The sequence below is a fragment of the Macaca mulatta genome, chromosome 8, assembly GCF_049350105.2.
Source record: "Macaca mulatta isolate MMU2019108-1 chromosome 8, T2T-MMU8v2.0, whole genome shotgun sequence".
In the NCBI taxonomy this organism is placed as follows: domain Eukaryota; kingdom Metazoa; phylum Chordata; class Mammalia; order Primates; family Cercopithecidae; genus Macaca; species Macaca mulatta.
In genome coordinates this window covers 134,066,918-134,211,096 of record NC_133413.1, presented here as the reverse complement: position 1 = coordinate 134,211,096, position 144,179 = coordinate 134,066,918, and the positions used below count along the sequence as shown (strand labels likewise).

Genomic DNA, 144,179 nt, shown 5'->3' with positions numbered 1-144,179 from the left:
CTTTCATGAGGTTCTATTAGAGTTCTCTTCCATAGTGCAGACAATCCTTTTAGAGTACTGTGGGTAAAGAGCCTTAAAGGTCACTATGACCCCCTGATTTAGAGGCTGAATCAGAGACTGTGTTTGGGGCAAGTAGATCACTTCAATGTCTTCAGTGTTGAACTCATGCGGGTTCTGCGTGGGTTCACCAGGACCACTGTCCAGTACCAAAAGAACTTTAAAGGCAGTCCCTTACTGGCAAGGTACTTCCTGACTTCAGGGACAAAAACATCAAAGGAACTAGTCCAGAAAAGGGGTTCTTATTGCCCAGGCCCTTCTGCTGTACAGCCAAAAGACTGGCAGCTGGCATTTATCTTTTCCCTTCAAGGCTCAGCAGCTTTATAGATAAGGGCAGTCCTGACCAGAAACCTGACTACATTTGCACAAAACAGTAGTAAGCCTGTCCCTTTCTGCCTTAAATCCTGGTGCTCATTTCTCTTCCTTATTAATAAATGTCCTTTATGCCATTTTTTTCCAGAACAGGACACTTTTGCATGCATTAAAGACCTCTTCAGGCAGATATCCCTTCTCCTCAATGATTTTCTTAATGGTATCTGTATTACTCCATTCTTGCATTGCTATAAAGAAATATCTCAGACTGGGTAATTTATGAAGAAAATAGGTTTAATTGGTTCATGGTTCTGCAGGCTATACAGGAAGCGGAATGGCCTCTGCTTCTGAGGAGGCCTTAGGAAGCTGACAATCATGGCAGAAGGTGAAAGGGAAGCAGGCACATCTTAACATGGCCGGAGCAGGAGGAAGAGAGAGATGGGGAACGTGCACACACTTTTAAACAACCAGATCTCGTGAGAACTCACTATCGTGATGACAGCTTTGGTGGGCGGGGGGGAGGAGGGGGTGTTAAACCATGAGAAACTGCCCCCATGATCCAATAACCTCCCACCAAGCCCCACCTCCAACACTGGGGATTACAATTAGACATGAGATTTGGGTGGGGACACAGATCAAAACATACTAGCATCTGGGAACTCATCTGCTGCCTCTCGGTCAACAGAAATTTCTTCTCCTGCTATCTTAACAGTTTTTAAGCCAAACCTCTTAAAATTATTAAACCATCCTTTGCTAGCATTAAATTCCCCAGCTTAAGAGAATATTATCTTTCATTTGCTTTGTCATAATGACTTTGCTTTTTCTCAAATCATATTAGAGTCTATAGGTATGCCTTTCTTATAGCAATCCTGCACTGACATAAAAGCTGCATTTTCAATATGAGAAAAAGAAAGTATTTTGCAAAAAGTGCAATGTTTTCATGCCTGTTGGCATAGAGGTACAAACAGCTTCATAAATTTCCTTCTCTTATTTAACAATCGTCTTTTACACTGATTTACCTATCCTGAATGATGGGCAACTGCAGCTGCAGAGCTCAATCTGCAGTACATACCATGCAATTCAACTTTTTCTTGTAATGTTACGACTTTTCTCTGCTTCTTGGGAGAATTTCCAGCATCACTAGTGGCTCTCTGTATGGCTCCCCTAGTGTTATTCAAGGTTTATGGTACTGCATTAAATCAATGAAAAATATGAGAGAACCACGAGAGATCACTTTTAACTGTAATGGGCAATTTAACGTAAAGACACATTGCTCACCCAAAGATGATCAGTGTCACAGAGTATTTTAAGCAGGTACTCAAGTAGATACAACACTTGAGCTCATCACAAGAGCAACAAGAGATATCTACAAAATTATTACAGTAGTATAATATGTACTACAGGTAATTTTATGCAGTTATGGCTTAATACTATATGTTTCCATTTATTTACATTTCTCTCAACTGCAATGTCGCTGTGCAATCTGTAAATGTGTGCATTAAGTTCTGATATGTTTGAATGTTTTATAATGGATCTGTATATATTTTATGGTAACAAATGACAAAATAGACTAGTATCTAGATGTATTTTATACATACACGATACATGTAACTTTTCCTTAACTTCTTCAACATCTGGTTTGCCTGCAAGTTTTTTCAAATCATCACAAATTTCCAAAAAATGTTCTAACACGTTTACTCATAAAAATCAGCCCATAAGTGCATGTGTGCAATTCATAGCCATGTTGTTCACTTGTCAACTGTATTACGAAAGCCTAAGTCCCAGGAGAAGCTATGTGCTTCTCTCCTCCAGTTTCCGATCTCTACAAAGAGAATCATGGTCAAGTCCTCATTTTAGTATAGGGGCAAGAGCTCCTCATTTGGAAATGTGTATCCTAGATTTCCGGTCCATAAAGCATGAACTCACTCAACATACAACAGATTTTCAGCATTCTTATTCTTAATCCTTTTGAAAAATACCAAATCCTATTGCTCTCTAAAAAGAGATATTTAACGTTAAAAGAAACTTCCGAAGATCAAGGTAGCTATCTCCTCCTTCAAGCAAGAATATATCTAAAAATATATATATATATATGTGTATATATATATAATGGCCTCCTGAAAATGCCTAGAAGCAATGAGCACAACTAACACCAGTATCTTGGTCTCTAATAGCAATCCCCAGTAAAAGAAATTAGGCTTCTAGGAAAAATGGCTGATTCCAGGACTGAGGCAGAATAAACACACAATAAGATCTTATTACTTGGCCAGAAAGTAAAGAATTGCTTAGGGGAGAAAACTGGAGGCATGTCATAAGGAGAAAGGAGACAGGAGCAAGCTTAAAGGAAATTCTCAGGGCAAAATCTGAGAAAACTGGGGCACAAAAATAATTGAGAGGCAACAATGACTAATCACAGACTACTGAAAAAATAAGAATTCCTAAATTCATACAGAGAATACGAGAGAATGCCTGGTCACAACTGTTAAATACGGCAGAAGTGCTAAAGTGGGGGAAAAATGACCAATCTCCAACCATCAAAATACAGAATGGTTCAGGCAAGAACCACCAATGGATTCTAAATCTAGGAGGAAACACTGATGAGGAGTGGGATATCTGCATGGCCTCAAAGTATCTCCCCACAGATTGCTTATCAGTTGTGAGGGAAAAAAAATAGTTGACGATACAGTGGAAAAATCAGACAATCCATTAACTGGGTGATCAAAATTAACATCACCAATGAAGGGTAGATGGAAAGCACTGGGTGTGAGGAAGGGGGATGACAGGGTGAGGTACTGGATAGCAGATCACAGAATGTTTAACCATAAGGTCAGCATATTTTCTGGGAGGGGTCCTAAAGCAAGGGATACACCTTGCTCAGGCTGAGGGTGAGACAAACTTCACGGAGCTAGAAGGACAGAAGCTTAAACAAGCTTTGGCTAACAAGCATTTTGTTCTGACTGATAATTCAGAACAGGCAGTTCGGCCCACTGCTTATGAGGCAAAGCAAGGGAATGTGGAGGATCTGTTTCTGACCTTGTCACAGGTGAACAGAAAGGAGCGGGGAATTCACCTTTGAATCTCATCTAAGTCATATGGGGAAAAAGTGTGTCCTTGCACTAAGCCCCTTCCCAAAACACAGAAGGGTGAGGGGATGTCTTAACCTTCAGGCAAAATTCAACATTATCAATGTCAAGTATAGATAATACTTAATATATACTAAAACAGGGAAAGTAAGAAGTCCAAAGATTTCATGGTGGTTAGAACACATTTCTAATAGCTTTACAACTGTGATTGCTTTCCTACAAAACGTGGTTTAATTCCTAAACATTTCCACAGTACTAGGCTGCCAAATTATAAACAGTGGTTTTTATGTCTGACTTATACTAATCACAGTTAAACAATGTCTTTTTAAAGACAAAGATACCTGGGGGGAAAATCATGCTTATAAAATGAGAAAAAAATAGACCAAACATCACTTTTATGTACAAGCAGTGTCCCATCCTATTTGAAATCAAAGGATTAAGGACTCTTAGGACTAAGAAACTAGTTCCACGTATAACAGAGTTTGCTTGTATAATATCACAACGCTTTTGTTTTATAATGGATAACAAGTACTACATGATATATTCAAAGTATAAATTATTAGTAACATAAAAATAAAATTCTTTTACTCAAACAAGATGCTTAAAACACCAACACTAGAGGATTTCTTTTTTTTCTTCTGAGACGGAGTCTCAGTCTGTTGCCCAGGCTGGAGTGCAGTGGCGCCATCTCAGCTCACTGCAACCTCAGCCTCCCAGGTTCAAGCAATTCTCCTGCCTCAGCCTCCCGAATAGCTGGGATTACAGGTGCCTGCCACCACACTTGGCTAATTTTTATATCTTTAGTAAAGAGGGGTTTCACCATGTTGGTCAGTCTGGTCTCAAACTCCTGACCTCAAGTGATCTGCCCACCTCGAGCTCCCAAAGTGCTGGTATTACAGGCATGAACCACCACGCCCGGCAGAGAATTTCTTTTCTAAAAAAAGAGTAAGGTTCAGTTACCAAGCCCAGTACCTGCAGAAAGCAACATTTCTCAACAGGGCAAGCATGAAGCCTTAATGCCCTAAGATAACCTCTATATCGAACGAATGACCTTTCTCATGCATTGAGAATGGTACTAATGTACACCATCATGAGAAAAACTGAGAAACAGTCATGCCAATCAGTTTCCATGTTCTGCAATTCAGATGAGGAGCTCAGCTAAGAAGTGCAAGTAGCAAAAATGAAATTTCATAAATAATTGCAGGTTTGGTCTTAAGGGGAGGCATTCATCAAATTTAACTTTGGAGACCCAGCAATTATTCTAAGCAATTAAATCTCCAACTAGTGTCAGGAACAGTCTAACATTAAACCCACCTTAAAGGTTAGGATTGCACGGGACTATTTTCATAGAGAATAGGTTTAGATTTACCATTTAACTTACTTCATGGTACACTGACTATTCATGGGGAAAAAGTTTAGCCCAGATTACCAAGCAACAAATGTTTATGAGTAAATCAATACAAAGCTTAGCGTTCAAGAGAAGGTAATACAAGGGACAGGGCAATGGAAAAAAATTCAACAGACATGGATTCAAGTCTTCCATTCCTGGCTCTTCCATTTACTAATAATATGGGCTTTGATGACTAAAAACAAGCAGAAGATTTAGCTAATATAAACTCCAATTTCTTTATCTATAATAGGAGTTACACTTCACGGCTCACCAGTACTCTCTAACATTCTCAGATTCTGGGATAGGCAGGAAAGGACAATGTATTTCAAGACAGCTTTAACAGAATATTTCAAATCATCTAACGCATTACCTCCATAAAGCACTAAAAAGTCCCAGAAATTCCAGGAGTTTTATATCCAAAGACATCTTCAAGACTGTGCCACTCACCACTGCTTCATCACATGATTTAGTATTTATTAACACAAAAATGGTTATCCACCAACAAATGCCTACCCGTAAGTGCTTCAGACTCTTGGCATTTGGTGATTTAATATTCTCAGTTTAAACTATTTATGAATGATCTCAAAAAGAGCCCCAGTATGCAACAATTTGTAATTCTTCAGATAAGGCATATTAAGGCTGCAGAAGTGTATCACTTGATACTAAGTGAGTCTAGCCTCACTCAAGTAAACTACCCAGCATGTGCTTCTCGGAACTTCAGCAGTGCTCTGAACCTAAACCAAGAGAAAATAGACTTTGCAACAAAAATACCACTTTTATGCCATTCACTCTAATAATCATATAAGAGATATAAGACATTATTCAAAAGTAGTAAATCAAAAACTATGTGACAGCTTGTGAAGTAACAGCTGAATCCTCCCTCAATATTAAAAACTGAGCTGAAAAGAAAGCCGGATGCTAGTGAGAGAATAAATGAAAATGGAGATGATTAAGAAACTGATGTTCTTGGCTAGAAAAATAGCCTTTAGGTAAATGAAACTAAGCAAAATTAAATGTTACAGTGGTATTGAGGACCCATGAAGCCCCAAGACACAACAACTCTTGTGAACTCCTAAGAACTTGGGCCAAGTGCTCATGCGGTGGTGCCCAAGCCTAGCTGAGCACTGGAATCATCTTTCAAAAACACAAATTCCTGGGGGCCACGCCACATCTCAAAACCGACTGAATCCAAATCCCCATCTGGGTGGAAATTCTGACACCATCAATTCAAGTAAAGCTTGGGAACCCCCAACTATCACAAAACCGAGAGTGCCCAGTAAGGCAACAGCTCCATTAAAGTTCATCAACACCTTAAAATTGCCACTACTTCTTTTACTCTTTAAAAAGAATTATCTATTTCCTTTTTAAAAGTAAAATCTTTTGGTAAGTATTGTAGTAGCATTTGAGCAGAAGGCTCCTCTTTATTCTTTTCATTATGATGGAATCTTTCATTCTTGAAATTTTATGCTTCCTACATTAACTAAATGTGTGCCCTTGTTCACCCCTCAGAGCTGATGCCTGTTCTAAATTCCATCCAGCTACTTACATAAATTAACATTCTAACACTTTTGTAGGTATTGAACAGATTTAAATACTACAAATGTTAGTGGCACATGAGAAGAGAAAAACTAAAATAAGGTTAAGAAATAGTTAACACGCAAGAAATTCACAAAACAGGTCTCTAGTTTTAAATTCAATATGTTATCTATACAAGATATGTAAGTGATGATTATATAAGTGAGCATGATCTGTTTAATTTCTTAGAAAAAGGTTTCATATGATCATGTCTTCAAAATTAAATATATTTATCATACCATAATTGGGTTGGTCTGGCTGTGCAGTTTGCGCAACTAGGTCTTTGTTATGACGCAGAAACAGTATTGTGTTTCTCAGAGTAAGTGCATGATCAAAATATCTCTGTGCTTCTCCTTCACCAGTGCTCTGAACCTAAACCAAGAGAAAACAGATTCTGCAACAAAAATACCACTTTTATGCCATTCACTCTAATAATCATATAATAGAGATATAAGACATTATTCAAAAGTAGTATATCAAAAATTTGCCCAGGCAATACTGAAACAAGTTATTAACCTCAGTTTTGGTTGAGTTCCCAATTTTACTGCATCTATGAAGATAGAAATTACTTCAATTAAGACTAACAATTTTAGCAATTGAATAATGCTAAGTTATAGCATTATATGTTACATGTTCCATGTAGGATTCAAATAGAGGGCTTGAACAACTCTAAAACCCATATTCTACTCCATCTAGGAAAGTACCCCAATCCAAGGTCACCAGTTTTACCTATAATTCTCATCACTGTGTTCACAATTCTGCATTACCAGTTACTAGGGACACTGGAGTCTGTGATTCAACAAAGCTGTTCACCATTGCTGAACACACAGCTTAAATTCACTCAACAAAGATTTACTTAGTGCCTCCTATGGACGATGACCTCCCTAGGAGATAAGGATAGAGTAATGGACAAAACCCCTGCCTTCGCTGGCCTTATAGTTCAATGCATGCTTTTCTGAGTAAGTCACCTTTTAATATGTAGAGACACATATATCCCAGAAACAACACAGAAAATGGAATGATAGGTCTACCAATGGGAAAATAAATAAATTAGATTTGCATAAATTTAAAAAAATCAATCTTAATCAAGATCAGACTACTTAAAAAAATAGCCAAGAATCCACTTTAAAAACTAAGCCTCAGACTGAAAGGCTTTCTCAAGAATGACTTTGTGATGAAAAAGAACATAGATTTATGAGTGAGTATAAGAGCAGAAGTGATCTTACGATTTGCTACATTTGATAAAAGACTAGCTGAGGTGAAAAAAAGATAAAAATCAGGAAACCAGGACTTGAAATGTGCAGTAACACAGTAAGAAATTTATTAGTAAAAGATAATATACAATAAGAAATGGGATTAACAAATAAAGAAGCATGAAGAAATAAATGGCAGTATAAAGGTAAAAGTAAAAGAGACCAATTAATAGGAAAGGATTATCTCACACATATTTCTACACTTATAAAAGTAAAAATCCTACAGAGGAGGAGCAGTGAAAAATGTTACTGTGTTTTTTTTTTGTAAGATATAAAGGAGTTACAGAATCATCACAAATTCTCTAAACAGCACATTTAATATACAAAGTTCATCACTAAAGCACAAAAGGCACCAAAATTATTAGTCAAGGAACAGATTAGGCACACAAACTATCTGAATACAAAGAGGACAGAATAAAATATCCAAAGAATGAAAAACACCAATAAAGGGCAATCAGATTTATTTAGAGCTAAGGAAAACTAGGGCTGTACTCACGGGGAAAAAGGTGGTTAAGAGCAAATATGGCTGAAGTCTTCAAGATGCTAAAAGGGATAGTGAGAGCGGACATAAATATGATACCCAGGGACACTGTTCCAGATTCAAGGTAAATGGAACAAAAACTTCAAATCAAACTGCTTAAGAGGTGATCTTAGAGAGTCATACCAGAAAAAAAATTGAAAAGTTATTTTAGAAAAAATTTAACTTAAAAAATTACAGACTAAAATTTCCATACCCCATTTCTTCATTATATCAAATTATGTTAAGAATTAGATGAGGTAGACATATCACTTTAAAAATCACAAAATCAATTCACCCACTCAGTGTTTAAGTCTAAATGACTGTCAGAGTACTAAGTTGGGGAATGAGGTAGGAACGAGCAAGAATACACCAAAAGCCCATTCAAATCAATAGACTGCATAACTGGCATTCTGTCAAGCAAGATTCCAAATGCCCTAACATCCCCTAACATGCAACCTAGATTTACCTTTTCTAGTTCTATGAGAAAGCTGTCCAGAGACTCATCTGAGAGTTTGCCTACTTCAAACATTGTGACTGCATGACTTTTCAAGTTCTGAAAAAAAGAAACAAAATATTAAAGCTTTACCTCTCCATTTTTATGCTAATCATAATATCTAATATTTATATTATCCTTTCAAATATATTTAAACTTAACGATCAGTGGGGTGAGGGGCTAATTCTTCCAATTACAAAAGGACCCTCCCGAAAGTTATCATACTCCTCTAAGTCAGCTGTGCTTCAGGAATAAATGTAGTACTTTAAAAAAGATATAAAAGCATTAAATTATTTTATATCTAATATTTACTTTAAACACCTTCATATTTAAACAAGAATTGGCTTACTGGTGAAAGATTTCCCATCATTAAGAAGGCAGTAAGAGTGGAGTCAAACAGGAATGCGATGCGCTTCGTGTGTCCTGTAGACAGACTCAGGCTGCTTACACTGGCTGTGTCAGCTGAAAAACACCGTAATTTAAAATCAAGTAAATGGAAATTACTCTTTGCTTACCATTTGGAGTGAAAGTATTTAATTTCAGCTTTATTTCATAACCAGAAAGTACGTAATTTTAAAAAGGCACTAGCATAGTCATAAAAGGTTCCAGACATACCTATTTTGAAGTGCAAAGAATATTAAAAAGCATTTAACCCTAGGCCTTGTCCACTATGCTGTTTCCCTTTGGGCTTAGCCTCACTATTCCCTCGGGCTGAAATGGCTTTCCTTCCCTGACCAGCTGGCAGGCTCTTCTTCATTCTTAGCTCAAATAATATCTTCTCTGTGAAGGCTTCCCAAACCTCTCTAGCCAATTAAGGGTCTCTTCCTCTTTGCACCCTACAAGCATCATAATTGGTGCCCGTGTTGTTGTAATTTGTTTGGTCACACTCTCTTCTCTCTCCTTAGATTTAATGCTTAGAAGAAAGGTACCATATTCTTGTCAATTGTAGACACCCAGGACTTAGCACAGTGCCCAAAACACAGTGAAACACTCGAAGACTGCGTATTGAATAAAATCTAAAACAAAACTAGAAGACAACTATAAGAATACATGCCCGGACATGTGCCGTACCTACAGACAGGCTCTATGTTAAACTGAGTTACTGCTAACCTGGATCTTCTTGACTATTTGTATCAGTGTCAGTTGCCGATGAAGCTTCTTGTACAGGACTCCTACTTTCCCCTCCATCCCATGACAAGAGCATCTTCTGTGGATCTAAGGTACTCCTATTAATGGAGAATGCATTTGCTTTTTAAAAATCATATAAATGACCTTACATTAAAATATCTACTGAAGACTTAAATGATGAACAATCCATCAAAATCCAGTCTCATATTCAAGCCCAAAATTAAGACGCAGCCCAAAAATGCTCTGCCTACATACAACAAGTGTTCCTAACTAAGATCCACAGATAGGCTTCAAAAAATTCAAGAACCCTTCAAGATTTTATGTAAAATATGTATTTGTTTTTTTTCTGGGAAAAGGCTTCTTAGTTTTCATAAGATTCCAAAAAAGATCCATAACACACACAAGATCAAAAATCACTAATATATAGGGCTCACCTCAACTGACAGGTTGAATAAATAAAATTTCTGGGCCAGGCGCAGCGGCTCACACCTGTAATCCCAACACTTTGGGAGGTCAAGGCCGGTGGATCTGTTGGGGCCAGGAGTTTGAGACCAGCCTGGCCAACATGGTGAAACCCCACCTCTACCAGAAATACAAAAATCAGATGGGCATGGTGGTGCAAGCCTATAGTCCCAACTACTCAGGAGGCTGAGGCATGAATATCGCTTGAGGCTGGGCGCGGTGGCTCAAACCTGTAATCCCAGCACTTTGGGAGGCCGAGATGGGCGGATCACGAGGTCAGGAGATCAAGACCATCCTGGCTAACACGGTGAAACCCCGTCTCTACTAAAAAATACAAAAAACTAGCCGGGCGAGGTGGCAGGTACCTGTAGTCCCAGCTACTCGGGAGGCTGAGTCAGGACAATGGCGTAAACCCCGGAGGTGGAGCTTGCAGTGAGCTGAGATCCGGCCACTGCACTCCAGCCTGGGCACAGAGGGAGACTCCGTCTCAAAAAAAAAAAAAAAAAAAAAAAAAAAAAAAAAAAAAATCGCATGAAACAGGAAGGTGCAAGTTGCAGTAAGCCAAGATCGCGCCATCGCACTCCAGCCTGGGTGACAAGAGCGAGACTTTCAATAAATAAATAAACAAATAAACAAATTTCTGTATGTAAAATTAAATGTCTTTTCAAAAGGAAACTCTAATATCTCATACTGAATAAATAAGTTACTTTAATCTGTTTACGGATGGAACATTCTTCCATGATGAATGAAGTTGATCCAAATTTATTACTTGTCCCTTCTTATGGGCAAAGCCCAATCGGCAATACATTGAAACAGCATTCTGAAAGGAATACAAAGGAAACTAATTAGCATTTAAAATAAACTAGACATCAGAATATTTGCAGAGAAAAAAATAGTGTAATAGACTAATAGTGATTCTCAAACATTTTCAGCCCGTAACTAGAAACTATTTTCAGTAGACCTGCTCCTCCCTTAAGGTCTTCCTAAATGTATACGAGGAAATGTTTCCACCTCTCTGGCCTTGCCCTCCCTACATCTACCCCTAATGAAGCAGGAGTTGTTGCTTTAATGGACCTCACTACAAGATACTGTTTGGGCTGCTGCTTGCATGAGTGCTCTCTTTTCAGTCCATGTGTTTGAATCCCAATTCAGGGCCCCTTATCCTGCTCTTTACAAGTGCCCCTTTACTGTGCACACTCTCTCAGACAGCTAACAACAATCTCAATGCCTTCGTTTCTCAGTAGCTTATCAAGATAAAAATCTACTAGTAAAATCCACTCAGTTATCACATCACAAATAAATCAGCACAAAAATAATATACCTTAACCAGGGATAAATCAATCTCAAGGACATTTGCAAGCTGGAAGATAAAATTAAAATTTATTTTTACATTATTAGAATCAACAGCACATTACACAGTTGTAATAGACTAATATAATCATAATTAGCAAAATTTTAAAATTATGAATAATTAGAAGACCTGAATAAATTTTGAATTCAGAACTTTCTTCTTTCCCTATCTCTAAGATCCTTATAGTACAAATCCAGGCAGTGACCATAACAATTTAAGATTCCTTACTCTTTAATTTTGTCTCATTTAAAATAAAATTCCTGGATAGATCAATATAGTCTACAATACTTAAGTATAAAAAGTCATATAGAAAGTTAACCAAATTATAAATTATTAACTTAAATGTTAACATACATTTATAAGAATTAACGTAAGAATAATGACATTTAAGTGTAATAATGGTATAATCTCCCTACCTGGAGATTTTAAAAACATATTACCATATTAAATAATTTTACTTGCTTTACACAAACTTACAATCTTGAGATTATATTTTCATGAGATGTCGTCAAACTTACCTCTGCAACATTTGTGTGCTCATCTATTGAAACAAAGATCTTATAGAGTAGAGTTTCAAAATAATCACCTTGCACTCGATTCATTACAAAACCTTCAAGAGGTGGAACTAAAACAGAAGAGATTTTTCTCAGTGATACAATTTTATAAAACAAGAAAGTATAATTTACATATCTAATTAAAAAAAGAAACCTCTAACTTAAGGACTGAATGCAGCTTTTGATTTATTTATCCACTCCACAGCAGTTTTCTGAAACTCTACAACAATACCTACACAGAGAAGACTCTGAAGGTAGACACAAAATCCACAGAGTTCATTTAATTCACCACGAAACTCTCAGAGTTACTGAGACAGGTAACTCAGAAACGCTGGATGACATGGACTTGGTAGAAGGGCAAGGGAACAGGGGCTGCTTCAGAAAGGGGGAGCCTGCAAAGGGTTTCTAATACATTGTTTTTGATGCCTCATAGGCAGCAGGGGTGAGTGGGCCAAAGCTGAAAAGCAAATGACTGCAAGAAAGAGTTGCTATGCTATACGAAAACCAGGTGGATGCAAAGTATTGGCTCTGTCTGCCCATCATCCCTCCTCCATCCTAAAAAGGGAAATTCATCTGCATGACTGTCACGTTTACCAGGAGTCACTGGGCTAACTTGTTCTTTGGGGCTTTCTATTCTGGTATCCTCCCCAGTGGGCCTCAGTGGGAACAGGGTCAAGATCCCCTCGAGCACAGTGGGCAGCCCAACCATCACTCTCCACTCGAATGTTCATTCATACTCACTTCTATCTCTTTGGTCCAAATGTTCTAATCTGATTTACCAAAGTGCTCTGCCCAGCCAATAAAAAACAAGCTCTATGCTTTCCTTTGCCATTCTCCCCTGTGCATACATTTACCCTGAAAATATCCTAAAAGGAGGAATGTCTTAGCCATAGTAGCATTTGGGTATCCTTATGTCCCCTGGCCCTAATATCATCTAATTGTACCCGAAAACTTAAATTATTCCTAACAGTGAAAAATAAGACAAAATTCAAATGGTCAAAATTAAGACACTGAAAAACTACAATGTGCATACATTGGAAGATAGGTTATTCACTTTACAGATCTGGCTCATGTCATTTTCTAATTTAGCACTACCTATATTTCTAGTCATCTAGGTACTTTTAATGATCAATGGTTTCTTTTTAGAAATATTTTAGAAATCCCATATTTGACAACATTAATTATTTCCCTACACTATCAGCTATGTAAATAATAATAGCATTTATTGAATGCTAAGTGCTAGGCTATTACCAAGTACTTTATATATACATTTTCATTTAATCCTCCTAACTCCATGAGTTATACGGTAGTATAATTACCCCTATTTCTAAATGTATTTATTCATTCATTCACTTGCTTATTTATTTATTTGTTGAGACAGGGTCTCACTCTGTTGCCCAGGCTGGAGTGCAGTGGGGGGATCATGGCTTACAACAGCTTCAATCTCCCAGGCTCAAGCAATCCTCTTGCCCCAATCCCCCAAGTAGCTGGCACTACAGTCACAAGGCAGCATGCATGACTAATTATTTTTATTTTTATTTTTGTAGAGAAGGAGTCCCTTTATATTGCCCAGGCTGGTCTCCAACTCCGGGGCTCAAGCGATCCCATGCCTTGGCTTCCCAAAGTACTGGGATTACAGGTGTGAGTCACTGTGCTTGGCCAGTTACCCCATTTGGAGAGATAAAGAAACCAAGGCACTATGCGATTAGAAATTTTCCTAGGTCAAAATTTATATCTAAGCAAAAAGAGTAAGGTGACTCTACATGAAGAAATCTGAAATAGTCTCTAATTCATATTAAATTTCTTTTAAAAGTCTAGAGTACACCATCTGTGTAAAAATACAACCACACACAAAAAAGAATATATACATATATGATACTTCTAGAAGGAAACAGAAGACACTTAACAGTGGCTGCTGAAAGAGAATTGGGTGGCTAAGCACAGAAGTGGAAGGCAGACTTTTTAATACCCCTGTGTAAATTTAGAATTTTGTATCATAATTATTGCCTACTGAAAAATATATTAATAAATTTTTCTTTAATTATAAAAAAATGGTTTGAAGGTTCCTAAAAAAACTAAAAATAGAACTATCGTATGACCCAGTAATCCCACTTCTGAGTATATATCCAAAGGAACTGAAATCAGTGTCTCAAAGGGATATGTGCATTTCCACATTCACTGCAGCATAAGTCACAACAGCCAAGACATGGAAACAACCTAAGTGTCCATTGACAGACAAATAGATTAAAATGTGGTATATATACACAATGGAATACTATTCAGCCATAAAAAAAGAGAAATCCTGTCATTTGCAATGACATGAATAATACTGGAGGAAATTATGCTAAGTGAAATAAGCCAGGCACAGAAAGGCAAATACTGCATGACCTCCCTTATATGTGGAACCTAATAAAGCTGAACTCACAGAAGCAGAGTAGGAAGATGACTACCAGAGGCTGGGGGAGTAGAGAAGGAGGGAATGGGGAGTTATTGATAAAAGGGTACAGTTTCAGACAGAGGAATGGGCAGCTGTTAAGCATATTAAGTTTCAGACAGATGGAATCAGTTTTGAGATTTATTGCACACCACAGTGACTACAGTCAATAAAAATGTATTAAGTATTTCAGAATAAATTTCAGTTGTCTCACCATTAAAAAAATGACAGGTGAAGTGATGAATATGTCAATTAGTTTGATTTAATCATGTCACATTATACACATACATCAAAACATCACATTGTACCCCATAAATGCACACAACTATAATATACATAATATAAATAATATATATATGTATATATACACACACACATATAAATGTCTTGGAATAGCCAAGAAAGTTACTAAAAAAAGACTTACAAGGAAAGTTTAGCCATAACTAATATTAAAAGTTACTCTGAGTTACAATAATCAAAACAATATTGTAGGCTGGGCACAGTGGCTCACACCTGTTAATCCCAGCACTTTGGGAGGCCAAGGTGGGCAGATCACCTGAGGTGAGGAGTTCGAGACCAACCTAGCCAACATGGAGAAACCCTGTTTCTACAAAAAATACAAAAATTAGCCGGGCGCAGTGGCAGGCACCTGTAGTCCCAGCTACTCGGGAGGGTGAGGCTGGAGAATCGCTTGAACCCGGGAGGCGGAGGTTGCAGTGAGCCGAGATCGCACCACTGCACTCCAGCTTGGGCGAAAAGCAGGACACAGTCTCAGAGGAAAAAACAAACAAAAAACAATATTGTATCAGCAGAAGAAAAAGGGGTACCAAAATTAGATCCAATATACAGTGGAATTTAGTATACAACAAAAGTTATGCCTCCATTCAGCAGTAATGAATTATCGAAAAAACAGTGCTAGCATTTGTCCAAATGCTATTGGTTATTCAAAGAGAAGAAAAATAAGTTGAACGCTTACTCCACATCAAATACGAAAATAAGTTCCAAACAAACTACAAATTTAAATATATACAACGAAAGTTCTCAAGATTTTCAGACTATTTCTATATTCTACGGGTATTCCATTCAAACATAACAGAAATCAGGAAGCTATAAAAGACACACAAAATACAGTTAGAAAATCTGATGAATAATGGAATAAATTTATTTAATAAAAGAGCCTTTCATGATTACTCCCTTAAAAGTATTTCTAACCTCCATTTATATTTGTATCACCAACCATAGTGCTTGTTTCTTTTGTCGTTGAAACGTATCTGAAATGCCTCTTTTGAAATCACCTTGAGGTATTATTTGTACTGAATTTGATGCCTTCCACATTGTCAAACTGCTTTTATGTGTTTATTCTAATGTGCGGAACAGCCAAAGAGGTAACATGGTGACAAGGGTAAGTTTAGCAATTAGCATCCCATGGGTCTGTGTGTACCACCAAATGCCAGCAGCTACTAAGTGAAGTATGGTAGAACACATCAACGTAATGGGGCACCATCCATCTGGCCCTTCTCTGACTGCTTTCTTCAAATGAATTTAGTTTAGCCATAAGTAATATTAAAAGTTACTCTAATGTGAGTCAGTGTTCAAACTGACAGTCAAACTGGACTGAAACGAACTAGTCAAAGACTAATCTTTTTATTAAAAGGTGGATCTCAAATGAATCAACGTCAGCTTATCTGATCAGAGTAGGCACTAGAGTAATACTTACATATTTTCCAACTGTGACAGGAAACCACGACCACCTCTGTCTTCAGAAATCATTTCCTTGTCAAAATCTTTCTCATTTTAAAACTAGTATTTTGTTATAGCATCAACTATAGAAACCCAAATTAGTATTTCCTTTACTTTTTAAGGAGTCTTTCCAAGCTTAAAATAGGATGCAGGCCGGGCATGGTGGGTCACACCTGTAATCCCAGCACTTTGGGAGGCCGAGGTGGGCAGATCGCTGGAGGTCAGGAGTTCAAGACTGGCCTGGCCAAAATGGTGAAACCCTGTCTCTATGGGTTTTACCTGTAGAGTAAATTAGCCAGGTGCGGTGGTGGGTGCCTATAATCCCAGCTACTCAGGAGACTGAGGCAGGAGAATCGCTTGAACCCAGGAGGCAGAGGTTGCAGTGAGCCAAAATCATGCCACTGCACTCCAGCCTGGGTAACAGAGTTATACTCCGTCTCAAAAAAAAAAAAAAAAAAAGAAAAAGAAAAAAGAATTCACATATGCACAAGGTTTAAAATGTGTTATTAAAGAATCACAAACATATGCCAACCCAAAGGTCTGGACATGCTACAGCATGATATCTTGTCAAGATTCAACACTGATATAAAGAAGTATTTCTGCAATAAACCCTATCACCACTACTTTGTTAATATTAGGGTCATTCTCTGAAATTTTTTTGACACTTTATATTTGATTACACAAATATTCAACATCTAAGTATGATAAAACACAAGAACAATAGTTAAAAGATATGCCACAAGACATACTTGTAGCATCTAACCTGAACACAGTAAGTGCTTCTATAAATTGGTAAGAAATATAACCTATAGAAAAAAAAGCACCACTCTGTGTTCAAGGATATTGAACATATCAGTATTGTAGTGGCAAAAAACTGGAAATAATCTAAATTACCAGAAATACAAAATGGTTTAATAAACTGATACAGCCATAAAGTGTATGACAAATATACAAGGCTCTTAATATTGGTTTAACTCGGAGAAGCAGGTAAAGGAAGAAGGGAAAAGGAAATAGACAAAAAGACTACAGTAACATGAAAAAATAATGCACTAGTACGTTAACGGAAAGTGAGAACATACAATTCTATGAGATTACCGAACACGTGTAAAAACAGCTACACAATGAACAAGGATTAAAAGGTAACACAAATTTATAAAAATATTGATTTGATTTGGGATTGTTAGAAATTTACCTTGGGTTTCTATTACTTTAGTACAGTGTGTACACACCAAATACAAAAATGAGAATAAGGAATTTAAGTAAAACCATCGTACTGTGTTAAAATGTAATAAAGAAGAAATATTTTTCTTGAAATATCCTAACATCTAAGATCCTAGAATGGATGATATGCAGTGCTTAGTACCTGATATCCATTCAAAACACAGTGGAAAATGTTAGCACAGACTTACCTGCTATACAACTGTCATCAGATATTGGTACATCCAGATAAATAAATCCTTTGTTATATAAACCTAAAGAAACAAAAGCACCTTGTTTTAGATGGAACACTACACAACAGTGATTTTTCTTTTAAAAAAACTGATTCCTGGCTTTCTGTAAAGATTCTAACAAATGAATGCTATGTGACGAAGGAAGAAGTAAAATAGAAGAGAAAAAGAATTAAGGTTTTTAAATCTCGGTTTCCTGCATATGCTTAGAAGTACAAAATTTTTCTTACCATTCAGTTGCATAAATTTCTAGTGTATGTGACTAATTATAGCCACACTGGAAAACAAAAGACTAAGGTCACATTTCAAACAATAACATGCCTTAGAAAATAGCACTATTTGTACCTACTTGATAAGTAATTGCTAGTAATTATTGATGGTTTAAAACAAGTTTTTATGTTGACAAAAGACCATTTCTACTAACCACTTACTATGTACTACATTGTAATCTAGTGATCCAGAGAGTTGAGGGCCTGAATCGATGATCTTATCAATAGCGCATTTCTCAGGCAAAGTGCATATCTAAGAAAAGCAAAATATTTTTAATTAAGTTCTGTCCAAATTAACTAATTTACAAGTCTCCTGAAATTTATTTATGTTGAAACCAGTGATTACATGTTATTAGCTCAATGAACTACATATTTATCACTCTATAATTCAAACAAAAAACTATGCACATAGCCATCAATTAAGGTGCCAAAATATGCAACATACCAACAGAATGTAGAGAACAAACTTACTGTAAGTACCAACATTTGCTGGTGAGTAATATTTGTTCCTTGTCATTGAATTGGAATTAGATCCATCTGCCAACTCAGAATCTCTCTAATCAGAAGTTTAGTTAAACTGCACATGAATATTGTCAGTAAAAGGAAAGTTCACTAGCTTATTTGAGAGCTCCATTAGGAGGTACTTTAGACTGAAGTAAAATTTCTAAGCCTTCCGCTCATTGGATTTAGTACGTACTCTGGAGAAAATTAAATGCAGACTAAAAAGAAGCCTACATACTCATTTACATTGCTTCAGCTACACATAAATACAACCTGGTCTCTAGGTGCCCTCATTACTCCACCCCTTTCCTCTAAATCAATATCCCTTCCAAGATGTGGTCTGACCACTGGGAATATCAACTCTCTTGATCTTGACACTATCGCCCCATAAAAGCACCTACTGCCTCAGTACAACAGTTCTTCACGGTGATTAAGAGTACAAGTTTCATGGCAAACTGCCAAAAAATCCTGGACCTTTACTACTGCTAAGATTTGAGGTGTTACTTAATTGTTCTGGGCTCACTTTCCTTATCTGTGAAATGGGGGTGCAAATAATACATATTAAGTAAGACAATATAAAAAGCACTTGCAATAGAGCCTGGCACATCTAGCATACAGCAGATGTTCAAAAGTGTTAGCCAATATTATTGTTAGTGGTAGCTGTGGCATCATATGTTACTTTACATGAAGTTTCTACCTAATTAACATCCCCAGATAACTGTACTTGAACCAAGTCAGGTCTCCCTCACCATTAGAAAGTATCTCTGAAACTCACCAATATTCTAGTCTACTAAGATCATTTTAAAATTTAAGTTTAAGTTTCATTTTCTTCAGGAAAACAAAATAATGTTACTTTTTTAAAAAGTATAAGCTATAATTAAAAATTGTAAAATAAACTAAAAACTAAAAATCCTATGTTTCACTTTTAAAGATTTCTACCTTGATGTCATCTTCTGTGATATATCCAGCCTGCACCACCCACCACGCCTCTATGGCAATTTCCACCGGCTTTATTGGTAGAAGATCACGGGCTGTTTTCCTTCTGAAGAATTTCTGCAATGGTACAAACACTTGAGAATTTGCAATCTAAAATTATCACTTTCTTCTTTCATCAATCATATCATAAGATTGTTTGTAACGGACTAAATAAGTATCTTCTTAAACCTTCATTTTTTAAAATCTTAATAATTCTAGATATTAACATATTGTATGAAGAAAGTCATTCTTAAATTGTTTCAAAATAAATTATTTCAAAACACTAATTGTTAAATCCAGATTTACTTCCAGAAACTCAAGTGAAACCCAAGCAGTAAAAACTGCATTTGAAAATGCGAACACTTATTTCACCCATTAAGTGAACTCTACAAGTAGAATAAGCAAATAAAAAGACTAAGAGAACAAAAATAATTTTTAAAAGTAAATGTTTTATGCATTAAACATTTTAAATAATCATTTAAGCTATAACCTAGAGAATACCGAGGAGTTCTTTTTGTATTGTTTCTGTGTTAAGTACATTTTATTTGGTCACAGACAAACAATTCATTATTTCTACCGCTTAAAAAAACTAATCAAACTGTGTGATGAGGCCAAAACAATGAAAAAGAAAGGGAAAGTACTAACTTACTTTTGATGATCTACATTGATTCATAAGATCAATATACTGGTTTCTTCCTATGCCAAGAAGCCTTAGACCTGAAAAAAAGTCTTTCCTTTAAAAACATTTAATATATCTTGAAATCTCAATACACTCACAAGTGATTGTAGGAAAAGCCTGAATTTATGTTCATCTTTCAATTACTAATCAAATATCAATATCAAATTAAAAGGAAGTCTTCAAAGAAAACATAAAAGCTAAACTTTGGGAGAGATGAAATCAAGCTGACACTTCTAACAAATAAAAACATTTGTAAAAAGCAGAACTCCTGCCAATTTTAGGGAGTCAAAATGTAATTCTCAGCGAAAGCTTCTTAAACAACAGAATTATGACACATTCAAAATACACACTTTGCCAATGTAAGCATAATAAAACAGCAGCAAGTTACTAAAAACTGACCTGCAAAAATACTGTGTACAAGTTTTCCTCCCACATTTAATACACACACAGCCCAAGTATCAGAAAGAACTTCATTCTCTGGAAATATATAGATTAGTCCTATTTTTCTGATTCTACCCCTCTCAAATATTCCTCTCTTAGACATTTAGAGTAAATCTTATACATGCGTCTGGTATCATCTGATAAAATTCCCACTACTTATGTTGCTTACTGTTTTCATTTTTCACATATTTCAGGTTAAAAACACACATTACAATATTAACAGATGACAGGATGCACAGACACAACCTAAACATTACCTTCTTCAGCACAATTAAATACTTACAGTCAGCAGCAGTAAAATTGGGCAATGAATCATAACTTTTCTCACTGTTCATAATATCCTTTTAAAAAGAAAAAAATTTTTAATTTGAAATCTAAAATGTCCTTAAATAAAAATGTGTATGACTACAATATTATTACAGCCAATAACAATGATTATTACAGGAAGCAGTGAGATCACAGTTTGGCTACCTAGAGCATACATGCCACCCTGTGGCACTTCCCACACATGTTCCCAACCTGGTAATTAAAGGGCAGATTTTCAGGTCTGGGTTTCTTACGAGGCTCTCTACGAATCCCAGACAGCTGCCCCATAACTTCTGCCCTGTGGAAGCTATGTAAGTAATGCCTCTACTAGAGCTCAGGGTTCCAGCCTCTCCATATTTCATACCTGATCCTAGATCCACACCATGAGAGAGAAACAAATAATGTGCCACAGCTCCGTCAACATGCACTACCAATGAAGACTGTAACCACTTAGTGGCCTTTGATCCTATAAGTCCCAATTCGTAGAAGACTTAAACTTCGTATCCAGCTTTTTCTACCCCAATCTGTTTCTCCAATAACAAACCCACTGCTTCCTGGGGGCACAAGGCCCATTTTCAACCCAGGAACTATACCCAATGATATAAGAACAGAAACCAGAATGCAGCAACCATGTGGATGTAACTGAAATGAAAGCTGGTAAATGAAACAAAAACTCCACCTATTTTAGCTCCCAAATGTGTGGACTACACTAGAAAAATACAGAGACAGCAGTAACTATTCTACTTCCTGATTAGCTGCCACCTTCATTGTGCTACCCTGGTTCTTCACTAAGGTACCTGCGCTATCGGGCCTCTCGCTTTCCTCTGGTATTTCCTTCAAAAGAGGAACAAGGGATGCATGGGACTGCAGAAGAAGCCCACAAAGGAGGGGCTTTTGTAGATAAGCGAAGGGATCGAACAGCAAAGGACACATCATAAGCGGGGCTAACCTCATGTTACCATAGGTTCCCAACTCCTTTAGTTCTAGGCTCCTCTCTGCTCTTCAAGTGGCTAGTGAGCCCCAAACAGGAGCACTCAAACATAAATAAAGAACAAATGAATACTAAATAAATATTGCCAATCTTTCATAAAGCTCACTTGAAAACAGTATACAACTAGTATTAAAGTTATCCAATACAAGCCTAAAAGCTGTCTTTGGAAAAAGGCTAAAAACTAAAAGTTAATAATTATAGAAAGAGATTAACAGCCAAGACTACTAACATATTTCTCTTTTCTGATACCTGTATTATATAATGTTGGATCTATGTCATCATTTATTTGTTAGACAGTTAGTGAATATGTAAATATATTAATTTTCTTTTTTTTTTTTTTTTTTTTTGAGACAGAGTCTTGCTCTGTTGCCCAGGATGGAGTGCAGTGGTGCTATCTCGGCTCACTGCAACCTCCATCTCCTAGGTTCAAGCGATTCTCCCACCTCAGCCTCCCAAGTAGCTGGGATTACAGGTGCACACCACCACGGCTGGCTAATTTTTGTACTTTTAGTAGAGATGAGGTTTCACCATGTTGGCCAGGTGGTCTTGATCTCCTGACCTTGTAATCCACCCACCTTGGCCTCCCAAAGTGCTGGGATTACAGGCTTGAGCCACTGCACCCGGCCTAAATACATATAATTTTCTCAGAGCCTAATGTTCAATTCTGTCACCCACATTTTCAGCCTTAATCATGTTTTAAAAAGCAGTAAAATTTACAAATTCTGCTAATATAAATGACTGATCAGTGCTACAACAGCACAAAGGGTCAACAGCACCTTCAAGAACCAGAATAGAAATAGACACCTTCCCAATATAAAAACATCAACAAGGATAAGTACTTGTACAGTGTGGCTCAAACAGTTAACTTGCCACCAACAGTCCTTTTTACACTTATAGTTCAGAAAGAGTGTCCACCGCAGATGACAGCTGAAGAGTTGATGAACACCTGAAAAAGTCCCAGACATGTAGTCCCATCCCATTCCCAATGGCTCACCCACACTATAAACTCACCTCCATAATCCCAGTATAATATGAAAATGGTGTTATCCTCAAGCCCTTCACCATAATATCCGATAGATGGTAAGGGTACAGCATGAGATGATCTCGGCTGTACTTTAGCAGTTCCTCATAGTATCTGCGTTCATCTTTCTTGACATGTTTAACTGCACAAAAGGGGGAAATTGTCCAGTTTTTTTTCAGGTTTCTTACAGTTATATATTAACTATAAATACTTTACAAACCAACAGTAATTTAAAAGAAAAGTATGTAAGTTACAAGAGAACAAACAAAACATTCTAAGTTGGAACAAAGAAACAATTATATCACATGAAATAGATTTTAGAGTATAGAAGTCAAATGTATAATAGGGCAGATTAGTAGAGAATAATTCTTGCCAAACGAGAAAACAAGCAGGGAACTACCAGCATGCTCCCCCAAAAGGTACAAAACAGAGGTTTATTGAATTGTATTCTATTACTTTACAAAAGAGCCAAACTGAATGCTAGTTTTCAATGAAGTCAAATCTATTTTTTAAAATTATGTGCTATTTTTTTAGTTTTTAAATGTAAAAAGCCCTTTGACTTTCATGGAAAATGTTCAGGAAAAAAAGCAATGTCAGAAATATTATGCTTAAAATAAGAGTAACAAACAGGAGTGAAAGACTACCAGGGCAACAGAATAGACTAACCAAAATAATCTGATAAACAATTTTTTTTTAGAAAGAAGAAAAAAAAACCATGGAATGAACTATGTTTAAAATGTGTCCCAATTATTATGGAAAGAGTTTTTCACATTATTTGGAAAATTTATGAAGACAACTCAAAGTCAAAAATTACTAAGAACTAGTATACTTTTTATTTTATGGCATATTTTCTTGCTTCAGGCAAAAAGAGGACATTTGAATTAGGATTGTTTTATAGATAAAATGAGTCTTTAAACAGTACTCTAAAAATAATTTTTATCAGAATTAGAATGAAAAATCTACTTGCTAATACAAATTGTTGTTAGGTGGAATGCATCAGTGTAGAGTTTCTTAAAGTCCGTACATGGAATAATTTCAGTATTACAAAATGTGTATTGAAAAGAAAGATTTACGAATGTGATAAAGCAATGGTCAGTTCCATCCCAATATAAACATGCCTCTACTTACCTAAGTTATTTCTATATCGTAACTGATTGCGGATACTGTACAGGACAACCTGCTTTTCATATTCTCTCTGTGAATTTCCAAGACTCTAGAAGAAATTTCAGAAAGATTTTAAACAACTTCCAAACTGAACAATAGTACTATTTTTCCCATAGCACTTTAAAACCACGACCCCCAGTTTTATCCTGGCATCTCTAATTTCCAGAATTAAATAAAAAATATTTTCTTAAATATTATTATACTACCTTTCCTGCTACAGTATTCACAGCAAAAATTTAATGTATTTTCAGTCTGCCTTCAAGAGTTTACTAAAATTATCCTAAGTATTTAATATCAAATAAAAACCAGTAGGTGAGTATAACTTCACTTTAGTTAACACAGAGCTAAGTTCTGCTTATAAAGATTTCCTTCCGGACTGCTATGTTAAGTGGACAGATAGATGGTTTCCTGCCCCTACATTTATTTAAATTTAAGAATGGCAACTAAGGACAGATATATCCCTCTTTGCTAATGGTTTGTAACTGAGGGTTATAATTATTAAAGATCAGGATTTCTGGAGAATTTACATTTAAATGTACATAAGATTGTTTCTTAAAAATGCAACGTCCTCTGGCCTCATTAGAAAGCATTCAGACAATTTTAGAATTCTGATCTATTTTTAATAAGCTAAAGTCTTTCTAGTTATGCACTTAGTGTTTTGTTGCAGTGTTCATGAAAGCAAACAAGTTTGCCTGATTATAGTTAACATTATTATTCACTGTGTATTATTCACCGTGTATATGTACTATTCATTGTGAGACCATAAACTTAATATATGACTGCTATCCCCCTTCTAATTTCTAGGTATGGTCTTTCCAACATGCTATAAAGTGAAATTAGACATCTTAGGAAAGTAATGACAGAAAGATCAGAGGATTTAGTTCATCATATTTCTTACTCATAGGTAAGCCAAAACCAAAGAAAGGTCCCTACATCTTTCACTTAAGGCAATCTTCACAATAAGACAGATGAAATTCACATCTAAGTAAACTGACCCATAACTGGACCCATTTGTAGGTAATATTTTAAGAAAAATGGAACATGATGTGTCATATTTTAACTGTACAATTATGTGCGGTTGGCCCTTGGACAACATGGGTTTGAACTGCAAAGGTCCACTTACACTGGGATTTTCTTCCTCCTCTGCCACCCTGAACAGCAAGACCAATACTTCCTGTATTTCCTCCTCCTCAGCCTACTTGATGTGAAGACAAGGATGAAGACCTCCATGATGAGCCATCTCCTCTTAATGACTAGAAAATATTATGATTTTCATAACAGCCTTTTCTTTTCTCTAGCTTATTTTATTACAATAGAGCATATATTAACAATATATACAACATACAAAATATGTGTTCATCAACTGTGTTATGGCTGAGGCTTCCAGTCAACAGTATAGGCTATTAGTAGTTAAGTTTTGGGAAAGTCAAAAGTTATACATGGATTTTCAACTGCACAGGGGTGCAGCACCCCTAACCCCATGTTGTTCAAGGGTGAGCTTTCTTCCTGCATCTAGCTTAGTTTATCACAGGCTAAGCCAGAACTCACAGTAGAACCAGAATGTATGTGCTTATCTTATTTTCATCTGTCTTAACATTATAAGGGGTTAAGAGTAGATCTCATTGTAGAGAAACCACTCTACCATCCTCTTTGTAGCATCAATGCCAGGATCGTTGTACTGACAATATTTAGAGGATTCAAAATAGCACACTTTTAAAGGTTTTCTCTGTCTCTACTGCTAAATGAAAATCTCTTTCTCAGGGAGCACAAATACACATGCATACTCACACAAGCACACAATTTTGCTAAAATCTAACTGGAGGTTTTGCTCTTCTGTTTCAAAATAAGTCTCTTAATACACTACCTATCAAATTTGTAAGCTTTGGCTCTCAGCATTAAGCAATGACTGATCCTGAACGTATCAATTAATACACGAGTGAACACAAATTTCTAAAACCCACATTAAAAGTTGGCTTTATTCTTCACTAGCCAAGTATGTAATATAAATTGCTTTATTCTGAGATTCTTGGGCTCCCCTCCTACTCCTACCCCACATCTCCCCCCATTCAAATTTTAAAACACTGTTGCCACTAGAGAAGGTAACTTTTTAAAAGGAAGGAAAAAAAAAAAGTCATCTTACCCCGAGACAACTCTAGCCCTGCAGAAATACTGACCAGGTCTGACAAATGAAGCTGGGCTGCATATAAAAGGAACTACATCAGATGAAACTGCGATGTAAGAATAAGACACTAGCTCTAAAGCGCCCATCACAGATTATGCTAAAAGCACAAAGATTTTCTGAAACCTGTGCTCCTACAGACTCCAATCCCAGCATATACATCCCCAAGTACACCCCCGAGCCCTATCAAAAAATTTTTTAAACTGACCCTTCTTGGATGATACAGAATCTTATCACAAGATTTCCCTTAAAATAAAAGGACTATTAATTATTTTGAATAAAGAATACAAGACATTGGTAAACTACAGAAAAATCCTGATATAATGGCCCCATCCACAATTTTTAATATATTTTTTAAAAGTCTATCATGACCCATACCACATTTTTTTAAATGTCCTCTCATCCACATAAAAATGAATTAGCTTAAAATACATTTTTTAAAAATCTAAATCACCTGTCCCCAGCTTACAGAACTGGAAAATGAGTCATTTCCAAAGTAAACCCATCAAAACTTACTGGAAACGACATCAAAGTATCTAAAAATCTATAATGCCAAAAGACAAATTCTTTCCATACAAGGAATATTGCCCAAGTTTAAACTGACTGAGCTTTAGGTGCTCAGCCACAAATACTTACTAAAAGCCAAGTATGTGAGAGGTGCCCAAGGTACAAAAGCAAAGCCAGTATTGTAACCACAAAATGCACCACAGTGGGGTAAGCTCTATGATGGGTGAGGAATACAATGCAATGGTAAGATAGCCTAGGGGCAACCACCACAGATTTAGGTCAGGGAAACCTCCCAGGAGCAGTATCTGAGTGAGAATCAAAATAAGCTATTAATACAAGCAATATAAAGGAGACAGGCAGTAATAAGGTTGGGTTTGCATTTCAGAAGCCTCAACCCCAGAATAGCATGAAGAATGCAGGAGAAAGTCCTATTCTAAGAGCAAGAGACCAAAGAGAAGGCTGATAAAGTAATCTCAGATGGAGCTCAGCCTAGGGAAACAGTGATTAGGCTAGAGAAGGTCCTTGGAAGTAAACTTGTACAGACGGGTTTTGCAACATCTACAAACAGCCAATCTTATCCTAAGCTAAAATAGCCACTGTTTCAAGTGACCTTAAAAACAAAAACATACTTAATTTCACATTTAGACCTAATTTTAACTGTCTTGTGATTATTTTTAAATAGTCATGACTACGTTTTAGAAACTCTTTTGCCAATACCAATTAAAGTCAAATATTCATGTTGGATATAACCTCATCACTCACCTTTCTTCCAGTATGCTACATTTATTCTGATGAAAAGAGTACAGAAAAAACAGAAACAAAGAAGAATTGTTTGTTCTTCTTGTGTCTTTGGATTTGCCACAAAACCCTAAAGTACAAGTGTCCTTTAAAGCCTTTATTCAAGATTAACAAAAGATATTTATTCCTTCAGGTTTAGAGCTTTGTTCTCCCAGTTAAAGATAAAAGCCACACGGGCAGCCACTGACACCCAAGAATTCAAGTTCTTTAAATTTATCTTTCTTGCTTTTTGCTATATTAAAGTGAAAGCATTTTCTTGGCCACATGATGCATGACTAGAACCTTAATATTCACTTCCTGGCACTAAACCCCCAAGGGAGGAAGGAAGGGAGCAAAGTAAACTAAACTATAATAATCCTTATACCAGCTTGGCACCGTGGCTCACGCCTGTAATCCCAGCACTTTGGAAGGCCGTGGCGGGCGGATCATGAGGTCAAGATATTTAGACCAGCCTGGCCAACATGGTGAAACCCCGTCTCCACTAAAAATACAAAAATTAGCTGGGCGTGGTGGCGCGCACCTGTAGTACCAGCTACTCAGGAGGCTGAGGCAGGAGAATCGCTTGAACCGGAGATGCAGAGTTTGCAGTGAGCGGAGATCACACCACTGCACTGCAGCCTGGGCAACAGAAGGAGACTCTGTCTCAAAAAAATAATAATAATAATAAATATAAATAAATAAATAATCTTTATATACCATCACCACCACCATTCCAAACTTCCCAAAAATGCCACTGCCGAGCGCCAACAGAAAACTGAATTTCACTCTCGACCACGTATAATGTGAAGGTCAATCTATGACCAGAGCAGCAGTGCCTTATCTGTAGCCCATATCACTACTTTTGTAAGACTTAAAACCATCTGCTATGTTACGTATTTATTCATTTATTTGTTTACGTCTATCTTTCTTTAGTAAAATGTAAGCTCCATGAAGGCAGTCTTTGTCTTGTTGACTGTTGCAAATTGCCTGCACCTAGACCAACACACAGCACCTAGTAGGTGCTCAATAAATATCTATTAAACAACTGAGTAAAACAGACGAAAAAAATCGAGCATTAACTTTCAAAAACCTCATGTTACTGTTGTTGAAACATCTCTGATAAACCCATCTTGTCTGGAGGATAAAGTCCAACAAAACAACGCACACGAGCCCCTTCAAAATCTGGCCCTGACCACTTTCCCAGGCTCATCTGCTACCAACCCCGCGCACTCAAAAAACTTCAACTCCAAACATTATCAATCCAAACTCTGGTGATACAGTCACTTGCTACTCATGAGACATGTTCTTTCACTCATCCAAATTTTGTAAAATGACTTTCCCCCACTGGAAAAATCTTTATTCCCTCTTATTTAACTCTTATTTGTCCTCCAAGGCCCAATTTAAGAGCCTGCCTTACAAATCCTTCCAACTCTCCCAGGATAATTTCTCCCTCCTTTTGCTCTCACATATACTACAATGGAGGTGTGTATGAGCTGCTATCACCCTGTATCATATTCGTTTGTTTCCCATCCCTTTTCCACCATCCTGAAATTCTGGAGGTCAAGGACCGTGTTTAAAATCTCTATCGTAGGTGCCCGGCTGAATGGAGGCTGCTGGCAAAGGCGCCAGTCGAGTCCTGTGGACACCATGCTATCCCATTTAGCAACGGCCCAGTCCTGGCCCTGTGGTCCCACAGCCGTCCCCTCCTCGCCCTGGGCTGAGGGTCTGTCTCCCCAAGACCACGGAGGGGTAAAGGAAGGGAGTCAGCCGGGAGCAGCCCGCTCGGGCCCCACGAGCAAGGCAAGCAGGTGACCGCTGGGCGGGCCGAACCCGTCAGGGGCCCAGTCCCAGGTTCCGGCCGTACCTGTCTCACGTTGGCCGGCAACTTGTTCCAGGGGTAGTTGTGCCGGATGTGGAACTCCACGTCTATGTTCATGATGCCGCGGCCAGGGCCGGTGGCGGGGGCCGCGACCGCGACCCACACTACGCCTCCCGCCTGCCCGCCCGCAGCCTGTCAGCGGAGCGCCGCGGAAGGCCCCGTGCCTCACACTGCAGAAGGCCCAGGCTGCCCCATGGCCTAGGCTCCCGACCGTTCTGTGCGGCCCGGGCCAACAGAACACAACAGCAGCAGCGATGGGGAGGCTGGGTCGCTTGAACAGCTACAAGTTTCTTCCTAGTTTCGGCCCGCCGGAAATGGCTCTGGGCACACGTCACTTCCGCCCGCTGGCGCGCGGCCGGAGGGGCGGGTCGCGGACTGGCCTCTAGCCACGCCCTCCATCACGCCCTCTACAGGCTGCGGGGCGGGGCGACGATGAGGTACCCGGAGGTGCGCGGGTGAGCGCCTCGCGTTACGCCCGCGCGCTTCGTCTCGCGGTGTCAGTCTCTGAATGAACTGAGATAGTCGCTTGGGTTTGCGTTGCCGTTGCTAATGACCCAGTTTCCTCAAATTGTGAAGCCGGAGGCACTGGGGTCGGTTTTCAGAGAAAAGCGACCTGGGAAGCGGGCCGGCAATGGCTGGCTTTACATTGGAGTGCCGTGAGCTCGCGGGGGTTCTCCACAGGCCAGCCCTGAACCCGAGCCAGTGAGACGGGGCGTGGGGGTGCGGGGGACCCGTCCAGGGCCCTGGGGGAAAGAAAGAATCTGTAAGTCAGATCTTGCACCGGGTTGAGCGAGAAGCATGGGCAGTGGGAGAACAAAGGTCTGGTAAGCCCTCTTCCCTTCCACGGTGTGCTGCGCGCCACTGGGCTCCACTTCCCAAGAAGATACAAATTCTTACAATGCAGAGATTCAGGGAGCTGAAACTTTAAACAGTGGTGCTGACAGGTGGAGGCAGCCCACAGGCAACCAAGGAGACAGAGAGAGACCCTTGCCAACCTTTGTCATGCAGCCTGTCGGTGTCTGCTTTCTTCTGCTCCACACAAATGCCTCCAGTCACTTTTTAAAAGCAGAGATCCAGCATGTCTTAATTTCAGATGTAGTGATAAGGTCTTTGGGAGTAATTTCTTCCAGAAGTTGTTACACTGCCTTAGCAAACCCAGGACCATTATTCCTGGTAGCAACCAGAGACAAGTTCAGTGTTTCTGCAACTGTTTTTCAGTTTTTAACAATGGTTTTAAATAATGTTTTATTATACACTAGGAGATGTATACTTAGAACTTTTTGTAAGATACCTAGCTCACACCTCAACAGCTAGCAAGTCTGATGCTTAGCAGAAACCCCATTATGTCTGATGAAACAAAGATGACAAGTACACACTGCCGTTGTTTAGATGTTTTGGTCTCCTATTATCCAACTATAATAGCCCAAAGATAAATACTTTGAATCTCATGTTTACAGACCCTCATCAGCATAGCAAAAGTTAACTGAACTCTAACCGCGAGACATTTATTCAACAAATATTGATTACCTGCCCGCCATGTATTAACCCCTTGACTTGGCAATGGATTGTTATTCCTCACAACCCTGATATTCCTACAACAGTAACCACTGTTACTATCCCAGTTTGATAGAGGAGGAGACTGAGGCTTGGCAGGGCTTCGTGACTTGCTTGCAAGATCACACAGGTAGTACTGACAGAGCAAAACTGGAGCCCAAGGCTATCCTTACTCCAGAGCCATCCTTTCAGTTCCCCAACTCAGGCTCTCACTCTCTGAACTCTTCTACCTCCTGTTCCAATTTAGGCAATGTTCATTCAAAGTCAACAACATAAACGTCCTCTAAAATAACGCTTTACAGTTCTAAGTGTGGAAGAACCCATATTCTTCCGAAGTCTAACTTAGTTCTAATGCAATGTAAGTAACAATGAAAATTAAAGTCAACTTAGTTTAAAAAATCACTGTAAACTATTATTTTAGCTAATGATAGCAGTTCAGCAGGTGAATGCCTGATAAACTCACTATATTGAGTTTAATGGATGCATTAAAAACTATAAAAGTGGACATGGGATAAGCAGAGGTGAACCTACACCCATTAAATTAATAAGGCAAACAGACCTTTGAAAATGCGACCCTGTAACTAGAAAAGGTTCTCACTCAGCAAGTAGCTGAGAAAAGCAGACACATGAAGGAGGAAATGGGAGTGAGTCAAAGCTATGTGGATGGGAAGAATTCAAATAACAAGCCTTTATGAGTAGGAACCCGTAATGGACTTTGGCTTAATACACAGTCTTATTAAAATACTGATCTGCCTCATTTCCCACCAAGGAACAGTCTTTGAGAGGATAGCAGTTCAAAGACCGTAAGTTAACCCACAGGGCTCCATGACCCCCTCTGCTGGGAAGTTCAGAAACAAGACTGCTTCCCCAAGCACCAGAAAGCTGAAAACAGCAGCTCACTGGACTGACTCTACGTGTAACACTCATTACAGCACCTCATCTTTTCATTTAGCAATAATGTCCTTCCCTTACGTCCTTGACTGAGGCTCCTACTAATGTTTACTTTACTAGACCTTTGGCTTTTCAAATTCCGCAGAGTTCAGAAACTGCAGAGTGTTAGAAGCTCCATCCCAGAAGCTGCCATTCGAATTAACACTGGGTTAAAGGAAAAAAAAGTGTTCAAAAGCACAAACAAGTACAATGAAATTCAGTGTTATCTGGCTTTACCAGGTCAGATTGAGGAAAACTGTCCAACTAACTTAGGCAATTGGCCCTTTAGAAAGACTATAAAAGTATTTCATTCCCAAAATTCCAACAGAAATAATGAGCAGAAACTACCTGAAAATAGAGAGCCATCTAGTGACCCCACTCATAGACTCAAGAATGCCATGCCCTGTGGTAGGAATAATAATAGCCCCCAAAGATGTTCACATCCTAATTCCTAGAACTTGTGAATTTGCCCCTTATATGGTAAAAAGGACTTTGCAGATGCAGTTAATGATCGTGACATGGGAAGATAATCCTGAATTATCCAAGTGGGTTCAAGGTAATCACGAGGTCCTTATTAGGGGGAGGTAAGGGGTCAGAGTTAGAGAAGGTGATGTGACAGCAGAAGCAGAAATCAGAGTGATGCAGGGCCACAGGCCAAGGAATGTGAACAGCTTCTAGGAGCTGGAAGAAGAAATGGATTCTCCAAAAGGAGCACAGCCCTGCTGAGCCATTTTGAGCTTCTGTTCTCCTGAAATGTAAGATAATAACTGTGTGTGATTTTAAGGCACTAAATTTGTAGTAATTTGTTACATCAGCAATAGGAAATTAATATACTCCCCAACAATAAAATATTCCAACACTCAAATAGCTGGTGCATCAAATGTTATAATTAAAGTCATTGTGATTCAAATGTGAATGCCTTTAGGAGGAACAATTCCTTTTAAGCCTTATTATTTTTTAAGTATACATGAGCTGTCACATCCTTTTCTGAGAGCAAGTTTGAAAGAGATAGAGCTCAGGGATGAAATGAGGCTAGGGAAGCACCTGTAGGGGAGGAAATGGTGTCCAGAAAAAAGAGAGGAAAGGGAGTCACTGTAACATTTTTCTGTTTCACAATTTTGCCTGAGTCCAACCTTAGTCGTGGGTTTCCATACCATATATGCTTTGCTCTGTTCCATGAACCATTTTATCTCCATGCCAGACGCCTTAGCCTCGCTTGTTCCCACCTCCCAGTTTTTACCCTTCTAATCCCCTCCACCTTGAATGCCTTTCCCCAGACCTTTGCACAGCAGGTTCCTTTCAGTCCACCCGCTGTCACTTAGAGTGACCTTCTCCAACTACCTTGTCCACCCTAGCCACTTCTCCCCCCAACCTCCCTCTAACCTCATTACCGCTGTCATTACCTTGTTAATGTCCTTCATTGCAAGGAATTACTGTCCAACATTATCCTGTTTGGTTCCTTGCCTGTTGTCTGTCTCTGCATGAAAGGAAGGACTTTTTCTTGTTCATCAGTATATCTCTAGGACCTAGAATCATGCATCGTATATAATAAGTGCTCAATAAATACCATTGATTGTATTGAATGAATGAACTAGTTATATGATATCTGAGCTCTGAAGTGCTACTTCTCAGTTAAGCCTTTCCTGACCACCTTATTCAAAATCGTAACATATCTCCAACCGTCTGCATCTTCCTCCCCTGCATTATTTTTCTCCATAAAATGGAGATGGCACTTATTACCATCTAATATAGTCAGTAAATGACTTAATCTTTAAAATTGTCTCTCCCATCAGACAGGAAGCTTCCAAACGATAGGGGCTTTTGCCTGTTTTGTTCTCTGCTGTGTCCTCAGGCTTAGGTCAGCACATAGTAGGCACTCAGTAATATCAAATAAACAATAAATGTTGCATAGGAGCAGATTTTCATAAAAGTCCAGATTTGGGAATTCTCTTGAAACTTTAGAAAGTCCTGCAGCATCGCCCTCCTTCATACCAGACAGTGAAGCTGAGAAGAGGCTGCCTCACTTAGGACCCAGGCTTTCCCAAGGGCCATATTCCCCACTACTCCCTACTGCCTCCCTTTCACGGAAGCTGTCAGTTATGCTTTCTTTATTTTGGAGTGAAAAATAATTTTGTAGCCTTGTCTTCGTGGAAAGTAAAGAAAGCTTTTTAGCTAGGCTGGAAAGTTCAGGTATCCATTGTCTCTTGACTCACACACTTCAGAAAGACTAAGACATTTTCAATCCCCCTAAACATGCCCTACAGTTTAATCCCTTTGAATCTCTGCATATAGAATACCAGTTTCTGGAATGCTTATCCCTCCTTCTTTACCTGGAAAACTTTTCATCTGGACACTGAGTAGAATTCTGAAGAATCGAGATGTGAGGACGCAGAGATTGGAAGGGGCAAGAAAATGCAGGGACATTTTTCTTTACACTAAAGAGTTTCTAGGACTTTATTTTGCAATTGATGGAAAACAACTGAAAAACTACAAGCTTGTTTTAGAGAGTCAGAGAGATGCCCTGCCACAGAGCCTTTTGAAAGATTAACATTCTGTATCCATGTATACTATAGAGAACGTTATATTTCTGCCATTTGAAATCAGTTTGTGTTTAGGACGTTTGTGCTCTGAGTTGGTGGAAATGAACATTCCAGTGTCAAGCCCCACCACCTCTACACAAACGCCGAACAATTGTAATAGTTGAGGTGACCACCAGGGGCTGATCTCACACAACAATTCTATATTTAAAACCTGCAAATTCCACTTTCCCGTATCTAACTGTTGACTTTAACCCAAGCCATTCCCTCAGGCTTTAAAGTCCATGAAATTCATTTTCTAATTTGTCTACAGTATCTAATAATCCTTGTTGTACTTAGGCCCGCCCACTGTGAAGTGGTCCAATTGAGGTTTGTACAATCTCAAGGTCACCATTTGTGCCCCTTCGTAGCTCAGGTAGACGGGATAAGTTGGTCAACTACAAAGCATGATTTATCCTTAATTGAAAATATTGTCACAGTATCCATGACAAGGAGTAAAATCACATTTTTAGTGAATAGGGAGGTATTCCACATTGGTACTCTGTTTTATTTTATTTTTATTATCAATTTATTTATTTTTGAAACAGAGCCTCACCCCGTAGCCCACGCTGGAGTGCAATGGCACAATCTTGGCTCACTGCAACCTCCGCCTCCCAGGTTCAAGTGATTCTCCTGCCTCAGCCTCCCAAGTAGCTGGGATTACAGGCGCCTGCCACCACGCCTGACTAATATTTTGTATTTTTAGTAGATACAGGGTTTCACCATGTTGGCCAGGCTAGTCTCAAACTCCTGACCTCGTGATCTGCCCGCATCAGCCTCCCAAAGTGCTGGAATTACAGGTGTGAGCCCCCGCACCCGGCTCACGTCATTTTTTAGAAAAGGTTGGACTAGCTGGAAAAACAGAGGCAAAAGACATAAGATGATGAAGCCCAGTGGAAGTGAATGCCTTCTGGAGAGTTCTCATATTTTTTTACGTTTCTTCCTCAAATTAGTTAATGTAAGTATATGGGTAATCTTGAATGGATAAGATACAGAATGAATAACTTGAATGCCAGTTTTTTTAAAGGGTGAAGGTAGTACTAGGAGCATAAGAATTGCCTGAAAAGTTGTTTAAACTACAAATGTCTAGGTCTCAGAGATCAACTGTGTCAGAGTTTCTGGGGTTAAAGTCTAGGTGCTGCATTTTTTTGCTGGGGGGGATTGCAGAAATTTATTAAAATTTGAAGACATTGTTTAATTAGTCTTCTCTGCCATGAGACTCCATCAGGCTGTCTACAAAGACCACTGGGAGGCTGAGGTTCACTTGCGCTCAGGAGTTTGAGACTGTAATGAGCCTCAAAGGGCTCCAGTTCAGGTGACAGAGCGAAACCTTTCCAAGGGATGAGCTGGGTGCTGCATTTTAAAAAAATATCCCCAGGTAATTCCAATGTACAACAAAAGTTGACCACCATTTATCAGGCCTCTTTGGGCCTCAGGTACTCAATAAGCATTTGCTAAAATGAATTTGTAAAATGAGGAGACTGAACAAGGATAACTTCTAATGTCTAATCCTAACTCTACAACTCAGTAATTCCATGATCATATATAATAAGTTTTGCATATGCAAAACAATTACCCAGTCTAAGATTTTAGTGTAAGAAATAAGCAGCCATCTATTCAACATTTATGTAGACCAAGGACATAATTTCTCTACCCCTTGATAACAATCAGGAAAACTGGGAGATAAATAAAGAATTACACACTATTGGACCAATATGGAAATTATCTGAGTATGTGTTACACAGATGGCACTGGGCCACCTTGGATCTTTTTAGCTTATTTGGGTATATTGTTACAATGCCTTGGAACTTGGCTAAAATGAAATTGTTTTTGTTTCCTTCTACATTACACCATTCAAATTTTACACCTTTAGTAACACGTAATCTCTTAACTGTCTAACAAGAAATACAAATTTGTCTACTAGCTTAAACTGTGATTAGGGATTAAGTTCAAGTAGAGTAGGATTGTTTAGTGGCCTCTATAAACAAGATGTGAGTGAGAGATAGGACACTTTCTTGGCTACAACTACAACTAATCCTGGAAAAATATAAATTGGCTATTTCTTGGCCAGGTCTACGTAAGCATTTGTTCTCTCTGAAGAACAGAAATGTTGACTTCTCTTTCTTTTAGATTTAACAAAGTTATTAATTACCACATGTTTTTAGAAATGATATAGCCTTAATGGACAATATTTTATTTCTCTTTTCTTTTTTTTTTAGGGATATAGAAAGCTAGCTGAATTGTGTACCTGGTAAAAGTAGGCCCAGGAAAACAAAAGTCAGAAAAAGATTAATCAAGAAGCCAGAGACATCTATTTGCCTTTGAGAAAATAAGGCTTATTACAAAGAAAGCCCAAGAGAAAGTCAAAGTTCAGCTTTTGAAATACAACCTAGGATTTTTGAGTCTGAGCAAGACAGTAGTCTTAAAAACCAGGCTTTGTTGAGAAAGGGTTTTCTGAATTCTTTTAGCTCCCATTGGCGTATCTTGGGGAGAAACAGTGTAGGAAGTTGAAATCTTCGAGAGAGCATCTCCCAGTAGAAACCATAGTCCCAGTGAGATGACTGTATTTAAACAGAAAGAGGCCAAATACGAGTCTTTCAATTGATAGATTTAAGCTTCCCCCAACTCCCAGCACTAGCCAGTGGAGTGGGAGTGTAAGAATGATTAGGTCCACCTCAGGAAATAAAGCAACTGCATGTTCTTTGTGTATACGATTAGTCACATACGAACATTTTCAACGCAAAACAACTACCAGCTTTAGTCTGAAGCAAGACCTATTTTCTGCACATGGGAGATAAGGAGCAAGACTGAATTGGAGTGATAATCCCTCGCTATCTGCCTGCTAAGATAGCATCAGTATCCACACATTATCATCCCTGGCTGTCACACAGCAGAGCCTGTCATGAGGTGAAGGAAAGCAGTCTTTCACGGATCACTCAGAAAGATAAATAGCCAAGAAGACCAAAACTGTGACTTACTGAAGAGCCTATCTCTGATGGGAACTGTGAATCTTTTAAAGGATCAAAGTTTTGGTGGGATTATTTGAGGCAGATAATTCTGACCCAGGCTAAAAAGAGTATAGGGATAAAGATTGCTTCATGGACTCCACCACTGAAATGAATACCAAAGATTGTGATTAATTCTCAAGTGTGAAGGAGACAGAAAGCAGTTAAATAAATATTTAGGGCTAAAGAAAAATCCCAGAGGAAAATCTCTTACTCTATAAATAAGGGAAGAGGATGGTGAGGTTGACACTGAGATCCCCCCATAACCCTGATTCTCAGAGTCCAACAACAGAAATAGTGTTTGCAACTGATTATGCCTTGCTGCCAAATATTGATTTCTGATTCTAGAAATCTGAAATCAATCTGAGAAGGATTAATTTAACAAAAGGATACCTTATTTCAGGACTGAATGGTTTCTATGTTCAAGGTGCTACATTAAGCATTTGGGAACACAGAGATGAACAAGGCATGATCTTTACCCTTAAATAATGTACAGTATAGTAGGGTTGAAAATCCAGGTATATAACCCAATGGAATATAAAGTACAAAGTAATGACTGGTACAAGATGCTAGTAGAAGGAAAGGGAGCTTCTCATTAAGGATTCTGGAAGCAATTATGAAAGAGGTGGCTTTTATGCTGGGTTTTTAACATGGGATAGATCTGAAGGGACTGAAGGAAAAGGTGTTTTGGCTGCCAGAGACTATATGGGCAGTATAAGGGAACAAAAATGTACACTAAAATAAAAAGAATAAAGTGATGTTCTTGCTAGACTCTGGTGTTAATGACCAGAAAGCTCCACCTATGTGATAATTTATCCTTTTATTTTTTAGCTCTTCAGTGTTTTATGATATATTATTATATAATGACCATTGTTTTAATTTTTGTCTTTAAAATCCTGACGAACATATTTAAATATGGAGAGTGTACCAAGTTTATAATCTGTCCTATGTTTACATAGAACAAAAAAAATTTCCAAATATGACAAAACACCAAGTCAGGGAAAGAAATGTGGACTGGCTTAAATATTTAAAGAGAGTTTCTTGCTCTGTGTGTGGCCGCTGTATTCAAGGGAAGTAAGAAGCTTATTGTTCCATTGATAAGCAAGCCGTAAAGTTAAAGATTCACCACACATTGCATGGAAAACCAATAGTTGGTACAAGCTGGTACTATATATTTATTTCTGATATGAGAAGCTAAGCACACCTGCTGTTAACAGATAATGACATGATACTGTGAGAGAATACACAAACATACCAGAGCAACTTAGTCACACCATTGCATCATGCTGACGATTGTTGGTGGACTCTTCACTAAGACACTTCAGTACTCCCTAAACCAGTAGTTCTCAACTTGGGGCAGTTTTGTCCCCAGGGGACATTTGGCTATGTCCAGAGACATGTTTGGTTGTTACAACTGGAGAAGGTGCTACTGGCATCTGATGGATAGGGGTCAGGGATGCTCTGCTACAGTGCATAGGACAGTCCCCAAAATGTCAATAGAGCTAAGGATGAGAGCCCTACTCTAGATGACAAACCACTTGGCATGAAAATGTACCGTAAAAGCATTCACTTTATGCTTCTGCGCCCTAATCCCAATTGGTGCTGAAGATATTAGGTGCAATAATTGTGCAGGAACCCATGTCCAATCTATTCATGTCGTCGTCAGGTAGAAAGTAGTGGCCTGAATTCACCTCCCCATTTGACTGTGTACTGAGCAACTTCTGGTTAATTGTTTTGTGCCTCCGTTTCCTTATTTGTAAAGTGGGGATAATAATAGTAACTATCTCATAAGATTGGTGTGATGTTAAAAAAAAAAAAAAAAAAAAAAAAAAAACCTCATGTAAACTGCTTAGAAGAAAATCTGGCCCACAATGCTAAAAAGTATAAACTTTTGTTATCACTGTTATCATCATCAGTATTACTATTACTTGGCACAAAAAGGAATTTAGAGATTCGCATTTACCTAGACCAGTTTCCAAAACCTCAGTCATTTGAAGAATAATATGATTTTTTTAGTATCATCTAAACTATCATTAAGACTCTTCTTTAAATTATCACACTTTGTACAAATCTTTTGTGTCATTCACAAGTTTGATATCTTAATTGTATTTTCCTAAAATGCATGAAATAATGCAGTGCTATCAAAGTAAAGTTTTTTGTATGTTCCAACTAAAATCATCACATGTGATCCATTGGCAGACATGCAGCAATTATTGAAAATCAGTGGCATGCACAGCCTCAGATTTAGAAAGGAACCTAGATATCCAACCCCTTTCTATTGGATTTTTGCCATTCATTTGGCTGAGCCCACCGCCCTATAAATGCCAAATATTCTCACTCCCAGCTGCCTTTGCACCTTACACCTAAGCATGTGACCTCAGCTGCATTGATCAGACATGCTCATGCTGGAGTCTGAATCTGAAGCTGGTGCTGAAAAGAAGCAGGGACTGTGTGAATCTTCTCGGTCCCCATAAGATGAGCTTCTGGAGCTGCAGGGACATCCAGCCCTGAGCAGCTGAGGTGGCAGTGATTTTCTCACTTGTCCAATTTTGGTGTATGGTTTTTGGTGGTGTTCCTGACTCTGAAGTTCCAGACCTAGTTCTATAGCCTTCTCAGAAGTTTGTTGAGAGATCCTATATTGCTTAATAAATCTTTTTCCAAAAATCCTTAATTCAGCCAGCACCAGTTCCTATTGTTTACAAATAAAACCCTGGCAGATATACTCTTACTTTATAGATGAGGAAACTGAGACCCACAAAAGTTGTGTTCTGCACAACACAGCCATGGTTAGGTCAAGATTAGAACCCAGGCCAGTGCCTTTTTGACTTTAGCATACTGTATTTCTAGCTCATTTATGCTGGGTCAAATCTTGACAAAGTTGAGTCTGAAAAAAAAAGTTGGCTCTTCAAAAAAATTTTTTCAATTAACACATAATTGTACATATTTATAGGGTACAATGTGATGTTTCAATACATGTATATATTGTGTAATGATCAAATCAGGGTAATTAGCATATCCATCACCTCAAACATTTGTCATTTCTTTGTGTTAAAAATATTCGAAATCCTCTTCTAGCTATTTTGAAATATGCATCATTGTTTGCTATAATCACCATAGTGTGCAATAGAACAGCAGAACTTATTCCTTCTATCTAGCTGGACCAGCCTCTCCCATCTCCCTCTCCTCTCTCCAGCCTCAGACAACCATTGTTCTACTCTTTACCTCTACAGGATGAACTTCTTTAGATTCATATGTGGATATGTCTGAGGTCATCCAGTATTTGTCCTTCTGTTCATAGCTTATTTCACTTAACATAATGTCCTCTAGGTCCATTCATGTTATTGCAAATGACAGGATCTCATTCTTTTTTATGGCTGAATAGGGTTCCATTGTGTATATTTTTAAGATTTATTTTTCCATTGATATGGTTTGGCCATGTCCCCACCCAAATCTCAAATTGTAGCTCCCATAATTCCCATGTGTTGTGGGAGAGACCTGGTAGGAAGTCATTGAATCATGAGGGCAAGTCTTTCCCATGCTGTTCTTGTGATAGTGAATAAGTCTCACGAGATCAGATGGTTTTATAAAGAGGAGCTCCCCTGCACAAGCTCTCTCTTGCCTGCCACCGTGTAAGATGTGCCTTTCACCTTCCGCCATGATTGTGAGTCCTCCCCAGCCACGTGGAACTATGAGTCCATTAAACCTCTTTTTCTTCATAAATTACCCAGTCCTGGGTATGTCTTTATTAGCAGTGTGAGAACAGACTAATACATCCATTGATGGACACTTAGGTTGATTTTACATCTTGGCTATTATGAATAGTGCTGTAATAAGCATGAGAGTGCAGTTAGCTCTTTGTCATACTGATTTTATTTCCTTTGGATATGTATCCACTAGTGGGATTGTTGGATTATATGGTAGTTCTATTTTTAACTTTTTGATGAACCTCCGTGCTGTTTTCTATAGTAGCTGTACTAATTGACATTCCCACCAACAGTGTATAAGACTTCTCCTTTCTCCACATCCTTGCCAGCATTTATTTTTTGTCTTTTGGTAATAGGTATTCTGACTGGGATAAGGTTGTATCTTATTGTGATTTTGACTTGCATTTCCCCGATGATGAATTATGTTGAGCAGTTTTTCATATACCTGTTGGCCATTTGTCTATCTTCCTTTGAGATATGTCTAGTCAGATCTTTTGCCCATTTTTTAATCTGATTGTTTTTGTTTTTTGTTTTGCTATTGAGTTGAGCTTGTTATGTATTATAGATATTAACCATTCTGTAGGTTGTCTCTTTACTATGTTGATTATTTCCTTGCTATGCAGAAGCTTCTTAGCTTGATGTAATCTCATACATCTGTTTTTGCTTTTGTTCCCTGTGCTTTTGAGGTCTTACCCAAAAAAATTCTTCCCCAGACCAATGTCATAAAGCATTTCCCCTATGTTTTCTTCTAATAGTTTATTAGTTTCTGGTCTTACATTTAGGTCTTTAATCCATTTGAAGTTGATTTTTTCAGCAGTGAGAGATAGCAATCTAGTTTCATTCTCCTGCATATGGCTAATTCAGTTTTCCCAGCACTGTTTATTAAAGAGACTGTCCTTTCCCCATGTGTGCACTTGGCAGTGTGTGTGTTGGCTATAAAAATGTGGATTTATTTCTGTTTAATTTTAATTTTAAATTTTTATTGATAATAACTGAACCTCTTTATAAGGTACATGTGATATTTTGATACGTACATTTATTGTGTCATGATTAAATCAGAGTAATAAGGGATATCCATTGCCTCAAACATTTATCGCTTCTTTGTGTTGGAAACATTTCAAATCTTCTCTTCCAGCTATTTTGAAGTATACAATGAATTATTGTTAACTATTGTCACCCTAACATGAACTTATTCCCATTATCTGACTGTATTTTTGTACCCATTAGCCAACCTCTCTTGTGTGAATTTACTTCTGGGTTATCTATTCTGTCCTATTGGTCCATGTGACTGATTTTATGCCAGTGATGGTGGCAGTGGCCTGTCTGGAGCAGCAGCTGTGAGGATGCCAGCTGCAGCAGGGGAGGCATGGCAGGGGCTGTGCACAGAGCTCTGTGGAGCCAGCAGGGGCAAAACAGGTGGGAGCCCACCCCCTAATGAGTTAAAGGGATGGAAATCCCATGTTCCCTGTCACAGCTGAAGCCATCCACGTGCAGCTTCGGACTTTGGTATCCCTGCTCTCTCAGGGGCCTGGTAAGCCCCGCTTCCCCCACAGGCTTAGAAATGCCTGCTTCCTTTCCCTGGCCTCTCGTGGCTTCCTGCACCCACTCTGATTTCAGAGCAAAGTTGTGGCCCAGCCTTGGGACTGTCACAATCTGGCCAAGTGTGCATGCACTCAGGGTGGTGCTGACACGCCAGCCTCTTGCTGCCTCAGCCCCCTCTGGACTTTGGGCACTGACCAGCACAGGACAGAGACTGAGGGGGGCTGAGGGCAGCTTGACGTGGGGCTACAGGCGCCCCTATGCACGAACAGCCTGGGTACCATGGACAACCTGTCAATGGCAGCAGGAGGGAGACAGGCTCCTAGGTGGAAAGGAGTGGGTCCCTGGTGAAGCTCCACTTTCAAGCCAGGGCCAGCCTGCAGCCTGGGTGCCAGGCTGTCAGTTCCAGGTGGAGTCCATGGCCTGGAGTGAGAACTTATGGTGCTTTTTCCAGGCCTGCCCATGTCCACCCAAGGCCCAATAAGCATGCGCTTCCTCCCTTCTGAGCCCATAAAAACCCCAGAACCAGTCAGACTCACACAGACATTGGGATAACCTGCCTGCAGAAAGGAGCTACCCACTGCAGGTCTCCTCTCCACTGATAGCTGGACACTCATGGGGACAACCTACCTGTGGAAAGGAGCTACCAACGTTGGGTCTCCTGAGAGCTGTTCTGTCACTCAACGAAGCTCCTCTCTGCCTTGCTCACCCTGTAGTTGTTTGCATACCTCATTCTTCCTGGACATGGGACAACAATTCGGGACCCACTGAATGGTGGGACTGAAAGAGCTGTAACACAAATAGGGCTGAAACAGATCCCTGGTTTGCCACGTTGTGGGCAACAAGAAGGAGAGAATAGCTGCAGCCCTTTGGGGAGCCCAGGCCTAGAGGCTTCCAAGCCAGGGCTGTGAAACCCTCTTGGGGCTCTGCGGTTCCTGGCATCTCCAAACTTCCCTTCTGGGCACCACCACATTTCCTGGTGCCCACAGTGGAACCCTTTTGCTGTACACCTGGTCCAGCCACAGCCTAGCACAAAGCCAGTGCTTGTGCCAGAACCTGGAGCTGCCTGCTCTGCCATAGCCAGCACACCTGGCTGTATGCAGTGGCCAGACCCTGCACTCACTCAGACACCCCTTACCACTCCATACCTGGCCCACCCTTTGCAAGCATGGGATCTGGCCCAGCAGCACTCCTGAGCGTAGCCTGCCTGGCCTAGTGGGTAAAATGAGCCCAGTGGGCCCAAGCAAAACTCAGGCAAAGGTTCCACCAGCCACAGAGGTTTCCAGTGGAAAAGTGACACCCTACAGATCCTGTAATACCATGCCATGCTATTTTGGTTACTATTGCTTTGTAGTATATTTTAAAGCCAGATAGTTTGAGGGCTCCCAACTTGGTTCTTTTTGTTCAAGATTGCTTTGGCTATTCAGGATATTTTGTGGTTCCTTATGAATTTCAGGATTGTTTTTTCTATTTCTGTGAAAAATGTCATTTGGTAGTTTGATAGGATTTGCATTGAAGCTGTAGGTCACTTTGGGTAGTATAGACATTTTAATATATTAACATAATTAATTAACATATTCATGACCACAGGATATCTTTCCATTTATTAGTGCCCTCTTCAATTTCTTTCATCAATGTTTTATAAGTTTTCATTGTAGAGAACAAATTGTCTTATTGGCCAAGTAAAACGAATACAGTGGTTTGCAGAATTGTATTGTATATATTTGGGATATCATTGTATCCACCCTCATCTTTGTATTGTATGTCTTTGGGATATGTAGACATGTTTCCTGTAGCTCTTCAAAAGTACCCAATATTGAGTGAATTCCCAGAATTGCAAACTCTGATGCTTGAGAGGCCAGGCAGGTCATGTAATGTGAATGAGTAACAGGAGCCAGATCAGGGAGTGGTGGGGACTGCATGGAATTGAGCACTCATGCTTCATCCACGTGGGCATCTTTCAACATGGGGATTCCAACATACAGCAAAGTTTGAGAACCGCTGTTCTTTTATTATATTACTATTATTATTATTATACTTTAAGTTCTAGGGTGCATGTGCACAACATGCAGGTTTGTTACATATGTATACATGTGCCGTGTTGGTATGCTGCACCCATTAGCTCATCATTTACATTAGGTATATCTCCTAATGCTATCCCTCCCCTCTCCCCCTTCCCTGCACCCCACAACAGGTCCCGGTGTGTGATGTTCCCCTTCCTGTGTCCAAGTGTTCTCATTGTTCAATTCCCACCTATGAGTGAGAACATGCAGTGTTTGGTTTTCTGTTCTTGCGATAGTTTGCTGAGAATGATGGTTTCCAACTGCATCCATGTCCCTACAAAGGACACAAACTCATCCTTTTTTATGGCTGCACAGTATTCCATGGTGTATATTTCTTAATGTGCCACATTTTCTTAATCCAGTCTGTCACTGATGGACATTTGGGTTGATTCCAAGTCTTTGCTATTGTGAATAGTGCCGCAATAAACATATGTGTGCATGTGTCTTTATAGCAGCATGATTTGTAATCCTTTGAGTACATACCCAGTAATGGGATGGCTGGGTCAAATGGTATTTGTAGTTCTAGATCCTTGAGGAATCGCCACACTGTCATCCACAATGGTTGAACTAGTTTACAGTCCCACCAACAGTGTAAAAGTTGTTTCTGTTTCTCTACATCCTCTCCAGAACCTGTTGTTTCCTGACTTTGTAATGACTGCCATTCTAACTGGCGTGAGATGGTATCTCATTGTGGTTTTGATTTGCATTTCTCTGATGGCCAGTGATGATGAGCATTTTTTCATGTGTCTGTTGGCTGTATAAATGTCTTCTTTTGAGAAGTGTCTGTTCATATCCTTTGCCCACTTTTTGATGGGGTTTTTTTTTCTTGTAAATTTGTTTGAGTTTTTGAACCAACAATAAATTAATATCATGAATGTATTTATGTAGAAAAGGAGTCCCCGAGGTTTATCTACATTGTCACAAATAGCAGGATCTCCTTCTTTTTTAAGGCTAAATAATGTCCTATTTTTTTATATATGTATATGTATGCCACAATTTCTTTATCCACACATCCATCAATGGGTGCTTCAGTTGTTTCCATACCCTGGCTATTGGGAATAGTGCTGCAGTGAACATGGGAGTGCAGATATCACAAAGGGAAATAAGCCAGACAGAGACAGAAAAATACTACATGATCTCACTTATGTGTAGAATCTTTTTAAAAGTCAAATACATAGAAACAGAGAGTAGAGCGTCGTTACCGGAGGTGAAGGGAATGAGGAGACAGAGGTCAAATTGTACAAAGTTGCAGCCATGTAGGATGAATAAGTCTGGAGATCTAATGTACAACAGAAAGGCCACAATTAATAATAATATTTTATGTACTGGAAATTTGCTAAGAAAGTAGATTTTAGGTGTTCTTACTCCCGCCCCACACACACACACACACAAAGGTAACTGTGTGAGATGAGATGATCATCACTGTAGTAATCATGTTGCCAGTATATGCAATTCAAAACATAATGTTGTGTACCTTACATATATACAATTAAACAAACTTAAAAAAAAAGAAAAGGAGGCCAGGCATGGTGGCTCACAACTGTAATCCCAGCATTTTGGTAGGCATAGGTGGGTGGATCACTTGAGGTCAGGAGTTCGGAACCAGCTTGGCTAATATGGTGAAACTCTGTCTCTACAAAAATGCAAAAATTAGCCAGATATGGGGGCGCATGCCTGTAATCCCAGCTACTTGGGAGGCTGAGGCAGGAGACTTGCTTGAACCTGGGAGGCAGAGGTTGCTGTGAGCCAAGATCATGCCACTGTACTCCACCTAGGCAACAGAGAAGACTTCGTGCCCCTCCGCCCCCCGCAAAAAAAAGAAAAAGAAAAGGAGTCCTCATTTATGTGGGGATTTTTATATTTGCTAGGAGGAAAACGGTACCTTTTCAATTTTTTTTTATTAACCCAGTTGTAGACACCATGCCTTTTCAATTTTTATCCCTGTTCATTTTTTACGTCCACTGAGCACATGATTCCTCTTTGTGTATGCATTTGTTTTCTACTCAACACCTACTGGGACACGGCAACCAGTTAGGTATCTTCACTCACTGATGGTTTAAGAGGCTTCGTGTTTTCTAACTACTTAACACACGCCTCAAAGGTAAGCTGGAAAGTCTTTAACTTTCTTTTCTCAGGGGGCTGACAAGCCTATGACTGGAATGAAAAAAAAGGAGAATTTCAAAAAATAAATTCAGGGAAAAAAACTAAGTCACTGGATCTAAATTACTTGGTTTGTGCGAAAGTAATTGCAGTCTTTGCCATTATTTTCAAAGACAAAAATCACAATTACTTTTCCACCAACCTAATAATTCCATTTTCTAGTAATGCTTGATTCCATTTGTTACTTTAAGAATTCCATCGCTAAAATAGTCTTGACTACCAGGAAAGGTTAGGAAGTTATCTGTTATCTGTTAAAAAGTGATGGCGACCTTTATTGCTTCAGCCTTCAGCAACTACATTTCCCCAGGGCATAGTCAGCTGGTCGTTCATTAGCTTCCTGTACTGTTAATCGTTTATCTCTTATGACTACACATGACTTAAGCTATTAATACAGTTTTCTACAATTTTTACTATCTGTTTAAAAGATAGTGTGGAAGTATTCATGAGGGCTGAAGCAGACTGAAAAAAAGATTTTTCTGGAACTGCATTTCGTGGTCTTTAGCTTTGCCATGTGTAGATCATCAAAGTTTGGTCAGACTTCTGAGTGTGGCCCACATGGCCTGGTGACAAATCACTTTCAACATGTACCTTCTTGATAGAAAGTTCAGATCTTGGAGTTCGCCAGTACCGTAGAGCCAAAACATGGGGAAGTTCAAAAGACAAGGAAGTCTTATCTTAGGCGTCTTGGTCACAATGTACCCTCATAAAGTAAAACTTAATTTATAACATAGAACAGGCTTTAAGATGCCATGGAAAAATAGCAGTCTGAAAATAGGGATCTTGCATCTTGCTACTGATACTGCTTTGCTTGGAATCATGAAAAGTCAGAAATGAAATTGTTTTCTTTTTTCTTTTTTTCTTTTTTTGAACATTAAGGCAGGGAACACTGATCTTAAGCAAATTTTTGGAACCAAAACCAAGTTTTTTTAAATTAATGTTAATAAATTTTAATAAGAAAAGACTGGATAAATGCTTCTAGCTGGGATCATAGAATCAGAGTAGCCTTAAGATGGAAGGGAATTTACAAGCTGTCTGGTCTACCCCTCCGCTTTAGAGTCATAAAAATGGAAGCCTGTAAAAAGGAAGGGGCTTGCCCACAGTCTTCCAGCTAATTACAGAGAAGCAGAGTCATGTGGTGAGGTGGCCAGGGAGGCCTAGAGGTCCCTGAGTGACAGCTGTCTGCTCTTCCTCATCCCAATTAGGCCGACTGTTATTCTAATTGAATGTCTTTGCACACATTTTTTTTTTCTTCTGAGACAGAGTCTCACTCTGTCACCCAGGCTGGAGGGCAGTGGCGCGATCTCGACTCACTGCAACCTCCGCCTCCCGGGTTCAAGCGATTCGCATGCCTGAGCCTCCCGAGTAACTGGAATTACAGGCACGCGCCAGTCACCATGCCCGGCTAATTTTTTGTATTTTTAGTAGAGACGGGGTTTCGCCATGTTGGCCAGGCTGGTCTTGAATTCCTGACCTCAGGTGATCCGCCCACCTCCACCTCCCAAAGTGCTGGGATTACAGGCGTGAGCCACGGCGCCCAGCCCTTTGCACATATTTAATTAAAGTTTAAGTTAAATTGGTATTTATATTAATTAATTATAAATAAAATTATCTGAGAAAAGATTGTACCGTTCATGTAATACATATGCTCCTGAAAACCTGTGAGGTTAATTTTTTAAAACAAAATATATTTTGGACACTTTGCTCTCTTCCTATTACTGTTGGGACTATTCAAGAGAGCTAACGACTTTCCTTCTTGTAAAACTCTCATCTTGCCTTTCTAGAAACCACACTCTTCTTATTTTCCTCTGCTCTTACTCACCACTCCTTCTCTGCCTCCTTTGCTGCCTTCTTCACATCCTCTATGCAACAAGTAAGTGTGACACACCTGAGTCTCACTCCAGGGCCCCTTTCCCTCCCCTCCACTCCTCTCCCCTCTCTTCCCTTCCCATTCCCTCCCCTCTCCTTCCCCCCTTTCCCTCCCCTCTCCTTTCCCCCCCTTCCCTCCCCTCTCCTTCCCTCCCCTCCTTTCTCCTCCCACCTTCCAGCAGTAATGTCCACCTGGCTCATGACTTGCGCACACTCTAATGACTCCCAAATATGTCTCTAACGCACACATCATTCATCCCAAACTGTAACTTGACATCTCCACCTGGGTGTCTAATAAGTCTCAAACTTAACATGATCAAAGCCCTGCTCCACCATTTCTTCCCTCCACCAAGTCTTCCTTGCCTCCATTAGTAGCTCCACCCACCCAGGTGCTTGGGCCCAAAATCTGGAAGATACGTTCTTGACTTTTCTTTCCACTCCATCCCCATGTCCAACCCATCAGCAAGTCTTCTTGGTCCCACTTCCAAACCTGTCCCCATCTCTAAACCCCACCTTGGCAGTCCAAGCCCCCTGCACCTCTCACCTGGTCTGCAGTGAACGCCTCTTGACCTGTCTCTTCTGCTCTGCCCCACTGACATCCTCACCTATTTATAGCTGGGGCAACCTTTCAAACACTAACTCAGAACATGTCACTCTCTTATCTAAAACACCTGGATGAGTTCTTCTTTCTATACAAATAAACTCCAGCCCTCTCACCATACCCTACACATGAGGCCTGGCTTGGTCTTTTTCCTGTCACTCTCCTTCACCTTCTGACCACATTGACATCTTTTCCGTTCATCACATGTTCCAAAGGCTTTCAGCCTCAGGACCTATTTCTCCCTGCCTGAAATCATTCCCCTAGTTCTTCAAATAACTGTGCCATTCTTGTTCTTCAGGTCTGGCTCCCCTCACACACACACACACGCACTCGCGCACACACACACACGCACACACAGGCCTTTCTTTTCTGCCTTGGCTATTGGCCTCCCCAGTTGCTTGCTGCCATATCACCCTGTTTATATCTGTCACAGCATTGCATGTCCCACAACCTGTAATAGTGCTGTTTGTACATTTGTGTCCTCCTTTATATTTCCCCTTACAGAATATAAGCTCCACCAGGGCCTAGATGTTGTCACCACCAAATCCCCAATGCCTGGCAGAGCTCCTGACACATAGTAGGCCCTCAAGATATTACTGTTTAATTAATGAAGTAGTGGATTTGAATGTGCTTATGAATCTCCTTTAAAAGAATGCTAATGGGAAACAATTGAAGAATAATGGAATCACTCTCACACATACTCATTCATCTTTGAGGGTGTGTGTGACAATTTCAGTCTTCCTGCTCTGCATTGATGAGAAAAACGCATGTGCTTTCCAGCCATACTATCCGTTTATTTATGGAATATTTGCATGAATCAAATTCCTGCCCGAGAAACTTGTATATCCCTTGGGGTTTGTCATAACAAAATCTGGCCTACAACAGACAGATTTTTAAAGAATTTGTTCCTGCCAGTCCCTCATTCAACAAAGACATCTTGCACATCTGGGGCCATTATTTCCATGTGACAAGTGCTATACAAGGCTCCAGAGAGAGAAAGGTGAGGAGGATATAGTCACTGCCCTTGGGGAATCCACTCCGTGTGGACATGTGTAAACTGGAGAGCAAGAAAGACAATACAGAGAGGTCAGGGCTGATGCGAGGGAGACGGCTTGTATCCCACAAGGCTAGTATTTGGTGGTGATTTTGTTTCATCTTGTGTTTATTTCATTACTTTCTCTGATGAACTTTCTGACTTCTTTGAAGGCTTCTTTCTCCTTATCACCTCCAAATGCGCGTTCCTATGCCCCACTCCCAGCCTTCTATTCTCTTTCAACATGTTCCATGCCACCACATCCACCCCTTTAAGACTCTGACACCCACCGTGTGATGACCCCAATCAGGCTCTTGTCCCAAACTTCTCAGCCAAGGCTCATCCCTCTTCCTCCATCTGCCTCTCAACTCTTCCTTTGGGGCTCTCTGGGCACCTCAGCTTCCATGTATCCCACCTAGAGCAGCTCCTTCTCTGATTTTCCTGTCCCTGAAGATGCCTACACAAAAATCCCAGTCACTCTTTGACAGCTCGCCCTTGGCCACCATCCTAGTCCAGGCGTTCTCATCAATATTAACTTCTCAACCTCATTTCCAAGTCTCTTCGACTCCCCTTGTCCCCTAAACACTCCACACTCCTGATCACCTCCTCATCATTCCCCTAGGGCATTCACCACTTCCTGTGCTGTCTCCGTGATGCCTTCCCTGCCCCCCTTTCCAATTCTTGCCACTCCATACATCCCAGGGTAAAGTCCATGTACCTATGAAGCCTTCCTTATTCCTTTTGGCCACCATTTCTTCTTTTACAACTTCTATGAATTACCTTGTTTATAACAGTCATTTGGTACTCAACTACATCTTGGCTTCCAATTGCACTTTTTAATATCTTACTCCTCACACATAAACTTGAAGTTCTTGGAGGGCAAGCTTTCTGTTTTTTGTCTGTCTTCTGTCTCATGGTGTCTAGCACAGTGCTGTAACACCCCATGTTGCGGGAAGTCAGGGATCCCAAACGAGGGACTGGCTGAAGCTGCAGCAGAAGAACATAAATTGTGAAGATTTCATGGATGTTTATTAGTTCCCCAAATTAATACTTTTATAATTTCTTACGCCTGTATTTACTGCAATCTCTGAACATAAATTGTGAAGATTTCATGGACACTTACCACTTCCCCAATCAATATCCTTGTGATTTCCTATGCCTGTCTTTAATCTCTTAATCTCTTAATCCCATCATCTTCAGCTGAGGAGGATGAATGTTGCCTCAGGACCCTGTGATGATTGTGTCAACTGCACAAATTGTTTGTGGAGCATGTGTGTTTGAACAATATGAAATCTGGGCATCTTAAAAAAAGAACAGGATAACAGCAATGTTCAGGGAATAAGGGAGGTAACTTTGAACTGGCTGCCGTTGAGCTGGGTGGAACAGAGCTATATTTCTCCTCTTTCAAAAGCAAATAGGAGAAATATCGTTGAATTCTTTTTCTCAGCAAGGAACATCCCTGAGAAAGAGAATGCACCCTGAGGGTAGTCCTATGAACGGCCCCCTCATGGCGTGCAGTCTTTTATGGTCCAAGCCAAAGGGATGAAATAAGCCCTGGTCTCCTGTAGCGCTCCCAGGCTTATTAGGACGAGGAAATTCCCGCCTAATAAAATTTGGTCAGACAGGTTGTCTGCTCTCAAACCCTGTTTCCCGATAAGATGTTATCAATGACAATGCCTGCCGAAACTTCATTAGCAATTTTAATTTCACCCCATCCTGTGGTCCTGTGATCTCACCCTGCCTCCATTTGCTTTATGATATTTTATTACCTTGTGAAGTATGTGATCTCTGTGACCCGCACCCTATTTGTGCACTTCCTCCCCTTTTGAAAATTGCTAATAAAAACTTGCTGGTTTTATGGCTTGGGGAACATCACAGATCCTGCCGACATGTGATATCTCCCCCAGACACCCAGCTTTAAATTTCTCTCTCTTGTGCTCTTTCTCTTTATTTCTCAAACCAGCCGAGACACCTAGGAAATAGAAAAGAACTCACATAACCATCGGGAGCAGGTTCTCCAGATAATCCCACACTTATCGACCAATACCTGTGCATTAATGAATGAGTGCTGGGTTCTGAAATTCTGCAGTGTGGGCCTTAAGCAGTGGTTCATCTTCCCAGAGGCATTGAAAATGGAGCCCACCCGCTCCACAAACCAGCAAAGCTCACAATGACAAAGTCCACAGATGGAGCAAGTCAGAAGTGGACATTGCATGAGTGCGCGAGCAGATGTTGAATGTTGGGTACTGGCAGGTCAGCTCAAGAAGATTCACAGACGGCTGCCCTGGACGTGGAAGCTCCGAAGGGAAGGACACTTTACTCACCTTTTAGTGTCTCTAATGTCAGGTCTTAGCCTCTGGGGTACCATTTTCACCTTCTCCCATCCTCATGAACTCTCTCTCTCTCTTTTCTTTCTCTTTTGCCCTTCTGTAGTAGACATCTCTTTTTTGGCCAGCCTACAATTACATTCACCCTTCTTTTATTAAAAGCACCCCAATTTTCTCTGGTGACAATCCTTCCCCTACTCTCAGTCCACATGATTTGGGTATGATTGACTCCTCACACAGTTCTAGAGGAGGACATGAAATCTGGTCCTCACAACCTGCCCCCACCCCAACTATGGTGACAAGTTCAGAGATGGGAATGAATCCCAACGTGAGCCAGAGAATCACACCAGGTTGTGTATTCAAACTTACGGGGAAAAGAAGCTCTCATTCCTTTTCACTAGTTTTGGAATTTTTAAGGATGAATACATTGATCCGCTGGCCAACATCTTGCCTTTGAAATGTGGAATCTCTTTGAGAGGGGAGAAACAGCACTGAGAGATGGGGAGAGACAGTGGGTCTCTAAGATATATTTTGAGTAACTGGATCCAGTTATGCCTGAAGGTAGCACATTTTCCAGTTATGTGAGCCAGAAATTCAATTGTTTGCTTAAGTTGTTGTGAGTTAAGATTTCAGTCACTTGCAACCTACTTTCCTAAACCCAAAGTGTTCATAGTAAATGTAGAGATGAAGCCCAGCTGCTCTGTTTACATAGTAGAAAGCCAAGAACTGGACAGAGCGAGTGACTCTGATGTGATCACACACGTAAGTTGTAGCAGAGACCACCCTAAACCCAGGGGGCTTTGCTCTCCCAGGGCTGTGGTTTTTCTGCCACAAAACTAACATTAAATTAAGATGTGGTTTTGTTTATATGGATGTTTCATTTCCCCAACTAGAGCGTAGCATCTAAGAGGGTGGGGTGAGAGTTGTGTCCTATATTTTTCCTATTCCCTGTAACTCTGCGTGGTGTCTTGTACATGGGAAATATACAATCAGTATTTGCTAACACACCCATGAGTTTCAGGTGGCATTTTGTTCTATGTTATTTTTATTTTTATACATACAAGATGAAATGTGTGACTTTCGCGTTTTTACTACTGGAAAAATATAGGAGTACACTTTCAGCAACTCTAATCATTTCCTGCAGATTTCAGTCTTTTCATCTTAGTCAAGCAACAACTTTTATAAAGCAGGCATTATATGAAGACACTGTGGGAATTTGTTAAGCAATAGTTGTGTTTCTGCTCTTAGAAATGTATTAACTAATGGGGAGGGGGGAGACTATGCACAAACATGACAGAAATCTTAACATTTTTGCTTTTTCTATGTGGAAGAAAGTATCTGTCCAAAAATCAACTGTAATTTTGGGGTTGTAGCTAAATTACACTACATAAATAAAATACTATGAATTCTCCCTGCAGAAAAAAAAGATCAGGCAAGTGTTCAGCATTTAGAAAATAAACATTTATGTGCTTTTGTTATTTTAATTAATATTATATGACTATAAGGGAATCTGAAATACTTGTAGTCTTAATATCATCTACTATTTTCCCCAAAGTATTTCTAAGTGGAAATTTTATTAAATGCAAGTTATGCAGCATAATGCAGTTGCTGTGATTCTCACAGCAATCAATGAGCTTTTTGCTTTCTGTTTAAGGTGTTTTGGTTTCCTAGGGCTGTCATAACAAAGTGTCACAAACTGGTGGCTTAAGACAACAGAAATTTATTGTCTTACAGTTCTGGAGGAGAGAAGTTGAAAATCAAGGACCAGCCTGAGCAACATAGCAAGACCCCAGTCTTGAACTCCTGACCTCCAATGATCTGCCCCCCTCAGCCTCCCAAAATGCTGGGATTACAAGTGTGAGCCACCACGCCCAGCCAAGACCCCAGTCTCTACAGAAAAATGGTTTGGAAAATTAGCCGGGTGCGGTAATGCACGCCTGTAGTCCCAGCTACTTGTGTGGCGGAGGACTGAGGCTGGATTATCACCTAAGCCTAGCAGTTCAAGGCTGCAGTGAGCTATGACTGTACCACTGTACTCCAGCCTGGATGACCATGAGACTCTGCCTCAAAAAAAAAAAAAGAGTCCAAAATCAAAGTGTTGACAGGACTGTGTTCCCTCTGAAACCTGAAGGGGAAAATTCTTTCTCTCCTCTTCCTGGCTTCTTGTGGTTGCTGGCAGTCCTTGGTATTCCCTGGCTTGCAGCTGTAGCATGCCCATCTCTGCCTCCATTGCCACACGGCCTTCTCCCTGTGTGCCTGTGTCTTCATAACGCATTTCCCTCTTCTTCTAAGGACATCCATGCAACCATTCTGTTTTTCACTTTCAGTACAGTATTCAATAAATTGCATGAGATATTCAACACTTCATTATAAAATAGGCTTTGTGTTAGATGATTTTGCCCATCTATACACTAATATAAGTGTTCTCAGCACGTTTAAGGTAGGCTAGGCTAAGTGATGATGTTCAGTAAATTAGGTGTGTTCAATGCATTTCCAACTTAATGATATTTTCAATTTGTGATGAGTTTATCAGATGTAACCCCATCATATTGTAAGTTGAGGAGCATCCTGCAGTATAGAATCTTATCCCATCATTCTTTCTACTAACTAGCAGGCTGATGTTGGTTGAGATATGGCCATTTTTCAGGACCAGAATTTTCTAATCTATAGAATGAAGGAGTTGGTCCAAGTGATTTGTCTCTTCGGTCCCACTTGTCCATTTACACATTCTCCATCTTACATACTTTTCCAGTTGCCGCAATTAAGCTTGTAGCGTTGTAACTTCAGATTTTACAGACTTTAAGAGCTGGGAGCACCACAAAAGTTCATAAACTCTTGGTCTGCCGATAGAACCCATCAAAGAAGGAAGGTGGGAGAGGCAGAAGGTCTCCCACCTTTCAAGGGGAGTGGGGCACCATTGGCTTGAGGACTGGACAATTATTTGTTGTGTGGGACTGTCCCATGCAGTGCAGGATTTTTATTATCCCTGGGCTGGGCTCCAATCCCCACTCCACCACTCATTATGGCCACCCAAATACTCCCACACACATTGCCAACTGCCCTGTCAGTGGGCAACATCATGACTTTGAGAACCAAAATCCAAGAGATGTAAAAAGTAGATGTAGCCCAGTTGACTAGAGGAACCTATTACACAGCACCTGTTATAATTTATAATCACTGAATATTTACAACAATACAAAAAGCCCTCCCACCTGTCTTGTGCCTTCTCTTCACCCAGATCGTGTCTTCTCACTCTTCCTTCCCAGATAGCTTCCCTCCTTCTCCCCTCTGGGCCTCCAAGCATTGCATCCTTCCAGAAATGGCCTGAGGTCATAGGAATGTTCCTTCCTTCCCCACTGCTGCTGTTGCTGGTAATTATCCCAGCCAGCTTCCTAAGTACCCATCCACCTGAGGAAGGAGAAAAGGAGGGACACTAGGGATAGCGCCATCTATGTCAAATCAAAACCTGACTATGGCCAAATCTAAATAATCAATAGGTGTCTACGCTGGTAGTGATGTCGAAAAGTAAAAAGACACTTCTGCCTCTCAGCTGTCTGTCTTTCACCTGGAGCCATAAACTGCATTGCTTCCTTAACTAGGCATTTCCTGTGCTCAGTAACTCAGCACTCTTGAACGGTGCTTATCTCTACAACAAGCATTGCACATCAAATTGCCCTGCCCCTCGTGACCTCTGAGACATCACTAATCAGGGGTCCCTGGGGGATGTGGTTAGTGACACAGAGTTGGGGCAGAGAGGAAGTGGCCCTGAGAAGTCTGGGCTGGCAAAAGGAGACAGTGGACAATAAAACAAAAACTCAACACTGAAGAAAAAATAATAGTAAGTGTTCGAGGCAGTGGTCATTAACCTACGTCTTCTTGTCTTCTCCTTCATTCTGCTGTCAATTCCTGGAGGAGAGTTTGTCTTGCCCACCACTGTATTTCCATACCCAGCACCCTGTGTGGTACCCAATAGTCTCCAGTCTCATTGACATCTTTTATTTTCTCCAATTCACAAAGCTCTTTCCTATTTTGAGCCTTAGCACAAGTTAAGAACATCCCATTTGGAGCACTTTCTCTTTTTAAATGATGAACTCCTTTTAATTCACAGCTTCAATGTGAGCTCCTTGAAGAGCCCTATCTCCATTTAAAGCAAAGTACACACATACACACACACACATGTGTGCACACACACGGGTTAGTCTTTATTCTAGCATCCTGCTTATCTTCTCCATAGCCCATATGACAATTTATAATTATTTATTTGGGTTTTTTTTGTACAGAAACTTGACTGCAAGTTCTAGAAAGGGAAAAACCATATCCATCCTGTCTGTCTTTCTTTCCAACAATTAGCGATTCCAAGGCACTCAACAGATAATAGTTAAAAGAACAAAATAATAAATATATAAAATCAGAATTTAATAAACCTATACAAAATTTTAATTCTATGTTACATGGGAAATTAGCTTTAAATAAAAGTGGCATCTTAGACCAACACTGAAAAAGTGCATTATCTAATAACTGTCTAGGATTGACTGAATAACAAAAACTAAGCTGACTCCCTTTGATATAGTTTGGATGTTTGTCCCCTCCCTATTTCCTGTTGAAATGTAGTTCTCAATACTGGATGTTGGACCTGGCAGGAGGTGTTGAATCATAGGGGTGGATCCCTCATGAATGGCTTGGTGCCATCCCTTTGGTGATAAGAGAGCTCTTGCTCTGCGTTCCCACATTATCTGGTTGTTGAGAAATGTGTGGCACCTCCGCACTTCCTCTCTTGCTCCTGCTCTTGCCATGTGACATACTGGTTCTCCATTGCTTTCCACCATAATTGTAAGCTCCCTGAGGCCCTCCAGAAGGAGATGCCAGCACCATGCTTCCTGTATAGCCTGCAGAACAATATGACAAAATAAAACCCCTTTTCCTTATAAATTACCCAGTCTCTGGTTCTTTCTTTATAGCCATGAAAGAACAGCCTAACACACCCTTCCTTCCTTAATCTATATCAAAATCAATTCCAAATGAATCAAAGATATAAGCCTTAAAAAATTAAGCCATTAAAAGAACTTGGAGGAACACGTATACAAGACGATTTAAGCAACTTAATGCAGAAATGGTTTTTCTAAGCAAGTCAAAGAATAAAAGATTGATATATTTGAATACATCAGAGCTAATACTTTCTTCACATATATACCCTCAAAATAAACAAAGACAAAAGATAACAAACTGGGGAAAAATAATTGTTACACTTCACAAAAGCCTAGATATTATTATAAATAAAGTGTTTTACAAAGAAATAATGAAGATACTAATAACTCAAAAGAAAATAAAGACCACAAACAAGCAAACCACAGAAAAAAATTACGCAAATGGCTTTAAATAAATGGGATATACAATTGCAAGGATATCAAATGAAAGAAATGTAAATGTAATAAAACACCATATTTTTACCTTTGAAGTTGGCAGAAATGAAACAGTTTGACAATATTTAGCGTTAGCCAATATGTAGGAAAAATCACACTGGTATATTCATATAGTGGGAGTGAAAATTTCATTTTTTGAAAGTAAGCCTCATGGATCAGCTGGTCTTTGAGAGTGGTCCAGCATTTTATGTCAGTGTGGAGGACCACTTGGCAACAGCTATTGGACTCTTCAGTGCACACAGTCTTTAGCCAGCAATTCTATTCTAAGATTTTATTCTACAGATAAGAAAGCATAGCAAAGATGTGTATGAAATATTCATGCAAAAGACCAAAAACAATCTAAACGACCTTCAACGGTGGACTGATGAAATAAGGTTTGGTTCATATCCATAACAGGTTACTACATAGCCACTTAAAAAGAAATGTGCCAATGTCATGTATCTCTTTAGTGCCAATGTCATGTATCTCTTTAGTATATGAAATATACAACTCATGAGACCACTCTATTAAGTGAAATAAGCCAGGCACAGAGAGACCAATATCACATGTTCTCCCTTGTATGTGGGAGGTAAAAAATTTGATCACATGAAGGTACAGAGTGGATAGATGGAGAACAGAGACTGGGAAGGGTGAGTTGTGGGGGTGTGGAGAAAGAGGAGAAGTGGGTTAAAGGGTACAAACACACACTAAGATGGAAGTAATAAATTCAACGTTGGATAGTAGAGTACGGTGCCTGTACTCAACAGAAATCTATGGTACTCCGGCAAACACCCTCAATATCCTGACTTGATCACTACTCATTATATACATGTAACAAAATGTCTTATGTACCCCATAAATTTGTACACATAATAAACATGTCGGCCGGGCGTGGTGGCTCATGCCTGTAATCCCAGCACTTTGGGAAACTGAGGCAGGTAGATCGTGAGGTCAGGAGATTGAGACCATCCTGGCTAACACGGTGAAACCCTGTCTCTACTAAAAATACAAAAAACTAGCCAGGCATGGTGGTGGGCGCCTGTAGTCCCAGCTACTCGGGAGGCTGAGGCAGGAGAATGGCGTGAACCCGGGAGGCAGAGCTTGCAGTGAGCTGAGATCGCGCCACTGCACTCCAGCCTGGGCGACAGAGAAAGACTCCATCTCAAAAAAAAAAAAAAAAGAAAAGAAAAAAGAAACATGGTGTAATACCTTCTCAGAAAAAAAAGGAAAGAAAAGAAACATGCAAGGCATGGAACAGAATACATTGTACAAACCCATTTGGCCAGGGAGAAAAGACAAGTTGGATAAAGATAAACAGAGAAGTAGGTAACTAGACAGACCGACAGTCGGACATAGCTGAATATGCATGGACCACTTCCGGAAGGACTCACAGAAAACCTCTGGGATCAGTAGGCTGACTTTTCACGGGACCTTTTTGTACTATTAAAAACAAATTTACTGTCTGCACATATTGCTTTTTAAATTCAAAACTAAGTAAAATTTTTTAAATGATCTAGTGTAATGCAATGTGGCCTTCAAAAAATTCTCTGTAATAATAATAACAATGTTAGTAAAAATAGTAAGATTTTTCTATTTGGTTAATGTTTTCATTATTAAAAGGCATACTATTTAAAATGAACACCCAGAATATGAAAGAATAACTCAATGATTCAGAAGTGAGGTAGGTTTAGTCTTTTAGGTGGGAAGAAGCTACTCAACTTTAAAAGCCTAAACTTTATTTATTAAGAAGTACATTATTTTAAAAACATGGGTACCAAGGAAACTTGGGCAGTCTAAGTTCATCTGTAGCTAGAGCCACTCCCTACCCATCCCCAACAATGTATTCAAATTCAGTGCCAAAAGTTACTTATTAAACACAAGAGATATTATGCCCGGAGGAAAAACATTGTAAACTTTGTCTGTGGGAGGACTGATCTCTTAGTGAAATACAGAAAAACCATCTCGGAAAAAGGAAAATGGGCAATCATCATGTAAGTACTCATTGCCTTTGGGAATTGGTTTTAATTTTGGTTAGCATGTGGAGGAATTTAAACTATAAAATCATGACTGATACTTGTATACTTTATCACTGTGATTACCCTTTAATATTGGTTTTAGCAACAGCATACCATGCTTTTAAAATGTATTGAGGCGGTGGCTCACGCCTGTACTCCCAGCACACTTTGGGAGGCCAAGGCCGGCGGATCACTTGAGGTCAGGAGTTTGAGGCCAACATGGTGAAACACTATCTCTACTAAAGAAACTTTTTTTGAATAAAAATTTAGCTAGGCGTGGTGGCATGTGCCTGTAGTCCCAGTTACTGAGGAGGCAGAGGCAGGAGAATCATTTGAACCTGGGAGGCGGAGGTTGCAATAAGCCGAGATTGTGCCCCGGCACTCCAGCCTGGACTACAAGAGCGAAACTCCGTCTCAAAAAAAAAGCTTTGGGAATATTTTTTTCCCTCATTGGCCAAAAATCTCTTAAGAGGGTCTAAAGAGAAGGAAGTATGTAAAATAAGGTGGTAAATAGTGCCTTGCAGAGAGCAAATGGTTAATATGTATCTGTGGAATGTATAACTAAAGCTGTTAGTTTGTAGCAAATTTGTATAAAACTTCATAAACTAAGCCCATTCAGAGTTATGTGGGAAAGATAGGTTCATGTTGCAAATACTAATAGACCAAGGTAAATACTCCTGTAAGTCCATACAACTTGGATTGAAAGGTGAAAATATTCCAGTATTATTTCTAAACATGCAGATATATGGAAGGGACTTAATACTTTAAATTTCTTTTGAAATGTTTAGGCTCCTGAATAGTGTGTCTATAAATTGTTAATGACTAAAAACTGACTAAAACACTACCTTTTGGAACCAACTACACACAAGACAGATCAGAGTTGAATCTTGAATATTTTTTACACGGAAGTATATCTAAAGCTATTCCAATACAAATCTTAATAAGGTTTTATGTACCTGCTATAACTTCCCACAGCAAGAATGATCTATTTCATGCACACTATGAGCAGAGAATAAAACTCCAAAACTTTCTGAACCCTGTTACTTTGTCTATAAGGGTTTTCCTTCGCTATATATTAAACTTGCACTCAGATGTTTACAAACTTACAAATATATTCTTAGGAAAGGCATTGTTTTTTATATCATCTACAAATAGCATTTTCATACCAGCAGAGATTATGAACGATCCATTCATTCAGTGTATCTTTCAGAGAAACTGAAGCCTACTTTTCAAATACTTGTGATAGATGCAGAGGACCCCAGGAATAACTGGACCCTGCATTCACAGCTTAGGAGGAGAATTTTGTCTTTTGAAAGTCAACCCAGGGGGCAGCTGGCCTTTAGGAGTGGACCAGCATTTTTATGTATTTTTTTTAAATCCTAGAGCCAGTCGTACACCCTCTCAGAAGGCAGTCAACAGTTGCCCAAAGGGGACACCCAACCCTCGACTGTCGTGCAGCCTCTCAGCCACCCATCAGGGAATGGAAAGCCAGAGGTCCCACAGCCTGTAAGCACTTTATTTTCCCTCCAAATCATAAGTTTGACCCCTGCTCTCTCTTGGGGCCAATATGAGCCCCCAGTGACCTGTCATGTTGGACCCTCCACCAGCCACCAGCCATCATCAGGCGTGACTTCCAAGCAGGGAAATTTTCCCTGCAAAAAGTTTGTTACTGTATTTACAGGTAACGTAAAAACGAACTCTTGTAGGGTCTTAGTTTCTGTTCCCAACAGTGTCTCATTAATAACCCCTTAAAATCAAGCGCATGAGACTACACCAGGACCACTATGACATTTCAGAAAATAGTAAAGGAACTTAACATGTGCACAAGGAATGAATATACGTAAAAAGGTAAATACAAAATCTTTTTAAAGAGCAAAAAATTATCCCAGTAATGGCTTAACTTATTTGCATTAGAAAGTTACTTGAATATGTACAAACATAAAACTAGAATGCTGGTGGTTTTGAAACAACTACATAACCAAAACAAATACATAAATTAAATGATAATGTTATAAGTCAATGCTGTTTAAATGTATGTTATCAACATAGTGTAATAGACAATGTTATTTTGTTGAGATTAAATGGCTGTGCTCAACATGAAATGGTCCCAATGGCTATAATGCTGGGATTTTTTGAGTTATACTTGGTTTTTGTTTTGCTTTGGTTCGTTTTCTGAGTGTCAGCAAATCTAAAATATGGTGTGGTATGTGACTTCTGAGTTCTTTTATCATATTTCTCTATTGAACCTACTGAGACACTTTCATTTGTAAGGCTCCTTGTAAGGCCATGGGACCTTCTCTCAGCTCACACACATGGTGTTTCTATTAAATCTCCCTCTGTTCACTCTTCTTTCTTCATTAGCCTGCAATAATTGAAGTATGACTATTTGGCATATAAACAATCATAAATACAAACACAAATGCAGACATTGAAATCATGAGCCAGAACTTGGTCACCTTGATGACCTAGTGTGCTTTATGTTAATTTTTAAGTTATTATCAGCATGAAATACAAAAGACTCCTAGAAAAGTTTTTATTCCCCCAAGAATATGTCCACAGACCAGGGGCCATAGATAATTGACATCTATTATTGCAGAGCCAGTAGAATATTGGCCAGGAAATTGCGTTTTTCAAGGTACTATCATCTGAAATCTTAACCAATCCTTAAATGAAAATTACTTTTGTGCTATCCTCAGTTCTTTTGCCACTATTACTGATTTTTTTGAACTGAAGACCTAGTGTTGCTAACTAACCTGTTTGGAGCAGCAGCAACCAAGACACTGGGTCATTATCATTCGCCAAATCACACAATGTTCAAAGAATTTCCTTATCCTGGAGGACATGTCCTTGTGTCCAGTGAGCTTTGCAGATAGAGTGCACACAGAGAGAAAGATCAGATCAGTGGAAAAATCTGCTTAGGTTTAGCTAGATGACTTTTCTATTGTCTGGGTTGTTTTCACAAGAATCACTATCTAGAGAAAAATACAGAAGTGAGATCAATATTAAGATTACCATGGGAGTGTGGCTAGAGAATATGGGCAGAACGACAGAGGGAGGGAGACCTCGTAGAGCCATTGATAAATGTGTAAATAATCACAAACTCAACTGGACTCATGATTTCTGGGAAATTACTTGCAAGGCTAATGAACAGGCACTAGAAAGGACTACAGCCCTGCTACTCAAAGTATGGTCCCTGGATTTGTAGCAGCATCCCCACTGCCTGGGCACTTGTTAGAAATGCAGACGCTCAGCCCACTCGGATCTGTTCATTTTAACAGACTCTTCAAGTGATTTTCAGGCACATCAAAATCTTAGAAGCACTGGACTTTGGAACGCATTCTCAAACCTGCCTGCATTGAGATCACCTGAGGAGTTCTAAATGCCACGGATGCGTGGGTCCCAGCCCTAGAGTCTGAATTAATTGGTCTGGTGGTTGTCCTGGGCATCAGGGTTTGTAAGTGCTTCCCAGGTGCCTCTAATGTGCAGCAGAGTTTGAGAAACACTGAAGTGTAGAATATGACTAATCTTACAAGAAGAGCTCTGCACACTGGGGACAAAGGCAGATGGTCATTGCACATGCTCATAACTGAAAACCGATTTGTAAATGTTAGAACATCTGTTCAGCGGTCTGCCACGTTGTTTGTGAACATGCCAAGTTTATGACTTGCTTGTGCCAATGTTTAGCCAACATAAATATTGTCTCCAGTGGGGAACAGTTTGGGACTTGTGGCAGGTGAACACCAGGCGAGCTCAGATGAAGGTGGACCAAGAACACCCAAAAGCTGCATGACAAGTGGGGAAATAGGTCCAGATTCCTGAGAGAAGAAGAGAGGCTCTGGAGGCAGGTAAAAATTGGCTGGGAATTTGAAATTAAAATAAGTATGGTCTTAACCAAGGGTTTGCATGAAACTGTGATCCCAAATCCAGAAGACCCATAGTCAAACCCTAGCAAAAAGCAGTCTAAATCATTTCAAAAGATCTTTCTTCAAAATAAATAAAATCCTTATTTATTTATTTAAGATCCTCTTAAATAAATAAGATCAGGAAATATTTTTTTTTTTTAAACAGGGTCTTGCTCTGTTGCCCAGGCTGGAGTGCGGTGGCACAATCATGGCTCACTGCAGCCTCGACCTCCCTGGCTCGAGCAATCCTTTCACCTCAGACCTCCAAGTAGGTGGGACTACAGGTGTGTGCCACCATGCCCAGCTAATTTTTTGTAAAGATAGGTCATCCTATGTTGCCCAGGCTGGTCCCAAACTCCTGGGCTCAAGTGATCCTCCCACCTCAGCCTCCCAAAGTTCTGGGATTACAGGTGTGAGCCACTGCACCTGACCTCAGGAAATCTTTTATCCCAGAAAGTTAGTCCTTCAGAACATCACCGCAAAAGTGTGGGAGGAAGTGAAAGGGCCTCTGATGTCAAAACATGACATGCACCAAAGCATACCTTCTTCATTTAAAGACAAGTCTCCGAAGGGTAGCTACATTTTAGGTATGATTATGGAATCTTAGCCTTTTGGATATTTTGTCTATGGTGGATTAAAAAAAAAAAAAAAAAAAAGCAGCCATTGTAAGGAGGTGGTAAGAAGTCGGCAGAGGACAGATACACTGATAGAAGGAAGAACCTGCAAAATGAAACCTCAACACAAGAATTCTAGAGCCGCGGGAGTCTGGGGCCACTTGGTGCAGGGGAGAGAATCCTGCATGTCCCAGCAGCGCGAGCCCGCCTCCCAGTGCTACAGCCACAGCAACAAGAACCAAAACTAAAACTCCCAGTGGTGATGGTTGTAACTGGAGGTTTAAATGAGACCTTCTGAAATGTTAATGATAATAACTGACATTTATAAAGTGCTTAGTAGACTGTGAGCTATTTTGAGGGTGTGAACAGTGACCCTGGAAGTTGGAGTCCTTCATGCCACCAAGCACTTCACATGTGTTATGTCATTTGGTCTTCATAACAATCCTATCAGGGAGATACTATCATTAGTCCCCCTTTTAAATATGGGGAAAGTAAGGCAAAAAGAGTTTAGGTAAATTGTCCCTAGTTGGACTGCTAGTAAGAGGTCAAGCATGGATTTGGATTTAGGCACAAATTTTTAACACTATGCCTTGGGTTCAATAAAGTTTCTTTTTATGCCAAATAGAAGCTTAACCTATTGGGATTTCTGAAACTGTTGAACTGAATCATCACCTTGTTATCTCTTTACCCCCTTCCCTGAGCTTTCTGCATTCCTTGCCCCCCAAGCTGGATTGAATGCTCTTCCTTAAGGCTTTCATAGTTCTGTCTGCATAACTATTACTCCACTCCCATGTGGTTTTTTGTCTTTGTTTTGTGTTTTGAGACAAGGTCTCACTCTGTTGCACAGGCTGGAGTGCAGTGGCACAATCACTGCTCACTGCAGCCTCTGCCTCTCGGGGTTCTCCTACCTCAGCACCTCCATACCCCCAAGTAGTTGGGACCACAGGCGAGCATGACAACACCCAGCTACTTTTTAATTTTTTGTAGAGATGGGAGGGGAGTCTTCCTATGTTGCTCAGGCTGGTCTACAACTCCTAGGCTCAAGCAATCCTCCAACCTCAACCTCCCAAAGTGCTGGGATTACAGGTGCAAGCCACTGCGCCCAACAGAACCACCTGTTTTGTACACCTGCCTCACACTGGACTGATGGTTTCCTGAAGGTAGAACTGTATTTTGTTCACCTTTATATCCCCATCACCAACACAATGCCTGCAGCATGGTAGACGCTTAACAAAATTTAGATAAATTCATCGATGCATTCATTACATTTTCTAAATAAATCTTAAACAAATGAGTGTTTTGCCCAGTTGGAGTTCAAATTCCTATATCTATTTGCATTCCCAGACCAATTCATGTGCAAGGCCCTGGCATCTGTATATTTTTAAACTCCCCAAATGATTCTAATGTATCCAAAGTTCAGAGCCATGAGTCTAATGTCAGGTATTCTAGTGCAGTAGTTTTCAAAAGAAGTCTCCCAGGCCTGCATCATTGGTATAATCTAGGACCTTGTTAGGAATGCGAATTCTGGAGCCTCATCCAAGATCTACAGAATCAGAAACTCTGGAGGTAGAATCCAGCAATCTGCATCTGAACAAGCCTTCCACGTGAAACTGATGCATGCTCAAGTTTGAGAATGACAGTTGAAGCATAAGTCTTTCCCATGCCCAGGATGGGGCTATGCCTTGGCATTGACTATGGGGAACTCCCACCATTCAACCTGTAGAGATGCCCAGATGATGGCATTGAAACCCAGGTTAACACCATGCCTTCCTCCCCAGGCTTCTCACCCTGAATGCAGCCTGGAGAACTCCCCCATTCTGCTCCTTTCCCCACCCCACCCAGGCTTCCCTCTCGCCCTGCTGCCATGTAAGATGTGACTTTGCTCCTCCTTCACCTTCTGCCATGACTGTGAAGCCTCCCCAACCATGTGGAACTGTGAATCCATTAAACCTCTTTCCTTTATAAATTACCCACTCTGGGGTATGTCTTTATTAGCAGCTTGAAAACGAGCTAATACAGACAGCAATCGTTAGATTCAGGAATACTCTAAATCCAGGATGATTTCATTTTGAGATCCTTAACTAATCACATCTACAAAGACTCTCTTTCCAAATAAGGTGAATTCTGCAGCTATGAGTAGACCTGAGTTGGGTTGAGGAGGTATAGGCATAGGGAAGCCCAAGTCAGAATCAGGCAAGGGAGTAAAAACTTGAGTGCTGCTTTTAGCTAGACCATGCTGGAAGCTAGTGGAGAACGGCTTGGAGAGAAACATGGCCAGAGGCAAGTCAAGCACTTGGGAAGCAGTGGCCTTGGAGAGAAATGAAGACCCTCTGCCGCCCTCCGCCCTCATCAGCTAAAATAGCAACAATGGAATTGGGGACAAGAAGGCAGATCGGAGTCAAAGGAACATAACTTGCTAAGTGGATGCGGGAGGTGAGGGAAAGGAAGATGACAGAGTGACTCTAGGTGTCTTGTCTGGTTTGTGTGTGTGCACAGGTGGATGGTGGCACATCCCAGGGATGTAAGGCAGTGACAGATTGAATTTGGTTTAGGGATCTATAGAGTTTGAGATATCTTTGGGAAATATGAGTTCACAGTTGTTATTGTTTGTTTCTTGGACAACTAGTATGTGTTTGATCAAAAGTAGCACAGCACAGGACTCACTTTGACTTAAATAACAAAGACATTTAATTGCCAATTCTAACAGGAGCTCTGAATTAAGCTAATTCCAGTGTTGGTTCAGCAGTTCAGTACATCATTAGGGACCCAAGCTATGTCTGCCTTTCTGTCCTGCCACTCTGGATGTATTAGCAATGTCTCCCCGCCTAGGTGCAAGATAACGGTCATGTGTTCAAGTTAATGCTCTCTCAAGATAGTCACAAGCAAGAAGGAAGCAGATAGAGGGAAAAAATACCTTCTTCCTTATGTACCACTCCCCTATCAGGGAGGAGAATCTTTCTGCAAAGCTCCAAGCAGCAGACATCCCTTTCTATCTCATGGGCCAGAACTGGTCAAAAGCCCAACTCAAGACTGGCAGAGAAGAAGAGGAGACCCTTGAATCATAATTCATCCCTGAAGCTGAGCAAATCATCTTCTCAGTTCTCTCTCTCTTCTCTCTATGCATTGGCTTCTTTCTCTCCTACTGAAAATAAGTTTTTTCTTTTCCTGGTGTGGGAAGCAAAAGGGGTTGGTAAGAGGGAGGCATGGCCATAGATAGTTCAGGCACCAAGAGAGCTCCATGGCCTCCCATAGCTCCAGATTAGCAGCCTCAAGGAAAATCTCTTCTTCCTCTAAGTATCTGTAAGATGCCAGGGAAGAATTCTTGTTGACTTGGGTCATGTACCTACCCCATGAATAATCATAGTTGGTAAGGTTGGCTCTATCCTTGGGGATGGGGTATATTGCTTTATCATCACCTCTTTCTTATAACTATTATATTTAATAATATTACTACTGCTATTACTACTACCACTACTAATACTAATACTACTAGATGGACTGAAATAGAAAGAGGATGCAAACTTGAAGATCAGATAGAAAGGGAGAAAAATAATTCTCTTTCCAAACAATGGGGACTTGGATGAGAGTGGTAGGAATGAAAAGGAAGATAAAAATGTTTAAGAGAATTTTAAAGAAAGAATTAATAGATTAAAAAATTAATTAATTAACTAAAAGAATTAATTTTTTTGGATCCAATGTATAAACTCTTCTACCAGGGGAAAGAATAACATTCATTGTTTTGATACTGACTGAGACAGAAATTTGCTCACAGCAAATTTAGCTATTTCCCCTTGTTTCCTTTTCAGCAAATCAGAACTTGTCCACATACTGCTGATTGCATCCTGCCAGACAGCACATTTGATGCCATGAAGGCCCCGCTCAGCCCCCAATATTCTCACTTTTCATTTCCAATCTGCCCACTTATCATTAACTCTTGAGGATTCCTGCAAGTAATGAATCCCAAGTTCATACTCTCACTGAATTGGCAAAAGACGAAATTTGGCAATATAAGAAGGAAATGGATCATTCTTTTCTAATGAGAAACGTGCTTCATTTTTCGTAACTCCTGAAGGCATGGTTCCTTTCATGGTTGAGAAATAGCCATCATCTCCCCACAACCACTTTATCCTCCAAGTTCTCTTTTGTTGATGCAATACAGCAGTAATTGGATATCTGGAAGTTTAGCACTCTTCAGAGGTCTCCAACTCCCTAAACAATCTGTGGACAACCTCAAAGCAGACAGTCATTTTCCCCAGGACACAAAATCTTGTTTCCAGATAATGAATGTTATTCTGCTTCTACTAGAAACTCCAAGTTCTCCAGCCCAACACAGCACTCAAGGGCCCCTAAGAATGAGTCAACAGAGAGATGTCACTTGGCCACATCACCCTGCCAGTGTAGGCTGGGATGTTCACACAATCTTGATGCAGACAAAGAAGCAGGAGGTGACAACAGGTTTCTCACTTTGAACTGATCTCAGCTCACACTCTTCCTCCTAGTTACCTTATCCCAGCACTCATCTTTCAGATTTGTCATCTGGGTTACTTTGCAGAAAAATTAAAGAAAGTAAGACATCATGGTCCATTTCTATTCTTCCCTTTTAAGTTACCACAGCAATTTGCCCTTGGTGACTGGCGTCCTTGCTTTAGTCAGTACCTGTGTGCCATTTACCACCAGAGGCTTGGCCTTCTCCACACTTTTTAAAGAGATCCGTTGACAGAATTGTTACAACTATTTGGCCAGGGTTGTAGACCCTTGGCACATTAGTCCTTGGCACTGCTGACATTTGGGCCCAGGTAATTATTTGTGTGTGTGTGGCGGGGTGGTGGGGGAGACGGCGCTGTCTGTTCTGCGCATTGTTGTAGGATGTTTAGCAGAATCCTGGCCTCTATCACTAGATATTCCAGTAATACTCCCCTACTCGTGCCAACTGAAAATGTCTCCAGACATTGCCAATTGTCTCCTGGGAGACAAAAATCGCTCCTGATTGATTGAGAACCACCGCTTAAATAGGAAAACAAGGCTCCAGGGCAAATGTCCTCAGAGTGTCTTTATGTCTCTGGATCTCTACCAGAAATCACCATTCCTGCCCTTCTGGCCCAGGCATGTCCCTACACTGATTTCTTCTCTTATAACAGGGAAAAGTCAGCTTCTCTTGAAGATTGACCCTTGTCCTCCTGTTGATGACAGCAGCAGCCAAGAGGCAGCAGTTTTCTCAAAACTGTTAGCCCATGAGTAACTTCATCTTCTTCTTTTTAAAAGATTATTTATTTCCGTGGGTTTTGAGGGAACAAGTGGTATTTGGTTACATGAGTAAGTTTTGGGGCAGCAGGTGGTATTTGGTTACATGAGTAAGTTCTTCAGTGGTCATTTGTGAGATTTCAGTTCACCCATCACCCGAGCAGTATATACTGAACCCTATTTGTAGTTTTTTATTCCTCACCCTCTCCCACCCTTTCCTCCAAGTCCCAAAAATCCACTGTACCATTCTTATGCCTTTGCATCTTCATAGCTTAGCTTCCACTTAAGAGTGAGAACATATGATGTTTGGTTTTCCATTCCTGAGTTACTTCACTTAAAATAGTATTCTCCAATCCCATCCAGGTTGCTGCAAATGCCATTAAATTCATTCCTTTTTATGGCTAAGTAGTATTTTATTGTATATATATATATACCACAGCTTCTTTATCCACTCATTGATTGGTGGGCATTTGGGTAGGTTCTGCATTTTTGCAATTGCAAATTGTGCTGCTCTTAATATGTATGTGCAAGTATCTTTTTCGTATAATGACTCCTTTTCCTCTAGGTAGATAACCAGTAGTGAGATTGCTGGATCAAATAGTAGTTCTTATACCAGAGTGAGATGGGTTTCACTGCAGAAACCCTCAGTAACAAGGCTGCTGGGCTGCTGGATTTCCTGTCTAGATGAGCAGTGCTCCCGTGGAAAGACGTGGGCTGGAACCATCAGGAGCTGATTAGCTCACCTCTCCTCTGGTTGGGTGTAGTACCCTGCTTGGACTCCTTATACCAGAGCTCAGTGCATGGCAGGATGACCACATTGTTTACACTCCTGAGTATACCATCAGTACCTTCGGGTACAATGGTGCCCACCACTTTAAGACACAACATATTGAAGGGCCTTCAAGTCAGGTCTCCTACCTCCTACCCCGCCCAGCAGTCACCTTTGATAGGTAAATATCACATCAACACGTGTAACCCAGACGGCATAGCCTAAGGAAGCTTGTCTTTCTGTAAAATGACCTAACTATACCAATTTTCATTAAAAAGCATTGAAGTGCCAACATGGAAGCAATCCCAAATGTAAGAGAAAGGTCATGTTTTAATCTAAAGAATTACACTCATTTTTCAGAACATACACAGTCAACATATGTAAGCAAATCATGTTGAGCTGTGATCCAAATGGATGTTTTTCTAGTTTTAGTTTTATTTGTCAAATGATACAAATATTTCTGCCCCTTTAGAGTGATAGCCAAACACTTAGTCATCATGTATGTCACTGTAACACTGCATCTTGGAAAAGAGGTATCAACAGCAATGAACAATTCTGTAACATTACAGCACCCTACTAAGGTGGGCAGAGCTCAAGTTTCCTAACACACTTTCCCATCAGCTCTCTGATCAACCCCCACAGACGAATAAACCTCTAATGTGGGAAGAGGTTCTAGGCATGAAGGAATTAGCTTGCTTTTAGATGGTGTGAGATCATGGAGGATCCTAATGAAAACAGCAATAACTACATGATGAAATATCAAATATTCTTATTCAAACTGTGCTTAAATATACCCAACAGGTTATACTGCCAAATATATATTTTTCTGTTGGGTAGTTTTACTTTTTGCTCTGGCAAGCAATTAAGTGGATTTTAATTAACAAAAAAAAAAGCAAGGCTTTTTAAAAATCAAATTTATTGTTCCAAGGAAATCATGCCCAAGAAGCAATCGACTTAATGAAACCAATATGTCACTGATCACCCAAGATTCATGCTTCAGATGTGAATGGCCCCTCTATTTTGTTTCAAATTGCCCATCAATCTCTACTAACCATGTCTGTGGAAATGTTACCAGGATATTTTCTGGCTCTGAATTTATGAACGTTAAAAGTACAATAATTTGCATTCGTACTAACTGGCTTCAAAGTGCAAATGAGTAACCAGTTAGAGGTAAAAGAACATTGTTCTGAGAGAGAGAGGAGATGGGTGTCTTCATAAGGTGACCCTGGGCAGGTGACTTAACAACCAGGCTTCAGTTTCTTTAAATGAGGGGATTGGATACATTAAATATCTCCCAAACTTCAGATTTAAGTACAAACTTCATGATTGTTGCCAAATACGTGGGTCACCTCTTCTACTAATTACTCTGTTAATTATTTTAAATACTCACTTTTTAATATAAATTAATTGATCTTAAAAGGAAATTTTATACTGATACCATAAATGGAAAATTAATATCAATTGACATAAATGTAGATAACTAAATGAAAGCAAAAAGAATGTATTAAATTCTAACTAAATTTGATATTGCCAGTTGAAGGGTAAGGTCCTATTCTCTGACTAAAAAAGGACCTGTCTACATGGTCTACATGGGATACAGTGGGAGTCCACAAAGTAAATAATGAGGATTTGTGGGCCACAGAACCTCTGGTGCAAGTAGGTAACTCTGCCATTGTAGTGCAAGAAGCCATAGACCAAATGTAAATGAATGGGTTGGCTGTGTTCCAATAAAACTTTATTTACAAAAATAAGTAATGGGCCAGATATGGCCCTCAGTCTGCAGTTTGCCAACCCCTGGATTAGATGAGTGTGAAAGACCCACTATCACTAAGCACAGACTTAATCAGAAGAGTTGGGAGAGAATTTTAAAAGGAGTTCCTTTCCTAGTTGGAGGTCCAATGGCTTTAACGCTTTCAGCGTTCCACGTCACCCATTTGGAAAAACCTGGGTTGAATTTTCACTTTAAGATTTCATCCTAAACCTCTTCCCTTTATCTTTAGCATCTTGGATAAAGTCAAGGATTTCTTACTCGTGTAAACCCTCAGCACATTTCTAAGTTGTCCTCCTCCTTTACTGGGATGTCAATGGGGAAAGTTTCTAATTTTTCTCAGACTAATGGTTCTCAACCCTGGCTGTTTGTTAGAATTGTCTGGGGAGTTTTAGAAATACTTATACCTGATATACCACTATACCTCAGATTCTGATTTCATAGGATCAGACTGGGAGCCCAAATGATTTTGAGTGCAACCAGGGTTGAAAGGCTACTAATCCATATCTCGGCCAGGTCACCTTCCTCAGAGTCCATTATTTCCTCCATTTGGTATTGAATTCTAAGAGCCCCAAGCATTATTCAGCTCAAACTGTTTCACACCCGAAGGTCTTAGGACTGCACTTTCATTTGTGATTCCCGTTATTTCTCCAGCTGAGGTATGATTGAGCCCTCCCACACACCTTGGTTAAATTTACTATTCCTCTTTTCATTCTCTCTGCTTCATCACCCTAGAAGGCTTGACACTATTCTCAGCTCAAGATTTCCAGCCAAATAAGTTTCCTGTTCCATTCTTCTGTCCCTACTACTGCCACTGACTCTGACATTAATACAAACTGGGTGCAAGACGAGGATGCAAAGGGAAAGGCATTCAGTGTATTCTGTAACATACAAAGGAAGAAGATTCCTCCTCCCATGGAAAGGAAGAGAACATTTACCAAGTACTTACAATGTGTCAGGCATTGTGCTAGGTGCTGGGGATATGAGAATGAACATGAAGTAGACCTAGCCTCCAAAAGGCTTACAGTCTAGGGAAGGAAATAGACTAATAAAAAAGCATGATAATGTACCTGTAAAAGGATCTGATTGATTGAAGACTCCAGAACGGAGTGTAGCACAAAAGAGAAAGTCAGTGGTGTGCTAGAAAACGTCTCACCTCGAGCTCTCTAGGAGAAAACAAAAACCTAATTTGTGGTGCTTGCCAATTTCCATGGTGTAAATACTTTCACCATGACTGATTTCAAGTTACTGGCATGATCTCACTGAGCAGAGTTGGGAAGCGATCACACAATTGGCTCTTGCCAGCTTGCAAAGTCAGCTCCAGCTAGCGTGGCCAACCATCCTGGTTTACCTGGAACTGTCCCAGTTTTAGCACTTAAAGACCCACATTCCAGGGAACCCCTCTGTCCTGGGCAATCAAACAGTTTAGCTTCAGCACACCACTGGAAGAATTCGATTCTTCCCAAGAGGATCAGGAATGGTTTCAGAAAGCGGAGGCTCCAGCTTATTTGCTTAAGTAGAAACATTCTCCACTGTTGCCAATGGAATCAATGGAAACCAAGTGTTTAATAAAAAAGGAGGGTCACGAGGCTCTGTGCTGTCAATCTCAAGTTTCTTTGGTCCTCCGAGGACTCGGGAAGTTGCAGGGAGGAATCTACTTGCAGCATCCCCCCTTTTTCCTCCCCTGCCTTACACTGATGGACCTGTTGGGAATCAAACAACTTCAGCAATCCTTTTGCATAGATTCTGTCAAGCAAGGAGAAGTGATATTTTACCTATAAATATATTTGGCAATTTATCCAGCCAGAAAGCAGGCACCCATAAGAAGTAAGCATATTGGAAACCTTGGCCATCTCACTGGCTTCATGTCTTTTCAGTCTCCAAAATGTGTCTGCTAAAATTCAGCCCCCTGGCACACTGTAGTCCTTTAGCTATGATCCCTCCTCTACTTGAAGGGAAAGATACTTTAGGAAAGGGAGAACTGGAAGATTGGGTGTGAAATGAGGAGGAGAGGAGAAGGAAGAAGCTTCCTAAGGGCAAAAGGGCCACTTCCTCCCCTGCAAGCCCTGACTCATCATAATGAAACCTCCCTGTCCAGCACTCTGACATTGTCTTATATAATCTTCCTGAGATTCTTCAGGGTGGGCAGGTATTAGTCCCAGTTTATAAATGAGAGGCAGAAAACATGATTCCATTAGCATAGGAAGGAATATTGGGAGCAGAATTTGACAACAGTGCCTCTCCTGCATACACACTTTGCTCACTGGGAGATGTCTGTTTTGCCTTGCAAATAGTTGTGACTTCGTTTTCATTTTACTTTCTATTTTCTCATCATCAAGAATATTTATTGATCCGACAGTCATGCAAGAGGTTCTTGGTTTCCCTGGTCACTGGACAAGTCTCAGGTCTCAACTAGTGTTTCTGTAAAAGACTATCATTCTAAGAGTTGAACTGAGCTTTTCTTTCTTTCTCTTTCTTCTTTTCTTCATTTCCTCCTTTCTTCCTTCCTTCCTCCCTCCCTTCCTCCCTTCCTCCCTTCCTCTCTTCCCCCTTCCCTTCCCTTCCCTTCTTCCCTTCCTTCCTTCCTTCATTTCCTTCTTTCTTTCTTTCTTTCTTTCTTTCTTTCTTTCTTTCTTTCTTTCTTTCTTTCTTTCCTTCTTTCCTTCTTTCTTTCTTTCCTTCTTTCCTTTCCTTCTTTCCTTCTTTCTTTCTTTCTTTCTTTTTCTTTTCTTTTCTTTTCTCCTTCCTTCCTTCCTTCCTTCCTTCCTTCCTTCCTTCCTTCCTTCCTTCCTTCCTCCCTCCCTCCCTCCCTCCCTCCCTCTCTCTCTCTTTCTTCCTGAGACAGGGTCTCGCTCTGTCACCCAGGCTGGAGTGCAGTAGCGCAACCACGGCTCACTGCAACCTCCACTTCCTGGCCTCAATTATTCTCCTGCTTCAGCCTCAGCCTCCCAAGTAGCTGGGACTACAGGCACATACCACCATGCCAAGTTAAATTTTTAAAATTTTTGTAGAGACAGGGTCTCATTATGTTGCCCAGGCTGGTCTTAAACTCCTGGTCTCAAGCAATCCTCCTACCTTGGCTTCCCAAAGTGCTGGAATTACAGGCGTGAGCCACCCTACCTGGCCCAGCTTTTCTATTATTAAATTTTTTTAAAAATAATTATTTAGACAATAACCCCCAAAATCGATTAATGAGAAGTCAATAGTAGAGTTTCTGAATCCAGACTGCATGGGTTTGAATCCCTATCTCATCATACTTGTGTGCCTTGGTTTTTCTCATCTGCAAAATAGGAGATAATAATACCTACCCCGTAGGGTTGCTGGGAGAATTAAATGCGTTGTTATTTGTAAACTGTCTGGACCCACGCCTGGCACATATTAAGTGCTCTATATTTTGCTGTCATTCTCAATTTGGAGTTTTCCTCCCATACGTCTCTCTTCAACCTTTAGCCCCTGCTACTCTTTATCTATGAGTACAAAGTGATTTCTAATTTAGGACAAGCTTATGTAAACACACATGTTGAGCTTCCTATAGTAAACTTCCAATTTTAAAGGAACTACACAAAGCACCATGCAAAGGACTCACTCAACACTCAACAGGAATCAGGTCAAGATGGAAGAAAGGAATAAAAATAACACTCAGCACTCGCCACGTGTTGAATATCCTGCCAAACGCTCTTGATCCATATTCTCCTAACAACCCATATGAGGTGGGTACTATTATTACCATCTTTCAGATGGGAAAAACAGCCTTGGAAAAGATACGGAGGGAAAAATAGCCTCATGCTTGGTTCAAAGGTAGATGTCTGTGAGAGAGGAGGTAGAACTTGTGTGACCTCAAAGACGACCCTTCCCCAAACGACTCAGTTTCCCTAACTCTGTAGTGTTCTTAAGATCTATACAAGGCAAGTTTACAATGAAATATTATTCAGCCTCAAAAAAGAAGGAAATTCTGCCATTTGTGACAACTTGAACAAACCTGGAGAACATTATGCTACGTGAAATAAGCCAGAAAAATAAATACTGCATGATTCTACTTACATGAGGTACCTAAAATAGTCAAACTCATAGAAGTAAAGAATAGAACTGTACTTACCGGGGGCCAGAGGGAGGGGAAACGAAGCACTCTTCAACTGGTACAAAGTTTTGGTTATGCAAGATGAATTCACTCTAGAGATCTGGGGTACAGCAAATTGTACCCTATACTTTATTATGCACTTAAAAAATTGTTAAGGTCAAGTGCAGTGGCTCATGCCTGTAATCCTAACACTTATGGAGGCCAAGACTGAGGATTGCATGAGACAGGAGAATTGCTTGAGGTCAGGAGTTCAAGCTTATGTAAACAGACGTGTTGAGCTTCCTATAGTAAACTTCCAATTTTAAAGGAACTACACAAAGCACCATGCAAAAGACTCACTCAACACGCAACAGGAATCAGGTCAAGATGGAAGAAAGGAATAAAAATAACACTCAGACAGGGCAACATAGTGAGTCCCTCTTGCTACAAAAAGTTTTTAGATACAAAGTATTATTTGTTTAATGGGTTGATGTCAAGTTAAATGTTCTTAACACACACACACAAGGGGACAGAAGGAAATTTTCATAGCTGATGAAATATTTATTACCTTGATGGTGGTGATGGTGTTGTGAGTGTATGCCTATGTCCAAATTCACCAAATTGTATAATTAAATATACAATATATTTTATAGCAATTATACCTCAGTAAAGATGTTTAAAATATTTTTCAGGGATTTTGAAAAAAAAAACTATAGGCAAGTTTAATCAGAATTTTAAAATTCTAATAAAATTTTTTATTTTATTAAAATAAAATTTAAAAATTCTAATAAAAAAATTAAAGGCAAGCTTAATCAGAATCACCAATATTGGTGCAAGGTGGCATTAACCAACAGTGGCAATGGTAACAGCTTAAACTGAGGAGAGTCAGGTGTGCCCTCTCCAGCACCCCCTTCACCTGCCTCCATTTTGCTCGTGCTTAACAAGCCCAGGCCACTACCTCGTTCTAATCTTGGCCCTGGTATTTAATCTCATTTCATGCCAGCTCAAACAGCAGCTCTCTGTAGATCAGTGTACAGCGAGCCCTCTGCCCTCTGCTCCCTGGCTCTTCCCAGGGGCCCTCCTGGCTCACAGCCCAGATACCAAGTAACCATTGTCAAATATTTACTGAGCAGAGTGCAGCCAGCCAACGCTTCTGAGGAACTGTACTGGAAATATTAAACAGTCCAAACGCCACTCCCATTGCATTTTGATAGTACTTTCAGAGTTTACAAATGACCCTTACATCCTATGTCACCCAGCGTCCCACCTCCTACGTGCCACCACCTGAGTGCTTACTGTAATCTAGCACTGTGCTACTACATCCCAAACACGAATGCATCTACACCTCATACCACCCCATGCGCAGGCGCATCTCCACTTTAAAGATGAGACAGCTAAGGCTCAGAGACGTGAATCAGCTTACCCAAGGTGGTACAACCAGCAAAGGGCAAAACAGCAATTGAACAGAGTAGGTCTGACTCCCAAGTCCACACTATGTGGACTATTATGTCATGATTAGATGCAATCATGTTAGCACATTGATAGGTCATAGTAAGCACACAAGTACACAGACTCCCAAAGCATCAGGCTGTCGTCTCTCCCTGGCATGTCTTCCTTCCACCTCCATCTCTGTCTTTATTTAATTGCTTGCCCTACTGCCCTTTGAGAACCAGCACTAATGTCAACTCCTCCATAAAAATTCCTTTCTCCTCTCAGCTATTTGCACCCAGAAGTGCTTACTGTATTATAATGCAATTGTCATGTGTCATTTACACGTTTATTTCCCTGGAACAGGGACTATGATTCATAGATCATGGAGTCCACCTCAACTGGGGTAGTGCTTAGCATACAATAGATTTTAATACTTGTTTGTTCAAGGACGATAAGGGAGGAAAGAAGAGGAGAAGAAAGAAGAAGAAAAAGAGAGAGAAAAATAATTCAGAGTCTAATTTGCCTGCAACATATTTCTTCTTAATTAATTCACATGCCTCTCATGAGACAATCTATTCCTACTGTCCAGCCTTGAAGCTATTGAAGTAGAAAATCAGGACACAAGGACTGACAAGTATGAATGTACTTAAATGAGTGTATTTCTGGCTGTGTTCTGGAAGATGCTGGTTACTATATAATACACAGAGCAACCAATTTGCAAATCATATCCCTCAGCAAACTCCTTCACACATTCCATCCCCAGCGTTTGCTGCAACCTGGAAGATGTTCCTAGAATGTTCCATTTCTATTATAAGAGTTAAGACTTCCTTGAATTGGACTGGGACAGAAGGCATTTGATGAGGCGTCTGTTTTTCCATTCTGGTTCTTCTGGCTGGGAGTACCAGAATCTTGATTCAGAAGAGCTGACCTCCCTCCTGGGCAATCTGGTCTGTTGCAGCAGGAACATCCCTGAGTCATTTCTCAGCGTGGGTGTTTTCTGCATTCTTTCTGCCAAGGTGACACCGCTTCCTAGGATCAGAGCATCTCAGTTTATTTTCTATGCTTCCTCCTTTGAGAAAAATGGATCATTCATGTCCTTGTTTTAGAGGAGGGAACACAGGAATGTAGATACACAGAGAAGGACATGTAGACCTACTAGAAGGAAGAAAAAACCAAAGAGGAAGTCCACCCAGCACCAGGGCTGCCTTACTCACGCACCAGGCAGTGCCTTTCATAGAGCTGACAGCACTTGCTTCCATTTTGGACCTGAGGTCCAGGCATGATGGCCAGCACCTCACCAGAGTGGCATCCCACGGAGAGTCTCACACCCAATGAGGTGTGAATTATCACACTCGTCAAATGAGACAGCTAGCAAGGTGTGATGCTGGGACATCATGCCAGGCCACCTGGACTCCACAGCGTGACTGCCTGGTGTAAAATATATGTCTGGAACTTCAGATCCAAGCTGCAGGTGACCAATGAGAAATTGATCTTTAGAGTGCCATTTACAAGGGGAAAACTCCTCAAGCAGGAAAGGGGTTTGAAATATTCTGGAAAGTTTATTGCTGATTGGTCTTCAACAAATATCAATTGTTTGCATTTACTAAGACCGTGCTGTCAGCCAGGCTTGTTTTAGATGCTTGGCATGAATAACTTTAATTCCTCCAGGAACCTTACGTGGTAGGCACTATTATTATCCCCATTTACCATTGGTAGGTTCTAATTGAGATCCGAAAAAAGTCAGTGGTGTGGCACGTAGCTGGAAAAACACTGGAGGAATTGCAGGGAGTTTCAACATGGCTTCTTTCACTGGGTGCAAGCGAGCCTGGGTGTGGGCCTGGGCGTGAGCCCCAAGCCATAGGTACAGCGTTAGCAGCGTAATTGTACCTTGTACCGACAATAATGGCTCCGAGCCAAGCACGAGCGCATGTGAGTGGTTACTTAACGCGCCTCACGTGGTGTGATTACGTAAGTGCAGAGTTGTGCGTCTGCACTCCAAACCCGCGGAGACACACAGCGTCGGAAAGTCGCCTCGGCCTACTGCCAACTAGAGTGCAGCCATGTCCCTTACGACCATGAAGAAAGTACAGCACAGAGAGGTTCTATAACTTGCCCAAAGTCACACAGCTAATAAGCAGTTGTGCTGGGTCTCAAATTTACTTGACAACAAAGCCACATTCTTCAACTTTACTATTATTATATTTTCAATGGCCACCTATTATAAATATGATGTTGCTGGGGCATTATAAGATAAATATTTGACAAGTTTGGGAGATATCTATCCATCTGAGATCAACATATATGAATTAGAAAACTATATATCTACATATGGTACGTGTGTGTATATATCTTCACATACATACCTTCCAAACCTGTTCAATCTAAATATGTAGAATTGAAATCTGCATGAATATCACTTTTATGAGATCTTATAAATATCACAAGGCAGAAAGCCAAGAAATGACCCAAAGAGGCAGGGAAAGGGCTAACATTTCTCTAGCTCCCTGTTTTCTGGCATTTGAAAAGTTATTTCACGTAAGCCTCAAGCCTTGCAGCGCAGAGACTGCTCCCATTTTACAGATGAGGAGATGGTGGCTTAGAGGTTAATGGCCCAAGTTCACACAGCTGCTAAGAGGCAGCTCTGCATTCAAACCAGGCTTCCTGTGGGCTCAAAGCCCAGACCTCTAAAATCATTTTTATTGACGTTTAGTATCTTTTGCTGTTTTTATCTGTCTCCTGAGTGTCAGTGCGAGCACTGTCAAAATATGAACAAATTGAAAGAAAACAAAATAAGGAATGTTGCCCTGGCTCTACAATGTCTCATCGTTGAAAACGAGTGGAATATCCGTGTGGTCTCCTAAAGCCTCATAAGCAGGTCTGACCCCATCCTGGAGTCCCCTGCAGCCCATTCTGGATCTGACTTGCATTCTCACTGTATGCAGAAGTTCTGCTTAGTTGCTTCGGGTTTCAAAAACTAAATCTCCGGATAGGCAAACAGGCCTGAGGCCCCGTCATCAGCTGTCTATCCCATTAACAATGAACAATGGACGTGGAATGTCCATTCCATATACATTCCCGAGAAGAAGCTCGGTACCCGGCTCCTGGGAACAAGCCATAGGACACCCGTTCCTTCAGCACTGAGCATCGCTGATGAATACAGCCATTGTGGAGGCAGCCCCCACCACAATGAGGGGACAACGCCAAACAGACTGTTTGCTTTTTCTCTCTCTTTCTTTTAAAATCACATCACATGATTCTTTCACTTCGACATCAAATATCCTGCTGTTACAAGGAACAAGCCTGGATTATCTTCTCAAGCAGATTAGGAAAGATAACCAACATGGCTAACAGTGGTTCCTGCAGGGATTCAGGGCACTGGGACCTCAACCTGCCCTGCTGATGGTGGTGCCTCTGACAGAGAGTCCTACCCCACATTATTTGTTAAGAAAAAAAAAGAAGGCCGGTTGCAGTGGCTCATGCCTGTAATCCTAGCACATTGGGAGGCCGAGGTGGGTGGATTGCTTGAGCTCAGGAGTTTGAGACCAGCCTGGGCAACATGGTGAAACCCCATCTCTACCAAAAATACAAAAATTAGCCAGGTGTGATGGCACATGCCTGTAATCCCAGCTGCTTGGGTGGCTGAGGCAGGAGAATCGCTTGAACCTGGGAGGCAGAAGCTGCAGGGAACAGAAATTGCAACACTACACTCCAGCTTGGGCAACAGAGTGAGACCCTGTCTCAAAAAATTTAAAAAAAAAAAAAGGAAAAAAGGAAAAATTAAGTCCCAGTGTTATCGTCAGTCATAACACATGACTCAACATTCTCCTGCTGCACCTCCCAGATATCAGTTATTTGGGTTTTTTGGTCTTGGGCATGTTGAGAACATTCGTTTGTCTTACCCCTCAGCTCCTACAACTCTATGATATTTGTATCATGGAACGGCCTCCCTAAAACAGAAAGGGGATCAGGGGCAGGCATGTCATTTAGATCTGCCAGAATCAGAAAATCTGGTTCTAGCCTTGGCTCCCACTCAACCACTGCCTGGCCAGGTGATCTTAGACAAGTCTCCACACGGTCTCTGCAAGCCCTCACAGGTTCTTTGTGCAAATGAGAAAAAGGTGACCGTTGAGGGGAAGCAGTCCTGCCAGCACCAGGCTTGGCAATATGCCCCCAACTCAGTCCTGCCCCAGCCCCTCAGCCAGGGCCTCAGGCAGGGCATAACACGCACAGCCATTTGCGGAGCGCTGCGTCTCTGTTTCAGCGCATTAGTTGTGAAGTGGGACAGATCATGTGTCCCACAAAATTCTCTGCACTGATGAGGCTAACAGGACATAGAGAACAGCTTATGAATTAGCCGAGTGATAAGAGATTTCTGTTGCCCTGATTCAATTCTACCTCACTTCCTGGGCACTCCATAATACTTTGGATGAAAAGCAAAGAAGCCATTACTATTTTGAAGTTGCTTCTTCCACACTCAGAGGACCAGCTCCTTCAGAACTTGATCAAAAGTAGGGTGGCCCTTATAAGTGTACGGCCTCTGCAACTGCATAGGGCCCCATGCTCAGAAGGGCCCTGTGCTTGGCTTAATACTCTGATGTTACCATATTGAAATTCTTGGTAATTTTTGAGCAAGGAACCCTGCACTTTCATTTTGTACTAAGCCCAGCAAATTATGGAACTGGTCCTGCCAACAAGCCTTCAAAAGCACCAAATAGCTTTCTTATATCTCACAAAATATTTGAATAAGGAAAACAGGAGGTATCATTCTGCAACTCCAGCGTCATCCAACCCCTCTGTCGGATCATGGAAGCTCTAGTCATAGAATGTGAGGCAGTATTGTGCGCTGCACAGAGCACAGGCTTTAGGAGGCAAATTGAGCTGGGTTCAGTCCTGCATCCTGCCAGACCTTAAACAAATGATCTAACCTGCCTGAACCCAGGTTTCCTTACCTGGAAGGCAGAGCAGTAATGCCCACTCTTCCCTATGCATAATAAAGAAAGGTCTATAAACTGCCTGGCACACAGCAGGTGTACAACAGTATCAGTCCTCTTCCTGGCTTGTTTCAGGAACAGATGCTGCAAGATGGGGCATGCCTTCACGTTCCAAATGGCAGGGAGGTGATAGGTGGCCCTGACGATCCTTTCAGCTCTAGGAGTCTGTTATTCTCCATTAACCAAACCCTCAAGCCAGCTCACCTTCAGTCCACAGATATTAGCCAGGACACTTTGGGTCGCAAGGATGGAAACCCAACTCATATTAACTTAGACCAAGGAAGTTTGCTAGTTAGTGAAACTGGGAAACCCAAGGACACAGGCGCTGCTGTGTCTGAGGATTTGTACAATGTGTTTCTTTCTCTCTCTCCCTTTATGTAGTGGACAAAATGGCCACTAAGAGCCCTAGACTCACGCACTTTCACTCTACCAGACCCAGTAGGAGGCAGACGTGTATCTCTCTCAGTATCTATGTAGCAACCAAGGGAAAGACTCCAATTGACTCTAATCCTGCTTGGATTACATCTTCACTCCTGAACCAATCCTGATTGCCAGAGTCACAGGGCATGTGCCCACATTGGTGACCAAGGGCAGGACAAAGGGGCTCGAGCCTCATGACCAACAACCCCAATGAGGCCACACAATGGGGGAAGGGGAAATAAGGAAAATAAGGATGCCATGCAGAGACAGGCAACATACCCAGTGAGCTGCATGTGGTTTACTGTTCACTTCCACTGGGTGCCAAAGGAAATGAAAGCGGGGAGACCTGAACCGTGGTGGTACTGCCAGTAGCACTTAAACCAGCCTTCACTGAAGGATGGAAAATATATGGACATGCCAGCCGTGGTGGCTCACGCCTGTAATCCCAGCACTTTGGGAGGCCAAGGCAGGCAGATTGCCTGAGCTCAGGAGTTCGAGACCAGCCTGGGAAACATGGCAAAACCCCGTCTCTACTAAAAATACAAAAAATTAGCCAGGTGTGGTGGCGTGCACCTATAATCCCAGCTACTGGGGAGGCTAAGGCATGAGAATCACTTGAACCCAGGAGGTGAAGGTTGCAGTGAGCTGAGATCGTACCACTTCACTCCAGGCTGGGCGACACAGTGAGACTCTGTCTCAAAAAAAAAGAAAGAAAAGAAAAGAAAATATATAGACACATATCACTTAGGAGAAGCTCTGTGAGAAAAGGTAAAGACAGGAAACTCAGGGTGTTCCTAGCTACCAGCTGCATAACTACAATGAACCTCACAGGTTAATTGCAGTTTTTAAAAGTTATGTGTTTATATTTGTGGTTAACTTCCATTTATGCAAGCAATACTGGGTTTCCATTTTTGTGCTAACAAAGATTTCCTTTTTGAGATAACTTTAAGTAAAAACAAATGTCAATTGAAAGGAAAATAAGCAAATAATAATTATAAGCAAATAGTAATTTGCTTATTAATTAGACATAGGTAACTGTGGACGCAATACTGCATGTATTGTGCCAATGACTGAAGTATGGGAAACAGCTCAGTACAATATATAAACAGGACTTTACCTTTCCAAGGAGCACTAAAACCAGAACTGTGCTTTTACTGGTTCCTATAGTGTCTCCAACAAGCCAAATATGTGTCTCTCATTGTATGGATGGCAAAGATCCAAGTCACCAAATGAACCTGTAATAAGGTCCTAGAACCCTCAGCTTCTGACCTATTCCTTAGACATAACTGTGTCTCCTGGCAAAGGGGGAGGACCAGCACTCCAGTACACTGGCCCAGAGTATTATTCTTTGTTTCAGAGGCAGACACACAAAGGTGGGGTTGATATGAAAATCGCTCATTGCAGAGCTGGCCAGGATGATTGTCCTTGAGGACAGAGGGGCCCATTCTCCTGGTCATCCAAGGCTAGCTGACCCCAAGGAGTACCAGCCACCTCTCTGGGGCCGGAGTCTCCCCAGCCGATGTCCGCATGTACCAGTGTGTGAAGTGACAGCTGGTCCCTGGTTAGGATGACTGTTTGGTCCTCCAGTTTGCTACTGATTTTAGCCAGAGATCATTAAGGAATGTCTATATTGTCATCTCACCTTTTCAATTATTTTCTCCAGGCTAAAGCGAGCAGTCCTCAGGGTTTTGATGTGGATCGAGATGCCAAAAAGCTGAACAAAGCCTGCAAAGGAATGGGTATGAGAGACATTTTGTTGCTAATTTACTTCTGAAGTTGATTAAACTTGGTCTCATGTCCAACTTTCCCATGATGTTAGGAAGCTGACATCTCACTATCTTGTGTATTCCAAGCTAACGCAAGTCAATCTCTTCCACTGACCTCTTTATTAAAGTTCACAAAATTATAGTAGGATCCTATGACTTTTCAGGATTCTATATAACAGCTAGGAGTTGGATATTGTGACATTTAATTTGACCTTGAGGTGAGAGAAACTTCATGAGAAGCGCAGTTCATGCAATCCTGGTGTATTAGTCTGTTCTCATGCTGCTAATAAAGACTTACGTGAGACGGGGTAATTTATAAAGAAAAAGAGTTTAACGGACTCCCAGTTCCACATGGCTGAAAAGGCCTCACAAGCATGGCAGAAAACGAAGGAAGAGCGAGGGACTTCTTACATGGCAGCAGGAAAGAGAGGATTAGACCCAAGTGAAAGGAGTTTCCCCTTATAGAACCATCTGATCTCGTGAGACTTACTACTGTGAGAACAGCATGAGGGAAACCGCCCCCATGATTCAATTATCTCCCACCAGGTCCCTCTCACAACATGTGGGAATTATAGGAGCTATGATTCAAGATGAGATTTGGGTGAGGACACAGCCAAACCATATCACCTGGTATGATCTAAACCCCTCTGATCCTTTCCCTAGGAGATGGTGGGGAATTGAGTCTGATGAGAGCTGGATAAGGGACCTGGAAGCAACAAGTAAAAGTAGATCGGTGGCTCACACCTGTAATCCCAGTACTTTGGGAGGCCGAGGTGGGCAGATCATGAGGTCAGGAGATCAAGACCATCCTGACCAACATGGTGAAACCCCATCTCTACTAAAAATACAAAATTAGCTGGGGGTGGTGGCAGGTGCCGGTAATCCCCAGCTACTCGGGAGGCTGAGGCAGGAGAATCACTTGAACCAGGGAGTCGGAGGTTGCAGTGAGCCGAGATTGCGCCACTGCACTCCAGCCTGGGAGACAGAGAGAGACTCCACCTCAAAAAAAAAAAAAAAAGAAAGAAAAGAAAAAGAAAAAAGAACTAGATCAAGTAACTGGTCAAGATCAACCATCAAGGGTTGAAAATGGAGAAGCTGTTTACATCCTAAGGGTCAGAGTTGGGGACTCCACAAGAAGTCAAAACTAAGGTAGACCAGGGACCAGGGTGGGATGAGGGAGAGAGCATCTAGGTCTAGGGCCATGAAGAGAGGCCCTGAGATCCAAGAAAGCCACTCATGACACAAGGTCTAGTCCCAGAAGCCTGGAAGAGGGTGAGATCCAAAGCACAGATGGAAGGATTTCCCTTAAACAGGACAAGAAGGGAAGGCGCTGAGACTGACAGCTGGAGTAGATGCCTTCATAGGTGTTGTCAGGGCAGAAATTGAAGGCACCCATGCCTGGTAACCTGACATTGCTCAGTGAGTGGGAGGTGAGGTTGTCTGCTGAAGAGAAGGGTTTGACAATGGAATATGGCGCTTGAGTGGTGGCTTGGAATAGCCCTTGAGTAGTAGAAAAGTGGGAGACAACCAAGAGAAGACTGCTGATATGCACTGAGGGCACTGAGTAGGGAGATCATGGTTTCTCATGGCTCCAGCCCACATGGTTGTGTGATTTTTCCCTGTATCCTTGAAGGTAGGACTGGAGACATTGATTGACCCCAGGCTTGCTGATCAGGAGTTCCAGAACAACAAGCAAGTGAAATCATTGAAGGGGACAGAGGGGTCAAGGGGCAAAGTGAATTAATTTCCCAGATTTTCTTTTTTACATTTATTGAGAAACTGTTAAACTTTCAGGCATTGGGCTAATCACTTTATATACAAAATCTCATCAAATTCTTACAAAAATCCATTCTCCAGCTGAGGAAACTGAGGACCTGACATTTTAAGTAAGACAGACAAAGTCACCAAGCCATTAAGTGGGGAACACGGGGATTGAACCTGTTCTTGTCACTCACTCCAAATGTCACCAATTTAGAGACATCCCAGCTAGGGCACCTCAGCTACATGGCTGCGGTCCTGGAGGGGGTGGGGACAGACTGAGAAGACATGGCTCAGTGTCATTACAACAGGTAGGAACCATCTCAGTCCACAGAATGTTTTATTAAATTAATTTTTTGCTTATTGAGATATAATTTGAATACCATAAAATGCACCCTTTTGCAGCATGCAATTCAGAGTTTTAGTATATCCACAGGATTTTGTGACCATCCCCACTAATTCCAGAACATTTCATCCCTGAGAAAGAAACCTCACACCTATTAGCAGCCCCTCCCTCTCTTCAGCTCCGGGCAATCACTAATCGGTTTCCTGTCTCCACTGATTTGCCTATTCTAGACATTTCACTTAAATAGAATCATACATTATGTGGCTTCTTTTACTTGGCATAATGTTTTACAAAAACAAGTGATAGGTTTTTTACGTAGAAGTAGATTAGTAGAGATTTTCTTTCCTAGAATGGGTGTCATAGTAGAATAAATATGGCCACAAATTTATTGTATGGCTCCAGAGGAATAAAACTTGGATCTATGGTAGAAGTTCCAAGGAGACATATTTTGCTTTAATATAAGAAACTTGGCTGGGCGCAGTGGCTCACACCTGTAATTACACACCTGTAATCTCAGTACTTTGGGAGGCCAAGGCAGGCGAATCACCTGAGATCAGGAGTTTGAGACCAGCCTGGCCAACATGGTGAAACCCTGTCTCTACTAAAAATATAAAAATTGGCAAGGTATGCTGGTGCACACCTGTAGTCCCAGCTACTTGGGAGGCTGAAGCAGGAGAATCGCTTGAACCTGGGAGGGGGAGATTGCAATGAGCTGAGATGGCACCACTGTACTCTAGCCTGGGTGACAAGGTGAGACACAATCTCAAATATATATACACACACACACACACACACATATACACATATATATATGTATATACACACACACATACATATATGAAACTTATCTAGCCATAGAATAGTTGCCTTGCCCAAGAAATGTTGAGAAGTCTGCAGGAGTTGGGATTGGGAAGATCTGGTAGGAAAGTAGTACAAGCGATGGCTACTTATTAAAACCCTACATATTATGTCTAGTGTTCCATTATTGGAACACTAAGCATATGGGAGTTATTTATATCCTACTGCTCAAGGTCATTGCCGAGGTCTGATTGCAAAAATTCAAAAAACTGCAACCTCAGGCATAAATAAGTTAAGAATTCTTGAATAAATCAGAGCTAGAGAATGGGGGGAGGAAGAGAAAGAAGGAGGGAGAAAAAGAAAGAAGATAGGGAGAGAGGAGAGAGAGAGAAGAGAGAGGGAGGGAGAGAGTGAAGGAGAGAAAGAAGAGAAGGAGGAAGAGAGAGAAAGAAGAAAGAAGAGAGAGGAAGAGAGGGAGGGAGGGAGAGTGAATGTGCAACCTGTGTTCTCATCTACAAAATGAGGCTAACAATGTCTCCTCACATGGAGACGGATAAAGGAGGCATTGCAGAGCCCAGCACCTCATTGGCCCTCATTGTATGTGGATAGCCTCCTTTGGAACAATATGCTGGGATCCAAAATCTGCACAAAGCCAGTAAGATCAGTATGAGCGTTGAGTAGTCACGTCCTTGTTCTCCATCACCGAGGGTGAACTGGGTTGAATGGGGGCTCCCCAAAAATATATGCCCCCAGAACCTGTAAACATGACTGTTTGGAAAAAGGGTCTTTGCAGATAGAATTAAGTTAAGGATCCTGAGATGAGATTATCCTGAATTACCTGGGTGAGCTCTAAATCTAATGACAAGTGTCCTTAGGAGAGACAGAGGAGGAGACACACAGAGAAGGCCATGGGCAGATGGAGATAGAGACTAGAGAGATACGGCCACAAACCCGAGAATGCTAAGGGTTCCCGGCAGAAGCCAGGAGGGGCAAAATCAGACTCTGCCCCAGGGCTCCTGGAGGGACTGTGGGCCTGCCGGTGCCAGAATTTCAGACTTCCCCCCTCCAGAGCTGTGCGGGAATAGGCTGCTGTTGTTTTAAGCCACCAAGTTTGTGGTCATTAAATCAGCAGCCTCCCCTCCGGACAGTGAGACAGTGGACAAGTGGGAAGCAGTGACTTGCTCAGGCAGGCAGGACTGTGCCCATTCATTACTTCGTCTGTCTTCCCTGCACTCCCATTTCCAAAAGAGAAATGAGGGACCGCGCGGCCCAGCAGAGCTAGCAGAAGAGGGTGACCCTCCAGCACCAGAGTGGGGGCTGCAGCCTCCTGGGCCCAGCGAGGCAGGCCGGGCTGGCACTGGAGCCCAAGGGAAAGCTGAGCCTCCACCACAGCCCTGATCACTGTTCTGCCACACGGGCCCGGGGCCTTCCCACCCTGTCTGGAGCCCCCTTCCTGCTGAAATGTGACTCGGTATCTTCCCAGAAAATTCTGGGAAAAGCAAAACCAAGGAGGCCCGGAGGCACTTCCTGAGGCTGATTATTGTCCCGGCTTTGACCTCTGCTGTGAAATTACAGTGTCCAGTGTGTGGCTCCTTCTTTTCTCATTTTTAAAAAAGCCTTTCCCAGAACCACTGGGGACTGGCCCTGGTGCCTCAAACCATTGTAAGTATTTACAGGAAATCATTCAGCAGCACTGCTTATATGATACACATATTGTGAAATGTAAAGTGAGGTCATTGCTCAGTGACTGGGTAGTAGAAACACCCCCCGGATCAGCCTGAGACTGGACTCAAAGGACTTGGGGGAAATCCAGTGTTGTTTTCACGGCCTTCCCCGACCTCCAGGTTGTTGCTGGGCCATCTCAGGACTGTTTTGCAATCTGGTTTCTCGCCTTTTTTTTTTTTAACTTTAAAATTTCATAGACTTTTATTAGTTTTTTTTATTATTATTATACTTTAAGTTCTGGGATACATGTGCAGAACGTTTAGGTTTGTTATGTAGGTATACATGTGCCATAGTGGTTTGCTGCACCCATCAACCCGTCATCTATATTAGGTATTTCTCCTAATGCTCTCCCTCCCCTAGACCCCGACCCCCTGACAGGCCCTGGTGTATGATGTTCCCCTCCTGGTGTCCATGTGTTCTCATTGTTCAACTCCCACTTATGAGTGAGAACATGCGGTGTTTGGTTTTCTGTTCCTGTGTTAGTTTTCTGAGAATGATGGTTTCCAGCTTCATCTATGTCTCTGCAAAGGACATGAACTCATTCTTTTTTATGGCTGCATAGTATTTCATGGTGTATATGTGCCACATTTTCTTTATCCAGTCTATCATTGATGGGCATTTGGGTTGGTCTCTCTTTTTTTTTTAAACCTTTCCCAGAAAGAACAGCTAAAAAACACTATTATTATTATTATTTTTTTTTTTTCCAAGACAGAGTCTCGCTCTGTCGCCCAGGCTGGAGTGCAGTGGCACAGTCTCGGCTCACTGCAAGTTCCACCTCCTGGGTTCACACCATTCTTCTGTCTCAGCCTCCCAAGTAGCTGGGACTACAGGCGCCCGCCACCAAGCCTGGCTAATTTTTTGTATTTTTAGTAGAGACGGGGTTTCACTGTGTTAGCCAGGATGGTCTCGATCTCCTGACCTCGTAATCCACCCGCCTCGGCCTCCCAAAGTGCTGGGATTACAGGCGTGAGCCCCCGCACCCGGCACTATTATTTTAAATATTAATTTCATTTTCCTGATTATCCAGATGTGGGCTGCACGTGGCATCAGAGTACGGAGGATTTCTATTGATCCTCACTACGCAGACCCATCTGAGTATCACATACAACTTACACCACTTCAGAGACAAGGTTCTGTCGTGATGACATGCAAACTTCCTCATTCATCCATTCATTCATTCATTCGCGTGTGCACACGTTTAAGCATCCGTTCATTCAGCAAGTCATCTGATAAATACTGACGGCCTTCTGCGGGAATACCGTGGTGAACAAACCACTCTGCTCCCGTGGAACTTGCAGTGTGTCCTGGCAGAGACAGGAAGAGCAGGCAGCATGAGAGACACAGAGGGCGAGATGCCTCATCTGTCCAGGAGTGTGCAGGGAGCTGAGACCTGAAGGCGAAGTGGGAGCAGAGGTGAGGATCGGCGTGTTCCCGATGGGGGGAAGAGCCCATGCAAACACCCAGAGGCGAGAAAGGAAGTGTTGTTTGTTCCAGGAGCTGCAAATCATCTACGAGGTGGGTGGAAAGTAGCCTGGGGGAGGACAGGTAGGAGGACGACACTTTGAGCGGCCAAAAGGCCCCCATAGGCCCCACTGCAGAGTTGAAGCCTCATTCTGCATTTGAGAGGCCTATACTGAAGGGTTTGAAGCAGAGGGGTGAGCAGGCCAATGTACACTTCAGAACGGTTGTTCTGGGGGCAGTGAATGCCAACTGGAAAAAGTGAGAGCAACAGAGGAACCTGCATGTGGGTGGTATCCGTAGTTGTGCTGAGCGATGGGGTGGAGATGAGGATGGAGAGAAACGGGTGCATCTGAGAGGCACTAAGGAGGTGGAATGGAGAGACCTTAGTCTGATCGAATGTGGGGTGAGGGAAAAGGGAGAGCCAGACATGAGCCCCAGCTTCCTGGCAGGCCCAGTACAGTGACTGAGCCTCCTGTGGCCAGAAAGGCTCCTTCTGGGCTTGGCACCTGCCAGGATCCAGGCCTGAGAGGCCGAGGCCATCGTCTGGGACAGGGGTGGCCTGAATAGAAAGAAAGGGGTAGGTTCGAGAGATATTTACAAGAAAAAGAAATCCGTTTTGAAGTGAGATTTCTGACGCTCAAAGGTTTTTTTAAAAAATAAAAAAGATAATAATGTCATAGAATGAGCAATTGGATACCCATGATGGAGGCAAAGCTCTGAAGCTCTGGGAGGAAATGAAGGAGGACAACGTGAATCCCAGTGTTGAAACCAAGCCAGCACCAGGCAGGTAACTCACTCCTGCTATTTTTGCAAGTGAGCTCCTCCTAGAATTCTGTTTCTCCAATAGGAACAAAACAGCTAAATGTTCCCCGAGCTGTGGAGGTGAAAATACTCTTTGAGGTTAAGTGAATGATCCAAGGACCCAAAGGTTTGGAACACAGTTGTCACATCAGACCCCTGCTCAGGCCTGTCTTTCTAAGTCCCCTCTCTGTCTTTCCAAAGCGGACTCTGAGGGCTGGTGCTGGCGCAGAGGGAGGATTAAACAGCTCACATTTTTTTTTGCCAGGGCTCCCTTTTGTTCTCTTCCCCATCTCCAGCTAGGTTCCCTCCATTCATTTCCCATCCTCATGGCCTAGATTTTTCCTACTCTCAAGCCTTCCATCAAAATGCATTTGCACGATCTTGTTCCTTCAGGATCCTGATGGCTCAGCTGGGTGGCAGCCATCATCTAGGTCCACCCACCAACCAGAGCAAGACAGCAGTGAGTGGCACCATAACAGCACACACTGCCATTTAGTGGCCACTCCCTAGAGCCCAGGTGTCGGGCTCAGAATGTCAGTACTGCAGTCTTAGATAATCACTGCAATGATCCTGGAAATATACAGGTAAATAGCGTGCTGTGCCAAAACAGAGGAAGCAGAAACTTAACAAGTGTGGCTGAGATTAGGTGAGTAAGCCTTGGGCTGCTGTGTGCAGAGATGGATCTAGAAGAGAAGCATGACACCAAACTGCAGGAAGTCTCAACGCCACCGTAAGGGATTCTGATGTCATTGTAGGAGTCAAGAGGAATCATTAAAGGTATTTAAAGCATGGTGTGAAATGAACACATGCGAGCTTCCCAGGGTGGACTGCAGAGATCAGAGCCTGGTGTCGGGGTGGGGGCTAAAAACACGTAGGGCCTGTTAGGCAGTGACAGTAGGAATGAAGAAAAGGAACAGATGAAAGAGTTGTCTCATAGGTGAGATAGGCAGGACTTGGTAATATTTGAGAGTAAAAAAGACAGGTGGGCCCTCAAAGGTGACTTTGGATTTTCTCTAATCCAGGTGATGCCGTGTGCTGAGACAAAGGAACAGGATGGGGAATGGATTTAAAGATAGACAAAATGAGTTCGGTTTAAGCTACAGCGGAAGTTGAAATGCCTTGGGAGATCTGTAGGAAGCTGGCTACAGGCAGCTGGAAATAAGATCTGAACTCAGAGGAGAGATTAGGGCTAGAGGCACTGATCTTGGAGTCATCAGTAAAAGGGCGAAGGTCGCCTGGGAAAGGAGTGACTCCATTAGAGAGGAGAACTGAAAACCGAGTTTAAAAAGCCAGCAGAAGAATAAAAGCCAATCAAGAACGCTGAGAGGAAGGTGATGGAGAGGAGAAAGGAAGGACTGGGAAAGGAGGTACAAAGTCATCTAGGAAGGTGTTTTACTCAAAGAATTGTCAACCGCAGGCCAGGTGCGGCAACTCATGCCTGTGATCCTAGCACTTTGAGAGGCTGAGGCAGGTGGATCACCAGAGGCCGGGAGTTTGAGACCAGCCTGATCAACTTGGTGAAACCCCATCTCTACTAATAATACAAAAATTAGTCGGGCGTGGTGGTGGGTGCCTATAATCCCAGTTACACGGGAGGCTGAGGCAAGAGAATTATTTGAACCCAGGAGGTGCAGGTTGCAGCGATCATGCCACTGCGCTCTAGTCTGGGTGACATAGCCAGACCCTGTCTCAAAAAAAAAAAAAAAAAAAAAAAAGAACTCCCAACTGCAGAATTCAGATGCTGCAGAACAGTCAGGTACACGCAGGAACCGAGAAGAGGCACTGTGTTGTGCATCAGCTTCCTCATCTGTAAGAGCTTAGACTAGGTAGTCTCTGACGTTTCCTCCAGCTCCCATGATTGCTGACTGCTGTGCCTTGATCCCAGTGAGCTTGATCCCTGGGGTGAGCAATTCATGGAGTCTGGTCCCTGTGCACACCCTGCATGGATGTCAGGCAGTGCAGGGCGCGTGGTCATTTACATCCCCTGGTGTCCCGGGTTTCCGACGTGCACTCTCAGGACCACCACAGACTGGACCCACACTTGGATTCTCGCGTTTCATTCTATTGTATATTCTATTTCTATTCTATTGTATACTATTACCCCCATCTTACAGGTGGGAAAACTGAGACTTAGCAAGACAAATCACTTGCCCAATGTCATGCAGTCAGTACAGGGTGGAGCCATGATTTGAATCCAGCCTGAATAAATCTAATGTGGGGCTTGGTGATAAAACAGTCTTTCTCATTCCCACACTGGAAATACCTGGGTCATCTTTCTGATCCTGGTTTCTGGTTCAAACATGGATATTCCCCCCTTCTTTCTTATTCACTATAGTTTTCAGTACTGATCAAATTGCTGCCATAAGCTTATATTACTTTGAGCATCAGGGGGAAAAAAGCTTTTAAAAAAAAGCATAATTTAAAGGTAATAGGAGTTAAAAGGGGCAACCTCCCTTCATAGTTTCAATCAAGACTTCTCTCCTGAGATTAACAAATGTCCGGGTGGGGTTAATATTGTAACAGTTTGAGCCTATATCTTAACCTTGTTCATGCAATTGTAAGCACCCAGAGGCCAAAGAACAGGCCGTCTTTTTCTTTGTTGTTTTTAAACACATTTTTATTGAGATATAATTCATGCACCATATGATTCATCCATTTAAAGTGTTTAATTCAATAGTTTTTATTATACTCACAGATACGTGCAACCGCCACCATAGTCGATTTTAGAACATTTTTATCACTTCAAAAAGTAGCCCTGGACTCCAGCTACCATCCCCCTAGTATACTTCCAGCCTCTGTGTATTCTACTATTCCGGACTTTCATATGAATGGAATTATATAACATGTGATCTGCTATGACTGACTTCTTTCACTTAGCATAACGTTCTCAAGGTTCATCCATGTTGTAACATCTATCCGTAATTTATTCCTTTTTCTGACCAAATAGCATTCCGTTGTGTGGATACTCCACATTTTCTTTGTTCATATTCAGGTGATGAACACTGGGGCTGTTCCGCGTTTGAGCTATTATGAGTAATGCTGCTATGAACATTCACATACAAGCGTTGGGTGGATAAATGTTTTCATTTCCCTAGGAATAAAATTAAGGAACTGGCCATACTCGTTCCTCTTTCCACCACAATGCCTAGCACTGTGTGCCATGCACTGTGAGGCCTCAATGGCTATTTGACTAAGTGAGTGAAAAGAATACAGTTTTCAGCACAAGGCATCAAAGCTAAGGGTCCATTGGGTTCATAGATGCCTCCGCCCACCTTTAAACTGTGAGTCCTGGCTTCCTCACCCTGGACTAAAATAAACTTCCATCTTGTTTCTTGTTCACTGTGGCTTTGTTTGTTTCTCCTGCATTTTAGGAACCAATGAAGCAGCCATCATTGAAATCTTATCGTGCAGGACATCAGATGAGAGGCAACAAATCAAGCAAAAGTACAAGGCAACGTACGGCAAGGTGATTCCAGGGGTAGTCAGCAAGCACTCACCCAGCCGTGGCCTCGGCCATCTCGGCTTCCTCATGTCCCCATGGCCATACAGAATATCTTTATAGCTTTATTGAGTCAGCCTAGGAGGAAAACTGAAATCACCACTTAAAAGCATTAATGGAGTTCAGAAAAACTGAAATTGCTTTGTTAACTCAATAGCCTGTAAAATCAGTACTCTTAAACTCATTATTTCTTAAATTGACTTCATTTTTCTGTTAAGACCCTAGTGTTTTTTTTTTCACTTAATTTGGACTAACTGTACATATGTAGATAGATCAGTAATTTGAAAATCAGTTTCCACAAGTGAGTCTTTATACAGGAATTTTTCATAAGTGATTGTTACAGAAAACTACAAAAAAAAACCACCCTCCATTTCATTAAGCTATCAACACCTTTTTGTTTTACATTTTCTTTCTTTTCTTTCATTCTTTTTATTGTTGAAAATAATGTTATATAGAGAAGTCTTCAAGTATGCATTAGGCTTTCTTATTTCTTTATTAATATATAATGAACACAACTTAACCTTTTCTTAATGTCATTAGAATGATCATTATGCAAAATGAATATCAATTATTATGCTGTATTCTCATTTGTATTTATCAAACTTTTACCATTTCAATCCCTGTATGTATAAATAGATACATAGAAAGATGAAGATGGGTTTTCCTATTTATTTGATATTGAGCAGGTAACAATTGCTTCAGGCCTTGGTCTTTTCATGGATAGAAAGAAGAAGACAACTTAGCTCCCTTCTCAGGTTGCTGGGAGAACCAGTCAGGATAAGGCCAGTATGTACCAATACAGGAAAGCTATGATAACTATGATTGTTTCCATTTTACAACAACACACATCTAAAAAAAAAGAGAGAGAGAACCAGGACCCACATCCAAGTCTCACATCCAAGTCTTCCGACTTCAAGAACAGTATCCATTCCTGGAGGACCCAGTGCCATAAGTAGAGCTATTTGCTCATACACTAGATGGCCCAAATGGCTGTGCTTTTGTGCTTTTTCTGCTTCTCTCCTTACTCTTAGGCTCATCAATGTAATTTTTGATGAAAATAAGTGCATCTTCAGTTCAATTGCATTTAATTGAATGCATGAAGCTGAATTTTTTTTGTTTTGTTTTGTTTTTTTGAGATGGAGTCTCACTCTGTTGCCCAGGCTGGAATGTAGTGGCATAATCTTGGCTCACTGCAACCTCTGCCTCCCAAGTTGAAGCAATTCTCCTGCTTCAGCCTTCTGAGTAGCTGGGATTACAGGCACGTGCCACCACACCTGGCTAAGTTTTGTGTTTTTAGTAAAATTTTTCTATTTTAATTTTGGTTAGGCTAGTCTCAAATTCCTGAGACCTCATGATCTGCCCACATCAGCCTCCCAAAGTGGTAGGATTACAGGCATGAGCCACCGTGCCCGGTCTGAAGGTGAATTTTTATCCCTGTCAACATCCCTAATTCAAGTACCCTCCCAAGACACATTCACCCTACCAATATGAAAAGTCAGGCCAGGCAAGGTGGCTCACACCTGTAATCCCAACACTTTGAGAGGCCAAGGCAGGAGGATCGCTTGAGCCCAGGAGTTTGAGACGAGTTGAGACCTTCATCTCTACCAAAAGTAAAAAATTAGCTGGGTATGGTGGTAAGTGCCTGTAGTCCCTGCTACTCAGGAGGCTGAGGCTGGAGGGTTACATAAGCTCAAGAAGTTGAGGCCTCAGTGAGCTGTGATTGCACCACTGCACTCCAGCCTGGGTGATAGAGTGAGACCCTATGGAAAGGAAAGAAAGAAAAGAAAAGAAAAAAAAGAGAAAGGGAGGAGGGGAGGAAGGGAAAGAAGGGAAGGAAGGAAAGAAAAAGAAAGAACAAGAGAGAGAGAGAGAAAGAGAGAGAGGAAGAAGGAAAGAAAGAGAGGAAGAAGGAAAGAAAGAAAGAAAACTCAGATACAATGCTTCTTAATCTTTAGTCTAAAGAAGAGTAAATGGGTTCAAAGTGAAAGCCTAGGGATCCTGTTAAAACTTAAATGGGCATGTTCTAGCACAAAACTTTGTGATACTTCATTTGCCAATCATTTGCTTACTTTCTGGATCTCAGCTGTGTTTCAGAGAGCTGAGACTGCCAAAGAGATGATCTAGAATCCTAACATCACGAAGCTAGAAGATATTAGATATGATCCAATCTCAGCCCCGTGTCAGTTGACCTCCAAAGAGAATAACCATCCCATGGTAATACAGAGTTAGCAGGAAAACCAGGAGTAGAGCTGAGCTATCCCGAGCCTGCTACTCTGTCCAGACAGAATGTAAACACACAAGGATTTGTTGTAATGCCTGTGGCTTGTAAGAGTGGGAAGCTGGGATTTCTCTTCTCTGCAGCTGTATATCATGCCTACCTGGCCTGAAAATATATTTCCAATTTTTAGGTGACTCCACACCATAGAGTACTGACCACAGACCTGCCTTCACAAGATGCAGTGTTGGCTGGAGCAGCCACTGTGGGGCAGAGGCATAATATTACAGCCCCCTTGTAGGACTGCAGATCCCAGGGCTTTGGACAAAAATATTCTGGGTTTTTCTCCCAGGCCAAAAGCTCAGAGCTTCATTTGAGAAATAGTCTATTTCCCTCCTCTTAGAAAATTTTTTTCAGCATGGGAGATTAATGATAATAAGCATTTGTTGACCATTTAAAAAGTGTCAAGCACTATGCTCAGTATTGACAAGGATTGTCACATTTAATTCTCCAAATAACCCTGCGAGGTCAGTCTTGTACTGACTCCATTTTCTAGAGCTGAAAACTGACAGCTGGTGGAATTAAGTACATTTCCAAGGTCACAAAGCTGCTGTGGCTGTGTTCCTTGCCATCATACCACACTGCTGGGGAGCTGCCCACCCTATTCTATAGTTCGTGTCCTTGAAATGCCAGCTGGCCTATGGGCCTCCAATCTGAGCTATCCTAGGCTGTCGCTCCACGTGAAGGTCTTTGGTTTAAGTTGGGGCATTAACTACTCTAGGCAGGCTAATGCCCATCCTTGACCATTTATCCTGTTAAACCACATTGTCAGAGGGAGGCAGGGAGAAGGTAGTTAGTTCTCTTGTGAAAAGAAGGTGCTCAAAGAAAAGAGGAAGACAAGTGCTTGTCAGAATAGCTGCCAGGCTGGGGGTCGTGGTGGCTCACGCCTATAATCCCAGCACTTTGGGAGGCTGAGATGGGAGGATCACTTGAGCCTAGGAGTGTGAGATTAGCCTGGGCAACATAGCAAAAACCCATCTCTACACAAAAAGTTTTAAAAATTAGCCAAGCATGGCAGTGTGTACCTATAGTCCCAGCTACTTGGGAGGCTGAGATGGGAGGATCATCTGAGCCTGGGAGGTCGAGGCTGCAGTGAGCCATGATTGCACCACTGCACTCCAGCCTGGGTGACAGAATGAGACCCTGTCTCAAAAAAAAAACAAAACAAAAAAGATGCCAGTAAGAATTCCATGTACTTCCCCTTCTACACACCTGCGTTCTTCCTCATGTGTGTCCCTTCCAGGATATAGCGAGATAACTGAAGTGACGATATAGGCCGTCAGTCTTCCCATGACAATCCTCTTTATCCCTGTTGTCCTCTGCAATTGCTAATAGTGCCCCCTTCCAAACTGAAAAACATCCCGATTTGGATGACAAATTCTCCGGTCCTAGAGATAACAGCCCTGTATTTCAGTCCTTCCTAGCTGAATATTTGGGGAAAATGCTTCATCTTCTCAGGTTCAACAGGTCTTGAGGGTTTTTCAGCGATCTTGAGGACTGGCTGAAAAAGCTCTCTGAGCCCTCAAATGTTCTGCAGATACTGTTGTTATTGTGATGCATCAGCGAGGTCTCCAGCCCTGAGCAGGGAGCTCCTCTTTGCCCGCCCTGGGGGAAGGTGGTTGGGCAGCTGAGAGCAGGTTGCATGTTCTCAGCAGGGTGCAGGTTCTCAGCAGGGTACATGTTCTCAGCAGGTTGCATGTTCTCAGCAGGGTGCATGTTCTCAGCAGGTTGCATGTTCTCAGCAGGGTGCAGGTTCTCAGCAGGTTGCATGTTCTCAGCAGGGTGCAGGTTCTCAGCAGGTTGCAGGTTCTCAGCAGGTTGCATGTTCTCAGCAGGGTACATGTTCTCAGCAGGTTGCATGTTCTCAGCAGGTTGCAGGTTCTCAGCAGGGTGCAGGTTCTCAGCAGGGTGCAGGTTCTCAGCAGGATGCATGTTCTCAGCAGGTTGCAGGTTCTCAGCAGGTTACATGTTCTCAGCAGGTTGCAGGATCTCAGCAGGGTGCATGTTCTCAGCAGGTTGCATGTTCTCAGCAGGTTGCAGGTTCTCAGCAGGGTGCAGGTTCTCAGCAGGGTGCAGGTTCTCAGCAGGATGCATGTTCTCAGCAGGTTGCAGGTTCTCAGCAGGTTACATGTTCTCAGCAGGTTGCAGGTTCTCAGCAGGATGCATGTTCTCAGCAGGATGCATGTTCTCAGCAGGGTGCATGTTCTCAGCAGGTTGCAGGTTCTCAGCAGGTTGCAGGTTCTCATCAGGGTGCATGTTCTCAGCAGGTTGCAGGTTGGCAGAATTCATGTCCACAGCACCTTTCTTGTCAACCATGAGCACTTGCAATGGTGCAAGCAGACACCTGCCCCTCTCCTCCTGGGCCATTCCCAGCAGGTCTCTCACTGTCTTCCACCAGGAGCTGGAGGAAGTACTCGAGAGTGAGCTGAGTGGAAACTTCAAGAAGACAGCGTTGGCCCTTCTGGACCGCCCCAGCGAGTATGCCGCCCGGCAGCTGCAGAAGGCTATGAAGGGTTTGGGGACAGATGAGTCTGTGCTCATTGAGGTCCTGTGCACGAGGACCAATAAGGTCAGTCCCAGCTGAGCCCACAAGGGAGCATCACACACCCGGTAGAGATGGTTGCAGACCCCAGAAGGAACCCTACGTCCCAGCAAGCTATCCATGGAGTGAGCAGGTGTTTGGGGAGACATATGTGTGCTTGGTCCATGTGGGAGGACATCTCTTCCAGTCTTCCAGAGGTCAGTCTTGGTGTTGCTGCCCCTTGACAGAATAGATCTTTCCAGAAGAGCTGTGTCCAGCGAGTTTCTTCTTTTCTAAACGGATGCTTTTATATGCAGGAGGCACAATTCTACTTTCCCCACCCAGCCTGATTTTGTGGCTCTTCCGACATGAAAAATCAACAAGCAGCACAAGCATGTCTGTGCTGCTGCCTGGGCCATGGCAGTCAGCTAGCATAGGGTACAAAAGAGACTATAATGAGGAAGAGAGGTGAGCGGTGCTGGGGGATGCCAGTGAACACCTCAGTGGCTGCCAGCACTACCCTGAAGGGTTGTGTGTCCTTCGGTCATCAGACAGAGGGATGTCCCCCGGGCACATGCCACCTTTGCAGGGGCTGAAGAGAGCGTTTGTTAAGGCACAGGGGAGAACTATTTGTCTCTGGCTCCAGAAGCCAGGAGAACCAAGGGACTCATCAAGAGTCAAGAGGGTTCACAAATAATTCATAGGAGAGACCCCTCCCTCTTCAGTAACCATGCATGACAGCAGAATGCGGCAGCCCAGCAAGGAAAATGCCAGAGAAGCCCAACATTCTTGAGGCCTCTCAGCAGGAAATAGAAGCAGAGGTTGGAGCAGACAGCAGGCAAAATGCGAACAGTGTCCTGACACAAAAAAGGCTGGAGAAGGCCTGGGTGCTGGGCCCCGTTCACGCTGCTGAGCCACTTTTCCCGAAGTGCCACCAGGGTCCAGGCTACCGCTGCAAACCTTTTCCGGAGCATCCCTGGATTTCTTTTCTCCCCACAAGATAATAAAAATCCTCCATTTCAAGGAGTCAGGTTGGGATGGTGCTTTTGAGGAGGGTTAGCACAGGCTCCCCCAGGAGTGTGAGTTGAGGCCAAGAGGCACACAACTTCCCCCACTCAGCATCTACCCTTCCCAGAAGCACCAAGGTCCCAGCAGGGAGGCAGTCAACGCTAGGGCAGTCAGCACCTGCCTTTGTGAAAAGGTTAATTTTAATAGTATTTTTCAGGCCAGGTACAGTGGCTCATGCCTGTAACCTCAGCACTTTGGGAGGCTGAGGCAGGAAGATCACTTGAGGTCAGGCGGAGTTTGAGACCAGCCTGGTCAACATGATGAAATCTCATCTCTACTGAAAATACAAAAATTAGCCAGATGTGGTGCCGTGCATCTGTAGTCCCAGCTACTTGAGAGGCTGAGGCAGGAGGATCGCTTGAACCCGGGAGGCAGAGGTTGCAGTGAGCCGAGATTGTGCCACTGCACTCCAGCCTGAGCGACAGAGGGAGACTTCGTCTCAAAAATACATTCATATATATTTTTCTACTCTTATGTGACCATAGCTTTTTCTAAGGTCCTGGCTTCAACCAATAAGCAAGACCTATCTATCAGTCAAATAGATCTGATGGGATGAGAAGAAAAACCTGCAGAGAGCAGGTGCCAGGTTCAGGCAGCTCCTGGTCGTGGATTGGAAGGAGAAAAGGGAGGGAGCTGCACAAGCACAAGTGATTAGCCTCCCCCAGCACCTGGCCTGCCCCTCCCTCCCGCCCAGGAGTGCAGCAGCGAGGCTCCCCACCGCTTTCTCCCCATCACCACCTTCTCCCAATCACCACCCACTGACTTTCATTTTAACCAGCTTGGTCGGGGCTGGGGGTGGGGGCGGGGACGGGGCAGGAAGCCTGCTCTTACATGCTGCTGGTTCAAGTGTAAACTGAGGCAGCTCCTGAGTGCACCCCTTGGCACTAGACATTGAAATATAAAGCCGTTCCTCCAAGAACACACCCTTGAGAGAAACTAGCACTCCTGCACGCAGCCAGTTTGTTACTGAATGAAGCCTTGTTTGAAGAAGAGAAAACTTGGAAATGACCTAAGCATCCGTCAATATGAGGTTGGCTGAGTAAACCACAGCTTATGGCAGCATGGAATATTGTGTGTCCCTTTAAAAAACTCTAGGTGACTATCCATGTACAAGTAGAGCTGGATCTCCAGGACATTATTATTGAGAGAAAAACTAAGTCAAAGAATCATAGGTACAGTATTCCACCTGCTAAACACACGACACCTATACAATTCTATCTGTTTTCAGTAGCGCATATATATACAAATGCAAAAAAAAAAAATTTGTGTATATCTTTCTGATACGCACCGAACTTCTAACATGGGTTACCTGAGTGGGGGAGAGAGAGTGAGACCAGGTGAGGAGGTGGTGAAAGAGTTAGCCTAGCTGTAAGCTTCTCATATTGAAAGAAGGAGAATGTATGCATTTGTTACTTGTGTGTTTGAGATGTTTGCAGAGAGAGAGGGGCCCGTCACATCCCCAGGGACTCGCTCCAGGCATGCGCCCTGGACCTGTAGGGATGACCATCTTAAGAGGAAGTCTGGAAGGCACCCTGTGTCCAGACATGGTCTCACGCCTCTTCTCTCTGTATCTCTGTGTCTTTTATTGATTAATCCCTCCTTGGAGTATTGATTTTTTTTAATTACCTTTCCTAGGAAATCATCGCCATCAAAGAGGACTACCAAAGGCGTAAGTGACATTTCATCCTGGCTTTGAATAAAGTATGTTTCTTTCAAAATACCTCTGGGAAACTAAATCATCTGCTTTCTTCCCACCTTTTTTACTTCCGTCGAAGTATTTGACAGGAGCCTCGAATCCGATGTCAAAGGTGATACAAGTGGAAACCTAAAAAAAATCCTGGTGTCCCTGCTACAGGTGAGAGTAAAGAGGTATCACCTGTTTTATCATCTTAGGAAAGAATCCTTGGCAACATGGCACCATGACGAAAAAGGGTAACGTAGATAAACATTTCTTTCTTATATTAAAAATGTTATTGAGGGATCATCAACACATGCTCCATCAGCCCAGCTCTGGTGAAATTATATTCAATTGGGATTACTTCCATATAAACAATCTGCCTAGTCATTGGCAGTTTACAATCCCTCTTTGTAAATGAATCAGCTCATTAAGCATCACTTTGTCATTTTGCCAATGAGGAAATGTAGGCCATGAGAGGGTGGGTAACCTGCCCAGGTTCATGCAGCCAGTGGCAAGAACCAGACCATCTGACCCCAAGCAGGGCCACTTCCACAACACAACTCTGCAATTACTCCCAGCATTCACTGGATCCTGGGCCTGTAAGAACTACCACAAGAAACTCAGCCAGGACACCAGGGCTTTCAGAATTGGCCCTGCTGGGACACAGTCCCCCCAGGACCTCTACACAGACACATCTGTATTCTCATGGGCACACCCATCTTTACAAGCTCTGTGCATTTTCTCTGTTTTGTTTCTCCCAATGGGATACACTGACAGCAGAGAACAGGAGAGAGAGGCTTCCACCGCAGCAGGAAGGCTGCTTACGTTTTCTCTTGCTGCAGAACAAATCGCCACAAACTTAGCACCTCAAAACAACATAGATCTATCGTCTCACAGTTTCCATGCGTTAGGAGTCCAAGTAGTACCTTGGAGATCCAGCTGGGGAATATTTGGGTTCGCTTTGGTCACGTTCTCAACAGGCTGAAATCAAGGTGTCGCCCACAGCTGCCATCTCATCTGAAGCTCAGAGTCTTCTTCCAAACTCATTAATTGTTGGCAGAATTCATTTCCTTATGGTTGTGTTTGATGTCCCCATTTTCTTGCTGTTGAGCAGAAGCTACTGTCAGCTCCTAGAGACCGCCAGCAGCTCCCTTCCACACGGTCCCCCAGGGCAGTGTACCACATGGCTGTTGGTTTCTTTCAGTCCAGCAGCAGCTCATCTCTCTGACTTCTTCCACCTCTGACCTTTTAAGAAGAGCTCACTTGATTGGATCAGGCTGACCAAGGATAATCTCCCTTTTGGTGAACTCAACTGATTGGAGACCTGAATTATATCTGCAAAATTCCCCTTTGCCATTGAATATAACACAATCACAGGAGCAACATCTCCTCATATTCATAGCTCTCACCCACACTCAAGGGAAGGGGATTACACAAGGATGTGGACCACTGGGTCATCCTAGAATTCTGCCCACCGCAAAGGGCTCAAGTTAGACTTCCATGACCAACTCTCAGGGTTCTTTAGCACTGGTACCTTGAGTGGTGAAATCTGATCTTTTGAAACGAAGAGGACTTGCTTTCCAATGGACTCACTCTAGGGAAAATCAGAGATCGCTCTCAGTCTGCTCATAGGTCAATGGGGTTTGTGGGTGAGTCTGGTTTCTACAAAAAAAAAAAAAAAAAAAAAAAAGGCAAAACCAAGTGTTACCACAGAAGCTACTCGGTTTATCCATTGTGCCCAAAAGATGGCAGCAAAGAGCGGGTGTTGCCTCCTTGCCAGGCTGACCTGAGCCGAGCTGAGAAAGAACTCAGCTCTTTCTCCAGTACTTTGTCTTTTTCTTTTCTGTGGTCAAGCAGGAATGCAAGTTAATAACAATGTGTCAATTTTTCTAGGCTAATCGCAATGAAGGAGATGACGTGGACAAAGATCTAGCTGGTCAGGACGCCAAAGATCTGTATGATGTATGTGTGCAGACATGCCAGTCTCTGCAAATTCTTTTTCTTTAATTTATTAGCATTATTTTCAACAAATGTTTATTTCATGCAAAGAGGAGTTACTTGGGAAATAAGTATGACCTTTAAGAAACAAAGATATGCTTATATCTTTATAGATCACATATCTAGTCTCCATGAATCTAAATGAGTGCTTCCTATTCTTATACTCTGGGGTTGACCACATCAGATCCGTTTTGGAACAAAGAATGGCATAAACAATATAAATAAGTATGTGAAATACATTTGTGGGTTAGAAGCTGAAAGTGCTTAGTCCATTTGACTTCTATTCAATGCATAGTTTATAATTTCCTGTAAGTGAGGCCTGGTCACGGCACTGTATAATCAGTCTTTTCACAAAAGCCTTTTTCAAAGTGTTTGTATTTGACCCTTGAGGCAGGGGAAGGCCGCTGGGGCACTGATGAGCTTGCCTTCAATGAAGTCTTGGCCAAGAGGAGCTACAAGCAGTTACGAGCCACCTTTCAAGCCTATCAAATTGTAAGTCATAAAGTATTAGGGCAAAAGAGTTCACTCTGAAAGTGTCTTAAGTTATTTCCAAAAGAAGCCAAGATCTGCAATAAGGAATTGGGGATCTTTTACAACAGTAGTTCTCAATTGGAGGCGATTTTCCTACCCAGGGAATATTTGGTAATGTCTAGAATTATTTGGAGTTGTCGCAGTTGGGGGTGGTGGTCCTGGCATCGAGTGAACAGAGGCCTGGGATGCTGCTAAACAGCCTGCAGTGCACAGGACAGCCCACCACAAAGAATCGTCCAGACCCAGATGTAGTACCCAGGCTGGAAACTGGCTGCACAACAGAGCCCAGGGAAGCAAGTGTCCCATTCAGCAGCAAAGCTTCAGAGTCCAAGAGCCCAGGTGCAAATCCTGGGTCTACCACTGGCAAGTGACCAAATCTCTCCATCCTCTTTTGTAGAACAGGGACCATGAACATCATCTTCACACCCCCAGAGTGATTTTAAGGTTAAATAAGATAAAGACTCAGAATAGTAGCTGGCATGTGGCAAGCATACTAACGTTTGCTATTATTACTCCAGTTTCCAGTTGGCTAACAGTGCCCACCATTCTCAAGACAGATATGATGTACCTCAAAGATAGGCTCCAGAAAAGATGCACATACATTGTATTTTAATCCCAGGATAAATTTAAGCCCACAAGGTGAGTTAGTTATTTCAAGGCCCTTAGCAGTAAGTCCTTCCCTGAGAAGCAGTCTTTACTTGCAAAATGCCTGGAGTGGAATATCAGAATTTTTTTTTTTTTTTTTTGGCATCCTATTTTATATGTGTAGAGGCCTTTTACCTATTCAAAGCACTTCTATGTTCTGTGTCTCACTCAATTTCACAACAACACCATAACTATAATGTAGGCTGAACAGCTATTGTGACCCACAACTGCTGGACAGGGAAAGTCTGTTGAGTGAGGAACCATCTGTAACTTATCAGGACCACACAGCAAGTCGGTAGCAGAGAGTGGATGAGAACTCCAAGATTCCCCGACCTGAGCTCCTACCTCAGCTGAAGCTGGCTGCTCCTCATTCCAAATAGCATTTCCTATGTGTTGCCAGCAGATAAAAAGACAATAAAGCTTTGGAATTTTATCATGACTGTATATAAACCTTTAGGGCCCGCTCCTTTCAAAACGTGCCCAGAGTCATGATCAAAGACAGCCGACCCTGCACTCCCCGGGTCTCTGTTCCTGGAGCTGTGTAGCCTCTGAGCTGGAGGACTTCTCTGTGACCGAGAGCCTCTTCCCACACTACAGGGTCCACAGATGGAGTTTCTGGGTACATGCATGTATATGTGTGTGTGTGTGTGTGAGTGTGTATGACTCTCTACCTGAAAGTACAGTCTCCAGGCTAATATCTCAAAGTTGATCCTGAAACAGCAGCATCAGCATCACTTGAGAATTTGTTTTAATTGAGAATTCTCAGTCCCCACCAGACCTACTGAATCAGCTTCCCTGGGGCTGGGGTCTGACCATCTGTGTTACAGCAGGTGCTCCAGGTGATTTGTTTGAATGTATACAGTTTAAGAAGTCAGCTTTAGGCTACAGCCATATGTCCTTGTGCGAGTTATTAAGGGTCCTGTGCCTCGGTTTCCCAAACTGTAAAATAGGGATAATAGTACCTACTTCATCGGGTTAATAAGGATTAAATGAGTTAACGGAAATAGGCACTTAGTACCTGGCATGCAGTAGGCGTTCAATGAACATTAGCAATTGTCAGGAGTCTCCCTGGGTGAACAAACGGTGCCAAAAATCAGAGCTAAAGCTTACATGTACAATAAGGTAATCTACGGATTTGATGATTATTTACATGAAACCAGCGCTAAAATGCTATCTATTCATCCATTTCAAAAGCCTTGCTCAAGCGTCATTCTTGATATTTATTGCTGATGCTTTTAGAGTTCAGCCTGCTCTTAGACCCTGGTTCTATGAGTTTTCTGATGGCTTCTGACCAAAAGCACAGAGATGCTAGTCTGAGATCACTGGAGTTTCTTATGTAGCATGAGTCATCCTGGCTTAGGGTTGAATTTTAATTTTCAGCACAAAAACTCAAGGTTTTGCCATTTATTTATGCTGTAAGCCTGAGTTTTAACTTCTGACACTCCCAGCAATCCCAGGCCAAGCAACAGAGTTTCCCAAACTGCTGCATCATGCAGGATTACATTACAGTCTCCAATGTTACCAAATATGAAAGACTTATATAGCTATAAAGCCAAAGGAAAGTCCCGAAACAGGGCTCAGCATAAATGGCAGGTACGCATACCCATATCCCCCTTTGCTGTCTCCCCACTGTGTGCCTCACGCTTTGCCCCTCCCCTGTACATGTTCCCCATTCCATGCCAGAGGGTTCAGCCCTCTAACTCTATCATCAGTGCCAAAGCACAGAAGGCTCTGCTGTCAGCTGCTGTCCATTTGGGGAAACCGATTTTCAAAGAAAGAAATGTCTCCACTGCTCCTCTAATAACCTCCCTGCAGGCATTGCTGCCTGTTTAACTAGTCTTAGAGACTTGTTTGGAATCTACCCTCATAATGTATTTTTCTATTGAGATCAGAAAACCTGCTTCTGTACAAAGAGCCCCTAAGAATCATGTTGCAGTAACTGAAATGAGAAGTATCCAAAGTTCAGTCCCAACAGCTTGGGCCAGACCATTGTTTCAGATTGTGTCCCACGGAGATGCCTCAGCAGCTACCAGGAGTGGGGTGGGGCAGGAAGGACACAGGGCAGTACCTTCTTGGTGTAGTGTGTGAATAGCGCCTCCTGGAGTTGTGCAAGGAAAAAACCTGAGAGGGCAAAACCGTGGTATTGATGCCAATGGCTAGGGAAAGAAGCCCCCTCCCACCTCCCAGCACAACTCTGCTTTCTGCTTTCATCTGTTTTGTAGGTTGAGATTCTACAGAAAATTTAAAATCCCTGTTCTAGCCTGGTATTAACAATAGAAATGGAAAATGGTTTAATGTGAGGATTTTTTAAAGTAAACAAGACCTGTGTGAACAAAGTGTTCTCTTGAAGTATGATCTCAGTCTACAGAACAAGAACCTTGTTTCTGGGAAAGGGATACCAGTCCCTTCCAAAATAATGACTCCCACATCAAACCCAAGAAAGACTGGGGGCAGCTAAGGAAGGGACAGTTCCCCCACTCTTCTAATCTGCTTTCTATTGCCACACACCAAGGCCTCCAGATACACAAACAATGACTAGGAGATCAAGCAACAGGGCTTCATTCAATCTGGACACAGTTCCTCCCCCGACATATATTGTGCTTACATCACAAAGAACATTTTGTTTACCTGTGTTTTCAAAATAAACCACATCAACTCCACTGGTGCATACTCAAAGTCCCCAATTATTTATAGAATCAATTGTGTCATATCCTCAAAAGATAATTTCTAAGAAAGAAGTTTCAGTATTTGTAATGCGTAATTGCATCTCCCCAAACCCAGCAAAGCATTCTCCTTTCTCTTTATGTGCCTGCCCTGAGCTTGGCCTGGGCAGTATTTGTGTTAAGGATAGTCACAATTTACTCTGAACTTCAGCTTCTGTAAATATTTAGAAAGAAACCTAATGTGTAATGCTGTGCAGAGCGATATGTGAGCCAGTGGTGAATATAGGATTATTTGGAATCACCCCAGAGTGAAGACAAGTGGCATTTTGATGTGGTCAGCTGCTCCCCCCCACCCCCCGCCCCCGTTGGCTTCCAGCTCTTGCAGACCCTCCCTCTTAGGAACTTTAGATCAAGTTGTTATCATGAACTTCACCATCCCTACTTATTTCACTCAAACTGTGACTAAGTCCCTGGTGCCAAGACAAGGGAGAGGATGGAGGTGCATGTCAGATGATCATAACCACAGCCTCCTGGGAAATTGAAACTGGAAAGGGTGAAGAACACATGGGAACTAAACTACACATCAATGTTTAAAAAAAACTATGATTATAGTATACATTAATTGTTTCTCCACTCCCAAATTTTACAGATGAGGAAATTGAGATTGAGGGAGTGGCACTAACTAAGGTCAAATCCATTAGGGGTCAAATCCATTAGGAGTCAAATCCAGACTGACTCCTCAGCAATGAGAGCCCCCTCTCGAATGGATGGCAAACACCCCGATCCTACAAGGCAAGAGTCGGGATAGGAGTTCCCTAAAGCCACAGGACTAAATCTGGAAAAATTTAGTGCTTTTTGTAGAGGAACAACCCCAAGAGTACCAAGGTCAAAGGCAAACCTGGAATAACAGCTGATTTTGGTTTTCTCTGCAGCTCATTGGCAAAGACATAGAAGAAGCCATTGAAGAAGAAACATCAGGCGATTTGCAGAAGGCCTATTTAACTCTCGGTAAAGTAAAGTTCGGAGAGTTCTTGTCTTAGGTTGGGCTGCCTGGAACCAGACTCAGACAGAGGTTTGTGTGTAGGAAGATTTGAGGGAATAGCTTTTGGGGGTCAACACATCTAAGCAGCACCGAGCAAGAGAGAGAGTGACTGTGATGTAGTTGCAACAGGGGCGCTGCTGATCCCACAGAAAGCTTGGAAGCTGGGATGTCCAAAGTGGAGCAAGGGGGCCAGGCTTTTGCACCCCACATCAGCCAGTCATGTAACACTGGCTGTACCAGGGGAGCATGCGCAACTTTGGGCAAGCCAGCTCTCTCCCTTGGAGGGAGATTCCTGGGGAGGGACTCAGCTGTGAATGACTGCCTTGATCCTGAATAGGTGTCTGAGTGGCACACCACAGCATCCATTGCAGTCCTGCTGTATTAGTCCGTTTTCATGCTGCTGATAAAGACATGCCCAAGATGGGGTAATTTATAAACAAAAAGAAGTTTAATGGACTCACATTAAACTTCCACGTGCCTGGGGAGGCCTCACAATCATGGTGGAAGATGGAAGGCACATCTTACAAGGTGGCAGACAAGGCAGAGTAAGACCCAAGTGAAAGGGGAAACCCCTTATAAAGTCATCAAATCTCATGAAACTTATTCACTAACGTGAGAACAGTATGAGGGGAAACCACCTGCATGATTGAATTATCTCCCACTGGGTCCCTCCCACAACGTGCAGGAATTGTGGGAGCTATAATTCAAGATGAGATTTGGGTGGGGACACAGCCACAACGTATCACCCACTAACACCAGGGGTCCCTGAGTGCACCTGTCAAAGCCTAGGACCGTTATCCAGTTTCAGGCAGCCTGATGGCTCACAGGTTTCTTTTTCCATTGGGTTCCTTTCAGTGTTTTCAAAGAATGAAGTTTGTTTGGAAAGAGAGGGGAGGGAGATCAGATCTTGATCGTGCCAACCAAACCCCAGGACCTCCTCTCCAGGTGTTGCCCAAAGGCAGGAAATAGCAGAGAGATGGGCATGAAGCTGTGTCTGGCAGGCTCCTTCTTTCTTTCTGCAAGCCCTGGAATGAAGGCATTGTGCATTGTCCACACTCCTGTGGTGAGGAATCCAGGGCCCCAACCCAAATGGCAGGAGCAATGGAGAGACCTGTCCTCCGAAGAGGAAGAACCAAATAAGCAGCCCTGGAAGTTAAAAAATGTGCTCTAGTTGCCAAACTCTTTTGTTTGGTTTCTTTGGGGTTTTTTTGAACAATGTCAGCAATTGATTTTTTTTAATCCATCCTTATTTTGCATTCAACGAGCAAGACCTCTGCTGTGATATCCGGAGGCCTAAAAATCTTTGGTGTTACTCATGACCCATGCTGGGTATATACACGAGCCCTGGTATAAGTGACTGTGCTTAGGGCCTTAAGCCATTTATGCTGGAGGTTGCAATTTTTTGAATTGCAGACATGTGTGAAAAATTCAGACCTTGGCGATGACCTTGAGCAGTAGGATATAAATAACTCCCACATGCTTAGTATTCCAATAATGGAACATTAGGCATAATTAAGAAGAGGCTTGAGTAGATAATGGGATCTACTCACGGCCCAGTTCTGAGGCTCTGCGTCCTTGCTTGTTGTACTTGCAGTATGAAAATCGGGAAAACAACAGAGTGTAGTCAGAAGATGGTATTACAATTATTCAATGATTTAACATTTACTCAACACAGGCCGGGGCCCAGGGTTTGCGCTGGGTGTGGGGATAAGAGGTAAATAAGGCCAGTTCTTGCTCTTAAGGAGCCTAAACTCATGGTGGATTTTAAGCTGGTGGGTACAAATCTATAGATTAAGCTAAAGATGAAAATAAAAACGAAGAGCAAAGAGGGTACGGATGAAGGAAAAGCCAAGTCCCTGGGGTTGGGGACCGCACACTCTAAGAGTGGGCTGTACTCCAGTGGTAGCAAAGGCCAAAGTGATTAGAAGAGACCTTGAGAATAAGCACACAAATACCAGAATACGGCTTCATGACTATTTTCTAGACACTTCCCACCCCACTCCCACCTAACTGATAGCGATGCCAGTTTATGACTAACATCTAGGAGCAGGGAGCTGAGGTCAAATGGCTCCCACCACATGTAGCCTCTGGAGCAGCATTTCTCAAAGTGAGGTCCATGGACCCCCTGCCTCAGAATCACCTGTTACAATGCAGGTTCCTGGGCCCCACTCCAGGTTCCCATTGAGAACCTCCAGGAAGGGAGCCCGGGAAGCCACACTTTTACAAACTGTCCAAGTGACTGAGTTATACTCACTGAAGTTCAGGAACTTGCTCTGAAGGCAAAGGGGAGCAAGATACAGAGCACCGGACTGGCTGTCCTTTCTGCCACTTGCTGTGAAGAGTCTTTCTTTCTTTCTTTCCTTCTTTCTTTCTTTTTTCTTTCTTTCTTTTTCTTTCTTTCTCTTTTTTTCTTTCTTTCTTTCCTTCCTTCCTTCTTTTCCTCCCTCACTCCCTCCCTCCCTCCTTTCTTCCTTCCTTCCTTCCTTCCTTCTTTCAAGACATAGTTTCACTCTGTCACCCAGGCTAGAGTGCAGTGGCACAATCTTAGCTTACTGCAACCTCTGTCTCCTGGGTTCAAGGGATTCTCGTGCCTCAGCCTCCACACCTGGCTAATTTTTGTGTTATTAGTAGAGATGGAGTTCCACCATGTTGGCCAGGCTGGTCTCGAACTCCTGACCTCAAGTGATCCACCGGCCTTGGCCTCCCAAAGTGCTGGGATTACAGGTGTGAGCCACCGTGCCTGGCTGCAGTGAAGAATTTTATTCCACATCTTCTCTGGCTATCCCTGCCCAGCCTTTTGAGGGATTCCTGCTGCTGCTAACAACAGAGGTTGTTCCCCAAGCATAGATTATAGACAGGAGAAATGTTGAGAGTTTTCTTCCCAAAAAGCAGGTAGAAGGAATGTCAAGGGAGAAGACCCCTGGGCACGAGCGGAACACAGTGACTTCAGGCAGACAACGATCCCCGCATCAAATCGCACTGTACAGAAGAGGATTTTCAGGAAAGCTTTGTGGTGCTCACTAGCTCAAATTGTCTGGGGACCACAGTGAGTCTCGAATATGCTACTCCCCAAAGTAGCGTGCAAGTTTCCCCTGAACCACCAATCCAGCAGCTTTTGGGTTGTTCTCAGGAGAAAGAGGCCAGACATTGTTTCTTTTTCAGTGTGATTTTCTTTTCCATTGAAACTGTGGCAGCTGCCACATGGCCTGTAAAAGGAGACTGGTTCCCAGCCCAGACTCTGCTTCCCGAACTCTGCTCCTCTCCCTTGCTTACAAGCATCAATCACACAGACGGTCCCCTAGATAACAACAGTCCCATTACGGGACACAGTAAGGTTGCGCATTCCACATTTATGCCAATCACTTACTGTTAATCACTAACATCATCAAGTGTTCTAGAGAAATGTTAACAGCCTAAAGGGCAATTTTTTTTTTCCTCTAACGTGTTAGTCATGATGGATCCATTTGAGCCTGGGAGGAGGGGAAGGAATTATTTATTCCCAGGAGAAGAGATGCACCCTATCACCTGCTTGATGAATAGAGACCATGCTTCATTAAGCTGTGGACAGATCAAAGCTGGAAGGCAAGGGGAGGCCAGGAAAGAGCAAATAGCAGCATCGTAGGAAAGTGATCTTTAAAAAGGATCAAACATTTCATCAAGTCCACATCCCAGACTGCAAACCAAAAGTTCGTGGGGAACCTGGAAAAGGTTCAGAGATGAGGCTTACAAAACAAACCCAGTGAGGAAAAACAAAGGGTAGGGAGGTTGTTGAGCATAGGAGAGCGGGCGGCTGTCCAACTGGATACATTGTCAAGATGATGAAGTTTTATTCCAGAAGGTTGCTGGCCAATCTGTTTCCCTTCAGAACCCTATGACAGCACCAGAGATTTCACTTCGATAGGAAAAGTTATTTCTGCTGGGAAATAATGAGAATAATGGACGTGGCCGGGAGGGCCTGAGGATGCCACAGCTCTCCTCTAGAAGGTCTTCAGGGGACAGGAGAGGAGCTCTGCCTGAAGTTTCCAGGTGCTCTGACCAGGGAATCTTCTGAATCTCATTTCACAACAGTGTCAAGTCAGCTCCTTTCAAACCTCTGCCTCACCATCCAGTCAGTTCAAAGGGCAGCCAGGTGACACTTAGGGGGGGTCCCCAGGTCATTCCACAAAATGTGAAAGCCTCACACTCTCTTTTCCTTCGTCCTGCCCAGTGAGATGTGCCCGGGACTGCGAGGGCTATTTTGCTGAACGTCTGTACAAGTCGATGAAGGGTGCGGGGACAGATGAGGAGACGTTGATTCGCATAATCGTGACCAGGGCCGAGGTAAGACACTCTCCGACTCCAAAGAGGCGGCTGCAACTTCTCTTTTTTCCACCACTGATGTCATCAACAAATAGTTTCTATTAAGGGCCTATTTACAGAAAAAGTAAAACAGAGACAGCCCTTGCCTTCCCAGAATTTGCAGAAGACATCGTGCTCTGCTTCAATCTGTTTCTTTTTGTAAAAATACAATAATGGTCGTTGCTTCTTTTTTTGTCCTCTGTGGCTCCGGAGAGCTCACGGAGGGGTGCAGAGGCAACCCTGTTGAGCAGTTCTCAGGGGCTGCAGCTATGCACGGCTCCATGTTAAGGAAGACAAAACAAAGACACTTGAAAGAGGTCAGCCAGCAGCAGGGACAAAAAGAGAATGATTTCCGATTTCCTGAGCGAGGCCTTTCCTTAACTGAACACACTGCAGAAGCAAGCACATCAGTGTAAGGCAATGGTTCTCCATCTTGTTAAAAACTATTGCTCCTCTAAGGAGCCCTTTTAGACACATGTGTGTCTTCATTGCCATCCCTTCCCCCCAAGAAATGTTAACACCAGAGATAACACTACAAATCTGTTTATATACCACGTGGATATCAGTGCTTCATACATAAAAAGATTAAGGGTTTTTTCACCCCCTAAAAGTCAATTTGTGCTTGCTCTCGGAAAATGTGTGTGTATAAGGAAGAGAAGGGAGAGGAGGAGCCAACCGCTTGGGAGCAGCCGTCAAGACCACAGCTGGCCGGGCGCGGTGGCTCCTGCCTGTAATCCCAGCACTGTGGGAGGCCGAGGTGGGTGGATCACCTGAGGTCGGGAGTTCGAGACCAGCCTGGCCAACATGGTGAAACCCCATCACTACTAAAAACACAAAAATTAGCTGGGCATGGTGGCACACGCTTGTAGTCCCAGCTACTCAAGAGGCTGAGGCACAAGAATTGCTTGAACCCAGAAGGTGGAGGTTGCAGTGAGCCGAGACGGCGCCACTGCACTCCAGTCTGAGTCACAGAGCGAGACTTGATCTCAAAAAAAAAAAAAAAAAAAAGTCACCGCTAACACTTTGGGATATGGGGCCACAGACAGAAGGAGGTACAAAGTAAAGCGGAAGTGGCATTGCATCGGCAGCAGGAGAAGCCTTGGGGAATGAAGTGGAACTAAGCACTTGAAAACCACAGACATCTGCCCTCAAAAAAAAAAAAAAAAGTTCTTAAATGAAGGGGGAGGTGAAGGGGGAGGGACACCAACCCAAATTCTGATCCATGGCTTCTTAACACATAATACTTAACATCTGACTCTGTTTTTAAATATAACTTTGCAATAAGACAGTTCTTGCGTTTTTATTTCTATTCCTGGAATTTCTTCTCCCCTCCTTTCTCCTCCTCCACAACTCGTCTTTTTCTATTGAAGGCCACGTCTCTCTCTCCCCTCTTCCCCTTTGCCAGTCTCTCTGCTCCTGCCATGGCTCTGCCTCTCTCCTCCATGGTGCCAAACCCCTCTCCCTCCTTCCTCTCCAGGTCTTCTGCCTTGTCTGTATCTCTGTCTCTTAGCAACTCAACCTCCAGCCAAAGTCACTAAGAGATGAGGGATCTTGAGGGACTCAAAGGGGGCAGGTTGAACACAACGAAGACCCAGGATTCCAAAAGACCCCCAGAGAGACTGGATCCATCCAAAGGGCTTGTGAGGGTTCCATGATCACTCCGGCGTGGCCCACAGAGTGTTTTATTCCAAGAAGCTCTGTCTCAGAATCAGCCACACGTCCTGGGCCACCTCAACATGTGGGCAGTTCCCTCCGAAGGCTTCAGACCTAGCTAGATATAGTAGTTTGACCAGATTTCCTAATCTCCCAAAGCCACATGGCACTAGAACACCCCATCCCACCCACCTCCACCTTCCTGCCCCTGCCCCTGCCCCAGCCCCAGCACGGGGCAAGAAACCAAGCAGTGGGGCAGGGGGACACACAGGCTGGGGGAGAGACAGATGCCACCTGTCTCCTGTAGCGTCGGCCACCTGCTCAGCATCCACTGCAAACCCTCCCTCACTCCCCTGCATACTCCCATCCTGATCATTTCTCTCACTCTCTCAGCTCAGCCCTCTCACTGGGGCAGGAGAAGAAAGAGTCAGATCCCTGAGCCACACTTTTTGGGCCTGGTGTACAAGGCAGGGTCTAAGCCAAAAAAGAACAGAAAAGAAAGACTCCTGGTTAAACAGAGTTCTCTGCTTCTTTTATGAGATCCATTATGTTCTACCTGGAATTACATCTTTTCTGATACAAGTATCACCTCCTTTGCTAGGCTGTAAACATCTATTGGCAGAGCAATGTTTGAATTCATTTTTCTCCTGCGTCCTACCATCACTTCCAGCACCTAGGTTGTTCAAGCTTCCGGTGAATTACACTCACAAGAAATCCTACAAGTTGATAGTGATTTGGATTGTGTTGACTGGTACTAATCTCCTTGCTAATCAGGGTATGAGGGAAAAACTGCTTAATTGCTTAATTCCACATCTCTGTGTTGACAATTTTCTTAACTTTATACCAGGTGTCAAGCAACTACAGCCTGCAGGCCAAGTCGGGCTCATGGCCGAGTTGTGTACAGTCCTGCTAGCTTAGGGCGATTCATTTTCAAATAACTCTTAAAACTCAAAAGAAAAACAATACTTTGTAATGTGTAAAAACTGTATGAATTTCAAGAGTTTTAGGGCCGGGCACGGTGGCTCATGCCTGTATTCCCAGCACTTTGGGAGCTGAGGCGGGTGGATCACCTGAGATCACGAGTTCGAGACCAGTCTGGCCAACATGATGAAACCACGTCTCTACTAAAAATATTAAAAAAAAAAAAAAAAAATAGCCAGGCAGTGGTTGACTGTAATCCCAGCTACTTGGGAGGCTGAGGCAGGAGAATTGCTTGAACCCGGGAGGTGGAGGTTGCAGTGAGCCGAGACCACACCATTGCACTCCAGCCTGTGCAACAAGAATGAAACTCCATTTCAAAAAAAAAAAGAAAGAAAAGAAATTTGAGAGTTTTAGTGGAACACACACACACACACACACACACACACACACACACGGACACCTCTGCAACCTTTGGGGAACTGACCTCTGCCTTCCCTTTCCTGATCACAAAATTGAAATAATGTGATAAAGGAAATAATGATAGGAAATAAAGCCCTATCTCAAAGGGCTGTTTTAAGGCGTGAATGAGCAAATGAATATAACGTGTGGAGAAGAGTGCCCACTGTTTGTGAACACACCACAAATGTTCTTGTCTCCATTGCTGTTATTTTTTCTACAGGTAGACCTTCAGGGGATCAAAGCAAAGTTCCAAGAGAAGTATCAGAAGTCTCTGTCTGACATGGTTCACTCAGACACTTCCGGGGACTTCCGGAAACTGCTGATAGCCCTCTTGCACTGAGCCAAGCCAGGGCAATAGGAACACAGGATGTAACCGCCTTTGTCAAGAGCACATTCCAAATCAAACTTGCAAATGAGACTCCTGCACAAAAACCCTCAAGAGTCCCGGATTACTTTCTCGGCAGCTTAAGCGGCGCAGCCAGGCCAAGCTGTTTAAGTTAAGGGCAGCAACGTTAAGATGCGTAGGCAGGGCACCTTGAACTCTGGCTTAGCAAGCATCTGGGCTGCCTCTTCACTTTCTTTTAGCATGGTAACTGGATGCTTTCTAAACACTAATGAAATCAGCAGTTGATGAAAAAAACATGCATTTGTAATGGCACATTTAGAAGAATATGCATCACACAAGTAAGGTACAGGAAAGACAAAATTAAACAATTCATTAATTTTCCTTCTATGTGTTCAATTTGAAAGCCTCATTGTTAATTAAAGTTGTGGATTATGCCTCCATTAACTGCTTTTCCAAAGATTGTCTTGATAAGTTTGGGCTCTTGTCTTGGAAATATGAGACTTGTGAAATTCAAACATACATTTTTTAGTGGTCACTAATCAAGGCTAGTCATAAGGAAACAATTCACTTGCTTTTGTAAAATGTAACTAAGGGTAAAATCCCCTAATCTGCTACCTTGTTTAACTGGGTTTTATTCTCTAGACATTTGACCCACTTGAGTCTTTCGTCTGATCTTCAAATACAATTAAGCTGAGCAAAGTGCCAACAAGATCAAGATCGATGGTCTACCTCTGAAGTGAATTGGTTCCACACCAATAGATTTTGTGTTCCAAAACTTTAGTCTCATAGCCACGTGTTGCTAGACATAGAGGGATCTGTCAAGAGAACCTGGACACCTTGGCCCAATAATCATAGTTGTCATTCATTGGCTGATTATTTGTGCCTGACACTGAGTAGCCCAATTTCATTCTTAATCCTCCCCACAGCTCTGTGAGGTTAATATTACTCCCAATTATCAGTTGAGGAAACTGACACATTAAGTAACCTATCTAAATTCATTTACAAGTGCCATTTTCACACTACTATAAAGACATACCCGAGACTGGGTAATTTATAAAGAAAAGAGGTTTAAGTGACTCACAGTTCCACAGGACTGGTGAGGCCTCAGCAAACTCACAATCATGGTGGAAGGGGAAGAGGCATACCTTACGTGGCAGCAGGAAAGAAAGAGTGGTGAGCAAAGGGGGAAGAGCCCCTTATAAAACCAGCAGATCTCATGAGAACTCCCTCACTATGACGACAACAGCATAGGGGACACCGACCCCATGATCCAATCGCCTCCCACCAGGTCTTTCCTGGGGATTACAATTGACACATGAGGATTACAATTCGTGATGAGATTTGGGTGGTAACACAGAGCCAAACCATATCAACTAACATTTCATCCAGGGCTGGATGACACCAGGAATCATGCTACTAACTGCCTTTATTGGAAAAATCACTTGAAGTACATGAGAATGGGTCTGTAATCATTCACCTGCTTAATTCCTTACTATCTGCCAATCACTGCGCTGTGCTCTGAGGATACAAAGATAAGTAGAACACTGATTGCCCTTGGGGCGGTTCATTCTCAGGTCAATAATGTCTCTTTTATTCAATAGAATGCTGTAAGTGCATTAAAAAGAGCAGTATATTTGTTCATTTTCACACTGCTATAAAGAACTACCTGAGACTGGGTAATTTATAAAGGAAATGGGTTTAGTTGACTCACGGTTCCAACTGGCTGGGGAGGTCTCAGGAAACTTACAATCATGGCAGAAGGTAAAGGGGAAGCAGAGCACATGTTACATGATGGCAGGAGAGATGGGGGAGGGGAAGTGCCACACTTTTAAACCATCAGATCTTGTGAGAACTCACTCACTATCATAAGAACAGCATGGGGGAAACTCTTCCCACGATCTAATCACCTCCCAGCAGCTCCCTCCCTTGACACATGGAGATTACAATTCAAGATGAGATTTGGATGGGGACACAGAGCCAAACCATATCAAACAGGTAAAGGGCTCTACCCATGAGTAAGAAAAGAGAACACACAGCTCTGCATGGGGAACTGGGGAACATTTCCCAGAGATGTGTTTGTGCTGGTTTTAAAGAACGCATAGAAGCTCTCCAGAAAAATTAAGGAAGAAGGGCACAAGTAGAGACTGGAGAAGCATGAGTGGGCAGGGTGTGTTCAGGAAGAGATGAAATCCATTCTCCTGGGGCACAGATGTGTGGAAAGGAAGGAATGGCCCTGTCAGGCAGGCAGGCAAAGCAGCTGTGAAAATAGGTTTGAACCGCATCCGCCATGCTTCTGCCTGCCCAGCATGAGTTTGGTCCTTTGGGCAACAGCAGTCGTTGGAGATGTTTAAGCGAAGAACATGGTCACATTTGGGCTTTGGGAAATCACTTTAGTGGCTGCTAGACATAGAGGGATCTGTCAAGAGAACCTGGACACCTTGGTCCAATAATCATAGTTATCATTCATTGGCTGATTATTTGTGCCTGACACTACTAAGTAGCACAATCTCATTCACACCATTTGGGGTGTGATCAACATATAACAAACAGCCCAATCAGTTAGGGATAGATGTCATAACTGTCTTTTTAGTGGCTGCAAAACAGTGATGGACATATTAAGAAGTTATGTTAACGTCAGTGTCTTCAACATCCTGGTTTATCTACTTAGTAGTCATTGCCATCATTATAAGCTTTAATACATCAAAAAATTATTTCCTAGAACCACGCTCAGTGACAAAACATATTTGTATTTACCTATTTGTTGCCAAAGCTGGTCTTTGCTTTTATAACCAGAAACAAAACAACCAGTTCTTGGGATCTGATCTCATGGTAAGGCCAGAAAAACAAATCAATAGACTGAAAAGAGATCTATTGAAAAACAGACACAGTTTGAGATTGTTGATGGCCATCATTCACACAGAGACAAACAAGAAGATATTTTACAGGTGGAGAAACTGAGGCTGGTAAGATGGAGAAGCCAGGTAATTTACTCAAGATCACCCACATAAAGTACCAGGGCCAGAATTCAACCCACGTCCTTCTGCCTCTAATGCCTGTGCTCTTCGCCGGAACTAGCTCATGGTCCATGAGTGCTTTTGTCTAAAATTTCGCGGAGCGAGACATCAAGGCTCCTTTCTGTGGCTGCTCAATATTGCTCATCACTTGCAAGCTGGAGCCAGTTTCTAGGTACTCGCCTGGGGTCTGGTCCGTCCCAGGTACGCCCCACCCTTCCTCCGCCAACCACAGAGGCAGCTCGGGAACGTCTTCTTTTTTCCCTTCCACACACCCATGCCCTGCCCAGGTCCCTCTGACTTCTCCGAGGTGCCCCCAGCCCACTTGCCTGTGGAGAGAGGGAATGGGGAGGATTAAAACAGAAAGAAGGGAGAGAGGAGAGCAACACTATCTTGGCATCTCCCCACTGCACATCCCTGTTCCTCATACTTGCCCCTTCCTCTAGGGCCACTAAAGGAATGCCAGCTCCTGCCACCCAGATGCTTAGATAGGTAGGGGGCTCCAAACCCCACCTCCAGGGCTGCACAGAGGAGAGCATATCCTGCCAAGGCATGCCGTTCCCCATGGAATTCTGTGCCAGGCCCTGACCGGGCTCCACACTATTGCTCACTCACAGTGAGTCACCTGGGTTTTGTGGGCGAATAGATTCTGGGGAGCTGGTCTGGGTGAACCACAGAAGAAGCTGAAAGTCCTCCCACCCCACCCCAGGAGCCAATGGCGTCCCATGACTTTCTGTGGGAGCTTCATCCCTCCACAGATCCCGCTCAGCAGTGCCAGGGCTTCCACGTGAGTCCCCCATGCAGGCCCACCCCTCAAATGTGTGGGTCCAGCCCATCTCTTTAGCTTCTGCCTCTGTCCTGAACTGGGAGGGACTATGAGGGACTATGAGCCAACCCGGCCAACTTCTTTCCACAACCTGCTATGGACCCTGGGAAGAGACCCTCAGCAACCCTGGAAGCCAGCTCAGGGCTCAGCTGAGGGCTCAGGGCTCAGCTGAGGGCTCAGGGCTCAGCTCAGGGCTCAGGGCTCAGCTCAGGGCTCAGCTCAGGGCTCAGGGCTCACCTGAGGGCTCAGGGCTCAGCTCAGGGCTCAGGGCTCAGCTCAGGACTCAGGGGAGGGCATTTTGAAGTCTCAGGTGCTAGGTCAAGAAAAGAGTGTCCAAGCCACAAGTGGGTGTGTCTCCTGGACCCCAAGGACTTCCCAGCCCATGGGGAGGGGCACAGCAGAGGAAGGCAGGGAGGCATCCTCCAGAGTGGGCCAGGGCAGGACGCCAGGGTCCAGAGTGGGACATTGCTCCCGTGAGCCCTTGGAGTGGCACTGGCCACTCATGTTCTTAGTCTTCTCTGGCCTCTAACTCTCCTATTTCTTCTGCTCAGGTGCTAGGACCCTACATGGGCCTCAATCACATCGAGGCAAAATGCCCTCCTGCATGCATGCACACACACACACACACACACACCCCACTTCCTTCTGCTGCACAGGTGGCACTGCCTAACCTGGACTTCTGAGGCCTGATGGAGACTGGAGGCAATAGCTCTTTGTCATTTTTTTTTCAGCCCCGCCCCTTGTCAGGACTCAGGCTCTCAAGTCCAAATGGCTGGAGGGCAACTGGCCGGTCCCTATTCCAATCATGTAATGAGCCTGAACCGCAAGCCATGCCCTGGGCACTGTGCTGGGTGCTGAGGGTTCCTGGACGAGCCCCTCACACCTCATTCTGCCCTTATGGTGCTGCTTCTGGTTTGCAGGGAGACACACTATTGTCAAGTAAACAAACCCAATCAGAAATTGAGCATGGCTGATAAAGCCAGCCATGAAAGAAAGAAACTGGAGCCTGTGGTGGGTGGTGATGGGGGCTGGGCTGGAAGGGAGGGAGCAGGGAACTTCTTTACACGGGCAGCCAAGAAGCCTCTCTGAGGAGAGACTGAGGGGTGGGAAGAGCCGCCCATACATTAGGCAGGGGGAATCTGGGTCACAGAGCATGTGGGGATGACATATGAAAGAACAGGGGTGGCCGAGGGATGCCTGGACAGCCAGTGGTTGATGCTGTGTGAGGGAGGACAGAGCGAGAGGTGGTCAAAGCCCAGATGGAGCAGCATTCCGCAGGCCACAGTAAGGTGTTTGGGTTTTACTCTAAACGTACTTTTGGGGTCCCACCCCATCCTTGGGGGTGTCCCACACTCAGGCCCCAAGGTTCCACCCCTTTTGGTTCAAGCCCCACATTCCCTATGGTTCCCAGTGTGACTGGGCCCAGGGACCATGTGGTATCGCCCAGCCTTCCCTGAAGCCCTAAACCTTGTGCTGAGCCTGGGTTCCCATTCCAGGGTTCCCTCCCTCTCCTCATGGTGAATTCTTCTTTGAGGATTTTGGTGTCATTTCCCACAAGATGACCTCAGTCAGGACCATGTGTCAGAGAGTTTCTGGAAACACTGGGTCCCATTGGGTCACAGTCAGGGGCTGTGGGGTGTTGGTTGATGTTTAACAATCAGCGGCGGGTGGTGGGAAAGACGGATGCATAGCGTTTGTCCATTTCCATGGTGTAAATACTCTCACCACACCAATTTCAAGAAAGTGCCATGATGACACAGAGCACTGGCTTAGAAAAGCAGAGCAGTAGCACACGGACATACAGTGTTCCCACCAAACACATGCAAGAGACTTCAATGACTTGAAAAGCATAATCAATAGTGAAATGAAGTCAATAATGAGGAATGAATGTTGAGTATTTATTACATCTGTTATCAATATATTTTTATTGTATGTTTACATAACTTAATTTTTTTAAATGTTTAGCAACCAGCTTCTACAAGTGTTGAAAAATCAGCAGTTGGCTCTTATGAACCAATAGGAACTGATGCCGGCATTATCCTTGGTCTAGGTCTTAATCTCATTTCTCCCAGGGGACTCCAAAGACAATCTTCCCCCTGTCCTCAGGTACCAGCATGAGAAGAAATAATTATCCTGAACGCTCTTTTCCTGGAAAAAGCAGCTGCTACCCACTGTACATTTTCGGGTCACAGTGAATCACTGTATAGGCTGTCTACCGTGCAAAGCTGCCTGGCTGAGGGGATATCTGGGGTCTGAAATTGAGCCCTCGTTCTCCCCACACCAAGACTTTGCTGCAGGTCTGCAGCTGCCTAGAGAGGATGCTTTCTGCTAATTTGCACAGAGGGAGCATCTGGGCTGGTTCTGGCATTGCACACAATCTATTTTACCTAAGAGGGGCTGAGCCATTCAAGAGACTCCTCCCTGGACAAAACGCCTTGTTGCCAGTTTCTTATTTTAAAAATTTTAAGTTCTGATGTTCGAGGCATCCCGTATAACCACATCATCAATCCTTGTAAATCTCTCCTTAGGAGAGTGTTGAAAAGGGAAGATTAAGAAGAAAAGGGAGATGAAAATAATGGTCTAAATGAGACAGGTTTTACCACATAAAGGAGTGAGGTAGAGAAGAAGCGAAGGAAGCAGACCGTGACAAGGGACAAATGGCTGCTTTTCGGTGGATGTCGGCCCACTGAGAGTCAGATGTGACAGCCCCCGGAAGACCCCACCATCCTCAGCCACAGGCAACGTGTTCCTGGCCAAAGGTGTGCAGCCTGACTCCTTCAGTCGCAAGAGACGAATGCACAGAACTCCTCCAGATTCCAAACAATGTCTCAAGCCATGTTAGAACCAATCAAAATGCCTCAGATAAGCCCCCAGAAACTAGATAAGCTGAGAAATAAGAGTGCCGGAAAACCAGAAATGGTATTCAGCTCCCTGTGCCAATGAGTAAGAGTCCCCAGAAGAGACATCAAGTCAGGCTGTCTGTATTGAGGCGATTTCTCTCATGATCAGGGCATAGAGTGCAGACCAGTACATTGGGAGACACAGGATCAGGAGAAAGAAAAGAAATGGCCAGGGGTGTGGGAAGATTATTCAAAATAAACTCTTCATTTTATTTTATTTCTGTAAATTTTAGGTTTACAGAGAAGTTGTAGTAACATTAGCAGGAGTTTCTATATACCCACTGCCAATTTCCCATATCACTGACACTAATACGGTACATTTGTCATAACTTACAAATGAGGATTGATACATCATACCTGAGTAAAGCCTGGACTTCCTTTGCTTCTCCTTAGTTTCTACCTAATGTTGCTTTTCTGTTCCGGGTTCCATCCAGGACGCCACGTTACATTTGTTCATCGTGTCTCTTTAGGCACCATCTGGCTGTGACAGTTCCATAGATATTCCTTGTTTTTCATGACCTTGACGGCTTTGAGGAGTATCAGTCAGGAATTTTGTAGAATGTCCTTCAGTTTGGGTTTATCTGACGTTTTTCCCATGGCTAGACTGGGGTTATGGGCTTGAGGAATATCATAGAGGTAAAGTACATTCTTATCACATCAGATAAAGGGTACGTGCTATTAACATGCTACCGATACAACATACCACTGTTGAGGTTGACTTTGAACACCTGGCTCAGATAGTGTTGGTCAGGTCTCTCCACTAAAAAGTTACTCTTCTTGTTCCCTCTTTCTGTACTGTACTCATTAAAAGGAGGTCCCCAGGTGCAGCCCATGCTCAAGGGATGTGGAGTTAGGTCCCACCTCCTTGAGGGGGAGTATCTACATAAATTATTTAATATTCTTCTAAACAGGATATTTGTCTGTTCTTCCCCATTTATTGACTTTTTAAAATCAGTATAGACTTAAGATAATTTATTGTATACTTTGGGTTATAACCCAATAGTACATTATTTATTTTGTTGCTCAAATAGTTCCAGCTTTTTCTGTTGGGAACTCTTGCAGTTGGCTTCTGTGTCCCTTTGATGTACGCTCTCATTTTGCTTTTTCAGTATTTCTTTAGTTTCTGGAATGGAAAACCAAATACCATATGTTCTCACTTATAAGCAGAAGTTAAGCTATGGATAGGCAAAGCCATACAGGGTGATATACTTTGGTGGTATACTTTGGTTTTCCATTCCTGAGTTACTTCCTATGAGATGCTCCAGGCTCATCTTGCATATTCCCTTTCCCAGCCCTAGAATCAGTCATTTCTTCAAGGAGTCCTGACTCTTGTTATTGGAAAATGGGGTTGGATACTAAGATGTGGACCCTGGTTCTGCTCCTGCAGTGTCATTGCTACTGGGGTGTCATCACTTCTGAGCCAACTCAGCGGTCAGAAGTGGGAAATGTAAGTATGCATACTAACCCATGTGATATGGTTTGGCTGTGTCCCCACCCAAATCTCATCTTGAATTCCCAAGTGTTGTGGGAGGGGCCCGGTGGGAGATAATTGAATCATGGGGGCAGGTCTTTCTTATGCTGTTCTCGTGATAGTGAATAAGTCTCACAAGATCTGATGATTCTGTAAAGGGGAGTTTCCCTACACGAGCTCTCTTTTTCCACCTGCTGCCATCCATGTAAAATGTGACTTGCTCCTCCTTGCCTTCCACCAAGATTGTGAGGCCTGTCCAGCCACGTGGAACTGTAAGTGCATTAAATTCTTTTTCCTGTATAAATTACCCAGTCTCAGGTATGTCTTTATCAACAACATGAAAATGGACGAATACACCATGTGTACACATATATCATTTTTTAGTTTCAATAGCTTTTGGGGTACAAGTAGTTTTTGCTTACATGAATGAATTGTATAGTGGTGGAGTTTGAGATTTTAGTGCAACTGTTACCCAAATAGTGTACACTATAAGAAATATGTAGTTTTTGTCCCTCACCCCCTTGCCCATCCCCACCTTTTAGTCTCCAAAGTTCATTATACCACCCTGTATGTCTTTGCCTACCCATAGCTTAGCTCCTGCTTATAAGTGAGAACATATGGTATTTGGTTTTCCATTCCTGAGTTACTTCATTCAGAATAATGGCCTCCAATTTATCTATAATTATTTATACATATATGTAGGTAGATGATATAGACATAGACATAAATAGAGATATAGACATAGATATAAATCCATCTGGATCTATATTAAACTAAACATGAGTTCATACAATGTCTTCAACATTCATCCAATACCATATGGTTCATGCTACAAGTGTATCTTGAAAACAGCACAGCTAAGCAAGATAGAAGGAAAGAAGCTCCTATAAAAAGGGGCCATGAGCCAGGCAGAGGGGCTTATGTCTGTAATCCCAACACTTTGGGAGCCCAAGGCAGGAGGATCACTTGAGTCTAGGAGTTTGAGACCAGCCTGGGAAACATAGCATGACACTGTCTCTACAAAAAAAAAAAAAATGACAATTAGCTGGGCATGGTGATATGAACCTGTAGTCCCAGCTACTTGGGAGACTGAGGCAGGAGAATTGCTCGAGCCCAGAAGTTTAAGGCTGCAGTGAACCATGATTGTGCTAGTGCACTCCAGCCTGGGCAACAGAGCAAGACTCTGTCTCTAAAAAAAGTGGGAAGGCAGGGAGGTCATGAGAAGAATCAAAGCAAATCATGTAATGCCCTACATGTGGACTGATTGTACTTCCATTTTGGATGGCAGAATTTGTGCCCAAGGCAGGCTGTCACCGAGTGCTCCTTGGATCTCTGCTGCCTGGTACCCAAGGAATTGCCCCAAGGTTCTGAAGAGAATGTCCCATGACTTCTTTGTGAATAACCAGAAATACTGATGTCTTTTGTTCATAATGTAAACAACATTAAACAAGCTCAAAATGTGTACAGCCAATGTTAATACCACGCAAGGGAAGGGAAAAGAAAAAACATCCGAGAAATATGAGTAAAAAATGGGGAAACTAAGGAAGCTAGCTTTTCACCAGTCCCTGGGAAGTCTGCAGGGCTTTCATGATGGGATTGGGCCTCTTCCTGGAAAACAGGCCTGCAGCTGGGAGGGCCAGTCTGCTCAGCGAGCATTTGAGTGAGAGGAGTTAGTGGTTTCCACGGGGGCTGCCTACCCCATAGTGTGATGACCGTCTTCAGCATCAGGACAAGTGGGGTTTTATGTCAGTCTCCTTCTGTTCATGATTTTTGGTCTCCAATAAGTGTCATTTTAGGATTGCTTAGAACAGGAACAGTTCAGAACAAAAGAGACCTAAGGCATTTTTAGACTCTGAGCCAGAAGGAAAAGGCACTGGTTTTGAATCATTCCTTGCTATGAGTAATGTGGACCAGGAGAATATGACTCATAAACCAAAATGGACTGCACTAATTGTCTGAACTCTGAACCCAACCCAAGCAATTTTTTTTTTTACTGCTCCGAAAACAAAATCAGCTGTTTTTAAAATCCTACTGAACCAGTTCAAATTAGAACCAGTCTTTAGAAAAGATTGAGCCAGAAGGGAAAAAGAACCAGAAAAGCAAAATCATTTCCACACAAGTATTTCATTCATTCATTCATTTCGAGTGTCTGGCATACACAAATATATACTGTGTGTGTATTTCTATCAGTAGGGGCTCTTTTTTTTTTTTTTTTTTGAGATAGAGTCTTGCTCTGTTGCCCAGGCTGGAGTGCAGTGGCACGATCTTGGCTCACTGCAACCTCCGCCTCCTGGGTCCAAGCGATTCTCCTGCCTTAGCCTCCCATGTAGCTGGGACTACAGGCATGTGCCACCATGCCCGGCTAATTTTTGTATTTTTAGTAGAGATAGGGTTTTGCCATGTTGGCCAGGCTTGTCTTGAACTCCTGACCTCAGATGATCCATTCACCTCGGCCTTCCAAAGTGCTAGGATTACAGGCATGAGCCACCACACCCCACCAATAGGGGCTTTTTTGTATCAGTCTCACTTAACTTACATGCCAGATTAACCAGCACTCTCCATTTACTCTGCAAAGTCTATTGGGGCATGCCCTGGGGTTCTGCAGGCTGTTAGCTGCTGGGGACTGAGTAGGAGCCCTTCTTTCTTCTGGTGGATCCTTCACTTTGCAATAGTAAGTTGGATTTATTCCCAAACCTGTTCTATCTGTTATACTTACTATTGTAATTACCCAATTTAATTAAATATTAAATACACCAATCAATTGTAAGTAAAAGAAAGACTTCCTGTTTCTATGAAAGCTAAATTGGACGCTTTGGAAAGACTAGCTAAAGCTGTGTTGCAAAGGAGGAGGAGGAGGAGGTGGAGAAGAAGGAGGAGGGGGAAGAGGAGGAGGAGGGGGAGGAGGAGGCGGAGGAAGAGGAGGGGGAGGAGGAAGGGGAGGGAGAGGAGGAGGAGAGGGAGGAGGAGGAGGGGGAGGATGAGGAGGAGAAGGAGGAAATGACACTGAATGCCCATCCATGGCTTACTCTTAAAGAAAAGTTCACAGTAAATCAATATACATTGAATGTTTCCTAGAAAAAGTTAAATAATATATGTTGTCTTTTAATGATTCCCAGCTTTAGGCTTAAGTATGAATGGCCAATTGTCTTTCTCAAGTGTGTTAGATCAGAGGGTTTTTACTGTATACACAACTTTTCTTCCTTCTGAAATGTTAGTCTGTCTATTACTATTAATTACACTGGCTTTTCTTCTGGTCAAAGACCTGCATGGTCCTGCCACCACCCTTGTCTCCCCACACCTAACCCTCCATGCAGGAAGTAAGACCAGGGACTCCACTCACAGGCTGTCACTTTGGGAAGCCACCTTGCCCATCTGAAACTCAGTTTCCTCATCTGTAAAATGGGGGTGATGATAATTCCGAAGCTCCCCTACTTAAGGATCAAAAACAAAAGAACGTTTACAGAAAGATGAGAACAAAACTACTTCCAGGACCAACATGGCAACACTGCCTGCTAAGGAGAAACGTCTTTAGAGCCCACTTATTTAGTGTTATTTTCAGCTTACCAAAAACAACAGCAAGAACAATGGCATCTATGCCTTAGCGGAGGAGTGGTGCCTGCCTTGTAGGATCTTTGTGTGGATGAAATGAGATAAAGTATCAGAAGCCCTTAGCACAGGGATGGACCCTTGCCAAGAGCTCCCTCTATGTGGGCTGTATTGTTGTCTAAGCAAGTCACTCCATGCTCTGTGCTGGGTGGCTGGCCCTGAAATGAAATCATGAAGCAGTCTATTGAGCATGGAGGCCACTCTGAGGTGCAGGTGCCAGATGGATTCAGGTCATCATCCTTTCCCATCCAGACTAACACAGCGGACCAGGGTGGTCCCCCAAGCTCCAGGCACCTCCCTCCTCCAGTCTATTCCCACCCCATGTCCAGCCCTGCCTTTCCAACTGCAGCTCTCTCCTGCGCTGTCCTCAGGCATCCTGCCTCCGCAGAAGAATTTGGCAGTCGTATCTCAAGCCTCTATGAGAGCTGCTTCCTCTCCACCAGGACGCTCAATTAGCATCTCATACTAAACACATCCAAAGCAAAAATCTTGATTCCCCCACAAAACCAGCTCCATTCCCAGTCTTCCCCCTCTCAGTAACCACCCCCATCTATCCAGCCAAATGCTTAGGAGTCATCTTGGATTCCTCCCATCCCTCAATCCTCAGGGATCAGGTATCAGAAGTCCTATCAGTTCTATTTCTCCAAGTATCTTCAACTTTCTGTGTTTTACCACCTCTATAGCTACCACCCTAAGCCAAGCCTCTGACCTTTCTAGCCTGGATCCCTGCAATGCCTTCATCACTGAGCTTCCTGTGTCCCCAGCTGCTTTGTCTCTGACTCCTTCTGGAACACCCACTTTCCCCCTCACTCTTCAGGCACCAGCCACCCTGGGCTTTTATGCTGTTGTTCCTCAAATTTGTCATGCTTATTCCTGCCTCGGGACTTCTGAGCTTGTAGTTACTTTTATCTAAAACTCCTCTCCCAAACAGCCCCATGAGCTAATATCAGCACGCATGTCACCTCTCCAGAGGCTCACCCTGGCCACCCTGTCAGGTCTCATCCCCATCAGTGCCCTCAGAACACACCCAAATTCTCTCCATAACATTATCCTGCATTGATTTCACAGAGGTTGTCACCAGCCAATATTATCTTATTTACTTACTGACTCGTTGTCTACCCTGCTCCACTATTAGAAAGTTCACCACTGACACTACAGCACCTAAAACAATGCCTGGCACATAATAGATGCGCAATAAAAGATGATCGAAAAGATGAATGCCTAACACGATGTCCTTCCTCCCTTTCTCCAGCCAAATTTATCCCTTGACTTCCACATTTCCTTTCAGTGGTAGCTCAAGCCTCACCACCTCTTAGAAGGCAAGACTTGCCTGCCCCCTCTCCCATGCAGTTAGTCACCCCCTCTGTGTGCTCCTTTCACACAATCCCATCACAGCACTGACCGTATCTTTCTTTGTCATTCTCTATATCCATATCCCTAATGAGACCAGGAGCTCTGTGAGGCCAAGAACCACGTCTTATGCATGGTTCCAGTCACAACACACACAGCAATTTGAAACCAGCCCAATTGTCCCCTAGAACTGATGTTTATGGTTTCTTTTGAATACACATAAAAATTGACCCCCCCCTCCAACGTCTTAAAATCTGAGAAAGTTACAGTTGTCTTATCTGAGTTCTTTTCTCAGGAACCCAGTCATCACCTCCTCTCCCAAGATAGTATAGAGGAGCTGAAACTTACAAGACCACCACATCTGGGCAATGAGACACCAGACCTCTCACCCATCATGATTCCCTATCTGACCACCTGCTTCCTGTTGACCAACTCCTCTTCCTCATTCCTTCCTAATTTCTGTTTTCCCACACATGGTTACGTTTCTGCCGTGCTATATAAACCCCTAATTTTAGTTGCTTGAGTAGACGGATTCGAGACTCTATCTCCCACCTCCTCAGCTGCAGCATCCGATCAAAGCCTTCTTCCCTGGCAACAGCCGTCTTCTCAGTGATTGGCTTTCTGCGTGTCAAGCAACAGGACTTAGGCAAAATTCTTGGTGTTTTGGTAACAAATTCTCTATGTCTCTGACCTCCTTGCCCACTAGCTATAAACTGGTCATTTCCTCCCACCCCTTCTCCATCACAGGCTATCTTTTCATCTCTTATCATCATCTCAAATCACATCATCTCCATTGATTTGTTCTGTTTATCTATTGTCTGCCTCTTCCACAGTCAGTGCCTAGAACAGTGGCTGAGGCACAGCATGTACTCAGTCAAGATGTGTTTACAAATGGCTCATTCAACATGTTTGTTAAATGAAGGAATCATAAATTAATTAGCAACCACAGCACTATAAATCTCAGGGTCCCCAAAGAGCAGGGAGATCCAATGCCATGTTTACAATAGTTACTCGTGTGTGCCAAAGACAAACAAGACACAGGGACATGCTTCATGAAAATCACATCTGAAACAAATGTTAGGGGAGGGTGAGGGCAGGAGGAGGTTTGGCTAATGAACAAAATGCATCTTGAATGGCTCCAAGGCATCCCCCACCTGAATTACTGACACGTTGCTTCTTTTGTTTGGCACTAAGAGCCCAGCTAGGAGCAACAGGTCTCTCTGCAGTTCTACTAATCCTATTCCAATTATTTCATTAGAAACAGGTCCACAGATAATTACCCAGATGTTCAATTTCATCCGAGGTCACACTGCATATGCAGCCCAAGATTAACATCAATGTTGGCTGCAAGGGGTGACATGCAGCAAAACATGTTTCAAATGGAAATTTTAAGAAGAGTAAAGGAGGTTGGACAGTCCCTTTCCAAGAGGGGGCCTTAGGGTCACCTGCCTTCTTTAGGGCCCTCAAACCAGGCCAGCTGGAGAGTGGAGACATGAGATCTGCTGGCAATGCTGGCATCTTCTTTGTGACATGTAATATCAACATTAAATCACTCTAGGCCCACAGCACTGCTGAAGACACGATAAATCAAAGCTGGGCAATATGGCAGCCACAAGGGTAGCGAAAGGTGAGCCTGGGACTGAGCCAGCCTATGGGGCCAGCAGAACAGAAGCCAGTTCAGGGCTGCCAGCCCCTAAAATAATGTTTCATCAGGATGGCATGTGAGGCCTGGCTAAAGCAGGTCAACCCCATTTCCCAGTGGATGGAAATGTATGGCTGATTCCAAACAGGTTCTCAAATCCAGAAATGCACCCAAGAACTTAGCTGATTGCACTTCACCTTTGGGCAGAGTCTCTGTGAAGAAGACAAGAAGAAAAATTACTCCGTTTTACTTTCTCTCTTACAGTGAGTAAGAGAGGCCAGTGAACTGTGCCTCCAGTCCCTGGGAGATGGGCACAGTGCCTGGCACAGCAGTTCCCAACCTTGGCTGCACAGTGAAATCTCCTGGGAAGCTCATAGAATGCTGATGTCTGGGCACCACCCCCAGAGATTTGCCTTTTACTGGACTTGGATTGTGGTGTAGCCTGAAAATCGGGAATTTTCAAATCTCTCCAGGGACCTTCTTGTGAAGACAGAATGAGAACCACGGCCCTAACACAGCCTCAGGTTGAGGAGGCCCCAAAACCCAGGTTCCATCTTCATCCATGGATACCCCTAGTCATTTCAACCCTCCAGACTCATTTTAAAGCAAAGAGAAAAGAACCACTCACCAACTCCTATCTCCAGAAAGTCCTTCTGAAACATACAATATTCTTCTATCTGGGTTTTATTGAAACCTTAGAATTTTCTATAAAACCTTAACTCCTTAGACTAGCCTTCTGAGGCCTCCATCTACCTGTTCATATACTCATCCAACAAATAGTAATTGGGCACCGACTGTGGCCCAATGCTCTTGTTCTCATGGAGCTTTTATTCTAAAACAAACAATGAAATGATACAAATAGAATCATTTCAAAATCTGAAAAGTACAATGAAACAAAACAGGGTGATACAACAGAGAGAGACAAATGGCAGGGCTGGAAAGGGGCTACATGCTGCTTTAGGTGCTCAGGGAAGGGTCTGTTTGATGAAACAATAGCTGAGCTGAGTCCTGAACATTCGGGAGCCAGCCACGTGAATCCCTGAGGGAAAAGCACTCCAGCAGAGAGAAGAGGCCGTGGGAAGGTCTCAGTGCCCGTCTCCTTGTAGCCCCACTTCAGCCCCTCCACTACCATGCTGGGTGTTACCAGCTCCCCACCTTGGCACTTTGGATTTGCACCATCAGAGGTGCCACCTTCCAACCCAAATCTATTATTTCTTCAAGAAACCCCTCCTCCAAGAAACCTCCAATGAGCAGCTCCTCCTCATTCTGACCACTCCTTGCTTCACCTCTAACGTCTGTGCATGACCTTGGTAAGCTGCATGGGTATAAAAGCATGAGACATGATTGCCACTATTCATGCCTCTTTAGCATCATGCCTGAGTTTACACTGAATCATCACGCCCTTGATTTTATTGTCTTGTTGTTTCACCTGGGTACAATTAGTCTCCTCCTATGGGATCATTGGCCCATCAGGGCATAGATCAGATTTTCTGCTCCCTATCCCCAGTTTCTCTTAGAACAGAGCTAGGCATTCATTCACAGCCCCTGAACATTTGTAGGAGGGGTTGACCAGGTTTTCAATAAGTGCTTAATCGAGTGAAAGAATTAATTAGTAAGCCTTGCCTCAACACCACGCAGCCTTCATTCTATTTTGCACTATCATTATCTCTGTTTTATAGGTGAGGAAACCAAGGCACAGAGAGATTAGGTATCTTGCCCCAGGTCACACAGCTGGTAAGGAGTAGAGCTGAGATTGAAACCCAGGTCTGTCTGGTATCAAATGCTGCACCAAGGTGCATAACATGGCCCCAGTGAAGAATGGAGGTCAGTATTCCCATCCTTGATTTTCAATAAAGAAGATGAAACTCATAAAAGAATTAATAGAGGTGACTTGGTTCATGGATTGAGTTGATACCAGAGCCAGAGCCAGCATTCACAGCTGTGAGAGCCAAGGCCTTTGGCTCTCTGCTTTGCCATGTCCCTTTCAGAAAGGTCAAAATTCTGGTTGGGATTCAACCAAAGGATCTGATCACCACTGTGCCCTCTACTGATTTTAAGTGTCGCCAGGACACCCCTGACAATAGGTGAAAATGTCTAATGAAATGGCAAACGGGCTGAAGGGCAGAACTTGTGCGTTCACTTTAAATAATGTTGTCTTTCTCTCCCTCTTTCTCTCTTTTGACCATCTGAATGGTGGAGACAGGGAAGAACAGGAGCAAGAAGCTAACATTTATCAAGCACCCTAAGCAAGTCACTTAACCTCATTTGTAGTATGGGCTTCATGGAAGGCTGCCAGGTTTTGCAAACAAAGACACAGGATACGCACTTAAACTTAAATTTGAGATGATGAGACAATTTTAACATAAGTGTGTCCAGTGCAATATTTGAGACATACTTATACTAAAAACCTGAATCTACCCCATAATAATGATAAGAGAGAAAAAAATATTATTACCCGTAAAAACCTTAAGAATAATCATGAAGACTGTGAGTTCACAGAAGACTGTGAATAACACAGAGAATGTAAAGTGCTCATAGGTACCTGGTGAGTAAGTGGCAACACTTTGTTCAACCTAGGTTTGTTCAAAGATCACTTTTCTTCCTTTACACAGACTAGAAAATTGGCTATCATGGATTATTGACTTACAGTTTCATAAGTAAATTCACTTGAAAAACACCTGCTCCCTCAGCATGTGGGGCTCTCTGCTCTCGCCTTGCCCACAGGTTCTGTCCATCGAGTGTCCATTGGTTCTCCGGTGAGATGTCTTGCCTTGGCCAGAGGCAGCTTCTATGCAGGAATTGTACCTAGAGAAATGGCCCTTTCCATAAAGCCGCCCCCACCTGCGAGCAGTTGGATGTGCCCACAGAAAGAAGGGGAAAGGAGTGGAATCGGGAGGCCAGGCCATTAAGTCCAGAAAAGTCGATTCCTCATGAGGAGGGATAATAGAAGGGATAACAGGACAGTGGTTTTGCAAACAATAATAGCTTGGCTGAGCAAGAGGAGAAAATGAGATGGGGAGGTAGTGGGAGGTGGAGGTTAGGAAAGGGAAAGGGCCTAAGAAGAGAACACAAGAAGACTATTTGGGGGAAATGTGAAGTGGGAAAGGCCTAATCAGAATATCTAGCACCTTACGTGATGCACTGGGAGGAGAAAAATGTTTTTCAAAGGTCCTTGGACAAGCTTGGGATAGCTGTGAAGCAAAAGAGTTTGTCTCTGATGCCCTCTCCTCCTCCCCATCCAGAGGTAACACCAAGTCAGACCACCCTCCCTGCCCAGCACTTCCTCAATACCTCAGAGGCATTGTGCTAAGAGAAACACCACCTTAATACCCCAGGCCTGGCCCAGATTCAGTACAGCTCCATTTACCTCTCCAAGGTGCCCCTTTGCAGACCCCAACCAGCTCATCTGACAAGCTAATCACAGCACCAGAACCTTCTTTCTAGAGAAAATTCATGTTCTAATAACACCTCTTGGAACAATCTCTTCCCCTCCTTAACCTGCACTTTCCTTTCCATTGTTGTCTAACTCATTATCTGCTCTAATTGGGAGAGAGGGATTTTCAGGTAGAAGAGAGGGCTAGTATATAGCATGGTAAAAATTGGATCTTTGTATGTCTCTCTGAACACACTCTGTGGGCAGGGAATATAACAGGTGTGTAGGAGGGGTTCAATCATTTTGTGTTGGAATGAAATAATCCATTGATATGACCTGGTGGATCTCCCAATTTCAGAAAAGGTTATCCTATGATTGCACAGTGTTCTTATACAATCATTTCTGAAGGAACATCCACTGACATCTGGGACACTCAGTCACGTCATCAGCTTACTCCAACCCTACACCCCACTGTATAACGCTCTACTTTAGGAGCCACAAATAAAGAAAGTCCCCCTGCAGGCACTTGTGTTGAAGAAAATTCTGAAGATGACAAGTGGAATAATGTGCACGTCTCCCAGGCGGAATGGTAGATTCCTGGTTCTATTATTACTACCAATGTTGTGCAATGCCTTTGGGCAACTGGCAAAGCACTGGGTGGAATGAAAAGTTTAAATAGCAGACTCCCCGACCTCCAGCTCATGTCTGAAACTCCATGGCCTGCACTGGCCTGCCCACTGGAATGGAAAACACAAGGAGATACTCCCTACTTCCTTACCCAAAGCCCTGGGGACTCTGGCAAGCTTTCCTAGGAATGGAGGTTACCAAATCAACCATGTTTACCTTTGCCCACTCTTTCTTCTACCTTTTGATTATTCAGGTGTCAGCAAAAGTAAAAAGATGACAAGGGAAGCCTTTATCCATCCAAGGGGCTCCTGAATCCTGGTAGGTTCTGAGGATGTAACCTCAAGAACAAGGCATAAAGCTGGTGTTCTAATACAAAATGGTGTATCTCTAGTAGCACCTATTTGCCACCAAACATTATTTACAAGAAATAGTGAACACCCACCACCCCCTGGAAAAGTAAGACTGATTTAAAAAAAAAAAAAAAAAAAAAAAACTTTATCAGAATCTGGGAATCATTGGAATAGTGGGAAAGCAGATGCCTTTGGTCCAGGAGCCATAGTGAATGACCTATTCACGCTTTGCCTCATGAAGGAGAGGAGCTCCATCCTTGGAAAATCAGTAAGGAGAGAGTTCATTTCTTCCACACTCCTGCTCCTTGACTCAGAGACCCAGAGTACAGACCAACCTTAAAAACAATCTTAAAACTGACCAGCTATTCTCTACTACACAGGTGACATCTTTTGAGGCAGCCAGAGTACACAGTTACACACACACACACACACACACACACACACACACACACACACACCCCATACCATATTTTTCAGAGACTGCAATTCTCAAGCACAGAACAAGGCAAGATGTGGAAGACAGTGAAGAGTGCTCATGTCAAGGGATCGTCTCTCTCCTCAAAGTCGGAGTGGAGTCAGCATAAAAACGAACAAACAAAGAAGGCTATAAATCACTCAATTCGCAGACTTCTATTCTGCAGCACTTCAGCTTTTCCAGAATAAGAGCAGTTTCTAGAAATATTGGAAGAAAAAAATTTGACCCCTAAGTATTACACCAAGCCAAGCTATTGTTCATAGGTGGTAGGAGATAGAGACTCTTGAGGATTCGGAAAATCTACCTCTCCTATGTTATTCCTTTAAAAAAACTGCAATTTCAGCAGAGGTGGGCAGATCACTTGAGGCCAGGAGTTTGAGAATAGCCTGGGCAACATGGTGAAACCCTGTCTCTACTAAAAATACAAAAATTAGCCAGGCGCGGTGGTACGCACTTATAGTCCCAGTTACTCAGGAGGCTGAGGCAGGAGGATTGCTTGAGCCTGGGAGGCGGAGGTTGTAGTGAGCCAAGAGCATGCTACTGCACTCCAGCCTCCCTGTCTCAAAAAAAAAATTTGCAATTTAATGAACTACTATTGAAAGATGAATCAGAATTAAGCATTTAAGAAGGAGAAACTTGTGGCATAAAAAAACTGGCAGCCAAACACAGAGCTAAGTGTGAATAATTGTCATAAATAAAAGCAAATAGCAAAGTAATTCTTAAAAGATACACTACATAAAATTTGATGACAGTAATCCAAGCCTTAAACCTCAGATTATTTTTATAAAAGCCTGGAAATGGGAAGAAATAAAAGTGTTCTAGATTTGTTTTCTTACTAGCAGGCAGTCAAAAAATATTTCTTTACTCTTATTTTTGATCATTAGAAAAACATAGGTTAAAAAATGTTTTTGGAAAAACTTAAAAGACTAACACTTACAAAAATACAAAGAAGTAAGCAAACAGTCCCCAGGAACACTCTGTCACCAAATTCTATTTCATCTCTGCCTTTACTAATAAGGGTCAAAGGGCTAAGGTTTATTTCTTCCCTCAAAGAGCTAAAACCTAAAATAGGAGAGAGAGATGGAAACACATGACAAAAATTCAGGTGATATGAGAGCTTTTCAAAGATATTTGTATAAAGTTTTCCCTCTATGTTTACCAATAATTCATGGTGGGAGGGCGATGAGATTGCAAGGAGGGAGGTTGGGGAAGGCTCTCCTTCAGAACAATTTGGACACTTAAATTATTTATTTGCATGTCTTTCCTACAAGAGTGTAAGTTCCGTGTAGACCGAGACCTTGTCTGATTCTCTAGAGTCTGTATGTATGGATGAATGGATGATGGATGGATGGAGGATGAATGGATGGATGATGATGGATCACTGGAAAAATGGATGGATGAATAGATGATGGATGGATGAAGGATGAATGTATAGATAGATGATGAATGGCTGGATGGCTGGCTGGCTGGCTGGCTGGCTGGCTGGATGGATGGATGGATGCTGGATGGAGGATAGATAATGGATGGATGGAGGATGAATGGATAAATGAATGCTGGACGGGTGAAGGATGTATGTATGGATGGATGGATGGATGGATGGAGGAATGAATGGATAGATAATGGATGGATGAATGGATGATGGATGGATAGATAGATGAACGAACAGATGGATAAATGATGGACGGATGGATGAATGGATAAATGATGGATGGATAGATGAATAGATGCTGGATGAATGGAGGATGGATGGAGGGAGTATAGATGAATGGATAAATGATGGATGGATGGGTGGATAGATGGATGGATGGATCTATAGATGGATAGATGATGGATGGATGGATGGGTGGGTGGATGGATGGATGGATGGATATATAGATGGATAGATGATGGATGAGTGGATGGACAGATGATGGATGGATGGAGGATGGATAATGAATTGATGGAGGATGGATGGATAGATGGATGGAGGGAGGATAGATGGATGGAAGATGGGTGAATGGATGGATGGATGGATGGATGATGGATGGACAATGGATGGATGGATGTATAGATGGATGGATAGATGATGGATGGATGGATGAAAAGATGGTTGGATTGGTGGAGGATGGATGATGAATTGATGGAGGATGGATGGATGATGGATAGATGGATGGATGGATGGATGGATGGATGGATGGATGGATGATGAATGGATGGATGGATGGATGTTGAATTGATGGAGGATGACTGGATGGATGATGGATGGATGGATGGATGATGGATGGATAGACAGATGAATGAACAGATGAATAAATGATGGAAGGATGGATGAATGAATGGATAAATGATGGAGGGATAGATGAATAGATGCTGGATGAATGGAGGATGGATGGAGCATAGATGAACGGACAGATGATGGATGGATGGATGGATGGATGGATGGATGGATGGATGGGTGGGTGGATAGATGGATGAATGGATAGATAGATGGATGGATGGATATATGGATGGATAGATGATGAATGAGTGGATGGATAGATGATGGATGGATGGGTGGGTGGAGGATGGATAACGAATTGATGGAGAATGGATGGATAGATGGATGGAGGGAGGATGGATGGATGGATTGAAGATAGGTGGATGGATAGATGAATGGGTGATGGATGGACAATGGATGGATGTATAGATGGATGGACAGATGATGGATGGATGGATGAATAGATGGTTGGATTGGTGGAGGATCGATGATGAATTGATGGAGAATGGATAGATGGATGATGGATAGATGGATGGATGGATGAATGGATGATGGATGGAGGATGGATGAATGGATGATGGATGGACGATGGATGGGTGGATGGATGGATTGATGGCTGAATGAATGGAGGATGGATGGATGGAGGATGGATGATGAATGGATGGAGGATGGAGTTGGATGATGGATGAATGGATAGATAGATAAATGACCCTTCCTTGCTCAATTCCCATTTCCCAAAGAGATCCTAACTAATCCTACTTTAAGGTAATAAACTTTACCCTCCCAGGCAGTCCTTCCCCTGTAAGCCTCCCACCTTCTATCCCACAGCTTGGTAGCAAATTGCCAAACCATTCCTGAGTGGTCAGGGGAAGGTGATGTTTTTGCCTAAATGCCTATCTTACCACGAGGGAACGCCTGGTCCTGGGGAGCAGAGAGGCCAAGACAGTGTATTATTCTTTGTGACTCACAGTGCTAAAACAGGAGAGTAAGAAAGCATCCTTGGTCCTGTTCTTTCTTTCTTCCCAGTTTGAGAGCCCAGAAAGCTGATCTGTGGCATAAATGATGGATGAGGTCAGACTTTAGTTTGCAGGAAGAAAGAGTGGGGCAGACAGCCGGGTTATACCAACATTCTGCTAGCCGTCCTGACGTCATCTCTGCTGTCCTTTTTTTCCCCCTTATTCTCCCCAGGGGAAAAAAATATGAAGATATTTTCTGGTGATGGAGCAGGGTGGAGGAAGAGTCGGGAATGCAGTCATTTGCACTACTGGCCTAGTCAGAGTAGCCTTAAAATTTTCACTTCTGGAGGATAGTCGTCATGGCAACCCCTGGACTCATGGAGCAGGCCCCCTTTCTGCCTTTGTCTGGAGTACAAAGTCCTTGTTCAGCTTTCCGCAGGCTCCTGAAAAAACACACCCAGCCAGATAGATACAGATACAGATAGGCAGGCTCTCACGTATACTTAAAAACATTTAAAATCTTATATCAAGACACAGGTTTCTTCCTATGGCTTATAATGATTCAGTTAATTGCAACCTTACCTGTCTGCTCCTCATGTTTCTCCTCCACCTGCGGGAACAGGAGATTCTCTGATGCTGGCAGGGGACAGCCTTCCAGAGAGATCGCAGCACTACAAGGGCCTTTATGTGCATGTTTGTCCATCCTTGAAACACAGCACTCACCACAGCTATGTTTCCTAATTAGAGTGAGGGGACTTCTCCCAGAATCAGCAGGTAGGGAGCACGGCCCCGAGTGGGTTGAGAGGACTGAAGGTGGGGTTGTGGCAGAGAGTGTTTTGTGGCTTCCCAGTTGTTGTCAAACCTGCTGCTGACAGGAGCCAGCCTGCCCTTTCCTTGGGGACCCAGAACCCGCACACCCAGACAGGAAAGAAGCCAAGGCCTCCTGAATCAAAGTGCCCACCATGACAATTCAAAACTCCAGGAGGAAAATATGAAGATTGACTTACAAACTCATCAAGGGCACCCGTTGGGAGCTCGACTTGGGTTTCTTCTCTGCACCTGGTTTCAGGCCAGAGCCGTGAGGAAGCTCTGAAGAGCCCTCATCCCTCAGTCTCAGCTTCTCCCAGTCCCCGTTCTAGGCCACAGATTGCAGAGAACACCTCAGGGTACAAACCACAGGAAGGTGAAATGGAAGGGCCAGCTGAGGAAATAAGTGCAGAGAGGTTAAGTGACTCATCCAAAGATGCACAGCTGGTCCATAGCAGAACCCAGACTGAACCCCAGGACTCCTGGAGGCTAAGGAGATCATGAGGAACATAGCAATTGCTCAAGGAAAAGGAAAATGCTAGCATGCACAGGGGACCAACTGAGACACTGAAAACCAGGCACCAAGACCTACCGGAATCCAATGAGATTAATTTTAGAGTAATAATGTAATACTGACCACACTTTACTGTGAATACACACTGTGCCCGGCACTTTACTGCATACTGCACATACATTATTTCGCTGTGACAAGGATGGTTATCCCCATTTAACAGATGGAGAAACGAGGCTGGAAGAATATAAATAACTTGCCCAACACCACATGAATACTGAGGGGAAATGCCAAGATTATCCCCAGCCCTTCTGCCCCCAAAGTTCAGGCCTTGACTTGTTATGATACGGACTTTCATCAGAAGGAGAGCTGTGATTCACGCCTATAATCCCAGCACTTTGGGAGGCCAAGGTGGGTGAATCTGTTGAGCCTAGCAGTTCAAGACCAGCCTGGGCAACATAGAAAAACCCTGTCTCTACAAAAAATAGATGGATGTGGTGGCTCATGCCTGTAGTCCCAGCTTCTGAAGAGGTTGAGGTGGGAGGATCACTTGAGCCTCGGAGTCGGAGGCTACAGTGAGCCGTGATCGTGCCACTGCACTCCAGCCTGGGCCACAGAGCGAGACCCTGTCTCAGAAGAAAAACAAAAGAAAAGGAGGGACAATGAGCTGAATGTCTTCACTGATCTCATTTCTTTTAGGTTGCCATATGTTCAGGCCCTAGACTAAGACATCTTCTAGATGAAAGTTAAGACCAAAAGTATAAACCTCCCTGAGAGAAATCAACTCATGAATGGGCTGGTTGGGTTACATGTGGGTGATAGAGATGCTTTCTGGGTCAGACTTGGGTTTATATGTGTGTGTTTGCCGTGTTGAACACCATGACTCTATGTCTTGACATTTGACATTTGACGCAGAACCAGGATCCTCCTGACAGGCCAGGCCAACAAAACAGGGCCTATTTTTTCTAAACATTAGAAACCGAAAGATTTAGCAAAGTTGGTCAGACATTGATGCTGTACACCAAGATCTATCTGAACAACGGACAGGGCTGGATTCCAGAAGGTTTGATTCGTAAGGGAATGTAGGGGAAGATCCAAGATCCTTCCCAGGGAACGGTGCTGTGTTAATTCATTCCTAGGAGCCTCTACCTATTACCCTCAGAACAAACCCTTGGCTTGCTCGCTGCCTGGAAGAGAAATCACGCAGGCGTTTCAGAGCATTAAGGAAGTTATTTCTTCCTCATGTTCACTCCAAGGTCAAGGACAAGAATGCTAGCTTTGGCATTGGGAGGACCTCAGTTCAGTTCCCAGCCTGAACTTGAGTCTTGCAGTGCAGTATAAAACAAGTGTTTTACTTTTCACTTCATCACATTATTGGATTTGATTATGTGGATAATCAGGGCTGCTCCAGAGCACATTTGCAGGGCAGTCTACACAGGAAGCCGTACATGGCAGCTCTGCTAAACCGGCACAGCAGACGGTGGTGTGAAGTCCAGCCAGCAAAGCTCCCTCTCTTTCCCCATTCTCCATGCCTTTCCAGCTCAGTGCAGGAACTGTATGAAATTCACCCCCTATAAGCCAGGCCCTGTGCTGGGTGCTAGGAATAGAGCTACAATGAAGTCAAGATTCCTGCTGCCCAGAGATTTCCACTCTAATAAGAGAGACACAGGCAAGTAAACATAATTGCAGTGAGGTATGAGGCACGCCATTAGAGGTATGTAGGAGAAAGGAAACTGCACAGAGGAATGTGAAATTAATTGTCTCAGAGAGGGTTAAAAAGACGTGCAGAGAGGGCCAGGCACGGTGGCTCACACCTGTAATCCCAGCACTTTGGGAGGCCGAGACAGGCAGATCATGAGGTCAAGAGATGGAGACCATCCTGGCTAACACGGTGAAACCCCGTCTCTACTAAAAGTACAAAAAATTAGCCGAGTGCGGTGGCGGGCGCCTGTAGTCCCAGCTACTTGGGAGGCTGAGGCAGGAGAATGGGGTGAACTTGGGAGGCGGAGCTTGCAGTGAGCCGAGATCACGCCACTGCACTCCAGCCTGGGGGACAGAGAGAGACTCCTTCTCAAAAAAAAAAAAAAAAAAAAAAAAAAGACGTGCAGAGAAGTATTACACAAACCACGTTTTGGAGGATGAACAGAAACAGTGAAAATGATAGAGCAAGCAGAGGGGAAGAGCTCATGGAAAGGGATAGAGTATGAACCAGAGGATCCCTGGGCTCTTTCAGGAATGTGGCTACTCACTTATTATGTCACCAGCACAGCTCACCAACTCAGACATCTGCAG

At 42.6% G+C, this 144,179-nt stretch overlaps 2 protein-coding genes across 7 annotated transcripts in view; one reads left to right on the top strand and one right to left on the bottom strand.

The window, feature by feature from the left end:
- Window positions 1-29,811, bottom strand: part of FAM91A1 (family with sequence similarity 91 member A1) — a 49,308-nt gene extending 19,497 nt beyond the window's left edge. Inside the window, exons 1-18 of one of the 5 annotated variants that reach the window (XM_028852237.2) lie at window positions 29,475-29,811; window positions 28,152-28,269; window positions 26,288-26,344; window positions 25,271-25,400; window positions 24,112-24,196; window positions 22,974-23,125; window positions 20,949-21,006; window positions 20,195-20,262; window positions 19,510-19,623; window positions 18,232-18,322; window positions 17,762-17,824; window positions 12,143-12,249; window positions 11,595-11,633; window positions 10,981-11,093; window positions 9,794-9,909; window positions 9,033-9,145; window positions 8,657-8,743; window positions 6,657-6,789 (exon numbers count right to left, since the gene is read on the bottom strand). In XM_028852237.2, coding sequence (XP_028708070.2) covers window positions 6,657-6,789; window positions 8,657-8,743; window positions 9,033-9,145; window positions 9,794-9,909; window positions 10,981-11,093; window positions 11,595-11,633; window positions 12,143-12,249; window positions 17,762-17,824; window positions 18,232-18,322; window positions 19,510-19,623; window positions 20,195-20,262; window positions 20,949-21,006; window positions 22,974-23,057 — 1,186 coding nt within the window. In that variant the 5' untranslated portion in view covers window positions 23,058-23,125; window positions 24,112-24,196; window positions 25,271-25,400; ... (1 more) ...; window positions 28,152-28,269; window positions 29,475-29,811. 5 annotated transcript variants of the gene reach the window in all.
- A 30,293-nt stretch (window positions 29,812-60,104) lies between these two features.
- On the top strand, window positions 60,105-118,186 carry ANXA13 (annexin A13). Of its 2 annotated transcripts, XM_001101163.5 has the most exons (12): window positions 60,105-60,237; window positions 61,645-61,767; window positions 85,118-85,193; window positions 95,481-95,575; window positions 100,282-100,452; window positions 103,108-103,141; window positions 103,248-103,327; window positions 105,044-105,112; window positions 105,539-105,640; window positions 109,920-109,995; window positions 114,237-114,349; window positions 117,621-118,186. In XM_001101163.5, exons 1-12 carry the CDS (start codon window positions 60,223-60,225, stop codon window positions 117,738-117,740), a joined length of 1,074 nt encoding a protein of 357 aa, XP_001101163.4. In that variant the 5' UTR covers window positions 60,105-60,222; the 3' UTR covers window positions 117,741-118,186. The 2 variants fall into 2 exon arrangements, with proteins under 2 accessions (XP_001101163.4, XP_001101072.4); XM_001101072.4 differs by lacking the exon at window positions 61,645-61,767.
- The last annotated feature ends 25,993 nt before the right edge of the window (window positions 118,187-144,179 follow it).

Excerpts from the sequence above, each read along its gene's own strand:
- ANXA13 (XM_001101163.5), top strand. Across the intron at positions 105,641-109,919 it reads CCTTTCAAGCCTATCAAATT|CTCATTGGCAAAGACATAGA; the intron begins GTAAGTCATAAA and ends TTTTCTCTGCAG. Across the intron at positions 114,350-117,620 it reads TAATCGTGACCAGGGCCGAG|GTAGACCTTCAGGGGATCAA; the intron begins GTAAGACACTCT and ends TTTTTTCTACAG.